We start from the raw sequence: 144,179 nt of genomic DNA, 5'->3' as shown, positions 1-144,179 counted from the left end.
AGAGAGAGAGAGGGGTGATTCTGCCGAGACTTATCTCTCTTTGACTCTGTTCTTTTCTTACTCTTTTCCTGTTCTTCACTTAATCTCTGATTTTTCATTTCTTTTATAATACAATTATGGAATGATGACGACACCCATGTTCGTCATCGACCAATCAAATTGCTTGATTATAATTCGACGGGGCCTTTTCTTATTGGTTGATTATACTTCGACAGGGCCCTTTTTCATTGGTCCATTTCCAAAATTGGATTGACTCCTCCCTTAATTAACGCCCAACTTACACGCTGTATTAATTAACTCCTCCCTTACTAATGGAATTTTTCATATACAGGAAAATTATTTTTCCTCTGACTTAAAGCAAATCACGCGATTTTATTTGTTTTAAAATTATCTATCGATCTCACTTTTCGCTTTGATAATTCAAAGGAATTTTAGTTTATCTTTGAATTAAGTTCTGGTTGTCGGCCATTTTATTATATCAGACATTTTGTTTACGTCAAAAGACCAAGAATGCATTTGTCGCTTTGAACTTATCGGACAACACATTTTCCCATCCGAGTCAACATATTTAATAACTTACATTCGACCTCATTCACCAAATGACAATTCTCGATACGTTATTTTATTGTTTTGAAATTTCGGACAATTCATTTTTTTCCTCTTCTTTGTTCTAAACATAATGACGAGTCACTGCGTGTGTTTCTCTTAGATCAAAAACAACCCGACTTTTCAACTTGTCAAATTCCCAGGTCAACTTTGGCTCATAATTTTGCCAATTGCGGGTGTGAAATCCCCACCCCTCCGTCTCATGTACACTATGATTTCGGCCCTTGGATATCAAACGCCTGTGTATTTTGGCTAACATATTTTATGCATTCTTTTTCGCTTTTGAAGTCCAGCATGTGATTCAACTTTTCGCTACAAAGGCAATCTTGCCGCCGCCATTTCAGCAACAGACTTAGCTCAAAATTTATTCACAAATAAAAATTAATAATAATTTTTATTCCTTCAACCCGATTATCGTCCGGGAACAAAAAATTACTTTTAACTAAAAGAAACGTCACATCAACCCTAACTGTCTGATGTGGCATCTCTTAGTGTTACACTTAGACCACTAAAATTAAGCAACTTTTAGCCCGGCTAATGCCAAAATCATAATTCTAGGTGTTATATTTGCTCTCCTAATTTGCTCGACTAAACCCGTGTTTATGCATAAATCTACATTAATAGGAGAAATCATTATTTTGCAACTGTTTATATGCAACTAGGTGGGGTTTAGAGTTTAGGAAATGAGGCTGGAGAGTTGTGTGTTTAAGTTATATATATATATATATATATATATATGCATACATTTAATATTACTACTATATATAAGGTACAATATAATATCTGATAAAGAATTATATATATTTATATATGCGTGTGTTTGTGTTTTTGTGTGTGTGTGTGTGGTAGACATTGTCAGTATATGCGAAAAGGCTCTACCAATCCCTCTCTGAATAATTGTATGTACAGAGTTGAAATTTGATATGTAAAGTAATTCAATTTGTTTTTTATCTGACAAACATTGACTCACCATTGAAACAGAACTGTTTACCTAGCTGTATAAGTCGAATGAGACATAACTTATGCTGTTACTATTTGAACATGCGCAAAATTAAACATTCATAACTCAATTTTTAAAATTTTTTTCCTTTTGTATCCGTTTCTCAGTAGCTCTTACTGTAGCCTAGTCAAAAATGATTATTGAATATTCAGATATGCACTATCGTTTTCTTGCATTATAAGCTATCCATACACTACACGTTGTTCTCTTTAAATGTCACATATTGTTTTATGAAAGCACTGTAGAACAACAGAAACAATTGAAAAATATAAATGAGTTTAAATGAAACGGACGATCGTGCCTTAAAGATACGTCTTAACTTGCATAGTAACCTATGAAAATAAGTTTATGTAGTCATGCATCACACATCTCTATATAAAATATTTACTTATTTACTCCCCTAATACGGCATATTTCGACTTCGGACATAAAGAGCTATAATTTGGGATCATGTTTAACAGAGGACTGTAGAAAGTTAGTAGCAAGATGTTTGTTCACATTACAGTTACATTTCTGGACAGTAGTATAGTAAGTGAAGCGGGAAACGAGGAAGGAATCCTTAATTCTTGCAACCAAGAGGAAAAACTATTATGAAAAAATGGCTTTCCAACATATATTGCCATCAACAGTAAACGAGCTTGAGTTAATCAGAGAGAAATGCGTTAATTACTTGTAAAATACACACAGAGATGCGACATTCATACGATAGTACAGGCGTTGCCAAATAGTTCGGGACCCAATCATAGGGCGATTGTTTTTGGAACCCTGTACGAGAGTAAGAGACAAGTTGTGTATGTTGCTACAATACTCCATGCAATAGCGAATGTGGATTTATAAATATAAAAGATGATAATTAGTGTTAGTAATTCTCTGATGCAATACAGGAAACACACTGTCTTTGCAGCATATTTGGCAATGTCCTCAATGTATTTGTCCCAATTAATATTCCCATGACTCCGATTCGGGTGAATTTAAAATAGACTCTCAGGTACGGTGTGATAGAGTTGCGTGTCTAATACTAATCCATTAAATTTAAGCATGACGTTTTGCGCAAAAGATACAACATCGCGTTTAGATTTGTTGAGACCTGGAAGCCGATTGACGCAATGTTTATTTTATAGAATCATTTTAATACACCTAACATATGGTACGTCTTTTCGATCATCACATTGATTGATTGCCTCAGTTACTTTGCGTCTAGCTTAGTGTTGCCTTCACATAAATCTGATCAGCAAACTTTTCTGAATCAGTATTTTCGGAATAAGTTATTGTCTACATCGTTACGAAAATGTGTAACTTGGCAGGGATTGCTTTATTGATATTATATTTTTCTTTCCAAAGAATTCTTCCGATACATTTTAGATATATTTTTAACTTTCTATAGTGTCCTGTCAGGGCATCTGGATTTCTCCTACACATTAGACAGATGAAGGTTTTACTTTGGCACAATCAGAATCTGGAAATATTAATTTTTGGTTTCAAAATCAATCATGATATGTTGATAAACGTGCCGGTCCTCGTTTATTGATTCTCCAAATATTTGCAGAAATAAGTTTGTATTGTGAATAAATGCCTCTTTAAGAATAAAGCATTGCAATTCAATTAATTTTTGTTAGGTTTTAAATAGATGCGTGTAACATTTCGAAAATGACAGGTTTCTTACAGAATTAGTTTTCGTGATTGAATTTAATTTCATGATTAGTAAATGGCAGAAACACATGTGTCCTTTCAGGCTGCGTGAAGCCGTCTTTTGCTCCAGATTTGTTATGAACTTTGCCCCCTTGATTAATGTCATCGGCAACTGTCCGGCCACTTGATGTGCGTGTAAAAGCGACCCCGATGTGTGGAAGGTTGTTTATAAATAATGGATTATAGCGGCTTTTTGAGTGTCAGAGGTTAGACAGTGACACGCTTCGTTATTTAAAGGCTTTTAGTCACGAACAATCATTTATCTTTGCCAATAGAGAAGAGTAAATACATCTGATATTCTGGAAATATTGGCATACGCTATATAGTAAATTATTTCTGTTCTCAGAAATGCAATTCGCTGTGATGATTATATTTCTATTAAATATTAATATATTGGGAATTCGGTGTGAGAAGTGAGGGGGACAATTCTAATTCTTTTTCCTAATTTCGATACCATTACAAATGTTGATGACGAATTCTTAATTCCGATACAATTCACCAATGATAATTACCATTGATTAATTGATTTTAAATATATTTGACCTGGTTATTGGTTAATTGAATTTGAATATATTTGACCATTGAAATAATCTTTTGAAATATATATATATATATACATACATATATATACATATATATATATATATATATATGTGTGTGTGTGTGTGTGTGTGTGTGTGTGTGTGTGTTCATGCTGTTTTAAAAGACATGTATATTTTTGCAAGTTATGACTGTCAAAATATTTTTTGATTCATCCATCCTTGACAGACGTGTTTCAAATACTATCTCTAGTACTTTTTATTTAATGATTTGGAATTCATTCCATTTGCGCTTTTTTCCAAGGAACTCGGCCTTTTGGATGAATTTGGACCATTTGGAATTTACCCAGTGGATTGAAATTTTAAATTCGACCGTTTTGGATTTTACCATTTTTGGATTTTTACCCTTCACCGGACTATCCATTCATGTGAAATCTTTTTATTATTTTTCTTTTGCCTCCTGTTCCCCTTACCTAACCCTTTTTTAACCAAGTAAGATCTTTGACTTACTTGTAGTTTCAATAAATACTTTTATATGCAAAATCCGATCCTGCATTTTGCTAATTCTAGCCCTCTGATGAGAGGGAGAGTATTTCTTCGAAACTCCGCGGATTAAGGACTATCCACTTATGTTGTGCTTCCTTTTTTAAAATTAAATATGTTTTTAACTCTTTTTCAAGATGTTTTTTTAACATATTCTATTAATCATTTGTTCATATTATAAGCTCTATTTCCTTTTCGGTTTTGTTGGGCTTTTTATATCTGGCTGAGTTTATTTTACTTGTAAATATTAACTCGTTAATATTTATAATATATTTTAAGTTTACCATTTTGATTACCTTAGTAAACTTATTGTAACTTTTATTTTTTTTTATTTTTATTATATATATATATATATATATATATATATATATATATATATATATATATATATATATATATATATATATATACAAATAACTTGATGGGTTCGAGGAGAGAGTAAATTCTATTCCATAAGAGGAGACTCATCGGGATAATACAAAGCTTAACAAATTTCTTTGGAGCTTATATAGGAAACAATAACGGTGGGAAATGAAATCACAAAAACTATATTTTTATATATATAGAATGAGTCATTTATTTATACATACATTTATTTGGACAGCATATGACAAAGCGGAAATAATAAGACCTATCTCTGAACTTACGGACTCCCCAGCCCTTTCATCATCCTTATTTAAGGAAGAGGTAATGATCTTATCCTTCATATCTCCTTTAACGCCGAACTCTCGATTTAAATATATATATTCTTTTCACTTCCATCACTAGCACACTTCGTCGAATCTCTATACAGGGAAACCACGGTCTCGTCAAATACGAACTTAGACGTAATTTGATCTTTATATCTTGTTTGTTCATAAATAACTTTCGTCACTGGTCCGTAGATCCAAGAAATAATGGCCTATAATATTGACATCTGCATGCATTTGTCCTTACCTCGAGATTTTGTTTCTCTCGGGATATTCTTTCGTTCACCAAACTTTCTGTTTTGCTGACTACATTTATGTATATTTATACCTTTGTGTCTTACTGTTATATACATGTATCTTATATCTCCACCTCTGTCTCTAATGAACTAAATTTCAGTTTTTTTCCGTATTATTCTACTGGGCTATTCGCCACACCCTAATTATTTTTGTCTCTTTATGCACCTATATCAACTTTACTCCTCTATATTTATACCTTTGCCTTATATCCCCCTTTACATCTAGTAACAGCGCAACCATAAGGAATATTATTATAGATTACCTTCTGAAAATTATTTTTTATATTTTTACGACTGCCTACTACATACCACCTCGTAACTTACTCCCTTTATCTTGTTAAATTAAAACTTTAGTACCCGGCGCCCCCTGTAATCAACCCCACAACTTAAGGCATGATGCTTTTATGAGAATTGTTGTAGGTTGTGATACCCGTTACATTTGATAAAATCCTACTCAGCATATACCCCCTGGCTTTTATTCACCATCATAATATTACGCTTGAAAACATACACCTTCTTTAAGTGCTGTTGTGGTCTTGGTTACTTCTGCTGATAAATACCTTTTAGCGTAAACCTTCTTCTCAAGTAAACCCTCCATAGATACTACACATCTTACACAATGATAAAATAGAACCACTATCCAACCTACCCTATATTCTTTAGGACTATGATAGATACCCTACATATATTTTACATTACACATTATATGATATACTCCTCTTTAATCGTAGAGTTCCATATAGTGCCCCAACAACATCAATATTTTTATTTATTTATTTATTTCCTGATTAATTCCTTGCTAAAAATCACATCCCATTATGTTACCTAGCATATTCTTTACTCTTTTAATTGGAAACATTAGGCTACGAAATACCTTGATGAAAATAATCCCCTCTATCCCTAACTAAATGTATGTATACTCTTATTAAATAAATGAATCATTATATATATACCAATTTATAGTTTTTGTAACTTAATTTTCTATCCTTACACACACACACACACACACACACACATATATATATATATATATATATATATATATATATATATACGTTTATGTACATCAAGGTAGGTTGATTTTGTATCAGAGAGAAGGCGGAGAAAGTTGCAAATTACCAGAAAAAAATGACCACATAATATATTTTTCGCTTAAATTTGGGCGATATTTGATGAAATGATTTCAAATTGGAAAATGAAGCAGGAGTCCAAGATATCAGTGTTAACAAACGATGTAAACTAGTAAAAATGAGATATACGTTTAAGCAAATAAATTCAGTAAATAAAGGTAGCAGTATATTTTAGTGAGAAATATTAATGTCATTCTTAAATAAATCGAGTAATAGTTAATAAAAAATTATATGCCATAAAGTATTTATTTTAAAATGTAAATTTCAATTTAAGAATCCGGTCATTCGTGAAACGTAATTATCTCCCTTTTATATTGTTTATGTCCTTAAATATTGAGAATTAAAGCTTGTGCGGACCGTGATTGAAAAAGAATTTCATCACTCCCGACCTTCTTCAATGACATTTATTCCTCATGTAAATGTTAACTTTAATTATACTCTCGTCGCGATTCATGTTGATAGAGTAGTTTGTTTCTTGCTAATATAGTCATACATAGCTTTGTGGCCGGGTCCGAATCTCCCGACGGTAATCGTAACTCAATGCACTAATGATTTTTTTAAAATGAATAAACACCAGTGTCTATAGGTATTGAAATTAATTATTGTAAAAATTATATATATATACATATATATATATATATATATATATATATATATATATATATATATATATATATATATATATATATATATATATCCCCGTGTACGAGAAGGGTTTCATATTAAATTCTATACAATTATGAGGAATGCAAAGTTATGCATACATTTACTTCAGCATAATATTTAAACTAAACCAACTTAATAAAACACCATGAAAATTGAAAAAAGTAATAAATTACCGGACGTATATAAAAAAGAATATATGAATTAGTTAACCTTTTATTTAGCCGTTTGTATATCTATAATTGAGTATATTACGTCGTGAATTCGCATGAGAACACTTGCAATTGCATGAGAGTTGTTCGTTTTAGACTTTCTATTTTTAGACAAATATTCTGGGGGAGATTGGTTGAAGATTTTGTTATTTTTGCGCCAAACTAAAAAATAGGTGAAATATTAGTTCCCGGTGAAAACTTGTGCATGAATGACGTGTTGGCTATGATGTCATTAAATGCTCCAGTTTATTCGAAACATAATTATTAGAAAGGCCGAAACTCAGGCAAATTTTTTATCCCAATATGGAAACCGTTTTTTTTTATTTTAGTTTAGAAATATACTTAGACTATTTCCAGCAAATGATTACGTATGAAACCCTAGACATGTTTATTAAAGATACGAACCCTTATACTTTCTCAGACTAGAAATATTGTTTTTTCTCTCTCTCGCGATAGGGGACGATAAGTTGATATTTCTCCCTTCTAAGAAAACATTTCCTAATGATGTTAAAATAATAGATACCCAATAGAATTTTTGACGAAAATTGCATCAAGACAATTCAAGACATTCTCTATAGTCTAGGCCTTGCTCCTTGTGACTTAGTTCTTCCTTAAGCTCAGGGAACATCATAGCAAATGTCGTTATGAGACAATTGTGGATATGTAAAAGGCTATGACGAAGGTCATAGACACGCTACTACAATAGGGTTTCATGAGGCCAGAAGTTGTTGGAACGGCACAAGCGCATTGCAACCAGAGGTGTTACTTTTAAAAGAACTAGAGTTTCATGTGTGTACTATCAATACAAGTGCTCAAAAAGTCTATTCTAGTCATGTCGTATATATATTATATATATATATATATATATTATATATATATATATACATATGTGTGTGTGTGTTTATTGTAAGAGATTATTCCAAAGGTTTAATATATTTAAAATTAATGAATCAATGGTAATGTACATATATGAATAAGGATTTGATGCATGTGAATTGAGTTCAATATTAAGCAACATGATTTACATTTCGGTAATCGAGCATATATATATATATATATATATATATATATATATATATATATATATATATATATATATACAAAAAACAAAAACAACACGAATGAAATAACTTCTTATTTGCATTTACTCGGATATTACAATTTTTTCGACTTAAATCAGACAATTTTAAATTTTATATTATTTAAATAAAATTTATTGATGAGCTCAATGACAAAAATAATAGGATAAACCATACAATTTCTTATTACTTGGCAATTGAATAAAGTAAAACTAAGAAGGAAAGGGGGATTAAAATAGTAATACGGACATAAATAAAGAAGTCAACAACGAAAGGCATATAGGTAGCAATAAGTAAAAAATAGGAGAACAAGACGTGGAAAACAAGTGTGGTCAACCCCCCCGTACAGTGAGTATATTTTACATCATATCCTTAGAGAATTCTATAAAATAATCGAAAAAAAACCTTCCCAATTGAAAACAGACTAAGTAAAACATTAAAGAGGAACACAGTTATCATTCTCGACCGCGGCACTCCTCGCAAGCACTATAATAGGTTCTAACAATAGAAAAATCAATACAATACAAATAGAATTGAAGCAGGTACAATGGAGTCAGGGAGAAAATACAATTGTTGCGTATCGAATCACTGCTCATTGGGGTTAATTGCTTGATTTCTGAAGTTGTATACAAATTTGAGGTTCAGGTGGCTAACAGTAAGCAAGTATACTTGGGTGATACGGACGATACGCTCAAGGATAGATACAGCAACCACATAGCATCATTCAAAACTGGTCGGCGAATAAACCTAATGGTGATAAAAACAATAATGTAAGTGAGAATAAAACAAGAATAATTATTAAAAACAAAAAGAAGAACAAAACTGCATTAAGTGATTGGATCAGAGAATTACGTAGAAATAATAAAGAATTCCAAACAAAATGGTCAAGTGTGGACAAGGGTAGAAGATACCAACCTAGCAAGTCTAAAATGTGCAACCTATGCGTACTTGAAGCTTATCACATACTGCATTCTAAAGAGGTAATTTTTACCAAAAAGACCTGAGTGCCATATAAAGTTGTCTCCACAGAAATGAATTCATACTCTCCCCACGTAAACCTGGTTAGAATAAACTCAAAATAGGTATTATAACGAGGTAATAATATATATGGAACACACAAATCGTAATATGAAAATACGAAGGGCAAAGTAATACAACTGAGTGGATATTAAACTTAACTTAATATCAATTACACGATTACACTAAATATGGGAAATAGCAAATAATGGTATCGGTAAATAAAAAAAATATAAATGATTAAATAAATTAATAAAATTAAAATTAGTTATGACTAAATAGGGGGATTGATTAGTAATACCATTCATTTGTGGGGGAACATAAAACTAAAATAAATAAATAACCGAATAAAATAAAATAATTGATGATAAGAACATATGCCTCCTGAAATCTTAGAAAATGAAAAACTTTATATAAACAGTTGTCTACCGTTAACTGGTTTTACACAATTTAAGCTCCTTTAGAAAAAAATTGAAAGGAATAGATGCACTATAAAATTACTAATTCATAATGTAATTAATATGATACGATTTCACCCATCATAATCAAAATAGCCTGATCGAAACAAATTTTAAGCAAGTACAAAGAAAGTATAATTATTAGATAAATACTGAGGTAATACCGTAAGTTATTGTAATTGAATAATAATTAAATATGAATATGTAGACACCACCGAATTATTCGAAATCAATCGAAATATAAGAACTTTGGAGATGATTAACTAGGGATTATTTTCAATGCAATACTATGGTTTTAAAATATTTAATAGGACAACTTATAAATGTAATAAATTAAGGTAGTAATTCAGAGGTATCCCTCCTGGAAATGGTTTAGATTTATTATTCCCTCGAATAGACATATTATTTTTATAATAATAAATATTATTCGTGAACATCCTAAGATATAAATGACGGATTATATAGTTATCTTATTTTATTTTATATTACATTGTCGTATTAATTCATTTTAATGTACAGAAAACAATAGTATGCAGTATTACCTAGTTCAACATTATAATCACTGAGGACTAGAGGAGATACGAAACTTTTTATGTGAGAGTTTTGAATTTAGAAGAAACGTTAAAATCTAACGAAATTATTTGAGATTCATTAACAAATAAAACAAAAAAAATATAAAGTTAGAAACTATAAATCATATTAATTCAAAATTTTTGTCTGACCGGGTGGTCTGCATTTTTTTTTCTTTTTTTTTACATATTACAATTCCTATGGACTTCATTCAATTTAACCTCTATATACGCTAATTACGTTTTACGCTAATAGGGGGCTGTTATTCTTCTGGTCCCCTGGCAAAAGGAAGGTGGATCTGTAAATTCACCCACGTCCGTCGGTCTGTTCGTCTGTCCGTATTTTTCTCAATAACTACGCTTTGGAATTATTTTGCAATTTTACACAAACATGAAACGTGATAAGAGTAAAAAAGTAACAGAACGAATTTTCCGGGAAATCTCTGCTTGCCCCCATCTCCCAGGGGTATCTTTCGGGTAAAAATTGCTAAAATGGACATTTTTTGCTTATTAAAAAAATTTGATGCCTTGGATTTTTATAAAACTTTCTGAAAAGTTGTAACTAACTGATTACTATGTAATTTTTTATCTATACTTCGTGATAACTCTTGGGTGTGCCCAAGGGACTCTTTTAGGGATAATAACACCACTCTATCTTTAGGACTATTTTACCATATTTGTTTAAAATTTTCTGTGTATATCTATTTAGCATTTTTTCATGGTGCTGACCTCAAATTAACATACATTAAGGCCTTGGGGACTTTTGGAGTTAAATGGTGGGTGCAAATGATGGACTTAGCCATTTCTTTTATTGCATGGTGCAGAACTCAAATTTACATATGTAAAGTCCTAAAACTGCGCCGTTTGTTACTTTTACTAGGATTTAACGTTCCCTGCGAATTTTGGGGCTAAATGGGGGTGCAGTGGACAAATGCTGAATTTAGTTACTTTTTGTGCTTCGTTGACCGTTCATGCTTAACTTCTTTCTGATAGTTTAGTGGAAAGTTAATCACTCATTTAACCGAGATCTTTTTTGTTTGTATTTGTAAGTTTTATGTACGATTTTACATGTTAGTTAATCTATGAAGATTCAATAATACATTGTTTTTTTTTGCAACAGTTCACAGTCTATATCTGTCTATTTCCTTGATCAATAGCATGTTTTCCTGTTTTTTTTTCGTGCCAGACTTTCTAGATGCGCATATGCACTTCTATCAGAGGTCCTGTCCGTCTGTTGGTTTGCCTATTTGTCTCAGTTCGCATTTTCTTTTAATATGCCGAATTGATTCATCAGGGAATATCCGTTTCTGTTTTTGTTCTGCGAACGGCCGAATACGTTTTTCACTAATGAATTTTGAAACTGACTTCAGTTCCATTATCACGAAATATTGTCTTATGAGTAGAATTTTCTTTCTCTCGTGCCGAACTTTATTAATTTTGCAAAATATACAAAAAGTTCGAAGCAAAAAAGGAAACGAACAGAGCAAAAATTTTTATTCGACGGAGTTAAAGAAAAAGTTAAAAACATATCTAGGAGAAAACGGCTTCGGTCTAAATGTAATGAAAATTAGTTTTGTCAGCGAAGCTTTTAGTTTAGTCATGGTAATTACGGTGGATAAACCGCAGTCTCTGTGCGCCTGTATATTAAAGTAAAGAGGAAGATGAAGAATCAGAATATAAAACGCAATGGCTTGGCGAATAGCAAAGTAGTTGACGATTTTAACATTGATTGGATCTGTCTGACTAATCTGCATTGAATTAAACCAACTATATTTCCTGAAGTTGAAGTTCTTTAAAGAAATATTAAAACTAGTAGAATCCGTGTTACTTCCTAGATAGTTGTAGGAAAATAATTATCTTTCTTGTTATATATATATGGTTTCGTCTACTTTTAATTATTTTTCTTTTATATTAAAAATGTATGTAAAAATAGCTAGGATTTTATCACTAACTTTATTCAGAAAAATATACCTCACTTAAAGCAGAAGATGTCACAATATATGTCGTCAATTCTCAGCTCCATAAAAAGATTACATTTTCCCACTTCTATTCATCCCAAGTCTGGTATTTGGCGGCATAGTGTTTTTTATGTTAGTTTATATATAAATATATATATATATGCGTACATACATATATATGCACACATATATATATATATATATATATATATACATATATATATATACATATATGTGTGATCGTTTATGTATATTCATGTTTATTTAATTTATTTATTTGTTTATTTTCTATTGTTTTGTTAATAATGGTTTATATATAAACTAACATAAATACACTAACTTAGATTAAAAAAAGTTCAATAAGAAAAATATCCTGGCTAAATAGAAAACACACAAAGGAACAAGTCAACCGGAGGTCAAATAGGCCTTTTCCGATAAATGCATTCTCATTGGCTGATAGAGAGCGTGCGGCGGATACTAGTAAGCTGATTGGCTAACTAAAATTTCAATAGAAGAGGAGCATATAAAAACGACAAACAACCACAGAATTCGCGCATAAGCCTGAAGAATCCTAAAGTGGATGAAACGCGGAATATTCAGTGTAGATTCATCGCCATATACACTTTATAACTTACTAACTAGATCTACATACGTATTGAGCAATTTTTAAGTAAATACGTAAAGCTTACTCATAAATCTATACTTTCGTATATTAATTTTTATGTGAGTAAATTAAGTAGTTTTATATATATATATATATATATATATATATATATATATATATATATATATACAGAATAAGGAGATAAGGATTAGAGTTACATAAGCATCTTATTGGATTATCATCTAAATACTGTTAAAAAGATTACGATATATTAAAAGAAGCTAATGGGGAAATATCTAGGCATAAAATTTTATTTCGTCTCTAAATTTTCCACTTCTAATCTAAAATATATATAAATTCGGTCTAATCTATTTTATCCATACTTTTGTGTAACACTGATTTCTTTTTTATTTTTGATGAGAAGCATTTAGCTTTAAAATGTCATGTCGTCCAATCTGTTAGGTGAACAAACCATCAGGGCTCTATGTACGAAACATTAATTAAGCCGACCTTACTTGATTTTGGTACAGAAGACAATCAGTTAACATATAGGCCAGTAAATGTCGCTTCCTATAAATTGTAGTGAGAAGGCCCTCCCTTGAACATTCGACAAGAACATCCAAGAAGAGAAGCGAATAGTCCTTCTCACTTTCCATAGTGAACTTTAGAGCTCCATGCAAAGAATTCAACCTATCAAAAAATATCGACGCTTCACTTTGCGATGGAAAAACAGCAAAAGTGTCGTCAGCATATCTGACTATTATGGGCAGATCATTAAATAATGAGTAAATCCCCCTGACTGACGTAAAAAATATTTTAAAATAAAATGTTTAAATTTCAACGTTATTTTACGAATGATACGGTCCTCGCTAATGGAGCTAGAGATGGCTTTTATCGCCGGGTTCGAATCTATCGACTGGTGTTAATCGTGACACTCTGCACTGAAGATTCCCTTGGTATTTAATAATTATTATAATAAATAATTGTATATATATATATATATATATATATATATATATATATATATATATATATATATATATATATATATACAACTGGTGCTGTTAACTTGGATAAGTTGCATACTTTTTAACGTGAGTGGATAGAAGATTAAGTTCATTATAACACCAAGTTTACACTAATTTATATGACTTGCTAGTTTATAAGCGCGATTTGAGTATTTCTCTTACAATATTTTCAAAAATACACCCAGATATTTTTATATTTCATGCAATTACATTTATTAAAATTTAAAGTTATTGTATATCTATGACCAAAACTGCGTCTTATGTATAAAAGTCGTGACGTCAATTATGAGCAGCTTGTATTGAACTTTGCTAATAACAGTGTTTTCTGTGCAGGTCAGGTCATATACATATTATACATTTAACTATATATATATATATATATATATATATATATATATATATATATATATGCATATATGTATGTATGTATGTGTAAAAAATATATGACCAACTTTTATTCAAACTTTAAAAAGTTAAACAATAAGAACTGAGTTCTTAAAGGGCTTACATAATTATTACTATATTGTTTATTTTATACTTACCGACACACGCACACATGCACACACACAGACGCACATATATATATATATATATATATATATATATATATATATATGTGCGTGTGTTTGTCACTTAATTTTTTTTCCCATAAAAACCGCAAGTAAGCATATGTAATTGGGTCGATAATTTTTTTGTAGAGTATACATTTTAACTCGTAAAATTACAATCTTTAAACACTTAGTAGTGTTACATCGATTGGACTAATTATACACCATTATGTGTGACGGTCGTTTTCACTTGGACAGTCTATTTACTTGAACTAAACTAACATCCCAATAATTACAAGGGTTCAACATTTGCACATACTTTTTCTTTCCATCGTTGGTTGCTCGTCTAATATTTAGACGGCTCTTTCTTCCAACAGATTAGAAGATTAGAAAACTCATAAACCAAATAATATATGATGTTGCTTAATTCTTTGATTATACTTTAAGATTTTTAAATGTGGAGCAGACTACAAAAGAACCGTGTCCGCTTAAGAGAAAACAAACTAAGCAAAAGATATGCTTATTTGTAGAAATGAAACTGTTTAAGCGTTGCCTTAAGGAGAGGTGCTTTAAACGTTGCCTTAAGGAGAAGTGCTTTCCCACACCCTGGAAAACCTCATCAGTATGCCCTGTATTTAAGAACTCAGGTGATAAGTCATCTCCCTCTCAGTACAGACTAATAAGTCTCCTGTGTGTCATGAGTTAGTTGCTGGAATCCATATTAAATAGAGAAATAGTCAACAACGTCAGTAGAAATAACTTTCATAGTGACACGCAATATGGTTTCCGTTCTCCAAGATCTACAACATATGTGCTAACGGTTATATCTCATATGATTAGTGAATCTCTTGACAAAGGCTTCCTTTCTAGGACAATTGCTCTTGACATATTAAAGGCCTTCGACAAGGTATGGCATAAAGGCCTACTTCACAAGATTTCCAGCTACGGTATAACTGGAAATGTTCTCTCAATCATTAAATCATTTCTCTCTGATAGGCTCATAAGAGTAGTGGTAGATGGACAAAAATCAGAGGCCTGCAGTATTAATGCTGGAGTCCCCAAGAGTCACTCCTGGGCCCAACTCTCTTGCTGATCTACATCAATGATCTCCCTAAACACATACTTAAATCATTCGTTGACACCTATGGTGATGATACAACCATCTACGGCAACACATCAAAGGCTGTAAATGACAAAGCTCTCTCTGATTCTCTCTCCTCTAATCTCCAGCGCGTGGTTCAGTAGGGGAAGTCGTGGCTGGTTACCTTTAATGCATCTTAAACCAAACTCCTATCTTTATATCATCAATGCTCTGATCCCAATCTGGCATCAACTGAAATGGCTGGCTCTTGTCTAGGAGAAGCCCCATGTTTTGACAAGCTTCCGGGCTTGACCTTCACTCCTGATCTGAAAGGGAACACGTACATCAAGTCTGTTGCCAAGGTCGCTGGAAAGATGGGGAGATCCTTCTACCGCTCCAGAAGATATCTCACTACTGATGCAATTCTCTATCTATATAAAAGCCTAGTACGTCCAAGGATGGAATACTGCTGCCATATCTGGGCAGGAGCTGCTAAAAACAGCCTATCCTGCCTTGACAGAGTACAAAATAGACTTCGTGGCTTAGTGGGGGATGCCTTTTTCTCTTCACTGCAACCTCTCTCTCACAGAAGAGACGTTGCAAGCCTATCTTTGTTTTATAGTTATTTCCATGGCAGGTGCTCGTCTGAACTCCAATCTCTGGTCCCCCCTCACCAATATTTTACTGAAAACATTCGTCTATCTGACTCCACTATCAAAAACTTTCGGCACTGTTTATCTATGCCTAAATCAAAACGTAGATTCCATGAACAAAACTTCTTTCTTAGAACTGCACGCCTGTTGAACTCTGTTCCGTCTGCCTGCTTCCCCCCTAACTACAACTTGGATGTCTTCAAGTCCAACGTAAACAAATTCCTGATGAACCGCCCCCTTTAAGTGGGCACTTTATTAAATCTCCATACTAACGTACTGTACTCACAATAATCCTTATCCCTGAGTTGCTTCCGGACCTTGATAAGTGGTGACTACCTAGTAAAAAAATGAAGTCAATCTGTGTAAAAATTAAATATTCTTCTAAATGTTGATTTTAGTAGAGTATTCTTATATACAAGTTTCTTTCAACAAGTTTTCCGACGTTTTTTGTATACGGGAATTTAAAATTTTAATGGACGCTTGTAATTTCAGTATGTTATTGCTATACATCTTATGAGATGACTAATCTACTTCTCTGATTTCAGGTTCAAATGATCAGTTATATATAAAATTGGATATTCACTCTTCTTCTTGTATCGTGGCATACGTAGAGCAAATCATGGTTAGTATTCTCCATAAGTTTCGACCATTTTTGGTCCGATTGCTCTGGAGCATCACACGGTTTTAACTCGGAGGAAATCATGAAGTGGCTTACCATTACCTTCTCCAACGCCTGTTTGCATCTAGTCGTTGTCCTTAGGTCGTTAACATAGCTGCAGTCGAATAACGTAACTTTTAATACCATAGAATCGTCGATCTGCTAGAGATTCATCCTTCTCTATTTCCTTTCAACGTCCTGTTTCCGACGTCATCAGTTAACTTCTCCTAGATGCATGTTTAAAGTAAGACCAGATGTGGATCTCTCCCAGAGCGATCCTGCACATCAATATATCAACCTGAAAATTTATTGTGAAAGGGCGCGGTGCATACAACGCATAAATTTCGCAAATAGTCACCCGTCTAGTACTGGCCAGACTCATCGTTGCTTAAATTCGGTGATTTGGCGGATACATGTGTGTCAACGTGAATTTTCCGTAGATGAACACCTAAAATCTAATTGTCAGAGCTGGACATTCTAAAAATGCAAACTCTACGTGAGAACACATTAAAAGAACGATATGCAATAACATTCTGTTTTAAATTTGAAAAAAAATGTCACAGGCAGGTATGGAATGGTTCAAAATGCTTTTAGACCATCTTGCATGAATCAAGCAAAAGTTTTGAGTGTTATATAAACATTTAAAGGAAGTCTATGAGGGATGATGAGAAGTGTAGGATGAGTAACAATTCCAGAACATATTCTCATCGGCCAAATAAATAAATTAATGAATAAGGAGTGTCGCGGGTCTATAGAGACAACAAGTTCACACTTTCTTGTCATGAAAGCAAGCTGGACACCGAGGCATTTCCTTAACCTACCTGTAGTCCAGACATTGCCCCAATGATTTTAGTTATTCCCTAAGCTCAAGGAAAACGTTACAGGTTGTTATGAGAAAAGACTTGATGAGATAAAAGGAGGGTCATTGAAACCTTCACACAATAGAACTTACATGGATCCTTCATAAAGTTAATTGGATGGTACAAAAATTGAATGACAACATGCGGAGATTATTTCGAATCGGATCAGAGGTTTATGTGTGTCCAATCTATAAGAGTCCATACGAAACAGGCTGAAAACTTACCGTAGTGTATATATATATATATATATATATATATATATATATATATATGCATATGTATGTATATGCATATGTGTATGTATATATATTTATATTATATATACACGTGAATAAATAAACACACACATACCCATACTTATGTATATACATATATATGCATATATATATGCATATATATGTGTATGCATCTATTAAGTGTTTAAAATATAGAATAGTTTATGCATGATTAAGCTGTTCATTACTTGTTCGTTTATATATCATGTTTCCTCTCTTATTATGACTTTCATTTCCTTTTTTATATTCTTTTCTTGTTTATTTCTGTTGACTTGCATTCCGGCGTCCTCCTTATAAGTTGCTTATTTCAGGCACTTTCTTATTATATCTGCTCATCTATTTTTATTATACTATTTCTTATCAATGTGTCTTTCTTCCTTCATTCTTTATATTATTTACCTCATAGTCATTATTTTCAAAGTAATCGGTTTCATATTACTTTATTTTTTAAGGCCTCGTACATAAGAATTCAATCATAGAAAAGACCCGAAGTACTATAAAGTTTATTCTATAACACATAATAGCTCAGTTCGACTTCTTTCCTATATGAAGTAATTCTACCTGACTTCACTTGTACGGTTTCTGACAAATGGAATAGAGAATTACTTAACAACATATTTTATTAAGCTGACTTACCATCATGATACGCATAAAGTCACACAGAGAAATATATTGACATACGTACGTGTGTTTTGCTATAGATGTCTGTGAATTTTGTATATACGAAGATTAATAATATCCACATGGATTCGTTCTTCGAAAACCTACGTTTTTAGTCTATGGCGCTAACACTATAGCCACCGTAAACCTATGTAAGTTGTGAAAAGAAAGTATACTGTATCTATATTTTAACAGAACATTTAATTATATTTTTGTCTGAGAAAATCTGTGATTTTAAAGAGATATAACAACACATAACTATTTGATTGAATCTGTCTGTTTACAAAGTTGTATTTTCATTGTCCTACTTTAAATTATGCATGCGATCTTCATATAAACCCATTGTATAATTTCCCCCTTTCTCTCATTCTCTGTCTCTCCTTATATATATATATATATATATATATATATATATATATATATATATATATATATATATATAAACTAGACTACCGTGACACGTTGGGTCAGTATGTTATATTAGCTAGGGAAATAATGTACGAGCGTGACACTTGTGACGTAAACAAAATAATTTTTGTGACATAACAGAAACATTTCTATGAAAGTATATTCAAATGAAAAAATAATATAGATTTCTCTGAGTCACTCTGTTTATAATTGTTTATTTTTGAATAAAAAACTTACAGCCATTGAATTATAAGTGGTTTGCCATAGTAATAGGTAAATGTGCACTGAACAGATATCGTAATACTTAAGTTTTAAAACTAATTTTTGATATATCTTTTAATATAAACGCGAAAAAAAAACAATTGGAACGCTGAAAATGTACACGGTAAAACAAGAAGTTTTATTGTCGCGTTGAGATTGAAATAAAACATATTTTCGAGGTTATTTATTTATGTGGTAGTGTTAAAGAAAATGTATGAATGTTTTTAACAAAAGTGAATTAAAAAATGGAGGAAAAATTTAAACAAAAATGTAAGCAGTGGGAAAATCGCCGTTGTAAAATACTTTTATGGTTAAACGGGTTAAAGTTGATTTATTTGTAAGAAAATTGTGTTAAAATACCTTCTAAGTAATACGGAAATAAACGATGTAAAAAAAGCAGAAAGTATTAACAATTACTTATTTGGATAATTTAACCGCGAAAAAAAAATGGGAAGCTGAAAACGTACACAGTAATACAATACGTTTTATTGTCGCGTTAATTATTTATTTGTAACGCAATTAAAAATTAAATATTTATTTATGTTGGTAGTGTAACAGAAAATGTATGAATATTGTTAAAAATGTATTAAAAACGGAGAATAAATTTAAATAAAAAGGAAGGGCGGTGTTTATTTGTTTACGCAGTTATGGGGTATGTTTATTTACGCATGCGGAACCGGAAGTCGTATAACGGATGTTGGGTTACAACAGGCGTTACAAGGTCATTTGAGTTTTTTTGATTATATATCTCTCTATATATATTTATGTAGGTTTAATATATACACGCATATATATATATATTATACCTACGTAAATATATGCATATATATATGTTTATATATATATACATATATATATATATGCATACATATAGGTATACCTATGTTTATGTAGTTGTATATATATATATATATATATATATATATATATATATACTTCAGAATAAAATTTTCTAACAATCAACTGGTATGGAAACCTGTGATTATTAAGAATTTGAAGTTATTTTGGAGTAGAATTTTAAGCTCATGTTTTATAATTAAAAATATTGAATATATAAAATGATATATTTATTAATAAACAGATCCACCGGTTATATATTTTTTTGAATTTTTACCAAACCTATTATGTAAACAAAATTGCTCCAGGAAAATACCTACTCCGGAGCATTACCTTGTGATGTGTATTACTCAAAATAAAGTTTGGATAATTTGACCACACTCCTATAAAAGATACTCACTTTGGATTTTACCATGCAATTCGGATGTGAATTTTTATATCCTTTTCATTAAGTTTCCTTCATCTATGACATTTAAATATTTGACAACATTAATTGTGATTTTCCATGTCTCACTAACTTTAGCAAATATGTGTAAACCATTATCACTATTTGCTAATATTTTCTCCTCTGAAAAGATGGAAGACATGGAAATCCTATAGGATAAGGAGTTATAATACTTCAAATGTATTCTGTGTCTTACATAGAATAATAAAAGAAAAAAAGGTGTGATAGAAAAAGAAGAAATAATTACCAGAACGACAATAATTAAGTGGAGTAGTGAGATGAAAACTAGTAAAATAATGAGAGCAGGGAGTTAAATTAGGTATGTTACCCATTAGATCTTTTGACAATTATTTGATGATTAATTGATTAACACATTCTAGTAATTATAACAACAGGATTATTTTCGTTACTTTAGAAAATAAAAAATATACCATTAATGGTGTGTATATATATATTTTTTAAAGCGAGTAAACCTTGCGGATAGATGGTATTTTAATGTAGTTGTTTTAGTCTGTTTAGTTAAATAGATATTCTGCCCCATATTCTTATTTACAGACATTAAAACTCCATATCGCGTCTTAATTGAAAATCAAGCAAATACAATTAACTGCGCACAATAATCGTTATTTCCGTCTCATTACATAGAGAAAATGTCGACTGATGGGTTCTAGATACATTCTGGCGGAATATACGGTTTATATTTTTAGTGAAAGTGCTTGATACACATATTTAACTTTGACCCGATGTCCCCTATTAATCTTTTATGCCATGTTTGAACTAATCCGTTTATTCGAAAATAAATGGATATAGCGAAATAAATAAAGGGGGAATTGATTTAAACAAACCTTGTGCATATTAACGCAGTATCTGTGTAGATGTCAGATACCTCCAGACTGCAACTATTTCTTGCATTCAGTATGATGATATCTGTCTAAGAGAGTGGAGGATTTCATTTGTTGTCATAAATATTGTCTTTTCAATAATAATCAAGGTAAGTTCGTGGAATGCAAAAATTCTCGGTGATACTTTAACTATTGAACTTCATAATTTTTCAAGTTTGAAGACGATCATAGAAATATTACACAACAAACTAACTTAAATTAACAATAAATTATTTTTTAATCATCTACTTCATAATTCAGGTTATAAAGAGTTAATTGGGTGACGAATAATATCTGGTGATATATACCTTATATTTCCACGTATAAGGCGACCGCCAGATGAGGAGAGATAAAAAGGTAGAGCAAATTTTAATAAAGTTATCATATGAATCACGAAACCATGTTTGCTTAGAGTAGGCTTGAGATTTCAACACCCAGTATCTAATGAAATATTGTCTTTTAAAATGATTTTTTTATCTTTAATACTTGTCTTATACTCCGATATATACGGTAATTATTCAATTGCTTAATAGCTTAACCGGTTTCATTGGTGTTAAAATTGATATTTTGTAAATCGCTCATGTTAGCTAGTAAAAAGTAGTTATAATAGCAACAATAACAGTATGTTTTTTATGTAGAAAGAGTTTATCGATTGTCGGATAAGTGAGTACAGATGATAACTCCAAAGAGAATACGTATTTTGTAGCAACTGATGATTAAAGCGACTAGACGCCTATTAACTAGAACAATGTATTATGAACATTAATTAGACTAGCCGAAAAGTCAGGCAACTCAGAACAATAAATCATCTGGTTCCGTACAGCTCTGTCATATATTAATGTTAGGATGGCGCAAAAAATAATGTCATTTTGAGGCGTTCAACTTAAAAAGATCATAACTCCTTTCCTAATAAACTTTATTAATCGAAACAAGAACAATTAGACGCGACATATTTTTTGACAACTAGAAACAAGTTTATTTACTCCATTAACATAGAAATCCGGTGTTCTGGAAGCGACAAAGTCATTTAAGGCTGGTTCGGCATTATTTCGGCTTTTTGAAGCATGTTTCACGCAGGAAATTGTAGAGATGTTTTAAATAGTGATAATCAGTGGGCTAGAGGTCTGGTGAAAGCAGGGTCACGTAGTCAAATTCTTTCATCTTTTGCAGGGTCAGTTGAGCAATATGAAGGGAAGTGTTGTCATGGAGAAGTATTGGTCCCTTCATATTGACCAATCTTGGACATATACGTTGAAGCTTCGGGTGCATTTCGTCAATTTATCGGCAGTACTTCTCCGACATAATCATTTCGCTCGGATTCAAGAAGTTGTGATGGATGAGACTGGCTGCATACCATCAAACAGTCACCATAAAATCTTTTGGTGCAATTTTGGCTTCGAGAAATGTTGTGAAGCTTCTCCGGCATCAATATCTCTGCTGAACTTTGCCGATTGTCGTAGAGGATCCAATGCTCATCATATATTACAATCCGCGCCAGAAATGGATCGTTTTTGTTGCGGAGCAGGGGCGTAGAAGACACCTCAAAACAACGATATTTTTTTTATTATCGCTCAATTCACGCGGCACACTTTTATCTAACTTTTTGACGTCCCTTTTTTCTTTAAATGACGAACGACTGTTGAGTGGTCGATCCGGAGTTCAACAACAACTTCTCGTGTGGTTTTGCGAGGATCTGGTTCAATTAAGGGGTTCAAGTGTTCGTTATCAATCGCAGTTGGCTGGTCGCGACCGTTTTCATCTTCGAGGCTCTCCTCACCATTGCAAAATTGCTTGAACCATCTTTGTGCAACACATTCGTTAGTTGTTCCTTGACCGAACGCATCATTGATATCAAGAACTGTCTCAGCAGCTTTTCGGCCTAATTTGAATTAAAAAAATTGTGCGGATTTGAATTTTATCCATGCAGTCGAAAAGCCTGACAAAAATTAAACAAAAGGATTTAGAATAGTAACGAACAATACGACGATAGAGCGAAACAGGTGCTTAAAAATTATATGAACATATATATATATATATATATATATATATATATATATATATATATATATATATATTAAAGATTAATTCAGGAATCATATAAAATAATCATATATTAGAAAACGATATTGTTTTTGCACCAACCTAATAATGACTTACATTCTACATTCTCAGGTCATCAATAACGTACCTTTACCTCTTTCTATTTACCCAGAAATATAAAGGAATTATTTAATCGTAGATTAATCAATATATAGAATGAAACATTGGACATTTGAAAAGCAAAACTAATATGTTATAATTGAATACCATAATTTCTGTGTTTATTCTCAAGAGTCAGTAAAAAAAACAAATAAATATAAATAATATTGTGGAGACGCCCACTAATTAACATAGGCGGGTGAGTGAGATATATAAAGGTATCAATCACCAATACCGGAGGAGTCCGGCAACGACCGTCAAATAGGCAATCCACTTGTGCTGGCTCCAGTAAGACATGCAACCCGCCACCTGCCGGAATATTTCCAACTGAAGTATATCTGAAGACATGTAAATATGTATATAAATTTTCTTCCTAATATATTATTGTTATACTTTAACTTCCGTATTCGTGTTAATTATTTGTGCAGGCGCAACAAATAACTTGGGAACCTAAGAACATTTCGCGTAGATATGTTCAAATTAAAGGCTCCAGTGTTGATAGGAAGCGTGCTTGGGAAATCAAATGGAATATTATTGATAGACCGTAAAACAACTATGTTTTACTCAGTAATTAACTGAGTATAAAAGTGAACTATTTTCTTATTCTCGTATGGAATAAAATTCATAATCAACTCTTAAGGAAACTTTCATTATTCGTTTTCTCTTGCAGAATAACACCAAGGTATATAAACGATTAACACAAATATTAATAAAAGTAGATGTAAGGGCCCAGCTCTATCCTTTTAAACCTTTTTGATTGGAATTCTTTAAAAGCATCGTTTAAACTTTAGTACAACGTTTTCATTGATATAAAATATGAGTATTGTCACGTGGAAATTGTTGAAAAACAATGAAAACATACATCGCAACTTTCATGACACTCTGATTAAAAATGTATAAATTCTTAGGATTATCAAGTTAACAAGTGTAATAAATGCATTTCGAATTTATTAAAGTTGTGAAAAATATATGCAACTGCAAAAAACTAAAAGAAAGTGTGTGGTAAATGTAGGACAGTATATGCAATATATAAAATATGTTCCATTTTTTCATTGAAACCATCGTTCTAGTCTCACCTAAAATATCCGTCTTCTACACAGGAGTTAGGCAGAATGCTTAAAAAATATGTACACTAACATAGTAAACTAATAATAACAACAGTTATAACGATCTATTGATTCGACAGGGTTGATAAAATAATTTAGATTCCATTCTTTATTGGCTAAACTAGTGAGTTCTGTGATTTTAATGGTATGAAATCTAAAATAAATCATAGTAAAAGTAACAACCATTTAAGAAAGATCTAAAAAAATGCTAAAGATTATTTAAAACCAAGCAAATCACACAGGTTTGTGAATATCCCGATAAAGAATAAATATGCATTAAATAATAAAGGATAATCGTCCATTTATTATAAAACCATATGATGCAAATTCTAGTTAATTCTATTTATGGAATAACATACACAATTTTTAAAAACTCAGAATGAAATTAAAGGCAAAAATTATGACACCAAAATGTGAAAACTAACAAAACACTTCAAATATATGTCGCTAAGCTACATCTCTCAGCAAGAAGCTAAGGCAATTTTAAGCTTAAACACATTCATATGTATGGATAGAGAAGAAACATATTAAAAAAATGAAGAACTCGTGAAGGAGGAAATTGAAATTAACGTGGTGTAATGACGAACAGTCGCCACTTGTTTATCCATATCTCATGAGAATAAGAGTAAATAACAGAAAGTAATGAAATAAACGATGGAGTTACACATTACAATTATGAAGTTTCTTCAACCACACAAAGGATATAGTATAATCTATGAGGAATTGATTTGACATGTAGCTTTCTATTTAAAAACCATACACACCGCACATGTATTTCTTATAACACAACGAATAATTTGCATCCAGCTTTTGATATAATCATTGACCTTACATTATGCACAATAAAGAACATATGTTTACACATTATAAACATTAAAAAGTATATATATATATATATATATATATATATATAGAGAGAGAGAGAGAGAGAGAGGGAGAGATAGAGAGAAAAGAGAGAGAGCAAACCCGATTAGATCAATAAAGCAAAACCGATTAGATCAATAAAGCAAAACTATATATAAATAATTGAAAAAAGTAGGAACGCATTAAACTCATAGAATATATAACTAAACAATAACAATGGATAATAGAGAAAAGAAATGAGAGGCAACTGCATATAACAAAGCACATTATCGAATCAACATTCATGTACATTTAAAAATATGACCAGTATTCCATAAAAGCTGAAAATGAAATTTACAACAAGCAGCATTTTTAGGGTAAAAAAAAACACCCTATCAAAATAAAATCAACTGAACAAGATATAATTAAATGTTTATCAATGAGAAATTTACCAAAAATATGCTATATAGAATTTCTACCTTTAAATTACGCAATGAAACTAGTTTACAAAATCATGATTAGCATGTATTATTTAAATTCTAAATTATGCCAAAGTATATTACGATGAAACATTTTTCTAATAAACTCTATATGAAAGATGGTGAAATTACTGTGTAATTCTCTAAAGATATGTTGTATCAAGACAGATATGTCAGTCAAAAATACAATTATATGCCGTCAAAACAAAAGCATATTTAAACAACACTTACCCCTGAATGGTCTTGATAAATGGTGACTACCATGTAAAAAATCCAATTTGATTTGAATCCTCCTTCGAAAATGCTTAGTTTAAGTTAGCGATGTATGCAGAATGACATAAAAATCCCAGGAACATACAGAACCTCCAAAGACGTAAAAGAATTGGACGACAAAAAAAGAGACCATATTGAAAAAAGTCTTATTACATTGATTATAATTATAGTTATAATGCAACATTGCACTAAACATACATATAAAGGAAAGAAGTAGTCATGATCGCCATCTTTCGATCTGAATTGAGTTGATGGATTTTACGCGCTCAGGAAAAATATCCTGGCTCTGTATGGCTGCTAATAGGCCCAGCCTCTCAGGATTAGCAAACATGGCAAAGCCATTTTGTATGTGAGCGTTTGACTTCTAAAATGAGTAGTAGAGTTCCACGGAGGAAGGAATAGGTTCATTCACTGCTCTAGGACAAAGAGGTTTAAAATGTGACAACACCTAACGAAAATAGAAGTTCGTCATAGATTTGTCGTTTGGCTTATGTGTCTTCATTAAGAGATTTTAAGGATGCATTAGATTACGGGTATATGTACATTTCAGGCATATTTTCCACCTTTGAAACGTGTCTACATTTCGAACCATACATAAGGATTAGCTATATTATAGATTAACAAAATAATTTGTCGATTTGCCCTGAGATATGATGGAAATTTTTATTCTCAAATCATGGGAACAACATATATATTATTCAGTTCATCCTTAAAATGAAGAACATATAAGATACTATCAGGTTAGAAATAATATGTATCAATTACAAATTACTTCTCAATTACTTATTCATTAGCAAGATTCATATTGCGAGGAATAGGCATACAACCCTCTTTTAATTAAATAAATTAAAATGATAAACAGAAATGTAGAGCCTGCAATTTTTTGTTTAACCAAACTATATTTCTTTAGCCGGGTATAAAATAGTTGACAATTTAATTTTGAAGTACGTATGGCTAACTAAAAAAGGACCAGGCATAAGTATTCTGAGAGCAAAAATCATTTTCACAATGTAATATATTTACAGCGTTTCTACAGATATATTTTTGAATAATACCATATTTTACAACGGCAATGGTGTATTGTATTTGTTCTTTTATTGTGTAATTGAACTGTTTGAGAACCATATGACTGAAAATATATACATTCATAAGAAATGCATTAATGTTCATCTTGTAAATCCGCGTCATTTTTATGATTACGAAAAGATTAGGAAAGACTCAGTTCTTATTGACTAACTGCAAAGCCAGGTTTAACTGTCATAGCGCGGAAATAGTAAATGAGGTGAAGTATCATAAGACGGGGTTCTAATAGTGTTTGAACAAAGAAATGGGATTTGCTTAGTAAAGTGCTAGTATAAGTTTATAAAGCGATGCTAACATTGGAAAGAGAATTAAGCGTAATAATTACAAGTATGAAGATATGCTGAAAGGTAAATTTCTCTACTCCTACTACAAATTACACAAAGGCTACTAAACCAACACGAAAGTATTCCAAGGTTGTATTGAGAGTATATTGCGGAATGTTTGTGTGTGTTACAGCAACAACCAGTTCCCGTCAGAACCCCAGAAATACAAAAGAGCTTTTTGTCTGATAAAATTTATAAAAGAAAAAAACGTACATTTCATAGATTCGTATTAGCTAAAACCAGTGGATTTGTATTAATAATGGATGAACGCTCGGCCGACCTTTTTCGGTTATTTACATCAGCTGCCACGCGAACTTAAGTCAACTTCGTGGAAATCGCGTGTCGGTAAATGCAGACACATCTCAAAGTTTTCTTCCAATGCTACTTACAACATATCAGATACACTGATTGTCATAAGCAAACAACCATTTAGACGCTATTGCATCAATTAACCATGCGTCAATTAGGCATAGTAAACTCGATAAATGCAGAACGTTGCTCATTCATCTCCGTAACAATGGCCAGTTTAGAAATACACTTTGAATTACTTGGAATACAACAATTAATGATCAATATGAAATGTTTTATGTTTTTCTTACCATATTTGTTTAGAACAATTTTATTTTGACACCTTCAAGGAATTAAAGAGACAGAATCATGTAAACATTTGTATATTTCATAAATAATTAACTTGTATATATTTTAAATTAGTCCATTCTACTTTAGCGAAAATATAGTAAATAATATATGAATAAAAATATAGTTTATTATGAAACTTTATATTACAACTATATAGTGCGTGTACATATTTAAAGCAGATTAATATATTGCATTGTATTATGTATCGTGAGTTCACCTGGAGTTTTAATAAAATCCATTGTTAGAAATATTTATGTAAATCTATAAACACGCATATTTTCTTAAATCTATTTTTTATCGCGTAACTTTTCATATTAACGACGGCATGGCAGATGGGAAGAATGTAGTTGTCATTTCAAACATAGCAGGCGCAGTCCAATGAATTGAATAAATCCTGTTTTGATATTACAAACGACCGATTGATCGAATTTATAATAAGGGATAATACTGATCAACGGACTTGAAGCGTGTAACAAACAGAAAATGATGTGCAGTAAAATATTACATATTATTGCATAGATCACGCCGCCGTTCCAACACGGGAGCATGCATCAATATTTCTTCTACTCACCAATTCCATTGGCCATGCTGATTTATTGGAATAAATAAAAGAGATCTAACTGCGACCAAACAAATTACGTACTGACCATTTCATTTTATATGCATACATATTATTATAGACATTAAAAACATTTAAAAATAAATGCTAAAATTTCAGCAGCATTTCTCGCGATCAACGTTGGCCCAATGGATTAGGTCCTTGTTAATGAAGTCAGAGATTGATTCTCTTGCCGGGTTCGAATCTATCGACCGGTGTTAATCGTGACACCCTGCACTGTTGATTCCCAAAAGGATGAAACACTAGTGTCTGTAGGTATTTAATAATTATCATAGTAAATAATTATGTAAGCCCCTTTAAGAAACTCGTTTCTTATCGTTGAACACGTTCAGTTGAAATAAAGTCAGTTAATTTAGCTCGAAGTGCAGATCATCATATAATGATTAGATCACTGTGGAAGACATTAAAAACATTTAAAAATAAATGTTTAAATTTCAACAGTATTTCTTGCGGTTAACGGTGGCTGAATAGATTAGGTCCTTGCTAATGAGGCCGGAGATGGACTATGGCACCGGGTTCTTATCTATTGACCGGTGTTAATCGTGACACCTAGCACTGATGATTCCCGAAAAGATGAATCACCAGTGCTTGTAGGTATTTAATAATTATTATTTTTTTTTTTTTATGTCATTTTCACCCCAACCAAGGCAAATTGCCACTTTGGTGTAGGGGGCTACTATCAGGGGCAACAACTACTGGGGTACTATGTAGGGATTTGGGCAGCAAGGTGTCGGTTCACGTTACACTTGAACTTCTGCACGTCGGTACTGTTGGGGAAGCAGGGACCTGGAATGGAATTCCAGAGTCTAGCGGTTCTGGGGAAGAAACTATTGGAGTAAAAAGATCTTTTACATCTAGGGATCTCTACAGTGTGGGGGTGGGATTTAGCAGCCTGTCGGGTTTGTCGAGGGTGCACACGTCGTGGGGGCACAAGTGATTGCAGTTCGTCAGAGCATTCACCACTAAAATACTTGTAGAAAAGGCAGAGGGATGCAACATTTCGTCGATGGGACAGAGGCTGAAGCTTAGATGCCAGTTCAGGGCTTATCAGGTTTGCGACTCTCTTTTGAACCTTGTCAAGGAGCGAGAGACTAGTACCAGATGCACCAGCCCAGATGTGGCAGCAATACTCCATACATGGGCGAATGGTGGCCTTATAGAGGTACAGGATACTTTCGGGTGTTAGTAGTTTTCTAGCACGGTAGAGAGAGCCCACCTTTCTTGCAGCGGCCCTGGCAATGCCTTCAATGTAATTGTCCCAACTCATGTTTCCTGTGAACGTTAGGCCAAGGAGTTTGAAAGATGGACTCTCAGATAAAGAGTCATTGGTCATTGCGATGGGTGGTAGAGAGGGTTTCTTGTAATTATTGAATGAAACTAGTTTAGTCTTGGCAGCATTGAACGCGACCAACCACTGTTGTCCCCATTCCACTACAGATTGGAGGTCTTCCTCTAGTGTTTCTGCCATTTCTTTAGAAATGTGTTCATTCGTCTTCCTGTCGTGCCTGCCATAGAGTGTAGTGTCATCAGCATATATACCCATCTCAGAGACAATGTTGTCGGGGAGGTTATTTATGAATATCAGGAACAATAGAGGTCCAAGGATAGAACCCTGGGGCACCCCCGCATTTACATCATATTGTTTAGATGTACAACCGTCGAGGACAACCTGGATTTTTCTCTTATCTAAGAAGGATTTAATTATGTTACGTATTCTACCAGTGATACCGTATGATCTGATTTTACTGAGGAGACCCTCATGCCATACCCTGTCAAAAGCCTTAGATATATCTAGAGCTACTGCTCTGCCCTCCCCCGCGTTGTCCAGTGAATGGTATATACGTTCAGAGATCACAGTTAGGATGTCTGCTGTGGAACGGGCTTGTCTAAATCCATATTGTTTGTGAGTGAGTAGTTGAGCATCTGTAAGATGATGGACTAGAGCATGGTTAATTATGGTCTCAAATATTTTGGCAAACAGTGGGAGGAGGCTAATGGGGCGATAATTTTATGGGTCTGTCCTTTCGCCCAAATTCTTGAATACTGGTACAACAGAAGCAGTTTTCCAACAGACCGGAAAGCAAGCTTCATTAAGGCATTTGTTGTAGAGTTTGGAGAGAACTGAAGCTACTTCGGCTGAGCACTTTTTTAATAGCACATAGTAAATAATTATACATATATGCATATATATATATATATATATGCATTATACATATATGCATATGTATATACGTATATATATATATATGTATATATACATATATATATGTATATATATATGTATATATATTATAATGGGTGGGCACATATAAAAGTGCATAAATATATATTGATTTTGCCATTACATCTTTAGAAATGCAACAGCTGGCAACATTGTGTACGCTTCGGTAACTTTCTTTCTCAATGAGTGCCTTGAACACGTGCTCACAAAAATGATAAGTTAGCCAAAGTTCAGTAAGGATGAAAGATAAATGTGTTGTTTTCGGCCATTTAAACCAGCTCTTTCAGATCAGTTTGCTTTCACAACTTTTGGTATCTGTGAGTGAAACGTGAAATTCGATTTCTAGTCTCCTTAAGATGTTTTTCTTGGAAATAAGCCAAATTTCGAAAAGGAGGTTTGATGCTAACTTTTAAAGATCTGGTAGTTGGCCAAAGAGAACTGCTTATGAGATAGAGTAGATACCTAGCCGAGAACGATGCTTAATGAGCGAGTAAGTCTTGTTATTGTTCGCTGACGGACAAATGTAGCAATTTTCCAACGTAAAATTCATTTAGTAAAAAACATTTTAATTCAGTTTAAATTCTTAAACAGGTATTTTATGATAGAGATAGTTAAGAATGTAGTTAGATATGTAATATAAAAATATAATACGGTAAGGACTGTGTAAACTAACATGCATGGGGATGGATGAAAGAGAGTGCATTCAAATCAGTTAAGAAGTGAATTAAAATTTTCTCAAAAATCTTTCCTTGACATTCGACTTGTCGCTCGTATTGGAAGAAAAGAAGTATATAAATCATTATGATTATAGTAAATAATTTATTTTATTCAATGTAAGCCTATCGCCTGTAAAATAAGTATATTCAACACATTATTGAAGAAATAAATTATGTAAGAATAAAAATATACTTTAGCGAAAGTATAGAAGATTAAAAGACTTCGCCGTTTTTAGACAATTCAACGTAGTTAAAAATGTGTTCATATCAAATTATTTATAATACATAAGTTCTATTATATAAATTACGGGCAATGTTTCCGGTTGTTTATCCTCAAATTAAGGCAATTTTATCTCCTTTTTACGTATTATTCTTCTCAATATAAATACCGGAAAACACTACTAATTCCCCAAAGAAAGTCTGCTTCTGCCTTACATATGGAGACACTTACTGCCGCTACTAATAAAAACGGCTACACAAGAGGAAGAGGGAAAATGTACTAGTGCACTGACCTTAGAATAATAACCTGGTTTATCATTGGTATGCACATCTCTTCTATTCTTGGAAAAATATCCTCTTACGTAATGGTGTGTGCAATAGTTTTGCAATAGTTTTGTTGTTTGTAGCGGAATTGGCAATAACCAAAATGGGGGGAAATGAAGAGCTTACCTCGGATAGGCCTGTTGTTGTGTTGGGGCCGAGGGGAAGAGAGTGGAAGAGAGTTCCGAGATGGCGTCCATGGGGTTTTATTGGCGTCGACCCAATGCCTTTCTCGCAGAATCGCATGTGCTCCCGCGCAATTATGCAAATATATGATTCCCGGCTGCCATGAAATCAGGACGCTGGGAAGCAGTCAGACAGTGTTCTGCAGATTGCGTGTAGGGAGTTCTGATGGCTAGATTGTTCTTTGTGAGGAACCACTGATCTGAGAGAAGCGAGTTTTCTTTTTGTCTTTCTTCTGTCTCCTTCTTTCTCTATAGTCATTACAGCAAAGAAATTCCTTTCTTCTAGAGGCGGGCGGTGCAGGGCGAAACTTACTATTTCCTATCTTTGTTCCTGATTTTTCCTTACTAAATTTTGTTGCAACCTATTCTGGCTCGACTATGATGAAGATGTGTCTGTCCGAATCGATGTGTTGATGGTGCGTGTGTAACCGCTGGGGTTTGACTTTCCTCTAGGGATCGATGCCATAAAAGCTCTGAGAGGTGTCGTTGTCGAGCCTACAAGATCAGTGCGACTTGGCGACAGGAAGCATATTAAATGCGCAGCCATTTCTCTTAATGAACCGGATTTCACCGCCACCTTTGACCGTCACAGCCGAACGTGGACCGCATCGTGGAAGTGGTCTGAGGACCACTCCCCTTAAAGGCTATACAATCGAGTCAGAATACCCAGTGCCTGCAAAAATCCATAAAGAATACACGCAGAAGCTCCGCACCTGGGTAGATAATGGTTGGCTCGTGCCGTACCCAGAGGATAAATTGGGACCCCCCAAATGTTTATTTCCCTTGATGGCTGTGATACAGCAGAACACATCCAAAGTGCGCCCAGTGATGGACTACCGGGAGCTGAATCATTACGTAGACGCGTTTACGGCCAACGAAGATGTTTGTGCGGCTAAGCTGTACGAATGGAGCCTAAAATGTGCTTACGTGTCCCTACTGAACCTCAGGAGAGGATACCTACAAGTACGGGTCCATGAGACACTGTGGCTATACCACACTGTGGAAATCGACGGAAAAAATCATAATAATCACTTCTGTCCAAGTCTGACAAAGTTACTGGATCGCCAATAAGATTCAGTAGCGGAAACATGCGTACCTAAACAAATAAAACGATAATAAAATGACATATACATATTTGCTCTGCAATAGTATTGAGCACCTTCTTCGAGTTTTTACTATTTACCGGTTCTGATATATATATATATATATATATATATATATATATATATATATATATATATATATATATATATTTTACACAGTGATCACCACTTATCAAGGCCAGTCGATTTCCATATATATATATATATATATATATATATATATATATATATATATATATATATATATATATATATATATATAAAGACAGAGAGGGCGAGAGAGAAAGAGGAAGGCACTGCCTCTCTTCCATGACTAAATAAATACAGAGCATTATTACATTATTGATCACGTTTCGGAACACAGAATTAACTGTTTCTCTAGCACTCGAACTTTGGGTTAGTGCGTGCACCAGCTTTCATTTAAAGTAAAAAAAAAAAATACTCCCGGCTCACTTCAGGAAGGTCTAAGCAAATAAGGTGTTAGGCTTGTATCCCTTGTAATCCTCCGTGCAAACCGTTATGAAAACATAGCGAAAATAAGAGAGCATAGAGTCAGCAGTCCATCAAAAAGCAGAGAGAGATAGAGAGAGATAGAGAGATAGATAGAGAGAGCAATACAAGGAGAAATAAAAACCAACAGCGTGGCAATGATAACTTACAATCTAAATTATTAGATTTTCATATTTTTATACTTTTTAAGGTCCGACTTTTATTTATTTTTTTGTACTTATGCACTTACTGAACCAGACATAACCAGGCGGTTGCTCGACTTCTTCCACAGTATTTCGTCAAGAGTCGGATAATGCCGAGCGTAGTCGATGAAATAGAACAACGCTACGTGAAAGAAAAAAAGTAATATTTTTAATCTAGAACATCAACAGAAACAACCTAAAAAAAACAAACGAAGTTTTTAATTTTTATTAACTGTGTCAAGAAAAGTTTTTTTTTTCTATCAAATAAATAATTGTTAACCATTTTTCTTTCCAAATAAATAATTATTAGCATGATATTGTCCAATAAATAATTTGGACAAATGTTTTGGATGATTTTTTAAAGTATCTTTTATATGATTTTTTTAATGTCTAATATTATTTATTTTATATATGAAAGAAAAATGGAAACAAAAAGTAATAATCTAGATAAATTAAAACAGTTTTATTTTGCAAGTATTTGTGTAGCAGACAAACAAAAGAGGGTTTTTTTTTCTTTGCCGAATCCTTGCAAGTAGTTGGAAATTTTGGTTTTATTTTTCAAGGCCAGGAAATTCTTGTTGGTTGATCTGTTTTGCCTCCTTCCACATTCGCTTCACATGATTAGTAGGTGCCATCGTTTTAGGGTCCACGAAGTTACGGCTATGCCTCGCCGTTAAATAGTGATACCCCTTTCCATTCACTTTGTTATATGCCCTCTCATAGTCTGTTACGATCCGGTGGTCCCCGACTGAATAATGCTTTATTAGTGGAAGGGGGTTTCTGCATTTCTACTTGGTACGCTCACCATAAAAAACTCCTTATCGGCAATGTCGTATCCAGCGAAGACCCAGACTAATGTGAGGAGTCTGCGGGCGTGCTTTTTGTGTCTGTTGGTATCGGAATTCTCGTCTACTGCTCGGGCGCGCGCATAAGCGTCGAATTTACATCTAGCGAGCTGCGTTGTGATTGGCTGATCGCGATGTTACGTCAGACACCCGAGTTGTTGACGTCGTGTATCCGGAAAAGGCGACCTGAACGCTGAGTTACGTCTAGTTCTATAAGTGCATAAGTGTCTACTTTTTTTTTGTATAAACCTATCACCACTTGAACGGCGCTGAAATAAAAACCATCAACGGACGGAATAAGAACAAAATAAAATACTACAGGAGTATTAAGGTATATTAGTTTCCCCGGTAATTAAATGTCTGATAGGGTTTAAGACAGGAGAAATTTTCTCGACTGAAAAGTCAATGAGACGACCCAACACGTTCCTGGAAATGTGAGAAAGATGTGGGTTTAAGGACAGGACGTTTTCCCGACTTAATTATCAGTGGGCGACTCAACGGGCCTCGATCGTATCCACGAGACCTAAAAGAGTATAGCAAAGTTATTTTTTCTTATCCACGAGACGAGGGAAGGTAAGAACTTGACATAAATCTGCGAACCAGAATTAGTAAGAGAAAATATAACCGACCACTTTCTATTTGGCATACTTCGTAATCACTTCACCACTCCGGAAGAATGTACCCGGGTCGTTTCGTAAAAGTTCCAATTTACAGAGTTATGTACGCATCTCTGATTTCGACCTCCGGTAATATCCAATGAGGAACCTAGTACCCTTAGGGGCATAAAAATTTCCCCCCAGAATTGCCTAGTGTGCAATTATCGCAATTAAGTCGTTTTCCCCAAGCACAAAATATGCGTCTCTTCATGTCCACCTAAACAGAGCAATATACGAAATCTTTTTTTACTTTTATCCCCACGCCACTATAAGTCACATTCCTTGACTTCAATCCTCCATCATATCTAAAAATAGAATGCGTTGCCGTCTGATAGATTTCTTGTTGCGTACGTGATCTCTCATTCTGATTAATTTTTCGCAAATTACTTATTACTAAATGCATCAGATTTTCCAAGATATTCGTAAATACGTTTAAAATTCATTTTTCAATAAAAAAAATTACTGTACGTGGTTACTTTATGAAATTTTAATCTATTAATAAAAATTTCACAAACGCATTAGAAGCCACCAAGTCGAGCGAATATTCAGGTTATTGAAAGGAAAGTTTTAACCTGTCAAAAACTTACAAACATCCTAAAAATAAAACGGCGTAGAAAGGAAAGCAGGTGACGTAAACATATCGACCAGTAAAGCAACAAAAATATTTTCCATTTTTATCGTACAAGCTTACAGAATAATGTGTGAATGTTATCAACATGTCTAATTATATACTGGCATTTAAGGACTATGTTATAAACATCAGGCATCGAGACTTGGTCTATCAGAAATACTTAGAGATTGGAAATAGAATCACAGTTTCTATTTTCATCTCTGAATAGAATATATAGGATTACAGAATAGATTCAATTCTAAGTTATTTCCTAAAATATCAGAATTAAAAAAAAATTTCATCTGCAATTTTTAATTATTTCATTCACAGAGCTTTTCTGATATCTCCCGAGAGAGCTTCTTTGTACTTGAATTAAAGATAAGAACTTATCAATGATTAGCTATTAATTGAACATGATAGTCTGAATTTGATACCTGTGTTTGATTTACACATTCTGGATTACTACCTAGAAAAGTATTACTTATCATTTTCTTTAAATGAATAAAGAAAAAGAATAAATATATAATTGAGATGGAGAATGAGCGACATTAAAAATTGAAAGTAGAAAACGTCATCAAAGCGCGTGTAGATTGAAATAATTTTAAATAAAGTTTAAAAAAAGCTATCTTGGCAGGAGCTGTTGCTGTTTTACCAGTTTTTAAGAATTTTTGCGAAAGAAATTATCCATTAAATTATCGTCCCATTAGCTTCCCCTTCTCTCTTCGCTAAAATCTGTGAGTCATTAATCAATCAAGCACTAGACATTCAATTCATAGAAAATAAATCTCATTCCGACTGACAATATCGATATAGGTTCTACGGAATAGATCCTTACTGTGATTACCAAACGTATATACCATGCATTAGATAAGGCCGTGGAGGCTAGCGCAATAGTCCAACATATCTAAAGGATCAGATGTAGTTTTGCTGAACGTCTCATGAAAATAAAATCATATGGTATTAATCGACAAATAAAAAATCCCTCTCGAGAAGAGAAAAATCCAGTTTACCTGGATTGCCGTATGCCAAAACACGATAATATATATGCACAGGTGACTTGCCCTTTTATTATTCCTTATATTTATAAATGACTTCGGTGCTAAAATTATATATGGGATGGTTATATTTCCTGATGACACTACGCTTCATAACAGACTCGAGGGGAAAACGAATGAACAAATATCTACGAACATACTAAAAGGGAAACCAACATTCTGTACTGGAATGGAGCTGCGAATGGTAACTTTCAATGCTGCCAGGACGTATCTTCCCTCGTTTAATATCTACAAGAAACTTTTTCAACAACCGATTGCTATATGTAATGATTTTTTCATATCTGTAAAGATCCCTATGAATTTCATACAGAGCAATTAGCATTTTCATTTTCGACTGGGATATTGGAGATATCCATCGATTAGCTTAATTTTTGAAAAATTAACTTAATTCCGTTTAGGTTTGTAAAAGCTTCCTTTGCATTACTAGTGCCTAATAGAAATATTCTAATCACGCGTTCAATTCCTTTGAAGAATTCAGTAACACGGATCCCCCCCATCTCTTTTATTCCGTAGACAGAGGGAACAGCCCACTATCTGTATTCTATTTTTGATAGAATTCCGGCATTTTCTTGTGTGTCAAGCTCTTAGTGAGTTTCTTTTTCGATGGGAACAAATGCCACGTTGAGTTTTCTTTTTAAATATTGGTTGTACATCACACTTGAACTATAATTCCGCGGCCATTTTCGAACATTGTTCCAGCCTAGGTGCGAATAATTATGTAAATTCTCTTTTTTTATTCGAAAATAAATCATCTATTTCAGAAATAATTTAATCTGATTTTCTGCAGAAACTCGAAATTTGCAGATCCCATGAATTAAATTCATGCTTCCACTCTGAACCGATTAGGTTCGTGGTATCTTATAGTACATCGATTTTTTGTTTTCCGAAGGATGTCATGTTAGTCTAAAATTCATCTTAAAAGTTAACTGATGTAACATTAATGATTTTTGCTGATCTGCTGCTGTGTGATATAAACATTGTGGTTCTATCTGAGTTTTTCATGTATTTTATATTTGATATGGAACTGTCCTTGAGTCCAATCGCATTTTCTCTCTAATATGCTAAATTTTTACTGTTACATATTTTGGCCGATTCCGGATTCTATACTTTTCCAGTCTTTTCTTTAACTACTTTATATTTTCTGATAATTTCTGTTAAGTTTTGTAGAGTAACACTCGGTTTATTGTCTTATTCTGATAGAACACCCCTTCTGATCTCAGCATCTGTATCTGATGTAAGTCCTTGCAAATTCTAGACATTTAAAATTGTCCGCACTGAATCGCAGTGCTTATTCACCACGAGCGCGTACATTACGAATTTTTATTTGCCGTTTTTCACCAGATATAAGCATTTCCATTATTTATTGAGTAAAGCGGTTATTCGGCTAAACAGTTCTGTAAAAAACTCCACTGTATCATGAAAGTTTATCGTAGTAAAATGAAATTTACAAATTTATAATTTTCATCAGTTTGCAACTTGCGTAATAGCAAACGGACTTTTTTCTAATCAGGCTTACAGAAAACATAAATGTAATATATCATCTATAGTGAAATAAAAATTACCCATCTTCTTCTGTTGGGTAGCAAGTTTACTCAATCGCGTTCCTTATTGAATCTGTGAAAATGCAGTATTATTCTCGGTTGACGCATTATGTTTTATGACTTGAGCAAGGAAGTCCTCCATATCCTATTGATTTTTATGGTGCTCGATCTGTAGCCATTCAAGTTCTTCTCCTGTGTGTTCCTGTACTTTTAGCAATACTATTTGGAGTTTATTTTCATCAGTGCTTTTCTGGTGTTCGAATAATTGTTGTTATTGTATTTTAAATTTCACTAACTGTTCTAACGCATCTTGGAGCCCGTCCGTGTTTTATCATTCGTAATAATTTTAAAAAAGAGTTACAGCTCCTTTCGATAGTTATTTTCGCTTTTGTAATATTTTAGCTTTTACAAACAATTAAGAGGGATGAAAACAGCACTGTATGTTCGACTAGTTTTGCACTAAAACTGTAGATAGCTGTCCTAAGAGTTGTAATTGTAATGCCCCGTTTATATGTATAATGCCTTGGAAACAAGACTATTTCCTCACAAGGTGAACGTCTTCTTTCTTATAGAAAATGTGTATAGAAACAGAATTTTACTGGAACATTTTACACAGAAAATAATCAAGAAAATCAGTATCTTCTTTGCATACAAAAAATCCAATACTGAAATACTGTTGTTTTGGGTTTATTTGTTGTTTTTTTTTTGTACGAAAATGTTGGTTCGTGCAATGCCGAAAATAATTTAAACGCAGTTTTTAGTTCTGTTTTATTAGTTCTTTTTCAATATGAAATAGTGTTATTCCGTTGATAGACTTTTTTATAGGAAGATATTGTTGTTTGCATTCTGGAACCTCCGTTCGACAGTGTTATACAAAGCCTGGAGAATTTAGTATCGGTATCCTTCGTTGGTCCCTCGAATGTTCATAGCAACTGTTATAAGCCTGTTTAAATGGTTACAAGTAAAACATAACACAAAAAACAGATTAGCAAAGTATTTAAAAAACACACACAAGAGTGAGGGGTTCTGGTCTAGCCGAGGACAACCGAGAATGATCCACCGGATATAACTCTCGTCTTACGAGCTTGTCGTCCGGTTCTATTGTGTTTGTATAAGTCTGGTACTGCCAAACAAATGTTATTTAAATTCTGTAATATACTTTGTACATAAACCGACGTAAAACTTTATGAAAGTATCATATATTTTAAATTCTAACGCCTATGTTATTTTTCGATACAAAAACACAAAACCAAAACATTTTTAATGACGTAGACTCATCGTGTATTTAATATATTGATCTCCAAACTATTTTCTCATGTAGAAAGTCTGAGCATAAACAGAACACACTGAAAAATATATATTTTCCTTTATTTTAAATACACACAAATATATGTGTTCGTTTTAGAGTGTGGGTGTGTGGTATATATCAATTCGCGCAAGTGCGAGAGAAAAGGAACAGAAATCGGTTGCAGTGAACCGGGTAAGCATGGTTTGTCCATTTGTTTTCTTTCCATTAGAATATGTGGGTTGAAACACTGATAAGTTCTGAAAATATTAATATAGCAATATAAAACTTTTTCTACAACGAAAAAGACATGTCACCGTGGATAACTCCTCGGTATAGCAATCACACATTCTTATCTATAATTTTAAATTAAATACTCGTGTACATATATCTATCTATATATCTATAAAAGTGCAGTTGTCTGTGTGTGTCTGTGTGTACATTTCCCTACGCAATAACTCTGTCAATTCTAAGTCTATGGACTTGAAATTTGATATACAGGGTATTAAGATTTGGAAAAATATTTGTGATCGGTTTTCGGCCAGAAATTTGGCTGTTAAGGAGTTCAACGATTTGACGTTAGAGAACTCTATCAAACTCCTCCGACAATTTTCAGTATAATCATTTGACATTTTAGATATAGGTTCCTTGGACATTGATCTGACTTAATAACTTTATTTAAGCCAAAAACAATAAATGTTAACGAGTGATAATACTGGCCAATTATATAAAAAAATGACCGCCTTTTTTTTCGATCAACATACACCTCCAAACACCCAGGCTACGCCGGGCTGAAATGCTAGTCTATATGTCTATAATATTGGACGTGTCTGTGTATCCCTTTGCGCGTATGTGTGTATGTGGGTCTGTGTACATTTCCCTACGCAATAATGCTGTCAATTTACAGTCTACAGTATATATATATATATATATATATATATATATATATATATATAAAAGTGAACGTGTCTGTCCGTGTGGCTGTGTACATTTTCCTACGCAATAACTCTGCCAATTTTCAATCTATAGACTCGAAATTTGAAATACGGGTTACTAAGATTTGGGAAAATCATTGTAATCGGTTTTCGGCCAGAAATTTGGCTGTAAATGGGTCAAAATTAAACTATTTGACCTTTGAGAACTCTACCAAACTCCTCTGAGAATTTTGGGTCTAAACACTTGACATTTTAGATATAGGTTTCTTTGACATGGATCTAAATTAATAACTTGATTTTAGCCCAAGACAATAAATGTTAAGGGGTCATAATACGGGTCAAATTAATAAAAAAAAAATGACCGATTTTTAATTTACTCTACATACACCGCCAAACACTCCTGCAACGCCGGGCTGAAATGCTAGTATTTCATATTTACAACTTCTAGCTCGTGTCAAAAGTAACAGCTTGTGAGCTTTCATGAACGTATCTGTCTGTGTGCCTGTGTACAGTTTTCTACGCAATAACTCTATCAATTTTCAGTCTACAGACTTGAAATTTCATATACAGGGTACTGAGATTTGAGAAAATCTTTTGGATTGGTTTTCGGCTAGAAATTCGGCTGTAAAGGGGCCAAAGTTTAACGATTTGACATTTCAGTATTCAGGGATAGGGCAAGCTTTTTAATCGATTTTTGTTGAAAGTTTTTAGTTACAAATTTATGTGTGTATGTATGTGTGTATGTCTGTCTTAAATTTTCGACAGAGACGACCGATTTTACCAAGAGCAGTATCGTTTTTAAGTTTGACCTTTCAGACGATAAATATTGAAAAATTGGCTAAAAACATTAATATCTTTACCTTCAATTGAGCACTTTTCTACAGGGGATAGCTTTTTCGCCTATATTTTTGAAAGCCATCCTCTCCTTTCGATTGTCTGGCCTTAATTTAAACAAAATTCACTTCCTGCTTTGCGGTGGTCGTAACAGCAAAGACGTCAGGGATTCTTCCGTTTTCTTTCCTCCTTCCCGTTACGGGTTTGAGCCTGCCTTCCTACTACCACTAGTTTTTTTTTCTCAATATACACATCCAAACACCCAGGCAACGCCGGGCTGAAATGCTAGTATTGCTATAAAAGTGAAAGTGTATGTCTGTGTGTCTCTCTGTGTACAGTTCCCGATACAATAACTGTCAATTTTAAGTTTACAGACTCAAAATTTGATATACAGATTATCAGGATTTGGAAAAAACTTTGTAATCCGTTTTCGGCTAGAAATTTGGCTGTTAAGGGGTCAAAGTTCAACGATTTGACGTTTGAGAACTCTACTAAAATCTTCCGACAATTTTGGGGATAAACACTTGAAATTTTAGATATAGGTTCCTTGGAAATGGATCTAACTTAATAACTTGATGGGAGCCCACAACAATAACTGTCAAGTTGTCATAATAGGGACCAAAGTTAAAAAAATTGACCTCTGCGCTCTCTATCAAATTACTCAGACAATTCCTGGTCTAAACATTCGAAATTTTACATAAAGTGTATTCAGAAATAGGGCAAGCATTTTAATCGATTTGCGTCGAAAATCTGAGCTACTAATATATAAATGTATGAATGTATGTTTACAAGTGTGCCTAAAACTTTCGACAGAGCCGCCAGATTTTCACAAGATCGGTATCGTTTTGTACTTCGACCCTTCAGACGTCAAATACCGAAAAATTGGCTAAAACATTCATTTCTTCACTCTCAACTTGGCACTTTTCTGCAGGAAGCGGTCGCTTTTTTCACCAATATTTTCGAAAGTCATCCCTCTTTTCGATTGTCTAGCCTTATTTACAACTTACATAACTTCCGGTTTGCGGACGTCACGTTTTTTTCCACGTTCTTTTCCTCCTTCGCGGTACGGCCTCGAGCCTGCCATCCTTATACAATTTTTTTTCTCAACATACACCTCCACACACCCGGGCAATGCCGGGTACCCATGCTCGTATATATAATAAATTTTTACTATTATAATTAAATAATTGCAGACACTAGTGTGTTATCCTTTCGGGAATCTTCAGTGCAGGGTGTCACGATTAACAATAGTCGACGGATTCGAACTCGGCAACACGAGCCATCTCTGGCTCGATTAGCAGACCGTATCAAATCGGCTACAATTCACCGTGTGAAATTACGTCAAATTTAAATTTTTAATTTTAAATCTTCTTTACGGTATACGATGACCTATGCATAAGAGCTAATATATATATATATATATATATATATATATATATATATATATATATATATATATATATATATATATATATATATAGCGTGCCAGGAGGTGAAAAACATCCAATAAAGTGCTCGATCGTGTATATGAGAGTTTAAGATACAATATTTATTACGACACTATATATAAATCGTGCCATTGGTTTCATTACGACGAATCAACCATAAGTTGGAAACAGTCAGCGTAAATTCATCAGCGACAATTGAAAAACTGAAAACAATGCGAAGTGAAAAACAGAGAAAAATACGTTAAACGAACGTTTAAGATTCAGAGTTTCAAAATTTAAAAACATAACGTAAATATCGACACCAATACATTATAATTATGGAAGGAAGAAAGCGCGTGTATATATATAAGTGTATGAGTGGGTGGGTGTGTGTAAGAGAGGGAGAGAGTGTGTGCGTGTGTGTGTGTGTGTATGCGTATGTATGCGCCCGCCCGTTTGTATATATGTATGTGTAGCGGGGGGTGTTATGGAAAAACCTCTCTAAAAGGTAAATGTCCTGTTTAAACGATCACATAACTCCATATAATTAAGGGCACGGCAATTAACGGTAATAAATGTATAATGAAATAAAGTATGAACATATTAATTTAAATAAAATTTAGGATGGCATTAAAATAAAAAGTAAAGATAAAAAATAAATAATAAAAAATATAAATAAATAATCATAAATAAATAAATCTTTAAAAGAATTATTATTTTTTTTTACATTATTAAATTTTAAATTAAAGGGAGAAATTTAAAATAATTGAAAATAATTAAGGTAATTTTTAAATAATTTATCTCATAGAAAATAACACTTAAGGACCATCAGCACACACACATACACATATATATACACACATACACAAATATATATGTATATATATACATATAAATACATGTATAAAAGATATATATATATAAATATATATATATATATATAGATAGATAGATAGATAGATAGATAGATAAATCTACGTATAAATACACTAGGGGGATGGAGAAGGAATGGGGGGAGGGAGAAAAGGGAAACGGAAAGGTTGCGAGGTTCTCCCCACCAGACCTCGCAACCTTTCCATTTCTCTTACCATACCACGTAATTTTACTCACTTTCTTTTACTTTTTTCCAGTAACCTTTTACCTTGAAAGCAATCCAAGTCTTCTCCCTCCCCCAGTTATATTATACGCAGATTTATCGTTTATAAAATTGTTATAACTATTGTTATTGTATTAATATAAATGGTAATATTATTATTTTCAATTGATTTTTATTTTTACTTTATTACCTTTTTACCTTAATATTTTTATTTCTTTATTTTTTACTTAATATATTATCACCACTGTCATTAATATTATTGTTATTTTTATCATTATTGTTATTATTGTTATTGTTATTATTATTATATTATTATTATTATGATTATTATATGTGTATAAATGTGTGCATATATGTATGTATGTATGTGTGTGTATGCACATATGTATATATGTATGTATATATGTACATATATGTATATATATGTGTGTGTATGTATATGTGTATGTGTATATGTGTATATATGTATATATTTATATGTGCTGATGGTCCTTAACTGTCATTTACTATTGGATACTTCTTTAAAAATTACCTTAATTATTTTTTAATTATCTAAAATTTCTCCATTAAATTGAAGATTTAAAAATGTAAAAAATAATATTAATTATTTTAAAATTTTTATTTATGTATTATTATTTATTTATATATTTTATTATTTATATTTTATATTTTATCTTTACTTTTTATTTTTATTGCATCCTAAATTATATTTAAATTAATATATTCATGCTTTATTTCATTATACGTTTTTTTTTACATAATGATCACCACTTATCAAGGCCCAGAACCCACTCAGGGATAAGGGTTATTGCAAGTACATTACGTTAGTTTGGAGATTTGATGAAGTGTTTTATAAAGGGGGCGGTTCAATAGGAATTTGTTAACGTTGGACTTGAACACATCCAAGTTGTAGTCCGGTGGGAAGCAGGCAGACAGAACAGCTTTGTTCATGGAATCCGCGTTTTGATTTACGCACAGATATAGAGTGGGGAAAATTTTTCACAGTGGATTCAGCTAGACGGGTGTTTTTCGTGAAAGATTGGCGAGGGGGGACCAGAGATTGGAGTTCAGACGAGCACCTGCCATGGAAATAATGATAAAACAAGGATAGGCTCGCAACGTCTCTTCTGTGGGAGAGAGGTTGCAGGGTAGAGAAAAGGGCATCCCCCACTAAGCCACGAAGTCCATTTTGTACTCTGCCAAGGCAGGATAGGCTGTTTTTAGCAGCTCCTGCCCAGATATGGCAACAGTATTCCATACTTGGACGTATTTGGCTTTTATATAGATAGAGAATTACATCAGTAGTGAGATATCTTCTGGAGCGCTAGAAGGATCCCACCATCTTTCCAGCGACCTTGGCAACAGACTTGATGTACGTGTTCCATTTCAGATCAGGAGTAAAGGTCAAACCCAGAAGCTTGTCAAAACACACGGGGCCTCACCCAGACGAGAGCCATCCACCACAATTGATGCCAGCTGGGGATCAGAGCGTTGATGATGTAAGGGTAGCAGTTTGGTTTTGGATGCATTAAAGGTAACCATCCACATCTTCCACCACTGAACCACGCGCTCGAGATCAGAGGAGAGAGAATCAGAGAGAACTTTATAATTTACAGTCTTTGATGTGTTGCCGTAGATGGTCGTGTCATCAGCATCGATATCAACGAATGATTTAAGTATGTGTTTAGGGAGGTCATTGATGTAGTTCAGGAAGAGAGTTGGGCCCAGGATTGACCCCTGGGGGACTCCAGCATTTATATTGCAGGCCTCCGATTTTTGTCCATCTACCACTACTCTTATGAGTCTATCGAAGAGAAATGATTTAATGATTGAGAAAACATTACCAGTTATACCGTAGCTGGAAATCTTGTGAAGTATACCCTTATGCCATTCCTTGTCGAAGGCCTTTGATATGTCAAGAGCAATTGCCCTAGAAAGGAAGCCTTTGTCAAGAGATTCACTAATCCTGTGGGATATAACCGTCAGCACATCTGCGGTAGATCTTGCAGAGCGGAAACCATATTGTGTGTCACTAAGAAGGTTATTCCTGCTGAGGTGGTTGACTATTTCTCTATTTAATATGGATTCCAGCAACTTACTCATAACACACAGGAGACTTATTGGTCTGTACTGAGAGGGAGATGAGTTATCACCTGAATTCTTAAATACAGAGCAAACTGATGAGGTCTTCCAGGAAGTCGGAAAGCACTTCTTCTTAAGGCAGCGCTTAAATAGTTTCGTAATATGGGAGCAAGTTCTGATTGAAGCTTTTTTAACACTATAATTGGGATGCCATCAGGGCCAGTTGCTTTACTGAAATCTAGGTTCTTGATTAGCTTGCACGGATATTTGTATGTTAGCTTGTTCTGTGTTATAAGAGCTAATATGGAGAGTTGATGGCCTTCGTCGCATAGGGTAGTATTAGCTGCAAAATTCTTTGCAAATAATTTGGCCTTGTCTGACGCTGACGAGATGACCTCTTGTCCATTGATAATGGTTGGGATAAAACGCGCACTTCTGTTCAGGATCCTATTTGTTATTTGCCAAAACTGGTGCGAACCAAGCCGCTGATCAGCTACGTTGGATTTAACAGACTGGGCATATAGCTGTCTTGCATTTTTATTAATCTTTTACAGTTGTTGCTGGCTTTCCTGAAAGCAGCTTTAGTCTCAGTGCATCTATTATATTGGTAGCTATGGAAAAAGCGATTTCTATGCGCGATAGCAGCAGCACATTATGGGGAGAACCATGGCTGGCTGTTAGGTTTTTGTTGGAATTTTTTTAGATGGTATGAATTGATCTATGCCTACAACTAACCATTCGATCAGATCTGATACTATAGAGGACACTTCCTTTTTAAACATTGAATGCAGAGGTAATTCAGATATGAATGTACGGAAGCTATCCCAGTCAGCCATAGAGTATCGGTATAGAGTACGGTGGAGGGGTACATCTGGGGACTTCTTACATTTCGTTTATCTTAACTGATACGACGGAGTGGTCGGAGGATCCTAGAGGAGAATGAACGGAACACCAACTGAGCTCAGGGGAAGTTGAAAGAAAAAGTTCTAGGAGGCTTGCATATTGACCGGGTGTATCGGGCACACGGGTGGGTTCGCGAACAATCTGAGTGAGGTCATAAGCTATGGCAAAATCATGACAGAACCTCCCCTCATCATCTGTCTTATTTGAATGGGTCAGCCATTCCACATTATGGACGTTGAAATCACCACAAATGTGGATGTTAGCCGAGGGATTAGAAGACAGTATGCGGTCTATTTTCTCAGATATGCTCTTAAAGATAGTAACTCCGCTGTTGTGGTGCCGATAGAGGGCAAATATAAATGCAGTGGTGTTAGCAAGTGCAACCCTGAAGCACATATAGGGTAAATTAGGATCTTCTCTAGAGATATCCCTGCCACACGGGAAGCCATCCTTAATGTAGGCACATATTCCATGCTCATGGCGACCTTGGGGGTCAGATTTACCTGTAAAATTAGAGTATCCTTTAATTATGAACTCATCTAGGGAAGTGGTCCTCCCTATTCCAGTTTCACTTACAAATAATATGTTCGGTTTCGTCTCCTGTAATTGGGTTTCAACCTCTGGAAGATTGGAACGTAGACCCCAGGTGTTGGAGAAGGAGACCTGGTAGTATGGGTCTACGTTGGAAGATGGGGTTTTAGGTTTAATCGAGTTTATTTTCTGGAGAAATTTCATGTTGAGGTTTTGGGATTTGTGGAATAGGTCGGCATACTTGGTTAGAGCAGTACAGAGAGGGAAAGTAAGAGAGAAAAAGACAGGATTTTTTTGTAGCACAGGAAAAGGTTAAGCCGTAACAATTACCCACTAGTATGCCATCGAGAGGCCCCACCAGAGACTACTGCATGGTCCAGATCCACTCACCAAATGGCAATACAGCAGTCCCAGTACGTTGCGCCTGCTGATAGGACATCCTCCTTTGTGGTTAATCCAAGTTTCGGGTCCCTATCAGGCGGGTAACGCCAGCCCAGACAAAACGTTTACCTCCAGCACCCTTACTAGTGACATGGCCACAAGGACAGCAGAGACAGAAAAATTTATGACATCTCAGACTACTGGTCACCAAGTACTACCGACTTTTAAGCAGCTTTTTCTTCACCCCTTCTAAGAAAAAACACTCATTGAATGAGGACTAAGGGACAAAAAAGGATGAGCGAGAGTTACTGGAGCTGCGGATAACACATCACTGTATTATCTTCTCTCCATTATTACCGTTAATTGTCATACCCTTAATTATATCGGGTTATGTGTTCGTTTAAACACGACATTTACAGAGAGGTTTTTCCATACCCCCAGCTAAATATTCAAATATACAAACGCATGAGCGCCCACACATACACATACACACGCGTGTGCACACACACACACGCTCATACACTTATACACACACGCACTTTCTTCTTTCCATAATCATAATCTATTGGCGGCGATATTTACGTTACGTTTTTAAACTTTGAAACTCTGAGTCTTAAATGCTTCTTTTTTCTGTTTTTCACTTCGCATTGCTTTCAGTTTATCAACTTCCGCTGATGAATTTACGCTGACTTTTTCCAACCTATTATGGTTGATTCGTCGTAATGAAACAAATGGTACGACTTTGAAATATGTATATATAATGTTGTAATAAATATTGTATATATATATATATATATATATATATATATATATATATATATATATAGGGGGTGGTGGCCCGTGTGTGTGTGTGTGCGTGTGTGTATGTACGTGTGTAAACACACACATATATTACATTTAGTAATACGACGAATAGAAATGACATCAATCGTATTCATTCCGTTTATTGGTCTATATATTTTCATGCCTTATGCAATATTCAAGCAATAATGAAGATGATAACAGCAAATAATAAACAATGTATATTTTAGAAGCTTAAATAGCACAAGTCCTGAACATAACAAATAGCATTTATATTTTTTGCATAGTTATTATTGCTTGACTTATTTATACTAACATATTGAAAAGTTTACTGTGAATGCATACATTTGCAAATATACACTTAGATTCACACACACGAAGTTACACACGCACACACATACACACACACACATATATATAATATTTCTTTCATTTCATTTGGTATCTTTTAACAACTCCTTCTGATATTTTCTTAAGTAATAACTTGTACATTTCTGTTGACTTCTTTTTTGCTCTATATTTTTGGCGCCTTTTATCGTCATCTCGTCTGGGTCATTCTGACACTGACTTTTCTATTTTGAATTCAATTCAATCACCATTAAATGTTTTAATTTTTTCTCTCTTCTTCTTCATTCACTTTTTCTACCATCTTCTTCACTCATTTTTCTTTGCCTCGGGAGCCGAATCGAACGCATATCTTATCTTTCATTTAATAATATTAATGGAATTCTTTCCCCATTTCCTTGTACTTATTTGTGACTCATTCCACGAATTTCCACCTTTTGGATTATTTTGGACCATCTTCTATTTACGCGATTACTTGTGCGAATGGAAATTTAACTAACTTTCTTGGATTTGCATTTGTGAACTTTATCGTCATTGAATACTTTACCTTTCAGCAGACTATCCATTCACGTGAAATCATTTTTTGCTTCACCCTATTTCATCTGCTTCACTTATTGTTATCAAGTAACGTATTTGCCTTACTTGTAGTTTAATACCACTCTGTTGTATCAGTTAAGATAAAAATGAAATGTAATAAGTCTTCAGACGTACCTCTCCATCGTACTGTATATCGATATTATATGGCTGACTGGGATAGCCTCCGTACATTCATATCTGACCTACATCTGCATTTCATTTTTGCCAAGAACTTTGCAGCTGATTCTACCCTATGCGACAATGACTATCAACTCCCTGTATTTCCTCCTATAATAGACAACACGCTATGCAACATACAACTATCTGTGCGTGAGGTCGCCAAGCTAATCAAGAACCTTGATTCCAGTGATGCAACTGCCCCTGATGGCATTCCAGTGCTGAAAAAGCTCCAACCAGATCTTGCCCCCATACTTACAAAACTGTTTAAGCATTGTCTTAAGAAGAAGTGCCTTCCAACACCCTGGAAAACCTCATCAGTATGTCCTGTATTTAAGAAGTCAGATGAAAAGTCATATCCCTCTCACTACAGACCAATAAGTCTCCTGTGTGTCATGAGTAAGTTGTTGGAATCCATATTAAATAAAGAAGCAGTTAACCATCTCAACGAAAACAACCTTCTTAGTGACACACAATATGGTTTCCGCTCTGCAAGATCTACAGCAGTTGTGCTAACGAGTGTATCACATACGATTAGTGAATCTCTTGTTGACAAAGGTTTCCTTTCCAGGCCAATTGCTCTTGACATATCGATGACCTTCGATAAGGTATGGTATAAGGGCCTACTTCACAAGATTTCCAGCTACGGTATAACTGGTAATGTTTTCTCAATCATTAAATCATTTCTCTCTGAAAGTGTCAGTTAATGGGCAGAGATCAGAGGCACACAGTATTAATGCTGGAGTTCCCCAGGGGTCAATCCTGGGCCCAACTCTCTTCCTGATCTACATCAATGATCTCCCAAAACACATACTTAAATCATTCGTTGACATCTATGCTGATGACATGACCATCTATGGCAACACATCAAAGGCCGTAAATGACAAAGTACTCTCTGATTCTCTCTCCTTGGATCTTGAGCGCGTGGTACAATGGGGGAAGAGGTTATTAGTCACTTTTAATGCATCTAGAACCAAGCATCTATCTTTACATCATTAACGCTCTGATCCCTATCTGGCATTAATTGAAATGGATGATTTTCATCTTGGGGAGGCTCAATGTTTTTACAAGCTTCTGGGTTTGACCTTTACCTCTGATCTGAAATGGAACACGTACATCAAATCTGTTGCCAGGGACGCTGGGAAAATGGTGGGATCCTTCTAGCGCTCCAGAAGATATCTCACTACTAATGCAATTCTCTATCTATATAAAAGTCAAGTACGTCCAAGGATGGAGTACTGCTGCCATGTCTGGGCAGGAGCTGCTAAAAACAGCCTATCCTGCCTTGGCATAGTACAAAATAGACTTCGTGTCATAGTGGGGGATGCCCTTTTCTCTTCCCTGAAACCTCTCTCCCACAGAAAAGACGTAACGAGCCTGTCTTTGTTTTATTGTTATTTCCATGACAGGTGCTCGTCTGAGCTCCAATCCCTCGTCCCCCTCGCCAATCTTTCACGAAAAACACCCGTCTGGCTGAAACTACTGTCAATAATTTTTCCCACTCTTTATCTGTGCCTAAATCTAAAATAGATTCCATGAGCAAAGCTTCTTTCTTTGCACTGCACGCCTATGGAACTCTCTGCCGCTTGCCTGTTTCCCACCTTACTACAACTTGTACATCTTCAAGTCTAACATAAACAAACACCTCACAAACCGCCCCCTTAAGTAAGACACTCTATCAAAACCCCCAATACTAATGATTACTACAATACTATCTCATCGATTACTGTACACGCAATAACCCTTATCCCTGAGTTGCCTTCAAGCCTTGATAAGTGGTGACCCCCATGTAAAAAAACAAAAAAACTTTTGCAAGCAAAATCCGATCCCGCATTTTGCTTAATCCTACCCACTGATGAAAAGGAAAGTATTTATTCGAAACTTCGTGGATTAAGGACTATCCACTTATTTAGTGTCTCCTTTTTAAATTAAATATGTTTTTAACTCTTTTTAAAGTGTTTTTAACTATTTGCTCTTATATATATATATATATATATATATATATATATATATATATATATCTTTCTATTAGCGTAATGCGAAGTTATTCCGTTTAAAATAAACAAATGAAACACTCTATAATTAACAGTTAAATGTTTATGCACAGGCATGTAAAGGCAATAGTTACGAGCGCTGATTGCATAATAATATTAAAAGAATTGCTGAATACCAACCGGGTTGTTTTATATCGGCTTTATAGTTCGGGATATGTGCTCGTCTAGCGATAGTTTTATTTTGTGATATTCCGTTACCCTCTGATTTTGGAAAAGTATATTATTATTATTATTATTATTATTATTATTATTATTATTATTATTATCATTATTATTATTATCATCATCATATATATATTCAAGCAACTATTCTTGAATAGCAGGAAGTGTTTTACTTAATGAGTTTTTTGTAACTTTTAAATGTTTCGGATTATTATTCTTATTTCTCGGTTGAATCTGTGCATAAAGTTCCATAATCGTCTTAGTCCATCCGTTATTTTTTCTTTTCGCACGTACTTTCAACTTATTTCCGCAATCCTCTTCCGGTATTTTTTATTACGTCTTAGTTAAAAATCTGGATGGTTTTATATGCTTCAGTTAAAATTACATTCCAATTACTTGAAATAGTTCAGCATCTCGTGTGTATAAAATATACGTTTTTAACGTGTTAAGAAGTGTCTAAAATGGAGGTACAATGATTTATAGGTGTGATTTACAAAATGATATAGAATTTACAGTTTTTTGTTTTTTTTTAATAAACTTTACATTACACCATATATATAGATGTACATATATATAACATTATATCAATATATGTGCATAGACACACACGCATATATATATATATATATATATATATATATATATATATATATATATATATATATATATATATATATTGAATGATATTGTACCCAAAAATGGTTGTGTGTCCATTACATTGTCCAGACGATTGCTACTACATCTTTCCGATACAAGCTCGATTTGCCACTCCTTAAAACACATGGCTGCTCACATTCCCTGTTTAGAAAGTTTCTAGTTGAAAGCACAATGTATTCAAACATTAAAAAATAAAATTACTGGAATCACTATGTATAAGTATTAAACATTAACAATGTAAAATAAACAATGTAAATTTTGAAAATAGTAATACCATTTTAAACTGCTTGGGTACGTAAACATCCAATATATATATATATATATATATATATATATATATATATATATATATATATATATATATATATATATATCCCTGTTTGTGTGTGTTTGTGTGTGTTTGTGCACGTGCAGTTTCAATTGTCTTCTCTCTATGTGATATTATTACTCATCCATTTTTCACCATTCCTCTAAACAGTATTATTTGTAGTATTGTCATGGCTAAATTATTTTTATTAGGACAGGTTATTATGATTATTCTATTGTTTTAATTATTTTTCCATTTTAGTCTTCATACTTTAGTCATTATTTACAAGGACTGCAAATACATCAGAATATATAGCATAATAAAACTTGAAACTATTATTAAGATATCGTCCAAAATATCTATAATGTCTTCCATTTCTTATGATGTTAATATGGGCATACCATCCACTTACAAGCGGCTCCTTTTATTTCGTGTGCATTGATGTCGAGTGTCAGGTTCGTAGGTCTAGATGAATTTCGGCAAACATTATGTGAAATAAATTTCGCCCATGACTCGCCTTTCGCAAATGTCGATCGATTTGTTTCTCCTGCACATAATATAATATGACGGTATATGGAATATAGGAATTCGTAAATAAAAGTGCGCATGCTCACGAGACATCGATCATCCAGCATTTCGGTCATCCATCTATCCTTTTCTCTTTTTTTCTTATCCCTTTCTCTCTTTACATCTCTCTTTCTCTTTCTCTCTCTGTTCTTTTAATAATTTTTCTCATCACGGTTTCTTTTATTTTCTAGCCACCATCATATATATTCTGCTTCGTTGTGATAAGAATGCAGTAAATTGGGTATCTTCCAAATACCAATATGATACGACTGAATCACAGTTTTGTCCCATATGCAGGAATGATTTCCCTACGGTCAATGGACTCTGATATATAAACGACTACTTTTTCGGCAAAGTAAGAGGAGGCCTCCGACCGCCTTTGATATCCGCTTCGTTTCATTTATTTTCTTTTACATAGATTACATCAACGTGTTTATTTATAGTATCGAACTATCAAATAAATCAGGGAGAGCTACATAATAAATTTCTATAACTGGAGTTTGAAAACATAAGAAAAATTACATTTTTCAAAATAATTATAAATCTTTTCCGTTTTGTGATGAATTACTCGCAGACCTACACTATCGGCCAATGTTTTATTTGATTATGAAATTAAACTACAGATAGTTTCATAAATCTGTACACGAATAGCATGAATTAAGCAGCCATGAAATTTGCTGGATTCATATTAACTAGGTTAGATATTATGCAAACAAAAAAAACTGGCATACTGATGTAGAACATTGTGTAGTTTTGTCATTTGTTACTCGAATGTGCATAGCGTATTTTAGGTGTGCATTTTCGTGTTTTTTAAAAATAATTTGAGAAAGGTTGAATATAATATAATATACTAATATAAAATACAGTATTTTCCTGAATTAACACATTGAAAAAGGTATGTAATTCTAGTTACAAGAAAAACTGAAACTTTACAATTGCATTAGAGTTGCAGATGCTAAACAATATTTGCCAAGTTTGGTAAAGTAATACCAGTATATTTTAAACAATGACTCCCATTACTTTATTACATTTCTATTAAGAAAGTATCTATATTTTATAGGATAACCACATCAGCTGATTGCATCTCATTAGATCACCGAATTAAAGTGAGTATGAGCAAGTTACCAAATTGACGATATATTGGGAATATATGGTGGGACACGTAGACATCTCTTTAACGAAACGTTGCTGTTCTTACTGTAAAAAGGTGAATCAGTAGAGCTTTGATCCAAACTCAATTTATGCATGTTAATAATAGTACATTTCGGTAGGGTCAAATTTACTGATTGAATACCCGCGTTTCATTTTACCTCGTATTTATAATTCAATATATTGTTATGAATAGCAGTTGATAAAATCTAATGTATATTTTGGCAAGATAGAGGTTAGTGACTTTCTTCCCTGAACTATGCAGATTAGCCTATGAAAAGTACCGCTATCGTATAACATTGCCTGGTATATTTGAATGGTAATCTCTGTTAGCTGAAATAACTTTATTCATTTATAAATATTCAACAAGCAGATGTAAATATTTCTTTTTAAACTAACCAAAAGATGTGAAATAATATTTTGCATAATTATCCTGAATTTGCCAACAGATTTTGCGATACATTAGTCCTAATCTAATTCTTGCAATGTAAAAATCCCGCGTGAAAATTAAAATATGTGTATTAAAATAGAGATAATGTTCAATAGCATAATACACAGTGTACAGGCTCAGGCGCTTCTATTTAAAACAAAATACTCTGTACGTAAAAGATTAGAAATCCAGTAAGAGATCTGATGAAATATAGATATCAAGTTTGTTAAAACAGTTAAAACCATTTTTAAAGACATTTTAACAGGACAAAATAAAGGATTCCTTATAATTTATTAATCACTTGAAGACCTTTAATTTAAAAATGGAAAATCCATCCCTGACTCGACGCATTTTAACAGTTTAGTAGTAATGGTAGTAAACATTATGTCGAGGGTAATTCATCCAATACATGTTTAAAAAAACAAATTAAAATTAATTTGTGTTAAATTTCATGCAGATCTGAATAACTCGAATTTTTATGCGAAATGTGGTGCTCTAAACAATCCCCTTTTGAATAAACATTAGAAATGTTAAACACATTTTATTTCAGGTATATTTCTTAAATGATTTATAATTATATTTGACTTCTACTACAATAGAATTATTTGAATTTTCATGATGGAGTTCTACCCAGGGCCGAATTAAATAAAATATAAACCTAATCATGTATCCTGACGGGCTGCAAATGTGTTTTAAACATAGAAGAAATTATTGCGATTAGTGAGATGGATTACTTAGAATGATGGTGTAAAGTATACTACAACTGTATAATTTTCGTATCAGTCCTGTATTGAGTTGATACCATTTGAATTACATTGAATATTTCATCGATTTTTTTAGTTTACATAATCTTAGTAGTTCGAATTAAAGGTTTATTGTTTGTTTTATTTAAAATATAATCTTTTTTATAATATTAATCAACGTATACAAAAATATTAGTAACATAATTAAGTACATGTACATCACTCGACGGATCAATTAGTTGTAACAAAAGATTATAAAATTATAAATATATTTAATAATAGTTTCATAAAATATGTTAAATTTAAAAACGTTTACTGTAACAATGTAAATTTTCGATTGGATTTATTAACATAATATAGCATTAAACAGGTAATATATAAATTTATTTCCTCTGAACCTCTAATATTTATCTTATTTTGAATTACAGTAGCTACCTCAAATATACAGAATTACACTCCAACAACCCGATCACCAACGGAAATTATAGTTTACTATGAAAATGTTACCGAGAAAAACAACACAAATTAGAACCTTTATCGTACCACTGAAAATAAAATTGAGCCATCTTAAATCACACTCGAACCACGACGTTCAAACAGAAAAAATAAGATCACAACTCCACTCATGGTTTACACAAAGAGAAAGAAATACTGATACACATGCTAGTATCTTACGCATCTACAAAGCTACTATTTATCGATAACTTTGTTATGTTCGTTACATATCGGCTACTCCACCGATTAAGTGTCTCTCTTATTATTCATGACAGAAAGATGACTTACATCTAATGTCTCCTATCAACAAGGTTACATCTTCTGTTCTAGGGACGCATTTTTATAATCCTTTGTTTTTTTTGTATATGTATACACACGCACGTACACCCCCCCCACACACACACACAAACACGCACACACACACACACACACACACATATATATATATATATATATATATATATATATATATATATATACTTAATCAGGCATTGTTAAAGACACTAGGAAACTTCTGCTTTGTAAAACCTATTCTTACTTTTTCAATTTTTCGTATTATTTTTTTAGTATATACGTCGAAAGTATGGATGTATGGTCCTAGCATTTTTCTTCTCGGAGTGTCCGCGGGTTTTTATAACTTTTAACTTTTCCTGTAATCATCTACAGGAAGTTGAGTGAGAGCCTCGCTAGGAATTAAGGATATATTTATATAAATAATAGCTTCGTTGCCAGTTAAAGTTCGAATGAGAGTCGGTGGGTCTGCTGGCGGTGGTGGGGAAGTTACTATCATGAGAAAAGGGAGAACATGCCAGTTATAGGGTCAGTAGCAGAAGCATGTTGGGTTTGAAGGGGAGAGTTATCCGAGGTACCAAACGCGACTTGATTAAGGGTAGGTTTTTGCGTTTTTATATAAATAGCTCCAAAGATGTTTAGCTTGTTAACATTTGTTTCGTGTTGTAGTGTGTTTGTGTTGGTGATTAAAATTTCTCTGAAATTCGAGGGGACAGTAATGTATTTCATGTAAGTGATAGAATATAACACTAGATTCAACATTATGGTAGGTAATGCGACGGGATAATGTGATAGTGGTATGTCCGAGTATGTCCGACATAACTATTTGTTGCATTGTTGCTACAGGAGTCACGGCACTAGATCGCATATGTTGTGTAGCAGGGGGCTCATATTGGGGACGTATATAACGGTGATGATGACAATTCTTAGGGGGCATTTATAACAGTACTTATAACACATATAGAGAGGAGGCGATACTTCACTTATGATTGTGGTGAGGAGGACACATAATACTTTGGAGCGTTATACAAAGTTCGTTATAAGATGATGACCTTTATCTTTTTTGTTGTAAGGAATGACGACACGACACAGCAGTTACAACACAGTTGGCTCCTTTATTCTTCAATCGGTCGGCCTATTGGTGGTGTTAGGTGTTAAAACTTTGATTTACATGATCTATTTTCCTCCCTTCGCTCATAAGGGGCTCTCCTCTCCAACTGACTCTAACTCATCAACTGATCAACTCTTGACTGACCAACTCACCAACTAACTTCTAACTTCGAAGCTTTAGATTCCTATATTGAGAAATCTCCTTTGTTTTTGACGCCAGAAGTGTGTTTTTTAAACGTGCCTAATCTTCACGTGGCTTTACATGTTTGTCCAAACACATTTTGGCAAACAAAATGCTCTTCAATTCTTATTCTAACCAATTTTTAACAATATAATTTTAATTTGCATTGTCCATTCTTTTAACTGACATATTTAATATTCAGATCTCTAAAAGAATGGACAATCAACTCTATTTCCGACATAAACATTATTTAAATATTTAAAATAGAATTTACAATAGACTTAATTTATAACATTCCATTCTCCATTATCTTTAACACTAGCATACAGGGTTCGATTCTAACTTATCCTAATATAATTCTCACTTATCTACTATGCCTTCTTACTTACATGATAAGGGGACAGCCCTTTTTTTGTAACACTCCTAAGGGACATTCAAACTGATATATGACGTTGGTGCGTCCAAGTGGTTTTATAGTTAGGGAGATTGTTTTTATTAACTAAGTTTTGGGGTTTTAAATTTTTTATAATAAATTATGAGTCTAATTTTATTGCTGTCAACGGGGAAGATGTATATATAGACGATGTTTGCTTTAGATTTTTCGTAGATACATCTTCCCCGTTGACAAAAAAAAAAACATTCGACTCATCACTTACTATAAAAAAATTGTAAACCCAAACTTTTGTTATGAAAACTACTCCCTCTTCTATCTAAAACTTCTTGAACATTATCTATCAGTTTAAATGCCCCTTGGAAGAAATTAGCACATTTTAATTATACGTGTATTTGTTGAGAATAAATAAATAGTATTTTATGTACCAGCAAAGACGTACAAATAACGAGGATAAAACTGATGTTCAGTAAACTGACATGCTCACAAGAATTACGGTCTTTAAACTTATTCTAGAAAATGCATTTTGCATTTTCAGAATACATCAATCATCCGTCAATACTCCTATATTATGACATTTTTTACAGTGTGAACTCTGTCTCAAACACTTTATAAAGAGATTTGTTGCTATATAGCCTTAGATTTCTTACTTGTGCGAATATTCAATCTTTAATTAACATCGTTCAGTCCATAGCACAGATAATTATCTTCGTCGGCAATTGTATCAAATTGATTGACGATGTCTGAGCAATTGTGGTTTCTGACTGAAGAGTACGGCTGGATGACACTTCACTCCAGATGATATAACAACCACGAGTAACAACTCCTCAGATTCTTCAATATAAGACAATATAATCGTAGAGCATTTATAGCTATTGCAGAATTTCCCGCTATATAATATTTAATAATGAACGTTTACAGTTTTACGGTTATAAAGCAGCTTTGTTGAACAAATAGTGTCACGTCAGCTAGAACTAGACCCTCTAGCGTACAACCCCCCTATAAACTATCTCATGAAACAAGATGTGAAAACCATTGAAAGAGTTTATGTCTTTTACGTTAAGTTACATAAACTCAATATCACTCGGCTATGACTATTTTACTTCTCTCATTATTTTCAGCAATGTAATGATATCTTGAAATCTATACGGTGTTATGAAAATAGTCTATTATATCATCAATAAATAACGATGTCGCATTTTCCCGTTATTCATATTTTAATAGGTGACAATATCGAAAATGATTTAAAAGAAATCGAATATTTTAAATAATCTATTTTTATCAAATTTATTGCTGTTGTAATGATATTAAACAGACTTATTTCAGATAATCTATAATAGTATTTACACTGTATTTAATTTAATGTACGTATATATATATATATATATATATATATATATATATATATATATATATATATATATATATATACCCGATGAACTATGTTATAAAACGAGTTGCTCAATACGATTATTTTAAGAAACATACAGTTGACAATCATTATATGCTATGAAAACCATAGTATGTGTTTCGAAAGTAATGGCAAATAAAAAAGATTAGTAAAACTTTCGTTTTAATCAATTGAAAAAAAATGTTATGTTTTACAGTAATATAAGTATATTGTATATTTTTTTGAATAATTCTCGTTATTCTTCTTTAATACTGGATATACATGTATTTAAAGTTTATCACTTGAAGAACAGCTGTTTAATATAATTTGTAGATATTCAATGGCTACATATTGAGTTCAGAAAACGAAAAATCGGCTGGATGACACTTCACTCCAGATGATATAACAACCACGAGTAACAACTCCTCAGATTCTTCAATATAAGACAATATAATCGTAGAGCATTTATAGCTATTGCAGAATTTCCCGCTATATAATATTTAATAATGAACGTTTACAGTTTTACGGTTATAAAGCAGCTTTGTTGAACAAATAGTGTCACGTCAGCTAGAACTAGACCCTCTAGCGTACAACTCCCCTATAAACTATCTCATGAAACAAGATGTGAAAACCATTGAAAGAGTCTATGTCTTTTACGTTAAGTTACATAAACTCAATATCACTCGGCTATGATTATTTTACTTCTCTCATTATTTTCAGCAATGTAATGATATCTTGAAATCTATACGGTGTTATGAAAATAGTCTATTATATCATCAATAAATAACGATGTCGCATTTTCCCGTCATTCATATCCATTTATATATATATATATATATATATATATATATATATATATATATATATATATATATATATATATATATATATATATATACGCATCGGGAAACCCTTATGTTCTATGATGTTGATATATATATATATATACATATACATATATATATATACATATATATATATACATATATATACATATACATATATATACATATATATATATATATATATTATATATATATATATATATATATATATATATATATATATATATATATATATATAGCCAACTTATTTACTCGGAAGAAAAGCGCACTGCATTACGTAACTGTCTCCTCCTAGATAGATTTGCAACGATTTATACGAAACTGAATCCAATGCTCCTTGTTATTTTAAATTGCCATGACTCCTACTTGAAAGATGAAATTATCTTCCCTCAATAATAGAAACCCACTTTTTACCTTCAACTTTATTCGAATCTAAAAACTTGCCCATATATCTATTTACCTAATTACACATGACTCAAAACTTAGTTTTATCCGTACTATATTGCACTCGCATCTCAAGCCCTCCTGACATCTAAAATATAGGTTGAGCACAACTCGTAGTTCAGTTCTTAAAACCTATTTACACTTTAATGTTATCCTAGACCCAAGCCAACATGAATAAAACAAAAAATATATAAAGGTAAATCCTCAAACCACATTATCTCCTTTCTAACAAGCCTTCTTACAATCATAGTTGCTTACACTGCATGACTCTACTCACCTCCTTTATCAAGTAACAATGAAATAGCAATGCCCCTAATTCACTTTGAGGAGTGTAACTATTCAGCAGATATATAACCTCTACAAACTAACCCAGTAACATTAAGTAACAACGCGGGGTCACAGAAATACCTGGTTTAGAACCCAGGCGCGGTGCAAACCCTCTCAGTGCTGACGGACCCAGTAGATCTTTCCAGAGAATCCGTCTAGGAGAAGGAAAACTCAAACGAAACCAAAGGGGAGGGAGGCCTATTCAGTCTCAAATGACAACCTTCCTAGAGCTGGTGACTCAAACACACCGGTTTGCAAACTTAAATTGCTTAAGGAGTAGATAGGTTATGTCTATCGTCCGGCTTCCATACTCTTTCTCGGCACTTGAGAGTACTTGAGTACCAGATATGCCTGAGCAATTAGATTGGGTTGACCCTCCTCTGATAGGTTGAGGGTACCGGATTGACAGTTACTGCTGCTGTTTCCCACTGGTAGTACAGGTGCCCTAACTCTTTGGTAGCGCGTAGAGAGGCTGTTCCCTCAACAGGTGTATAATATCGGGATGTTTGTAGTGCAATGTCGCGCATGGAAAAGGACCCTGCACCCATCCCTGGTGGGCTTTCCTGAGGCCACAGTCCTAGTTGAAGAAGAGTCAGCTGATGGTCTACTTCTGATGCATGTGTGATACTCTGCATAACCTCCTGTTCAGCTCCTCGTTACCTAACTAAAACTCGTAAAAAAATATGATGACAGTACAATCTAAAAATAAGCTTAAACCAGGTTTAGGGTCAAACAAATCCAACATGCCTCCTCCCTTGAGGCTTGCATTCACAAATATCCGTGGGCTTAGAACTAAGTTAGCTGATGTTGAAGCATTTCTCCTAACAAATACCCCGGACATCTTAGCACTAAGTGAGACTAACCTACACTCCTCCATCCCCTCTAACTACTTTAACATGCCTGGGTATTTCCCACTCTGCCGTAAGGACTCTGACAGACACATTCACGGACTTGGAGTTTACATTCGTAATACCCTTCCCTTGACTAGAGAAACAAACCTAGAATCGGATGACCAAACCTTTATGTGCTTTAGACTAATCATGCAACACAACATTAGCTACTTTTACTTTCTCTACCGCTCTCCCTTGACCAAGACTGCACCATAATAAACAAAGTCTCTGACATCATAGACACAGCACTCTCCATCGACACATGCGCACAAGTACATGTATTTGGTGACTTTAATGCCCATTAGAAATACTGGCTTGGATTCTCTACTTACACAGATGTAGCAGGTAGTGCAACTCGTAGCTTCTCTATATCTCACTCCCTATCACAAATTGTTACTTTTCCAACACGTTTCCCTGACCAGGAAGAACAACACGCATCACTTTTAGATCTGTTTTTGACCACAGTTCCTGATGATTGCATAACGAATGCCGACACCCCACTTGGGAACGCTGATCATGCAGTGATAATGGTTGCAATCGCCCTAAACTCTAGAGCCAAAACTGAAGAGCCAGTGCTAAAAACAACGAGGTATTATAAAAAAGGCTTGCTGGGAAGCCATTAGAGATCTTATCAGAGATGCCACATTGGGAAATATTTTTTCTCTTCCTGCTGAACAGTGTGCAAACGAGACCAGTGAATGGTTCAAAACTGCAATCGAAGCGCATGTTCCGATGCGGACATTTTTTAGCAAGCCCCATTCTCCCCAATGGTTTACTTCGACTTGCGCAACTATCATTGCTCAAAAGCAGCATTCATACCGCAGATTTAACCGACATAAGTCCAGTTCAAACAGACAGAAGTAAATAGAAACTAGAAGTAACGTTAAGAAAGAAATAGCGACAGCTAAGAGAGAATTTATGGAAACCACTAAAAAACACATCGAAGCACAAAAACTAGGAACTCGTGACTTCTGGAAAATCTACAACAGTGTAGTCAATAATGGGCAATCAACAATTCCCCCACTAACCAACAATCACGAGGTTGTATGCTCAGCAACCGAAAAGGCTAACATGCTTGCCAGTCGGTTTGCCTCAAAATCATCACTGGACCCTTCCAACCACCCCTTACCTGACTTTCCTATGCGGACAGATGCCACGCTAGACGGTCTGAAAATCACCTTTGCTCAGGTGCATGTTATCATAAAAAACCTTGACACTTCAAAAGCACGTGGACACGATCTCATCCCAGCTGTGCTATTAAAGAAGTGCTCAGCTGAAGTAGCTCCATTTCTCTCCAAACTCTACAAACAATACCTTAATTCAGCTTGCTTTCCGGGCTATTGGAAAACTGCTTCTGTGGTATCAGTATTCAAGAATTCTGGCGAAAGAACTGACCCATTAAATTATCGCTCGATTAGCCTCCTCCCACTTTTTGCCAAAATATTTGAGACCTTAATTAACCATGCTATAGTCCGTCACCTTACAGATGCTAAGCTTCTGACTGACCAATAATATGGATTTAGACAAGCCCGTTCCACAGCAGACGTCCTCACTCTAATCTCTGAACGTATATAGCATTCACCTTACAAAGCGGGGGAGGGCAGAGTGGTAGCTCTAGATATATCAAAGGCTTTTGACAGGGTATGGCATGAGGGTCTGCCCAGGAGGATTAGATCAAACGGTATAACTGGTAGAATACTTAACATAATAAAATCCTTAGATAAGAAAAAAATCCAGGTTGTCCTAGACGGTCGTAAATCTAAGCACTATGATATAAATGCGGGAATGCCCCAGGGGTCTATCCTTGGACCTCTACTGTTACTGATATTCATAAATGACCTCCCCGACAAAATTTCCTCTGAGATGGGTATATATGCTGATGAAACCACACGCTATAGCAAGTACGACAGGAAAACAAATGAACATATATCTAAAGAAATGCCAGAAACACTAGAAGATGACCTCCAATCTGTAGTGGAAGGGGACAAAAATGGATGGTCACGTTCAATGCCGCCAAGACTAAACTAGTTTCATTCAATAATTATAAGAAACCTTCTCTACCACCTATAGAAATGGCCAACGACTCTTTCAAACTCCTTGGCTTAACGTTCACAGAAAACATGAATTGGAATAATTACATCTAGGGCATTGCCAGGGCCGCTGCGAGGAAGGTGGGCTCTCTCTCTACCGTGCTAGAAAACTACTAACAACCGAAAGTATCCTGTACCTCTATAAGGCAACCATTCACCCATGTATAGCGTATTGCTGTCATATTTGGGCTGGTGCATCGGCTACTAGTCTCTCGCTCCTTGACAGGGTTCAAAAGAGAGTCGCAAATCTGATAGGCTCTGAACTGGCATCTAAGGTTCAGCCTCTGTCCCATCGACGAAATGTTGCATCCCTCTGTCTGTTCTACAAGTATTATAATGGTGTATGCTCTGACGACATGCAAGCACTTGTACCCCCAGGACGTGAACACCATCGACAGACCCGACAGGCATCAAAATCCCACCCCCACACTGTAAGAATCCCTAGATGTAAAAGCTATTTCTACTCCAGTAGTTTCTTCCCCATAACCGCTAGACTTTGGAATTCCATTCCAGGCCCTGCTTCCCTAACTGTACTGACGTGCAGAAGTTCAAATACAATGTGAACCAACATCTTGCTGCCCAATTCCCCACATCGTACCCCAGTAGTTGTTGCCCCTGTTAGTAGCCCCACACGAAAGTAGCAATGTACCTTGTATGGGGTGAAAATGTAATTTTAATATATATATTTATAATTTATATATTTATTATATATATATATATATATATATATATATATATATATATATATATATATATATATATATATACTACGGGAAAGGCTGATGCTCTCCTGATTGAATCGGAATTGACGAATGTTTCACACTACCAATACATTTGCTGTTATCGAAATCTGTACAATCGCCTATTTTTCAATCAAATCTACTACTAGCCTGCTCTAATCGGCGATCAACTGCGATGCACAAAAGGGAAGCTGCATCAGGTCGACGTTTTTTAGTCAACAATACCTGCAATAAAAATTAGATGTGAGGAATATACTGTTCATTTGTTAAAAGTATTTTATATAATAGCTTGGAGTAAAGTGAAAAATTGCAAAAGTTAATATCAAACTTTAATTTAGTTTTAAACGGAATCATTCTATTTCGAATGTGCCCCTGTCGTATCAAAGAACGTACTGTTGATTTTATACGTCGCATCCTACTGTATAAGCGATAACTACTTAAATGCACGTGTTATGACATCGGTATCAATATGTTTATTTAATCAATATGAAAATTTTTTTTCTATAATCTGATTTTTTTTATATATACCTGAGGCCTTACGACATAAAACCTATCTAAGGGCACACACAGGCACAGGAAATATATTTTAGTGGGATTTAGAAAAATAGCAACAGTCGTTTAGAATTATATACATAACCTCACGCACACAGAGAAAAAGCTAACAAAAGTGTTATATATATATATATTATATATATATAATATATATATATATATATATATATATATATATATATATATATATATATATATATATATACCATGAAGTGTGTCTAGTCACGAATAGGCTCCTATATGGTTGACTATTATAGAAAACTCATCACATATAATGATAGAAGGTGTATCGAGACAGGATTGGGTATGTTAGACCTGGCATACTGATGATTCATAAAAACTGTGGTGTCTGCGTACGCGCCTGATCCACAAAGGATGGAAATAAAAAAAAATAAAAATAAAAAAAGTTTACAAGTATTTTTGATATAGATGTATATAAGAATACTTTGATAAGTATTGTTTAACTTAAATAGGGATGGTATAATACAATTGCGGGGTCTGCGTTCGCGCCTGGCCTCCATAGAATGGAAATAGGCACACACCTTAATAAAGACTTTCCATATCTATCTGCGTAAGTATATGGTCTAATAAAATATGTTTAATACAGCCGACATTGCAACTACTTGTTAAATCTGTTTATAAACAACTCTTTTATAGACGTATGGAACAAATAATAAAACTATTGATAAATTCTAGGACGTTTTCATAGATTTTTTATGCATGACGAAAACTTTTATTATACAGAATATTATATGCATTTGATATGCTGATTAAAATTAGAGCAAAAACAAAACGCACCTAAAGACATTTACAGATGCTACATAATATTGTATAGCATATCAGCAAAATTAATCCGTTTCTATTTTTCCAATTCGGTTTCTTGCAAAGAATGTTTATGAAACATAAAAAAAATTAAAAATGCTTCATATCATGACTATAATAACCGATCTATACTGATAAGCAGAATACTGATGAGTGTTTTTTAAAATTTGAAAAACCCATAAGTATTTTCCAGCAAATAGAAATATATTCTCTTTCAACATCGATTTTATAGTAAGCTATAGAATCGTTGCTATAAAAGAATAGCTTTACTTATGATGTTTTTACTAAACAATGCTTCGAGTCTGGTATAATTTGATTGTATAGAAAGTTTGTATTAATAGATTCCAATTATTTGTTTTTTAGCTTGTAATATATTTTGTATATTTTCCTTGGTTTGTCTGTGTTGGTTCCTGTTTATGAGGCTGCATTTTCTGCTTAGTTCATCCATGAAATTTTATTTGTTTTTCTAAAGTATGATTAGTGCTTTATAATATCATTAAATTAAACTATAAGGAAATACTTGTTCAGATAATTTTAGATAGAGAACATTGCTGCTTGAGTCGGTTTCAGACTCTCAAAGAAAAGTTTTTTTTAATGATATTTTCTTGTGGGTTCACGAAGATGTATATGTGTATTATAGCGTAAGGACAATTATGGGGAATCGAAATCGAGAGTCGGAAAAATCAGAACTTTGGGGTTCTCGAAATCAGTATCGTAATCATAAACAATGGTGCCTTTCGTCGATGCCAAAAAAACAAAAACAAGTTATTTAACTTGCCTTTTTATTTGATTTTGTTTAACGCATTATCTTCCACTGCTGAGAGTTATGATAAAAAAATAAATAACGACTAGTTTTACACTACCACTAAAACAAAAACCTATAAATTACCCTTATAATTCACAACATATATGCACATTTAGCATGTATTTTTATAGTAAACGGTAAAAATAACAACTCTAAAGTAGCATATAAGAGATGTATTATGAATCAGACTCGATAATTGTATCGGGATCGAGAATTCATTACGAAACTATTAATAATATATCGAAACCCGGGACAAATATTAGAATCGTCCTATCATTAATATATGTATGTATATATATATATATATATATATATATATATATATATATATATATATATGTGTGTGTATTAATATATATATATGGATATAGATATAGATATAGTTGATAGATAGCGATATAGATATATTCTAACTCACATATGCACATTTTTGCCTTTACTCATAATAAATCATTTCACATTTTCGATTATTGATATTTTATATAAATCAAATTTCTCGTACTACATAGAACGACTACTAACAACTAAAAGTATTCGAGCATAAAAGATATTATAAGTTGAAGGCTGCCAATAAGACGCTTTACCTAAGCTTTCACTAATCTCCTCTAAGTCGATCACATACTAATAATTTGCAGAGCGTGTTCTGAAATGAAAATCCTTTCTAAATCTCTTTTTTCAAAGCTATGACAATTTCAAAGACAAAAAACGTACAATAAATTGCCCGTTACCTTTGATACAGGATTAGTTATAAGTATATTTCAAGTAAAAAAATACTGTGTGTTTTAACAGATTAGTCGGAATAGTGCAAACTGTAAATAGTAACTATAGCAATGCGCTAACGTAGTGGAGTTTAAACGAGAAAAAATATACGTCATAAAAATATGCTGTTGCACAGAATTTATTTCCCACGTAATTTAAGGCATTTACGTAATCTTTCTATGTCGAAAGAATTTATCTTTCTAGTTACATTTTAGATGCGACTAGTTATATTAATATGAAACTATGTCGCTAGTCGCTGGTTGAGTTGAAAATATCAATATGTTAACGTTTCCGCATTTCTAGAAGAAACTGCTTACATCTATTAATCTGGCGATATCGATCATATATCAATTTGAAATGGCATTTTTGAATACTTGCTAAGCTATCTTTATCTAAGCTTCTGTCAATCGATTGGTTTGTAATTAGTTTGCCAACATTACATTATGCCAGATAAAAAAAAAAACTATATTTTTATCTTTTAGGTAATACTTAAAGTTGTAATTATAAAAAAATTCCAAATGAGTTAGTTTGTAAGAAATCAAGCAGAATATCTGAATGTTTTAGTTTTCAATTGCTCGTGTGAATATTAACTTTATTTATTAAGAATTTCTTATCAACTAGGAATGCAATATTCTTTATTTCTAAAACTAGTAAAGGGCTCTGATATTTTAAAATAAAATCATTCTGCAATGTGTTTATTATGTTTAAAATCTTGTGATTGGAGAACGGAATTAATGAATAAATAAAACTCGATATATAACGCAATAATAGTAGGTGTATGTGGATTTGTAAAGGCATGCAATATGTCAAACGAAGATAACAGGTATGTTTCCTCTACTTCGAAAACATTCAAACTATGAACATATATTTGTATCATAGCTATAAAGTCAGGTAAATGTATATGTTCATAAGAGAATCGTTCGAAACGCAATCCTCTCATTTCTCAACTTAAAATGTTGAAAAGCTGCAAAGAGGCGAGTTGTGTGATTTAAACAAGGGACATTTTGTGCTCCAGAATTTATTTTTCTACATAGTCCAAACTGAAGCAGAATTTATTTTGCTGCATATTCAAAATAGAAAAATTATTTTTCTACGTAGTCAAAACAGAAACAAACTGTTCTACATAGTCATAATAGAAACAGAATTGAATAAGTTTGTAACTCAGTAATGTGTCACGAGGATTATTTTTTACTTATAATTCCCAGGACAAAAAGAAAGATTAACAAAACACAAGAACTCTATCCCTGAGAAAGGATGTTTCTATACACTTTTCCTAGCGATGAACAATGCCTTTGCATGGGTTACTAAGTGCCTTTTGTCATACGATGACTATAAAATTGTTGGAATTTTAAACATAGTTGATGATCATTCAATTCTGAACAAAGTCTAGTCTATCTTCTAGTATTGAAAAAATAAAAATATGGAAAAAAATTCAAGAAAAATATGCCTTGTAGTAGACCATGGTGATTCGAATAGTTTCTTAGAAAGTAAATTTTACTACAATAATTTAAAAAAAAAACATAATTATTAACGTGACACAGCAAACACATAAACTCACCACAATCGAAGATAAGTGTAATTTACAAGAAAATGACGTATAAAACATTACAGCGGAACGGTTAACTATGTGTATTGAATGTTATGAATTTTTATCCTGTGAATGTGTGATTATTATCATACTGCGTTATGCATTACGTATTACCCAATGTGCCGTGCATATCTGTGCTTGGTTGTACCATTTAGGTGTTGTATTTGTATGTTTTGTTGAGGCTTCTTTATTTAATCTGTTGAATTTAAGTGTGTCATCTCTACACATTATGCGTATGTAAGTTAATCTTATTTCTTATATGTACGTTACAGATTATTGCGAATGTGCGTTTTTATTATTTATAGTATTTTGTGTTTATGTCCTGCTGTGTGCCGTTATAGGTTAGTTTTTGGTTTCGTGTCATAACGGTTTACCGCATACTTCTACCGTTATTTTACTCTATGTAAACGTGTTTTATCTTACCTGAGTATATGTGGCTTTAGAAGGTATTGTACTTGTGTGGTGTGAAGAGTAAGTGTGTATTCAATTACTGCGTATTATGAGCATTGCATTAGGATTACATTATGATTGGGTGCCACTAAGATATGCTGCGTAACTTATATCGATATAATTACAGCATAACGTGTGCACTACATCCAAGAGACTTCCATATTGCTAAGATCTACTGATGTAGGTCAGTGCCTATTTAAATATACCTCACTCCAAGCTGTTTTACTTTTCCCGCTTAACTTACCTTTTAGACTATTTAACACATGTTTTAATCATAACCCAGCGATTTGGGGTAAAATATAACACGCCATTGGGAGACTCAAATTTTGGGGCTTCCGTGAAAATGGAAAAAAAAATCTTAGCTAGCTTTACGCTCAGGTGTGCGTGTTCTTAACCGATTAATAATGCTAATGATTAGTCGACATTTAAAATCCGTATAAAAATATGAGGAACTCCCCATCAGTACGAACTCTCCCTGTAATGTTTGCAGTTAAAAGGATATATTAATCCTTCAAGATGTGGAACACACCGCATGCAAACCATTTAAAACCGACCATAAGTATAAGTGAGGTTGACGTTTTGTGACTTACATGAAAAATATTAATCGGATGCGAAATGAGAGTTCATTATGACTTATGGTGTTTCCTTAATTTCATTAATATATAAGGAACTCATGTGTGTGTGTGTGTGTGTGTGTGTGTGTGTGTGTGTGTGTGTGTGTGTTGTTCTTGCGTTAAATTTGTCGCGCAGATCCCACTTTGTTACATTAGAGTTGATTGGTTCTGTAGAATAAGATTATTTATACAAAAAAGACAACGCTGAATTACTAGTTTATAATTTGTAAATTTTGCTAAAGTCAAATATGTTCATTGACGCCAAATGTTTCTTCTGTCTTTATTTAAAATGAATTGGACCAATTGTGTCGTTGGCACGAATGCTTAAAACCAGGTAGAGGGTCTTTCATATTTGAACTTGGACGGTCGATCGAATATGCTAACAATAAACGACGGCAGCGAAATGAAAAATACGCTTCGTTGATCATGCAGAACTCGCTTCCGAATCAAAAGCGCATTGATGGTGCAGGGGTAGCTGGGAAAGTGATATAAAAGCACAATGAATTGGAGACAATAATGTAATCATGGCTGAAACATAGACAATATTGTATGTATTTATACTATTTATTTAACTATTTGCCTTGTACTGTCAACATTTTATGTACATCAGTTGGTTAATAACGTCTGACCTTCGCCAACTTTTCAATTCTAATTGCGTTCCAACCATTGCTATATATATATATATATATATATATATATATATATATATATATATATATATATATATGTGTGTTTGTTTTTTGGGGTGTGTATTTATATGCATAGTAAAAAAACCTTTTTTTATTTTGTAAAAAAAACAGAACTTTTTTTATTTACAGGGTCGTCGAATTGTTTTAATCTGCTAAAGATCTGGCAAATTTGCATATTCTTTTTACATTCATTTTAATTAATTCCCTATTAGTTTTTTGCAGTTTTCTCATGGGGTGATCATCTTTAGTTAACTATTACGCATAATTATATTCATGCAGATATTCTACATGGTTTATAATGGGGTAATATTTGCGTAAAAGGTTATAGTAAACACACATCTCTTTCTATAACTATTTATGTATGCGTACATAAATTTGTTTTAAAATGTTGCCTACCAAACACCTCCTAAAGTTTTTGGTCTATAGGCTTGACATTTCATATATAGGGTATTCAAACCCATAGAACACTTCATATTTGGATTTTAGCCGGGAAAAATCGCGCAAAAGTGTGAAACTTTAAAAGGTGAAGGTCGAACGACGGCATTACGGATATGCATGCGTAACATCATAGCTATTGGTTTATGTTTTACATTTTAGTTTTGAAGAAAACGTGTTTTCATATCTAAGCTTATTAACGTCAAAGTAAAAAGTAAATCGTAAGCTGAACGTGTTTGTTTAGATTCTTGGTGGACGCGCACAAATTATTATTTTTTTACTTTTTAAATCATTACTATATATTGGGTCCAACATCGTATAATAATGAATACGAAATATGCATTAATCCAGGTAACATATTTAAGCGTATTTTACGACCAGGCAATGCCGCGGGGTCTGCTAGTATATACGTATATACTAGCAGGAAGTACATTTACTTTTTTTTTTAAATATAACGTTTCCGAAATATTAAAGTCTTTCACCATCCCGGATATCGTAAACAATAATTTTTATATTTATTGATTTGTTTGTGATTGTTTTGAAAACAAATGAATATAAGAAAATAAAAACGACAAGATAAAAAACAAACAATACCTTATCTCGTTGGTCCATTTTTGTGCATATATAATACCAACTGAACAGTCTCTTCACTGCATTGCTATAACCTCCTTATACTTATATATATATATATATATATATATATATATATATATATATATATATATATGTATATACATATATAAATGTACATATATAAAGGCATATACCTATATATTTACGTATATTTATATGCATATGCATATGTGCGTATATATATATATATATATATATATATATATAAAGTAATATTTTATGACAATTACTGTCAGAAGGGCATTCTTACTATTTAAACAGCAGTATATATATATATATATATATATATATATATATATATATATATATATATATATATATACGTGTTGTTTAAATAGTAAGAATGCCCTTCTGACAGTAATTGTCATAAAATATTACTGCACTTACAGTAAATGTAATTTAAATATTTAAATTATGTTATAATATGTGTACATAAAGTATTTTCTTAACATTTTGCTTTGCCTATTACTATGCATTACCTAATCATTGTATAGGCATATGCATTTAAGTGACCATATGCATATTTCAATCAAGGTAATTATATACACTATATACACAGGTTTTCTAATTTGCTTTTAATAGTTCTACTAATTTTAAATTGCCACACTCTTTGAATATTTGACACACGAAAATTATTATTTTTTTATTTTGATTTACAATAATTTTCTGTGACATGGATTTTGTATGACACATTTGTTCAAATAAAATGCAATTTTTGGTAACATATCTAAGACAGTGAACGAACAAGTTCTCTCCGATTCTCTCTCCTCTGATATTGAGCACGTGTTACAATGGAGAAAGGAGTGGCTGGTTACTTTTAATGCATCTAAAACCAAGCTTCTCTCTCTACATCATCAACATTCTGATCTACGTCTGGCATCAATTGAAATGAATGGCTCACCTGTTCAGGAGGGCTCAAGTTTTGACAAGCTTCTGGGCTTGACCATTACTCCTGATCTTCAATGGAACACGTACATCAAATCTGTTGCCAAGGCCGCTGACAAAATGGTGGGATCTTTCTATCGATGGAATTCTCTATCTATATAAGAGCAAGGTACGTCCAAGGATGGACTACTGTTGCCACATCTGGGCAGCAGCTGCTAGAAAGGACTTGTCCCGCCTTGATAGAGTTCAAAATAGACTTCGTAGCCTCGCAGGAGATGTCTTTTTCTCTTCCCTTCAACCTCTATCTCACAGAAGAGATGTTGCGAATTTGTCTATGATGTATCATTATTTTCATGGAAAGTGTTCGACTGAGTTTCAGTTTATGTTGCCCCCTCGTCAAACGTTCACAAGAAACACTCGTCTAGCTGAAAACACTCTCAATAATTCCTCCCACTCTTTATCTGTGCCTAAACCTAAACGTAGATTCCATGAACAAAGCTTCTTTCTTAGAACTGCACGCGTGTGGAATTGTCTTCCGTTTTCCTCCTTTCCGGCACACTATGGTTGTCTTCAAGTCTAACATAAGCAAGTTCCTGATGAGCCGCTCCACATAAGTTAACAAATTTACCGAATTTCCATTACAAATCATTACTATATTGTCCAATTTCTACTGTACACTCTTTAACCCTTATCCTCGAGTGGCCTCCTGACCTTGATAAGTGGTGATGCCTGTGTAAAAAAAAAATCATGCAGACTTGGTCCATAATATTCTTCTCACAAAATTGCTAAACGCAGACCAACATTAGAGATGATATTCCAAGCTAAATTATTATAGGATTTACAATATAAACTTCAATGGAATTCAATCGAATCTAAATGAAGACGTGTCGTCTGTATATATATATATATATATATATATATATATATATATATATATATATATATATATATATATATGATGCGACTAATATCTCTTTCGAACTTTCTGTCTTTCTGCCACGATTCAGATTGAAGAAGCCTTTTTCTGTGAGGGGCATGAGTTTCACCGCTCTCACTGCACACCTTCTGATGTACGTGAATGCGCCTGGTTAATAGCAATATAAGGATTCTATTCAAGTGATTCGCCAGCGACACTTAAGTTTCTATCAGCCTGCGTTGGTATTATCGTCCGAATTTATATTGGCGTTACAGGTTAAGTTCATGTCGATGTTATCGTTCCAGTTTATATTTAATTTGCTGGTTGAGTCTGTGTAGCTATTGTTACAGGTGTCAGTATCCACGTCAATGTTGGGTACGTGTCCGCGATCATTGCGAGTATAGAGTCCGCTTGCGTTTTTTGTAACATGTTATTCAGTGTTTGAATCTATATTTAAACAAATGCCATATAGTAGGCATTACACTAATGTCTATACTACACTTCTCTTCATGTACATATTGAATTTTTTTAAAATTATTTCTTATAATTTTTATTCCATATATTATTACATTTTCTATATTTTATTTATGTTTTCAACCTAGACTGAACAGGTTTATTTTGCATATTTCACAGTTAGTTTTTTTCATTACGGATAAGATGTTTCTCTAATACGGTCACGTAAAAAAACGCTTCTAATCGAGTAGACATTTAATTCTATTACTTATTGTTTTATTACATAGTTATTTAGTTGGTGTGCAAACCCCAAAAATGATCTCCAAAGCAATCAGAAACTCCTTATTGTAAATGTTTACAGTTCTTCCACGTACAATTCAGAATCTTCTGCGTTTTTAGTTTTGGTATTGTTATAAATACACAACTCCTTCAAGAGATAATCATTCATCTTCATTATTCTAGCAAAACTCCAATATTGAAATATTGATTTTTAAGTGAGACAAATTGTAACTCCTGAATTGTCATGCAGCATTAAAAGAATATATTAAAATTATAGAAACCGAAAAGACAGATAATCAATTATCAATCCAAATCGTTTTCGAATAAAGCTAGCGAAAGTTAAAGTTTGATAAATTAATCCACGGTTTTCAGTTGTCAGAAAAGATTTACCTCCCTTTTGTTCCAATAAGGACTCTCTAATTTCTTAGTTTGCAAAACTCAATTTCGCTAATTGTCTTCAAAACTAGTTTTATTCATAAATTATTTTACTACCTTTTCGTAAATGTTATGTTATATTCATATATGTGACATGCTAATTGAGTAGATACAATAAGTTTCACTTAAAAGTTTATATTTCAATTTTGAAATTCCACTAGAATAGAGAACAAGAAATGAGACCATTATCTGCATTTAGTTTTTATCGTTTCTTCTGTTTTCCTTCATTTTTATTTGAATTTATTGAACTGATTTGCGCAATACCGTATCTTTTCTTTATTTTGTTGTAACGTCAATGGACTGAGTAATTTTCTAAATATTTATGCTAATATGTTAGCCCTGTGCTTTCTCCCTATATGTATCATATGCTTCTTGCGGTGGCGAAAAAGATTAATTATTTGACAATTTGTGATGTCTTGTAATCCCACTTCAACAATACATTACAATTTCAAAAAACTCCTTTTAACCTGTTATGTAATTATACCAAAGACTTTACTATTCTTATCATAAATTTTTAAATGTTCTATTTATTCCTGGGATGTGTATAATGTACATTTTCAAAGTTTTAGGTTGATCAATTTCTTAAATAATATCAAAAATATAAATAATTAACAATAACTTTAACTACATACATTTTTTTATCGTTTCGACATTTCTTTTCATCCCTATTTTTCTGGCGAGGGAAACTTTATCACAATGCATGATCCTATTAAACTAATACTAAATCGTTATTCAATAATATCAGGAAACTAAGTAATTGTATTGTTATTTAAAAGCGTTCTTTTTTAGGGGGATAATATTACGCTTACGAATCTATAAGATTGCTTATTTCTCTCAATAAATAAACATTTGCCAATGGAATTAAATACATGTAGTTTTTCAACGTTTGATATTTCCCCTGATGCTTGGAGGCGGGAGGGGCGGATAGTTTCTTACAGATCTTTACAGAAAACATTAACATTTCTATCTATAAATACTTTACAATTACGTTTATTAAATTGTTATATAAAAGTACAAATTAAGGCACTTGTTTTGTGTGAGTACCGCCTATTTAATTGCGTTGTTTGGGAGTGGCGGCCGTTTCCTTTAAAAATGTTTACATTAATATTGATTAAATGGTTTATAAACTTGCTTCCATACTACTAAAATTAAAGGTTTGTTAAGATTACAACTACCAAAAATAGCAAGATACTACATACCTATTATTTCATCACTCATAGAATGTAGTAACAAAATTAACCCGGATATACATGAAGTCTCTGTACGTCATTAACTCGCAATCCTAGCTCCTAAAGATGGCATGATATATATCGTCAACCAACAACTGCTTCACGCAATTGCAAGTGAGAAAAAACTGTCAGTTTTCTAGATTCTACTTTCGATGAGGAATATATAGACTTTTATTATCCATTAGAATTATCTTGTATGCCGACACACAAATTCAATCTAACCGCTGGGTGCCAAGTTAGGAATCTTGATTGTTCATGACTATGCGATGTAATAAGATAAACGCATGCAACCATATCAGAAATAAGCTGTCATATTGCCTGGCGTGGTTAAGTACAAATTGTCATTTATTCCTAAAGTAAAAACTATCCCCTCAGATTTTGGAATTTATTTTAAAATGGTTCAGTCGTCATGTAAGTTTGTTTGTATGATAATACATGAGTCCCAAGGGCATTCGTTTGCAGTGATTAGCCTCAACTTCGCCCCACCTTGCTTTTGTCATTCGTAGATTTATGTAGGATGTACAGAAATGGACCCCCACATGTCTACATATATTAGAACCAGAAAAGGGCAATATCACACATTGTGCATCCAAACGTTTACATAAATAGCAATATATAAATGCTATATTCTATAAACATATTCGCTTAATGCACAGTTTAATAAGATTTAATGATCAAAACGTATTTAATGACGTGATTCTTTAACTCAATATAAGGTGGCTCACTTCACATCGATAAAAAAATATATATTGTGCATGGGAATCGTCATTTAGCAAGACCTTAAGCCACTCAAGGGTAAGGGTTAATAAGTGGACGGTAGTCACTGAGACAACAGCGTATTAATAGTTAGTGGAGGAAATGGATAATTTAGGAGGCGGCACAACAAGAATTGTTTAGATTCAACTTGAAGATGGCCATATTGCTATCAGCTGAAAAGCGAACTAGCGGAACAGTTCCACAGGCGGGCAGTTCTAGGAAAGAAACTTTGTTCAAGTTATGTCACTTCGTATTTATAGTAACATCAAACTTATTATTCTGAATATATTCTACAATTATAATATCAGATTATCATTAGATGTATATTAATCTAAATAACTTTAATTTATGATGATTTTAGAAGAGTTTAAAGATGAATTTCTGCCATAATTATATATTTTGCGCCATGTAATCAAAGTTTTAATTGGTTTGTAAGTGTTTGATCAAAACAATTATGTTGATAACTTTCATTTGCTTTCGAAAATTACATGATCTTACTCAAGTAGTAAGCAATTCAAAAATGACATTAATGATATTTTCATTACTAATCATATTTTTCATGTTCTCCAGCAACGCCGAAGAAACAGCCCCCTGCTAGATTATTCTATTTTATATATATATATATATATATATATATATATATATATATATATATATATATATATATATATATATATATTTTATTGAGATGAGATTTACAAATTCGGATGGCACAAATATTTTAAGTCAATAGTAAAGTTAGAAAGTAACGATGTGCAAACAGGTGCAAACCTTTTGTTGATATTAGCTCTTCTCTTTCTTCTTCTTTCATATTAATATCATTTAATTATTGTTTTTTTTCTTTTTCTATTATTATTATTATTATTATTATTATTATTATTATTATTATTTCAGTGATTGTAAGAGAAGAGATTGAATGGGTGGTTAGGAATGAAATGAATAACGAAAGTAAAATTGATGAAACTAGCTCTGATGAAAGAACTGAAAGAGTGGAAGTGCAGAAGGGAAATGTAAGCGATGATGGGAGGCGGACAACTGAGGAGGTATGGAATCCTATGGTTAGGGGGAGTGATGAGAAAGAGTTTGAAGGATCTAAGGCAGATGAGATCATTGACCCTGAGACAATGGAACCAGTGAAAGGAGCAGATGTATGTAGAAGTGGTAATCAAGTTCGAACTTTGACATCTGTAGAAAAAGAAGTACTTTAGAAGTTAAGAGTAGTTCTTCTTAGAGACGATATCATAGAGATACCAAGTATGAATAGTAGTGATAGGCGGAAGGTGAAAGGCGAGGTAAAAATAGTTCAAGGAGTAATTCACAGCATCATAAGAGAGAACATATCGATTACGGAACGTAACAGGCTTCTGTGTGCAGCGCCATATGTTATTGCCAATCGCCTTGGCTTAATACAGAAGAAAAAGAGAGAAATGGCGGATAGAAGGCCACACTAGCAGAGGCGGCTTGAAGAAAGTATCAAATGGATTGCTGGAAAAGGGAACACACTGGTGGTCTAAAAATTCGGAACTTTGTTGGAAAAAGTGTTGCGTTTCGGCAGAACAACCTTTTCCGGAACAATCAGTCTCAGCTGAATAAAGAATAAAATGGTAGTATACAGGTGGGAAATAACAACATTCCAAATGCAAAAGATGCCAGGAACTTCTGGAGTGGGATTTGGTCTGTCGAAGGGCGATATAATAATAAGGCTAGCTGGTTGGGAGATGTAAGAGAAAGGCTATCAGAAATGGAGCAGATGATGAACGTTGAGATAACCATTGATGACGTTAAGGCTGGCATACGAAGGATGACAAACTAGAAGGCACCTCGTCCAGATGGAGTGATGGGCTTCTGGTTTAAACAGTTTCCATGCCTTTATCCGCCTATAGCTTCTGCCTTGCAAAGGGTTGTAGAGTCGAGAGATGTTCCCGATTGTCTTTTGAAGGGGAAAACAACACTGATTAAAAAAGATCCTGCAAAAAGAACAAATGCCAATAATTATAGACGAATTACATGGAATTTGGAAACTGTTGACTGGAATATTTGCAGAGAAAATTTATGAACATCTTGAGAGTAATGGTGTTTTTTCCTGACGAAGAAAAAGGGTAGCGGAAAGGCTCGAGAGGTACCAAAGAGCAACTACTAATTGATAAAGCATTACTGCAGGATGCGAAAGATAAGGAGAGGAATCTGAGCGTAGCATGGATCGATTACAGAAAGGCATGGTTCCTCATTCATGGTTACGTGAAACTATATTGATGATGAAGGTTGCTGAGAATGTTGGGAGGTGTGTAAGAGGATTGGGGTGAAGTGTGCTGTAAAATGGTTTGAGGAGGTGCCTGATGAAGTGGGAACAAGTGAGGATGGCAATGTAAAGATGTGGTAGGACAAAAGTGTCATAACGACCAAGCAATTGGAAGATAATCGTCCAGATTTGGTCGTCATTGAAAAGGTCTCAAATAAAACTGGCAGATTGTAGACTTTTCAGTACCTGGGGACAGGAATGTGAGAGTGAAGGAGAATGAGAAGTAGAGCAAATATGCTCTATTAGCCTTGGAGATAAGGCGTATATACGAGGTTAAAACACAAATAATCCCGGTCGTAGTTGGTACACTAGGAGTAGTATCAAGTCATCTGGAAGTACAATTGAAAAAAAAACTACAAATCTCCGATGTTTAAGGTGGCCTGGAATTATACAATTACTATGAGAAATCAATTGCAAATGTTATATTCCTATTATTATTGAAGGTTGAAGTTTCAATTCTCAATGTGGGCGAGGGAAAAATACAATTACAAATTGCTTAGGACCTCTAAGGACAAATTGCTTAGTACTGAAATATATAATTTGCTTAAGACTTAGCGTCTAACGGACCGAGAGCATGTTACCTCCGTAAAGTAAATAAATGGTCCCGTTGGAAATTCTGTCTATGTCCTCGAATTCGACAGAAACATTCCCGAGTTCGGCAATATAATGGTTTGAGGTTACATCGAACGAAATGTAGTTAACGTTACTCTCCAAATGAGATGAGTCGTCCGATTAATCCAAATAATATGAATTGTCATAATTATTATTTAGTATTATATTTTTATTGGCACAGTGTTTGTTTTTATTATTATAAATAACATTATTACAATGCGATACAGTCTAAGAATATTATGACTTAAATTCATCCCTACTAGTTTTAATATTTTTTCTGGAATTTATTGCTGAGATAAGAATTGAAGTACCACTATTAAATATTTTAATATATTCTTATTAAACTACATATAGATCTATTTTATTTAGATTGATTAAATATGCAAGGAAATAACTGGAAATCTGCTACATTCAAACAACTGTCATTTATTCGATGCGAAACTATGATGACATAAACTAATTATATTGTATAAGAAAAATACGCTAACAAAAACATTATTTTAACTAATTAAATGGGATTAGAATAAATGTTTCATAGATCTTAGAGTAAATCCGAAGTAGATTGATAGTCTAAAATTTTTAAATAAGCGTACATATAAAATAACATACTTTCAAATAAAAATTAGTTGTTTTTACTTCAAACTAAGCAATACTTAGAATAGGCTTGATGATGTGATTAGATAATGGATTGAAAAAATATGGCGCTAATAATTTTGACACGCTGCCTTGTTATTTTATGTTTTATATTTTAACTAGTGAATATTTTACAACTTCCATTGCTTTTAACCGACTGTGGTAGTGAAATCTCACCGGAAAAATATAGAAATCTACGAATATCCAGGAACTGTAAGGCTAGTAGGCCTATAGCACACCTCAGATCCTGTGATGAATTGCGGAGGTATTACATTTGAATGTAATGTCGTGATGTTCAATCCTATTAAGGTCAAAATCACACTGAAAAAAATGAGTTCATTTTATTTATATAGAGAAGAGAAGATTATTAGTTCTGAAAAGTTATCAGTAATAAGGATATGATCAATTGCGTTCATTATAAAATTGCGCTTATTACAGCTCTAAGATCAACAATTAATTGCGATCCCGTGGTACACATATCAAAATTTATAAATTTGTAAACGAATCTAAGAGATTACAAACACTTTCTGAAGTGACATATAGTATTTCTTAATCGATTGAATAAATAGAGTTGGAAGATTTACTAAGTAATTTATCCGTTCTTTCTACAATATCTTGCAAGACTTTATTAATCATATAAGTTACGTAACAAGATTATTACGAAATACAAGCAAAAGGTTTAATACCGATATTAGATTCATTATTATGAGATAATCAGATAATCTTAGCTGTCTTTCACAATCTTTAAAAAAGCATTGCTTATCAATGCCATCATGCAGGATTTTTTTATCATTATAGTGATATATGTTTTTATTTCTGTCTGGAAACATGATCTAATATTGAATTTTCCTCAGAAAAAAATGATATCTGAGTTAATCTCTCATGTGCTGCAAAACATTGTTTTTATTCTGAATGTAAAGAATATGCATTACCCAATATATGCTGAAAATAAGGAGAATGACTTTTAATACTGAGGAAGATGGTTCCCGTACACTATCGTAAGTTAATAGGCAGATTTTCATACTTTTTGTTATTATTAAATTTGTTTGTGCTAAATGTTGCTATAAGGGAAAAAAGTATATATTTGCGATAATATAACGGTTGAAAATTACAGCGCTATATTGTATGTATTAAATAGTTGGTATACTCTGGTAATATAATGATTGTCATTGAATTTTGAACAATTACATTGTTTGGTTGATATCAGACATATGTACCATAGTTTGTTCATATGTTGAATAATGTAATTAATATCAACTGTAAACGTTCCATAGTTTTAGCTTGTTCTAGATTTTCGTATCTATGATTTATTTATATCGTAAGCGACACGACTTTCTCATCATCGCAATCTTAGATGTTTAGTCTTAGTGGCAGAAGTTATCAGCTCCAAAACGACGTAATACATATAGAGTCCTCAAATACATAAAATGTTACACGGTTTGTAACGAAATAATGCATTTGGATTTCGAATACAGTACCAGTCAAAGAAGATTATATATAGATGTTTTCGATCATTATTATGAGATCAAAATTTCGCGATCGGCCATGGTAAAATTGTAATATAATTTTCATCTAAAAACGCACACAGTAACTAATCTCATGCTATATCATTCTAAGTACTAAATGATAACGTTGCTTTTCAAAGGAGAGTTGGCTAAACTTAAATTTGAAATAAGGTTATTTATAAAACACGTCTCTTCTTTATGGAACCCAATAACTAGTTAGAAAGGCGCGGCAGCGTTTTTCCATATAGTGGGGTTAATTTACCAGGCTTCAGTTCAAAATAGTATCTTCGTCGTCTATTCCCGTTCGAACGTTAAACCATTTATCTAAACAGCGTGTCACAGTTTTAGTCTTAATTAACAGTTTTCTCATATATATATATATATATATATATATATATATATATATATATATATATATTCATTACAAATAAAGTAACATTCATATCGATTTCCAATCGTTAACTATGAAATTAAATAACCGTTGTTTAAATGGTTAGTTGGATGGAAATATGATTTATGTAGAAACATGTTCAAAGGCATTTGTGAATGCAAAAACATCTGAGTTGATTTTTGTCTTTCGTAAAGATAGACGAGTTATGGCAAATACCCGGTGCACAATCGCAGTATTTTCTGTTTCCTCGCGTAGCTGTCTAATTCATAAGATTGATACTTTCGATTGAGTCTTTCTATTTTCTTTTATCTGATATATCTGGGCTGCTTATAATCATTACATCTCCATACAACTAGATACTGAAAAGATCTATATAAATGTATCTAATCGTGTAATTGTGAGCAGTAAGATAAAAAATGTAATTAACAGTTATTTTCTTTGTACAAAAAGATGCTTTCCTCAAAAATGATTTAGACATAATTAGAAACAGAAAACAGATGGCTGTAGTCGTTGAAAGCTTTGTACATCTATTCAGAAGAGGAGCACGGGATTTTTTTATTATTAAATTCAAGTGTATGACCGATGGAAAATTTATTATTAAATCAAACGTCGATCGTAAGATTAGAGGTCGTTAAACGTAGAATAAATAGGTAAATATTCCATTTTCTATGCAAAATGACATGTAAGGTATTTCAGATAGCAAATATCTCTCTGATTCACCCCCGGCTGTATCTTTATCTCTCTCCTTAAACACACATACACAGACAGACAGACAGACAGACATACACACCTACACATATACATACATTAAAATGGTTCATTCTAATATGAAATACAATGTGTTTTTAAAAATATGTTTAAAGTACGCACATATCTTTTGACACAAAATTACAACATGTTACAAGTGCACAGTAAACATATAAATAACCTTATTACAGATATCTAAACGTACTACTAACTACAGTCAATTATAACGTCACTTGCTGACAAAGAGAAAGACAGGCAAACCTTCAGTTGTGTTTCTTTTTCGCCGCTTCTGACCGTTAGATCACACTCGTCTTGTAAGCGCGTTGGAATAGATATTTCCGACACTGAGTAGCATGTAAATTGCACAAATTGTTACAATTGTAATGTAGTCTTATTTTCTGGATACATATCCTGTCGTGTCGCACCGACAAACTATTTCTTCATTGGGCTACATTGCATAACTATTTGCTTCGGTTTCCACAATCAAATATCTGATAATCTTGTAGACTAGATGGTTGAATCAGTCGAGTGTACTTTGATTCTCACATTTGGTTATCTGATTCTTGTGTTTATTAAATAATAAGCTGATTTTATTGTTCCTAGCCTATTCCGAAACTACAATTGATCATTTTTTAAATTTGAAATAAGACTAATATTTTTTGTTGTCCTCAGTTGCTAATGTTTTTTTTTTTACATTTGTTTCATGTCACATATTTATCTATTTGCTGTGAATTTTTATCGTGTTTAATAAATCGATTTTGTTACCGTGTGATCCCAATCTATTAATTCGGTAATAACGTAACTGCAATCAATTGACAGAAACTGTGTACAACAAAAATAAAAAAAAAGATCAATTGGCCCAAATATAGGAGAGATGTATAACTGCAATCTCAGCGTATTCTTTTAGATAAATAAATGTATATTGAAGATAAATATATAATTCTTAATAAAGTGTAACAGATTGTCTATCTATTTTAGGTAAGCTCACTAAGTCACTAATAATCTTCTCAGTTATTATACAAAAGTTTCTGGTTTTATAAACTTGGTTTCATGTTGGATATTAGTTACTTGTTAAAATTCATTCACAAATTACAATGAAAAAATGAATGATAAACAACTAAAAAAGATTAATTAGTCCAACAATGCACTAATTTATTTACAATGCTATGTTTGTTTTCTTACTTTAGATTAATGTATTGTGAGTTTGCTATGATTATTATGCAAAATGACATGAATTTCGAAACAAAAATATCAACTGCATTTGTCTTCGGTTCCTCGCAGCTTTGTTTAAATTTAAATCCTTGTCTTCTATCAGTTTCTGTATCTCCTTACCAAATTTAACCAAGCTAGTATTGAACAACATATACAGTTAATTCACTTATGCATAAAAGATCTTGTTACAGTCTTGGAAAAATGTTTAAAAACCACTTGTGAACTGCTAATAATGTAAAGAATACTATAAAATTATTTTGATTTTTTTCAAAATATGAAAAATAATTTCCAAGAAAAGAGCAATAAATCAATGTATTATCAGTAAATATGTAAAATGAAATGTGTTATAAAGTTACCTAATTTTACCATCCATTCTTAGCTGTTAACAAACTTGTTAAGCGTATATGCATACCACAAACAAGCGATAAGCTATTTGAAAGTGTTTGCTCGATCATAGTATCTTACATATATCATAATGATTAATTATAGAAAACACTCGGAGGAATTATAGTAAAAAGGACTACAAACATTGTATAAATATTTTTCGATTAAATACTCATATTTTGTTAATTGTTCTCCTCCCCCAACGTTTATAATATATAAAACAATTTATATATGTTGTGAAATAGTACAACATTTAGATGCGATATATTACTTTGCTTATTGATTTAGTCTTTGCATTTGGTTTTATAATCGTTTACTAATATTTTTTGTATAAAATACACTGCCTTGCGATTTTAATTATTATAAGTAAAATGCGAGCGGACCCCACAATTATCAAAATTTAAATTTAGTCCAATTATATTAATACATAAATAATATCAGACTTACCTAAAAATATTCAAACGTATTTCTACGTGATTTCTCCAAAAATGTTCTGTTGAGATTACAGATAAAGTGAGTTTCATGTTTTTACTTAATATTCCAAACGCAGCAGTTTCCGCTAGCATACGTTACTTGTACTCGATTACATTTAATTTTTAGCTGATTTTTGATCTTTCCTTATTTTCCAAGGCACAAATAATACTATATAATGCATCGTTTAATAAATTCCAAACATTTCTAAAAAAACAACAATTTAGAGAAAAATGTATTTGATTCATCAACACCGCCTTCTTCTAGAGAAAATATTCATTACAATGGTTTTCTAATTAGTTGATAGTAATTATTAAATTTCGCTTCTATAATTGAGTTTAATATCGTTCTCTTGAGAATTCTTTTGGGATATGTAAACACTTAGTAGTGACTGGTGACCAGATACAGAGCGTAACCTAATGAAAATACAATGTCGACTTGTAACACGATGCATTGTATTGATGAATGATCGCTTATTTTAACTGTGTCCCCGTTCAAAATTGTTTCCTTTAAACGGTCTAATGATGCTGACAATATTCGCCATTGATAGTTCCTAATTTAATAAGATATAGATGAAGAAAATACCTCGTTTCATAATTGTATTTCTGATCGCTATGAAGCACTGTATCTGCTGTTATTCACAGTTACTCTGAAGAGACGGGTTTTATTTATGCTAAAGGGACGTTTTTTATCAATGTTTACACTAAATTTTACATGTAAACGGCAAAAACAATAATCTAAATTATCGAATATATGCTGTTTTTTTGTCCACCGTAATCAAAGGCTACACTTATATAGTAAATAGTTTCGCGATCGACAATGCTTTATGCGGCGTTCTTAATACATTCACATATTTTGTTATCTCACGAGACTTCAACTACGATTGGTCTAAACAGGTGTGTAGATTTTTCTGCTGTTTTCGGGTCAACTGTTAAATTTTAGCGATTGGGTTACGCAGTTTTATTTATGCCCGTTTAACCGCGTTGAAAATCAGCATGAGACTCCTTAACAGTTATTAATGACGAGGCGATATGTCGAAACTGGAGTTACCTCCCCGTGATTAAGGCTTGGTTTGACCACATTACCAGGATACCTCTTTTCCTCATTGCCGAGAAAGTGCAACAGAAAGCAAATAAGATCCCAGTTAGCGCTGTTGCAGAAGTTGCCAGAAAAGTATCGCAGTGTATCACAATCCACTATTCGAGATTTTAAACTGGAGGTTTCATTACGGTTTATTCCCATAGCCTTTGCATTTTTCAAGGCACAAGGCAGTCGAGTTATTTACCTATATCTGGTGAAAATTTGAAAAAAGTTTCCCTATAAGAATATGTTAAGGATTTCACTTTCAATTCGATATAAACATAACTTTCAAATTGCCACCGTTACGAAGTTCGCATGTGTTTTGCCCGACCTTTTCTAAGAAAAATCCCTTGAGTACTTTACTTTCATTTCATACAACCGTATCTGCCATGAGGATGTCCGTTATTTTCGTTAAAATTATTAATATCTTCACATTTTCACGGTTACAGAATTCATGTATGTTTGGCCTAACTCTTTCTAAGAATAATAACTTAAGGGTTTCGCTTTTATGTTGATATAACCACACTTACAATACTTTCTGATTTTGTTACAGAATTCGCATGACTTTCGGCTAAACCTCTTTAAAAAGAAGCATTTAAGGATTTTTTCATCTTGATACAACAATAACTATATAAAACATCCTCATTATTTTCGTCAAACTTTGAAATATTTTAAATTTGCATAGTTACGATATTCGCGCGTCTTCCGCCCGACATATTTTTAGACGAATCACAAGAGTGTCGCTTTTATTTTTATGCAATACAATAAGCATCTCCGTTTTTTTTTCATCAAAATTGGATATATTTCCAATTTTTCATTGTAACGGTGTTCGCATCTCTTTTTCTAAACTCTTAAAAATAACTTAAGCATTTTGCTTTTATTTTGAGACAACCATAACTATGATGAATATATTCGTTATATTCGTCACACTTGGAAATTTTTACCGTTACGAAATTCGCGTGTCCAATGTTTTTTTTCCATAAATACCCAATAAAAGATTTCGCATTTATTTTCATAGAACTAAACCTGCGATAATGATCCCTGTTGTTTTCGTTAAATTTTCAGCATTACGGAATCCACGTGTCTTTCGCCCGACTAATTTTACGTAAAAGGAGAGCACTAATATAATAGACCGTCAAAAACTTTCTGGCTTGAAAGAAAAATAATAAAATTAAAAAAAAAAACTGCTTACAATTAGTAAAATAACAGTTAGTTAATATGCACATTTTCTTTGTCTCAAGGAATACAGCAAAGGATAAAAGGAAACATCTTCAATCCTTATACTACACTTTTCTGGGTGCCCAGCGTTGCCCGGGTATTTGAAGGTGTGTGTTTAGCAAAAAAAAAAAGCAAAAAGTGGTAGACAGCCACGCTCGAACCCGAACCGATAAGAAGGGGGAAACGCGATAAAAAACAGGACCTTTTTGCCGTTGCTTCTATCGCCAAATCGGAGTGGCAAAGGTTTAAATTAACGCTACTCAACGAAAAAGAGGGGATAACTTTTCAAAATATCGGCGATAACAGCGGCCCCTCCTTGTAGAAAAATTTCCTGTTGAGGGTGTAGGAATACACGCTTTTTAGCAAATTTTTCAATATCTCTCGCACGGAGGGTAGGCTTCAAAACGATACAAATGTCGTAGAAATCCGTCGCCTCCGTCAAAAGTTTTAAGCAGACATGCAAACATACATATATACATGCATACATTTACAAAGACACGAAAGATTTACAGAAGAGAAATCGGGTAACAACATACCGCTTCTTAGCACTTACGTATAATACAGCGATTAATATATAATGCACATTTTATATAAAAATATAATTTTACTAGAAGACAGTCCGGTTTAACCCCATTGTAAAAGAAGACAGATATTTGTGTTCATCATATTATTCAAATTTTGTATTTATTATTATAAAGCCGATCATTTAATGATTATTATATTGACCACAATATACAATACTTTCTAGTCGTCGTGGCCCGATAGAAACATACGCTAAAATATTTTATTATAATTTATTCAGATATACTATCTATTATTAAAGAGACAATGCTCTTTTGTTTAGTATACTGTACCAAATATATTGTGGTTTGCAAAATTAAAATAATGTGACTTGGGTACCATCATCAAGAATCGAAGCTAAACATGTAGCGCACTTGCATTATGCCTTAACGCCTGATATAAATTCATACGACTATAGAAAAACATTTAATAATAACACTAAATATATAAACATTACTGATATGCAGAACTTCAAATGTAATGGGTACACACATTACTTACTACATAGTATCCCTTCAACTAATGCCCCTACATCAAACTGGCACTGTGCCTTGTTTGGTTGAAAATGTAATAAAAAAAATAAAAATGCAGATAATGAGTGCTGCTCTGAAATAGAGCTACATGCTACTTCACTTTAGCCTTATTTATGAATGACGATAGTGTGCATCGTCTATAATTATTTACATAAGGAATCATTCGGTTCTATACTTAATTAATTGTTGTTAATTATTTGTAATATGACAAAATTAAGTATCAGTTATGGTTGATAATAATTTTGGAAAATACAATAAGTGTAATTTTGAAACATAACCACATATTAGAGTCTTGATGTAAAATAATTGTATTAAAGTGAGGATTACTTTTCTCTGCTTATCTATACTTCTTTAATTTTGCATTTTTGGGTATTTATATTCATATTAAAACCCCTGTTTTTCTATTGATACATATTTGCTGCTCCATATAAGCAAAATGTGAAACAAGGTCGATTTTGATATGGGGGAAATCCAACGTTCCAAGAGAAGGGCAAAAGGGACACTCTCGTAGGGGAAAAACTAATAATTGTCTCAGTACAGAGGGGGTTCCCTCCGTTGACCAAGGACAAATTAATTTACGTGTAGCATCAGAACAGATACTACACTTTGAGATATCAAATATTTTATTAAGTTTCAAAATTCATCATGAACAAAAGTTTAAGCATAAAACCAACTAAAAAAGGGGGGAAATGGGGGTCGTTGGTGTCCATGTAATTCTAGATCTAAACATCAGGTTCTCTTAGCCAGCATCATCTTTCACCATAATACCGCATTCACACTTCCGTGCTGTTGGAACGGCCTACTTAGAACCTAATCGTTTAAAACATTTTTTTTATTAACGTATAAAGAAGATAAATGTAACAATAATGGTACAATAATTCATTTATATCGAGGCCGAGGATAAAAATAAAGAAATGGTTAGGAAGACCCTCACAACCCCGTCTAGTTGATAGACCGCCCGTTTTACTTCGATTTGTTAAAGAAGCTGAGGTCCTGTAGGACAGTCTCTAGGTAAGGGTACCCTTTAGATGGGACAGAAGGGAGAAACGAAAAATTGGTGGGTGAGGGGGATGTTATCGATTTCTTTCTCTCCAAAATAGGTTAAATTCAGAGGGGATGAAAAGAAAAAATTCAATTACGAGGTGGCGTGGGGATCTCGAAGGCTTCCTAATCGAAGAGGGATTGGACACTCAGTCGGTAGTTAAATGTTAGATCATACTTGAAGGAACTGAGCGTTCCAATTCTATGCAGGGGACGTATTCAATTTGGCTTTTTTACGTACACAGAGACTTGCTACGTGTACCCATCTTCTGTCAAATACCGCGCGATATATCCTTTTTCTATCACATCTGATTATCACCTGCATCTGGTCTTTAAAGAAAGCGATTTTTTTTTAAATTAAAGTTTCACTCCAAACAAGGCACATTGCCACTTTTTTGTAGGTGGCTACTATCAGGGGCATATGCATCAGGTTTACTGTGTAGGGAGTTGGACAGTACGCTGTCGGTTCACGTTACACTTGAACTTCTACATGTCAGTACAGTTGGGGAAGCAGGGGATCTAGCTGCCCTGAGGAAGAAACTACTGAAGTATAATGCCCTCTTACATCTAGGGATCTCTACTGTCTAGGGGTGGGATTTAGCTGCTTGTCGGGTTTGTCGAGTGTATATATGTCGAGGGGGCACAAGTGCTTGCAGTTCGTCAGAGCATTCACTTTTTTTACAAGGTGGTCACCACTTATCAAGGCCCGGAAGCCACTCAGGGATAAGGGTTATTGTAAGTACAGTACGTTAGTGTGGATATATAAAGTGTCTAATAAGAGGGCGGTTCATCAGGAAAATGTTAAAGTACATATGGAACAGGCAAAGTGATGCAACGTTTCGTCGATGAGACAGAGGCTGAAGTTTAGATGACAGTTCAGGACCTATCAGATTGGCGACTCTCTTTTGAACCTTATCGAGGAGCGAGATACTAGTGAGACTCACTAGACCAAATATTACAATACTCCATACATGACCAAATGGTGGCCTTATAGACGTATAGGATACTTTCGGGCGTTAGTATCTTTCTAGCACGGTCGAGAGAACCCACTTTCATCGCAGCGGTCCTGGCGATACTCTCAATGTAATAGTTCCAACTCATATTTCCTGTGAGCGTTAGGCCGAGGAGTTTAAAAGATGTACTTTCAGATAAAGTGTCATTGGCCATTTCTATTGGTGGTAGAGAAGGTTTCTTGTAATTATTGACGGAAACGAGTTTAATCTTGGCAGCATTGAATGTGACCATCTATTTATGTCCCCATTATACTACGGATCGGCGGTCATCCTCTAGCGTTTCTGCCATTTCTTTAGATATGTGTTCATTTGTGTTCTTGTGTCTGTTATAGAGCGTGGTGTCGTCAGCATATATACCCATCTCAGAAACATTTTTGTCAGGGAGGTCATTTATGAATATTAGGAACAACAGAGGTCCAAGGATACACCCCTAAGGCACTGTCACATTTATATCATATTATTTAGATGTACGACCGTCGAGGACGACCTGGATTTTTCTCTTATCGAAGAAGGATTTAATTATGTTATGTATTCTTCCAGTGATACCATATGGTCTGATTTTCCTGAGAAGACTTTCATGCCATACCCTGTCAAAAGATTTAGATATATCTAGAGCTACCGCTCTACTCTCCCACGCTTTGTCCAATGACTGGTATATACGTTCTGAGATTACAGTATGGATGTCTGCTGTGGAACGGGCTTGCCTAAATCCATATTGTTGGTTAGTCTTATGTTTAGCATCTGTATGGTGATGGACTAGAGCACGGTTAATTATGGTCTCAAATATTTTGGCGAAAAGTGGGAGGAGGCTAATGGGGCGATAATTTACTGGGCCAGTTCTTTCACCAGAATTCTTGAAAACAGTTACTACAGAAACAGTTTTCCAGCAGGCAGGAAAGCAAGATTCATTAAGGCATTTGTTGTAAAGTTTGGAGATAACTGGAGCCACTTCGGCGGGGCACTTTTTAATAGCACATCCGGGATGAGATCAGGTCTACATGCTTTTGCAGTGTCAAGATTTCTTATGATTGCATGCACCTGAGAAGGGGTGATCTTCAGATCTTCTACTGTGGCGTCTACCCGCAAAGGAACGCCAGGGAGGCGGTAGTTGGCAGGATCCAGTGTGGAGTCGGAGGAAAACCGATTGGTAAGCATGTTAGCCTCATCAGTTGCAGAGCAAACGACCTCATTATTGTTGGATAGGGGAGAAATTCTTGATTGCCCATTATTTACTACACTATTGTAGATTTTCCTAAAGTCGCAGATTCCTAATTGCTTTGCTTCGATGCGTTTTTTAGTAAACTCTCTCATGGCTGTCGCTATTTGTTTCTTACAATTACTTCTGGCATTTTTATAATATCTCGTTGTTTTAAGCAGTTGCTCTTTAGTTTTAGCTCTAGAGTGTATGACTATTTCAACCATTACCACGTCATGATCGGTGTTCCCAAGTGGGTTGTGGGCATTTGTTACAGTCATCGGGAACTGTGGTCAGAAACAGATCTAGAAGTTATGCGTGTTGTTCATGCTAGTTTGGGAAACGGGTTGGAAACGTAACCATCAGCTATAGGGAATAAGATATAGAGAAGTTATGTGTTGTAGTACCAGCTGCGTCTGTGTGAGTAGAAAATCCAAGCCAGTTGCAGTGGTGGACATTGAAGTCACCAAATACACGCACTTGTGCGCTAGTGTCGAGGGAAAGTGCTGTATCTATACTGTCAGAGACTTTGTTTATTAGCGTATAGACCTGGGTCGAGGGAGAGCGGTAGAGAAAATAGAAGTAGGTAATGTTTTAATCCTGATCAGAAAAACACACGCTCCCCCGGCAACGTTGCAGTCACGACGGCCAAATTACCATTCTTTCCACGACCAGGACCGTAATGTAGACCATTCGTCTTTCTTGGTCCGACAACTGCCTCACTTTGTCAACGACGTTTGATTGGTAATCGGGCGAGGAGGTTCGGGATCGATGCGAGCCGTCACCTCGCTGACGCACGATTAGTACTGGCAGAGTTTGGAGCAATCGTAGAACGCGTCCTTGTTCTGAAACGGGGACAATCAGAAGATCCCAAAAGCCGGAACTGCATTGTTGAGCGGAAGTCTATTTCGGGTCAATCACCAGGTAAGAGAGAACTCCGAATTGTTCAGATGACTCGAACCCGGCGCCCAACTCCACACGCAACGGATCTCACTCTGCTGCTAACCCAAACGCGCCTACCGAGTCTTCCGTGGCCCCCTCACTGTATCCCTTGTGAGTTCCCTGCGAGTAGCAATCTATAGGTCGCTGGACCTTGGTAGTCGTATTAACGCGACTCGGCACTCTTTTAAGGAGGCTGATTCTCCTCGCGGTCTGCGACGGCTCTCGACAGAGGGGTAAAGAATGAAGTCGGGAAAGGCGGAAGTAACCGTGCAGTTCCACAGTTGATCTTGTTGAAGTTAGTTACTCAGGAAAACCAGCCTCTCGGCGTCTCAATTACACTTCAAATACGACATTCTCAAAGTCTACTTCACATGGACGGTTTGTTCAGATCTGTCTGCGCACCCAATATTTTCCCTCCTCCCTAAGAAGCGAGTATAAGAGTTCGATAAAAGCTTTTAAGTGTTGTGCAGGCAGAGGAAGTACGGTCAGTCGGTAAAGGATGAAAGGGAAGCCGTACGTGGTGCACGCTTCGTCTCTACCAAAGAAAAGTTTAATAAAAAGCCACGAGTTGACCGGAGCCTTCCCTTTTGACCGTACCTTCAACTAACGCCCCTTAACCCGAATGCCAAGAAAGAAAAGAAGGCAAGTTTTTTATTCTTTTTATTGAATAAGAAAATACAACATTCTTTTACATGTGTCGTGGAATTGTATTCGCTAGCAAATGATCTAGCTAATTTGCATATTGTTTTAAACATTCATTTTCATTAATTTCCTATTATTTTTTCGGTATATTCATAGAATGATCATCGTAAGTTAACTATTACGTATAATTATATTAATGTCGATATTTACGTGATTTATACTTGCGTAATATTTGCGGAAAAGTTTATAGTAAACACAGCCCTCTTTCCATATATATCCATGTATACGAATATATATTCGTGTTTATAAAATTTTGCCTACAAATTCCCCCTAAGGTGTTTCGTCTACTGACATGAAACTTCACATACAAAATAGTTGAGCATATATGAAACTATATATTTAAGTTTTAGCCAGAGAAAATCGAAACAAAACTATGAAAATTAAAAAAAAAACAAGATGAAATATGCCAGTTGATGGTTGAACGCCGGCATTACGAATATGCATACATAACCTCGTTTCGTTTTGCAGCAAATATGTTTTCATAGCTCAGTCATTACTGGCATAAAAAACAATAAAATCGTAAGCTAAACGTTTTGCTTTCGATTCTCAATGGTGGCGCATGAGTCATTTTGTTTACTTTTTAAATCATTACGTTATATTGCGTCCAATATAACGTAATGATCTATACGAAATCTGTATTAATCAAAATATCATATTCAAGTATATTTTACGACCGAGCAATACCAGGCGCCCTGCTAGTGCTAACACATATTTTACTGTAGTTGTCTGAGTTGGTTTATCGCAGAAAGAGAAGTCTATAATGTTTTTCACTATGATGTAATTTAGCCTATTCCGTAAGTAAGTAAAAACTAATATATAAACGAGAGTATTATATTACATTTAGTCATGAATAGATGTTTATTTGAAATATATGGAATGTGCCAACATATTCGCGGCTTACTTTGTGCATAGTAATTTATTACAAAAATAAATCAAGATGATTTAAAAAATACTTACCGGCTATGTCTAATTATTCGGTAAAATTAAACATTTTAACATTGGCGAAGGTCCAGTTATATAGATAAATTTAATCACTGTTTCATTATTCATATTTTCAAATTATAACGAATTAAAAAAAATAATGTAAGTTATAGTTTTATATATATTGACAATCTACGTATATACAATGTATCACGGGAGTGAGTACACCTCTGACATTTTTTCAAATATTTCAGTATATTTCTTTATGGGACAACATTGAAAAAATGCTTTTTTGTCACAATGAAAATAGTCTCTCTGCAGCATATATAATAGCGTTAATACACTTTCCCCACAAAATAACTATATACATATAGCCATTAAAAACTAACTCCCTGGCAGCAAAAGTGAGTACACTCCTTACGAAAAGTTGTCAATATTAACACACAACATGTGAATGCTACATAGTTTTTGTGGCTACCATCATTATCTAAAACTGTCTTTACCCTCCTGGGCCTGGAGTTTACCAGAGCTTTACATGTAGCCGCTATAATGCTCTCTCACTCTTCAATGACTACGCGCAGCTGGCAGATATTTGAGATTTTGCACACCTCCACTTTCTACTTGAGAATCCCCAAAGATATTCGATTGGGTGCAAGGCTGGAAACATGCTTGGCCAGTCAATCACCTTTACCTTCAGTCTCTTAAATAAAAGAGTGGTTGTCTTGGATGTGTGTTTTGAGTCATTGTCATGCGGAAACAATGCTCTGCGACCAGGTTTCTGGAGGGAGAGGACCATGCTCTGTTGCAGTATTTGACAGTACATGTTGGCATTCATGTTTCCAACAATGACATGTAACTCTCTAATCCCTGCAGCATTCAGGCAGCCCCAGACCATGACATTTGTAATTCCTAAAAATCGTTTTAAAGGTAAACACCTTTCATTAAATCGCTTTAATTAACATTAAAAATATAATTATTATATTTTTGTATAAGCAAAAAATTGCATTTATATCAAAAGCAATTGGAAGTTAAAACTATAAATAAATTATTCCGAATATTATTTGATTCATCATTGATCTAAAATAATACTTTCTTTTATTACACAGGAATCACCACATTATCAAGACCAAGAGGTCACTCAAGGATAAGGGTTAAAGAGTGTACAGTAGAAATTGTACAATATAGTATCATTAGTAATGAAAATTTGGTAAATCTGATAACATATGGAACGGCTCATCAAGAACTTATTTACGTAAGACTTGAACACAGCCATATTGTAGTCAGCCGGAAAGCAGGAAAACGGAAGACAATTCCACAGGCGTGCAGTTCTAAGAAAGAAGCTTTGTTCATGTAATCTACGTTTAGGTTTAGGCACAGATAAACAGTGGGGATAATTATTGATAGTGTTTACAGCTAGACGAGTGTTTCTTGTGAAAGTTTGGCGAGGGGGGACCATAGACTGAAGCTCAGTCGAACACTTTCCATGAAAATAACGATACATCAGAGACAAACTCGCAACATATTTTCTGTGAGATTGAGGTTGAATGGAAGAGAAAAGGACATCTCATACGAGCCTACGAAGTCTATTTTGAACTATATCAAGACAGGACAAGTCCTTTCTAGCAGCTCCTGCCCATATGTGGCAAGAATATTCCATCATTGGATGTACCTGGCTCCTATATAGATAGATAATTGCATCAGTAGTGAGATATCTACCGGATCGATAGAAAGATCCCACCATTTTTCCAGCGGCCTTGGCAACAGATTTGATGTACGTGTTCCATGTAAGATCAGGAGTACTGGTCAAACCCAGAAGCTGTTCAAAACTTGAGGTCTCCTGTAGACGAGAGCCATTCATTTCAATTGATGCCAGATGTGGCTCAGAATGTTCATGATGTAAAGAGAGAAGCTTGGTTTAAGATACATTAAAAGTAACCAGACACTCCTTTCCCCATTTAACCACGTGCTCAAGATCAGAGGAGAGATAATTGGAGAGAACTTGGTCGTTTGCTGTCTTATATGTGGTACCATAAATGGTAGTGTCGTCAGCATAAATGTCTACAAATGATGTAAGGATGTGATTTGGAAGATCATTAATGGAGATCAGCAAAAGAGCTGGGCACAGGATGGACTCCTGATGGACAACAGCATTAAAACTGTGAGCTTCTGATTCTTGCCCCTCAACTACTACTCTTATGAGCCTATCAGAAAAAAATTATTTACTAATTGAGAAGACATTTGCAGCTATACCATAGCTAGAGATCTTATGAAGTAAACCTTTATGCCATACTCTATCAAAGGCCTTAGATATGTCAAGAGCAATTGCCCTAGAAAGGTTGCTTCCGTCGAGAGATTTGCTAATCTAATGAGATATAACTGTAAGCACATCTGCTGTAGATGCTGCAGAAGGAAAACCATTTGAGTGTCACTAAGAAGGTTATTTTTGTTGAGATAGTTGATTACTTCTGTATTTAACACAGATTCAAGCAACTTCCTCATGACGCACAGGAGACTTATTGGCCTGTACCGAGAGTGGGACGAGTGATCACCCGAATTCTTAAATACAGGGAAGCAGTGGAAAAAGTGATTTATGTGCGCAATGGCAGCAGCACATTCTGGCTGTTAGATTTTTGCTGGAACTTTTTCGAGGGTATGATACGGTCTTTACCTACAATTAACCATTCCGTCGGGTGTGATCCTATAGAGAACACATCCTTTATAAACATGGAACGCAGAGGTAGATCCGATATAAATGTATGAAAGCTATCCCAGTCAGCCTTAGTGTATCGATATACTGTACGATGGAGAGGTACGTCTGGGGACTTATTACATTTCATTTTTATCTTATTTGATACAACAAAGTGATCGGAATATCCAAGAGGAGACAGAGCAGAAACTGAACATAGTTCAGGGCAAGTTGTGAGAAAAAGGTCTAGTAGACTTGCATACTGGCCGTCATTGTCGAGCACACGGGTGGGTTAATGAACAATCTGAGTGAGGCCATAAGCAATGGAGAAATCATGACAGAACCTCCCCTCATCACGGTCTTGTTTGAGTGGGTCAACCATTCGACGTTGTGAAAAGAGGAGATAGGCCTTGGTCAATTTTCTCAGATATGCTTTTAAAGATATTAACTCCGTTGTTGTGGGGGCAATAGAGAGTAAATATAAATGCAGTAGTGTGAGCTAAAGCAACCCGGAAACACATATAGGGTAAGTTAGGATCTTCCCTGGAGATGTCCCTACGACATAGAAAGCGATCTTGAATATAGGCATATATCCCATGCCCATGGCGGTCTTGGGGGTCAGATTTAAAAGTTAAGTTAGAGTATCCTTTAATTGCGAACTCTTCCAGGGAAATAGCCTGTCCAATGCCAGTTTCGCTTAAAAAGAAAAGGGTTGGTTTTGTCTCCTGTAATTGGGTTTCACCCCCTGGAAGGTTAGAACGTAGACCCCTGATGTTGGAACAGGAGACATTGTAGTAGGGGTCTACGTTGGAAGTTGAAGAACCGGGTTTAATCGTGTATTATTTCTTGAAACTTGTCATGATGGAATTTTAGAATTTGTGGACTAGGTCGTCAGATTTAGTTAGAGCAAGACAGAGAGGGGAAACTTAGAGAGAAAAAGAAAGGAAACATTTTTTTGTAGCACATGATAAGGTAAAACCGTAACAATTACCCACTAATATCCGTGTATAACTGAATTATATAGGCGTAAACTGTATAGATAAAAATATATCTATGATAAATATGAGAAAAACTTTAGCATTTATTCATTTAGATATATATTGAACATTAAGTGGTATTATCATTATTAGAAGAAGGATTTATAAATAAATTATTCCGAATATTTTTTTATTCATTATTGATCTAAAATAATATCACCTTTACTCTCGGCGTTATGGTACAATAATTCATTTGTATCGAGTTCGAGGAGGACAAGCACGATTATGTTGCTTTAAAAAGTACTCTGGAGGCCACCAGGGATTGCCAAACCTTCTTTTTTTTAGGTAAAGTTGAGGCGTGGTTAATTAGAGCGTGCTCATTCTCCCAAGCATTACCACAACTTTTTCTATTTATAAGTTTGTGCAAACCAGCTTTCAGTGGGAAATTAGTCTTACCCATTCTAGGTACTCTGATATATATATATATATATATATATATATATATATATATATATATATATATATATATATATATATATATATGTATAAGGAATTTAAAAATATACCAGCGGTGGTTGACGTTATGTTTAAAGAAAAAATAGAAAAAACCGAATGAAATTATTAAAAAATCAACGTTTCGTCCCTGTTTCAGAGGACATCTTCAGGATAATTGAAATAAAAATGTGATAAAAGAAAAAGTCATAGATCGTGCGACAAAAGACAGTTTTTTAAAATCCAACCCATGTCGGGAAAGGACGAATATGTGTGCGTATGGGAAGGTTGTTTGATGTCTGTATATACAACTTCTAAAATGCATTAAAATAAATATGTACATTTTTTTTTCTTCTGCGAAACTACTCATTTTCCTGAAACATTCAAAGGAAAAAAAAAAAAATAAATAAAAAAATAGGCTAGCCAGGATCCACCCTGATACCTTGCTCTTTGATTATTATTTTCCCTATGCTAGGGGTTAAATGGTAGAAGCCTTTTCTTTGCGTAATAGTATTAGTATTCAAAATTAGTGCTGATTCTAAAAGTCTTCTTTTAGCTCTATCTATCACGTATTTAATAATTTTCGCTTGATCTAAATTAAATGAGTGATCGTGTTCTGCACAATGGCAAAAGAGTGCATTTAGGGCGTTACCATTCCTTATATCTCTTCTGTGCTCGTTAAGTCTTAATTTCAATTTACGTTGTGTTTCACCTATGTACGCTTGTTGACAGTTGTTACATGGGATGGAATATATACCGGCATCGGATGTGAGAGTTTTGGGAGAGTGCTTGGTAGTTTTTAATGTTTGTTTTATGGTTGAGGAAGTTGTTTGTATCAGGTGAAAACCGAGTCTATTAAGAGTGTCGTAGATTTTTGTATTTTTGGTGTGGGTGGGAATGAAAAGATGTCTGTTTAATAGTGAGGTATCTGTTTTATTTTTCTGTGTGTTTATGTTATAGTGTATTTTCGTAGCTTTTTTCTTTGCGTAAGAAATGAAATAGGATGGATACTGTAGTTTTCTTAAAAAACTTCTGCCAATAGTGTATGCATTTTCTTTAGATATAGGTCTTTATCTATTATAACTATACCACCTCCTTTATCGGCTTGTGAAATAATAATGTCTTTATTTTTTGTTAAAAGTTTTAAGGCATCAATGTATCTTTTTGGTAGTGCTAATTCTTGAGGTTGGGTAGTTGTTAAAGCTATTATCCCTTGTATGAAGCCTTTAGTAAAATCAGAGTCCTCTTGTCTATAATTTTTTAGGGTTGTGTTAGTGGTGATTTTCGAATGCTTGCCGGTAGCGAATTTAAGACCGAAACTGAGAGCTTCAGTTTCAATGTCCGAGAGTCGTTTAGAAGTAAGGTTTAGAATAAGGTCTGGACGTCCCAAAGTTTTCCATTTGCTGTTTTTTATCAATTTCGCAAGTTTGTTATTCAATTTAAAGTTATGGCGTGTGTTAAATTTTTTGATAGATCTGTGAATGTTCTTAATTGATCTGGGTGTTTTCTTGTAATTTTGTTGATAATCAGCAATTAATATCCTGGCTTTCCGAAAAAGATGAGAGCTTTGGTGCTTTAAATATATTATAGATGACAAAAGATATTTCTCAATGTAATCCGGGAAAATATGGGCTGATGTTTTAAAAAATTTAGGTATGCATGCAGGTATGACTTTTTCTTCAATACATTTTTCCAGAAAAATTATCCTGTTGTTGTGAGAATTTGCTGCGATTAAGATGCTCTTATATGTTCGCAGAGAAGATCGGTTTTCCATTTCGACAGAATGTATAAGGAATTTAAAAATAAATTAGCACGAGCTATTGCCCAAATTTTAACTCCACTAATGGGCACCATCAGCACTTCACATATCAAAAACTCTGGTGACCTCCTAAATAGAATAAAAAATATGGACATGCAAAATAAAACCATGCATAGTTTAGACATAATTTCCCTGTACACCAATATTCCAATCAAAAAATGCCTTAATCTACTCCACAAGCACTTAATCAAAATTAAAGCCGACCTACCTTTTTCCTCAGATACACTAATACAAATTATAAAACTCATCACTGATAGAACCTACTTTCAATTTAATAATTCTTACTATAGACAGAAATTTGGACTCCCTATGGGTAACCCCCTTAGTGGTGTACTAGCCTGCTTATTCTTAGAATTCTTAGAAACCAACTCTTTTAAACACAGACTTCCTAAAAACTCCACATATTTTAGATATATAGATGACATTCTTATTTTTCTCCCTAAAAACACACAAATAGAACAAATTAGAAATAAATTAAATTCAGTGGAACCATCTATAAATTTTACACATGAATCCGAACAAGACCACTCTCTAGCTTTTCTAGACATATTCCTCATCAGATCAGAAACCGACCTGAGTTTCAAAGTACATAGAAAGACCACACACAAAAACGACTATATTCATTACTACTCACACCACAATGATAAAATAAAGACGGGCATGATTATAGGTTTTTTCTTACGTGCCTTTAGAATATGTAGTCCCCGATATCTTAATGATGAATTTCAATATATTACGAATGTTTTAAGAAAACTACAGTATCCATCCTATTTCATTTCTTACGCAAAGAAAAAAGCTACGAAAATACACTATAACATAAACACACAGAAAAATAAAACAGATACCTCACTATTAAACAGACATCTTTTCATTCCCACCCACACCAAAAATACAAAAATCTACGACACTCTTAATAGACTCGGTTTTCACCTGATACAAACAACTTCCTCAACCATAAAACAGACATTAAAAACTACCAAGCACTCTCCCAAAACTCTCACATCCGATGCCGGTATATATTCCATCCCATGTAACAACTGTCAACAAGCGTACATAGGTGAAACACAACGTAAATTGAAATTAAGACTTAACGAGCACAGAAGAGATATAAGGAATGGTAACGCCCTAAATGCACTCTTTTGCCATTGTGCAGAACACGATCACTCATTTAATTTAGATCAAGCGAAAATTATTAAATACGTGATAGATAGAGCTAAAAGAAGACTTTTAGAATCAGCACTAATTTTGAATACTAATACTATTACGCAAAGAAAAGGCTTCTACCATTTAACCCCTAGCATAGGGAAAATAATAATCAAAGAGCAAGGTATCAGGGTGGATCCTGGCTAGCCTATTTTTTTTTTTTTTTTTCCTTTGAATGTTTCAGGAAAATGAGTAGTTTCGCAGAAGAAAAAAAAAAAATGTACATATTTATTTTAATGCATTTTAAAAGTTGTATATATAGACATCAAACAACCTTCCCATACGCACACATATTCGTCCTTTCCCGACATGGGTTGGATTTTAAAAAACTGTCTTTTGTCGCACGATCTATGACTTTTTCTTTTATCACATTTTTATTTCAATTATCCTGAAGATGTCCTCTGAAACAGGGACGAAACGTTGATTTTTTAATAATTTCATTCGGTTTTTTCTATTTTTTCTTTAAACATATATATATATATATATATATATATATATATATATATATATATATATATATATATATATTAGATATGATGGGAGTTATTGAGTTTTAGGATAATATTTCTCTAATTCTAATCAATGAAATATTTCTCACTTAGGAGCATATTCTCCTAAACTGGTACAGTGGATAAGTATCACATATTTACAATTTATATCTGCGGATACGCGCGTTACTCCCTGGTACACGTAGTCATAGCGAGATTCCAAAATAAAATACATACAGTGATGATGATATTTATTGGCACGGTAAAATAAAAGTTAAATTTTGTCTAATAAATTCTAAAAAAGGGATTAAATTAAAGAAAATAACAAAGTATATTATGTATTTTTAACTGGCCTGTCCGATGCAGCAATCGGATTTTAAAAAAAAATAAATAACAAAGGAACAACAAACATAATTGCAAAAAACCCTTGTTCAAAATTATTGGCACGGCTTTGTTTTTCTTTTAGTATCAGTATAATATCAATCAATTTCCGGTTTACGTGCTTTCTGAACTTTTTTATAGCCATATTATGCTTGTTTAACGCTAATTCAGTGAATAATTTTTTTCAGATAATTTTTAGATAGCGATTTATTTAAACTATTATAAGTGACTAAATTATAATTTTCAATCGCCATGGTTAAAACTAAGGAACACAGCGAAGACGTCAGGAAACTTGTTGTAGCATGCCATACCAATGGGGAGGGCAATGATAAGATTTCAAAGAAGCTAAACCTTCCCAAATCCACTGTTAGAGCCATAATAAACAAGTTCAAATCGCAAGGCCACGTTATGAGTTTAGAGGGTAGAGGGAGAAAAAGGATTCTTTCCCCAAGAGATGAACGGAAAATTGTTCGACAAGTAAAACAAAACCCAAGGATCTCTGTTGGGGAGATTGTTGATGAACAGATCACCTCTGGAGTGAATGTATCTCGACATACAGTTGGTAGAGTTTTGAAGAGAGCTGGTTTAAAAGCATGTCGTCCGAGAAAGACTCCCTTATTGAAGCCTATGCACCTGAAAGCAAGGCTAGCCTTTGCAAAACGTCATATTGATAAAGATGTTGCATTCTGGAAACGTGTTCTATGGACTGACGAAACGAAAATAGAGTTATTTGGCCATAATAAAGTGTCTTATATTTACAGAAAATCTGGCGAAGCTTTCCTGCCTAAGAACACCATACCCACAGTGAAGCACGGTGGAGGCAGTTTGATGTTTTGGGGATCCTTTGCTGCCTCTGGACCAGGGCGACTTGTTAAGGTCACAGGTAGCATAAAAAAGGAAGCTTATGTTAAAATATTGGATGAAAACCTGAAAGACTCTGCTAAAGAGCTCTCACTTGGTCGTCGTTGGTGGTTCATGCAAGATAATGACCCAAAGCATTCGGCTAAACTGACTAAGAAATGGCTTGAGGACAATCATATTAATGTTTTGGAGTGGCCATCACAAAGCCCAGACCTTAATCCAATTGAAAATTTATGGAGAACATTAAAATTGAGGGTAATGCAAAGGAAGCCTAAGAATCTTATTCAATTGGAGGATTATTGTCAGGAAGAGTGGGCTAAAATTACTACTGACGAGTGCAACAATTTGGTTGTAAACTATGAAAAGCGACTGAGGAAGGTAATCAAGGCCAAAGGCTATACAATTGATTATTAAATAAATCGTGCCAATAATTTTGAACAAGGGTTTTTTGCAATTATGTTTGTTGTTCCTTTGTTATTTATTTTTTCTAAAATCCGATTGCTGCATCGGAAAGGCCAGTTAAAAATACATAATATACTTTGTTATTTTCTTTAATTTAATCCCTTTTTTTAGAATTTATTAGACAAAATTTAACTTTTATTTTACCGTGCCAATAAATATGATCATCACTGTATAAACAGCGTCTGACTTTCAACCAGTAAATCGTTCCTTTCGTTAGTTGTGAGTAACATGCATTAGACTTCCAAATTATTTCATTTATATGTGGTCTTTTACATCATTAATAATTGACTTGATTTAAATATGCTTACATAAAAAGAGTTACAATTACTGATCAGTGTAAATCAATGTTCACTCAAGCATGCGATTCTCCAATCGTGTGAGCCTATATATTTACATACATAATAAACTTTAAGCTGAAAATAAATGTTCAATAATTACGTAAACCTATCTAGATAAAACAAAGTCTATCAGGTTAAGAGGAGTAAAAATTAAATAAGTCAAGAAGATAAGACGTAAAATTATATAGGAATTATATAACATTATCATGCGAATTAGTGTTACAGAAGGAGGAATAAGAGAAAAATACTTTAGGCCATAGCATTTTGAAGCTGAAGAGACGAAAAGGCGGAATTATAGAAAAGTAAAGGGAAAAACTAAACATCGACTTTGAAAACATTTAGATTGGAAATAAAAAAATAAAATTGAGATAAGAATTAGATAACTATTTTTAAGGAGGTGGTATGATAAGGGTAAAATGAGAAGATAACGACAATAAATGGGAGAAACACATAGAAAACAATATATAAGAAAATGAAATACTAAGATTAAAAACTTTAAAAATCCTCACAATTTTTTTAAACCTTGGAAATCCATATTAAAGAAAAATACATTAAACACCTTTAAGCAAACATAAATAAAACAGTAGACGTATGTGTGTGTAAATATCTAACAGGTAAACTATTAAACTACTAGTCACATAGCACTGAAATTCTTAGGAAATAATATCCATGCACCAAGGGTTGGTTATAGCAAATAATATCACTGCTTACGTGCATGTATATCGCATAAAGACATCGACAAATTTACATGTAACATTTTTATTAAACATTAGCTGACATTTTGATTTTGTATGCGCAGGTATTCGTTTTATTTCTCAGGCTGGAATGCTGGTTTTTAAAAAAGATATTTCAATTCTAACTGATGACACCAACTCATTTTTTTATGTCTTTGTATTAAAAAATTTAATCATATGTAAATTTCACTCGCGGTTTGAAATTTGTAAATATGAAAACAAACCTCTAAATATTTTATACGATCTCACATTTACCTTATTTCATACATATGTTTAAGACAGAGGGAGGTGACACACGCAATACGGACCGCGCTTAAATAATAACATTATTATTTAGAAGGCCATTCTTACTATGGAGAGGGGAAGGTATTGTTTAAACTATTATGTACTTTCACCTACCAATTTAATAAATAAGAAACTGGAATGTATTATCTCTATTTTTGTTTAGTATTAGTTAACATTAAGTATGTGATTCTCAATCCAATTTCTTGATTAATTTATTGTAAAAGAAATGTTGCCTAATCACTTACTGCACTTTGAAATACATATTTTTTGAGTAGCATGAATTGTAAATGTGGTGCTTCTACAATGTAGTACCAATATTTAAAAAATACATACAATTTACAATGAAATCATGTATTTCGAAAATCTACTGAGTCATATTCCGGAAGTGACGCCAGGTGTTGATGATGGGGGGGGGACAAGTACAATTATGTTGCTTTAAAAAGTACTCTGGAGGCCACCTTCTTTTTTAGGTAAAGTCAGGGTGTAGTGAATTAGTGCGTGCTCATTCTCCCAAGCATTGCCAACACTTTTTCTGTTTATCTATATATAAAAGCTGAAACAATCTACGAGTTATACTTTACATTATTTCATGTATGTTTTTAACAGTGTGGTCAGGGATATGAAATCAGTCCCGAAAATGGCTGCACCATTTTACGTAGTAGACATTAATTTATTTAATGTATATTATTAACAGTGGGTGGGGGATAAGGAGTCAGTGCCGGAAATGGCTTAAACAGTTTATGATTTAAACATTACGTTATTTCATGTATATTTTGAACAGACATTATTATATAGTTATTATTTTCGTATGGGGGGAGGCGATAATGTTGGTTAAAATTATGAAAAATGAGTGTCTAAATTAGTAACATATCCAAGAATTATGAAAAATTATGAAATGTGAGGTTATAGATCAGTGGTTTCTTATATGAAATAATCAACTCTGACAGGATATCAAAGTTATTATTTTCCTAAGAGAGAGGGGTTGATGGGGTTAAAATTATACAAAATTATTGTTGAAATTATTAACATATCCAGGAATTATGAAAAATGTTAATTAATTTATTGGTGCGTTTGTAAGCAAATAGTCGGCCCAGACAATATATCAACGTTATTACTTTTTGTAAGAGGTAGCCATTATGTGAGTAAATATTATAAAAAATGATTATTGAAATTAGTAACATATCAAAGAATTATGAAATATGATGAAATGTTATTTACTTTATTAATGTGTTTGTAATGAAATTATTGGCCTGGATATTATATCAAAGTTAATATTTTCGTAAGGTCTGGGACGATAATGTGGGTTAAAATTATTAAAAATAATTGTCGAAATTAGTTATATATCCAAGAATTATGAAATATGATGATGTGTGTTTAATAATTATATAATTAACAATCTATATATCAAAGTTAACATTTCCGTGCGTGTGGGGTGATAATGTGGGTTAGAATTATAAATAATGATGTCGAAATTAGTAATATATTCAGAAATTATGAAAAATGATCAAATGTTAATTAATTGATTCGTGCGTTTGTAATATAATATTCGGCCCAGGCAATATATCAAAATTATTACTTTTCGTAAGTGGTGGCCATAATGTGGATTAAATTTATGAAAATAATTGTCGAAATTAGTAACATATCCAAGAAGTACAATATATCAATATTATTGCTTTTGTAATAAGGGGTAGTGATAATGTGGGTTTAAATTATGAAAATTGATTGTCGAAATTACTAACATGTCCAAGAATTAGAAAAATTATGAAATGCCATTTAATTGATTTGGGCGCTAGTAATGAAATAATCGGGCTAGGCGTATATCAAAGTTATTACTTTCGGGAGGCGATAATGTGGGTTAAAATGATGAAAAATGATTGTCGAAATCAGTAACATATCACAGAATTATAAAAAATGATGAAATGTGAGTTTATTTATTAGTGTTTTTTTAATGAAATAATCCAACCAGACAATATATCAAAGTTATTATTTTAGTAAGGGCGGCGGCCGATAATGTGGGTTAAAATTATTAAAAATGATTGTCGAAACTCCTATCCAGAATTATGAAAAATTATGAAATATGAATTAATTTTTAGTGTTTCTTTCTAATGAAATAATCAGCCCAAACAATATATCAAAGTTATTATTTTCGTAAGGCGGGGGCAATAATGTGGGTTAAATGTATGAAAAATGATTATCGAAATAAATAACATATCCAAGAATTATGAAAAAATAATTTAATGTGAGTTAATTGATTGTGGTGTTTTAATGAAATAAGAAGCCCAGACAATTTATCAGATACTGTATTCGGTTAACAATATTTTTTCTTAATTTTCAATATTAACTTCGAATAATGACATCTCAATTGTAGTGGTGAGTAGAAAGACACATGCTTATGTTGCTTTTTAACGTGTTCTGGAGTTCTTTATTAATTAAGAAACCATTAACTTTTAGGCGGGGGCTGGAGAGAGTAATGTTCATTTTGGGGTCAATCTCCCACAATGTCATAGTTCAAAAATATGGAATTACTATGGAATCATATTCCAGAAAGGACGCCGTTTCTCTTACTAATGTGTTGTTGGTGGTTATTGTTGTAAAGGAGGGTGTGAGAACTATATTAATATTGAAAATTGTGGTAAAGTTATTGTTATCTAATGATTATTCGCGTCAATGCATTTATGTAATTATTTGGAAAACCAATTTGGAGTTATGGTCAAGACATGCTATAGTTTCACTTAAAATGATGCTGTTAGTATTAGGGAGAGGACGAATACAGTAATGTGGAAAGTTGTAGTGAAACAAAGGTTGCCTAATCACAAAGCTTCTCAACATATCTGTTTATTTGTGTGTAAAGCCTGCTGAGTAATCTTCCAAAAATGACGTGTTTAAAAAAAAAAAATGTTGGCGATAGTGGGGAAAATGAAACAGAGTAATGTGGAATTTGACAATGAGGCAAGGGTTAGGGTTAGGGTTAGGGTTATTCATTAATTTTTAAATCCTGCTAAGACATCTTCCAAAAATGACAATTTTTCTTACAATAATAGTGCGATAGTAACGATGGAAAGAAGCAAGTGTTGCGAACACATTAACCAACACAACGTATTTATGTATTAATTTGGAAATCCTAATGATCCATCTTCTAAAAGTGATTTTAATTTTCTTTAAATTTGAGTAGCCTTAGTTAAAATAGACATTATTTCATATATGTTGTACAATAACTTCGAGAGTATGTTAAATTGTTTCATATATGTATATAAATTGCCCGTCCGAAGGCAGGTAAACATATTTTAAATATGTGTTGTAAATTACCCGTCACAAAAAGGTCAAATTATTTCATATACATTCTGTAAATTACCTGTCCTAGAAAATGTACTATTATTTCATACACGCGTAATAGTCGTCCTAGGGTAAGTAAAATATTCGTTTGCTCGTAATACCAAATGTTACATAGATATTAAAAATTTCTCCCTACAAAGGATAACACTTATATTCAGAATCAACTTCAATTTACTCATTGTTTATACGGTTCCGAGCGACGCCGGATATCCCCGCTAGTTAAAAATAAATCATTACAACTTTTGTTTCAATAAAAATAGCAGCGAATGCCAGTTCTATCGAAAAACAAACAAAAAAAGCCAAGTAGGCAGAACCCTAAAAAAAAATGAAGATCTACAAAAAATGAATTCTAAAACACTTAAATGAAAGTTTTCGTCACTTTATGCTTCTAATGTAATCCTCCCCCCTCCCAAAAATTTTGAATTTGTCATATTTTGGGGTTCGTGTTGTTTATAAACTTGTTAGGTGAAAGTACAGCATGGTTTCATAAGAAATAATTAAATTTATCGTTAGTGTTTCAAATGAAATTGCCGCCCCCCGCCACGAAGAAAAAGAAAAAAAAAACAAATTGTATTTGTCATGTTTTACTACCCGCCTCGATCGCCAAACTTGAAAAATTCTAGTCTATTGAATGATTTGTGGCCAAAAGTGGGTGCTCATTTTACGTTAAATTTTTATAGAACAGTGATCCCATACTCTTAAATGTGACTTGTTTTTCAAAATTTCTTCTTTCATGTTATTTATACAGACTGGTTAAACGTATTAGGCCCCATAAAAGTAGATCTTCATTTTTTAGGGGTGAAACGACGCTGGGTCACGTCGTAAAAATTTCCCTTTTTTTAATTCGAAATTTAAGTTTGTAATCGAGGAGATTAACATGAAATATAAAGCAAAGTGTAAATTTTTATTTTTAGGTGTTAAACTACGCTGGGTCCTATCGTAAAAATGTACAGATTTCTGTATAGCCGTTTTAAGAATAATAAAAAAGAACAAATAAAATATTCGGAAGTTTCTAAGGGGCAATTAACTCTAACAATCTTTTTTAATCGATGTTGGAATAATAATTCCAAATAAATTAAATTAAATATATTGTCAATATAATTATTGTTTAAAATTTATAAATAACGATTTTAAATTGAACACTTAAAACTTAATAATTGCGATTAATTGAAAGATTTGCGCGAATGCATCAGTGAACATCCTTGCCACAGACTACTTGACCGAGATCGGCATTGAAACAATTCTTAACCATCCCTATAATCTCGGTCTTGCTCTCAGTGACTTTTGCTTATTTTCTAAGCTCAGAGAAAACTGTCGTTTTGAGACAATTGATGAGATGAAATGGGTTGTGATGAGAATCACTATGCGCTCACACAAGTTGACTCTCATAGGGATTTCCAGAAGCGCATTGCAACCGGAGGATATTAACCTGATGGGAATTAGATTTTCACGAATGTTCTATCAATAAAAGTATCCATTATATCTCTCTAGAAGATTGGAAACAGTATTTGTTTGGTGAAGAGAATGTTCAGTTGTATTAGCGGTGATAGAGCCAAGTCTAAGGAAAAAAGGCGGATTGTTACAGCTGGAAGGTACGATGGGAGAATTATTATTTGTAAAAAGGCGACGAGGGGCTTTCCCTCCTGGTCCAGAGTAGCAATTGCATTGTCGGGCACTACCCTTTCATCAATACCCTTTACGCAAATTCTATAGGTGTATATTATGTTCGCAGCTGCAGTAGAAGTAGTCTTATTGTTCTTAGGCGTAACACTACGCCAATACACTGTCTTAAAGATCGTGCACGTGTTCTTACCGGAATGCATTTTACTGTGCTGTAAGACATCTTGATTATCCAGTTTTGTCAATGATACGGGGGCGCACCGAAATCGTATGTGTTCGCGTCACATTTGTGTAAATTCAGCAAATTTCTTAACGCAAAAGACCGCGCATATTCGTAACCAACTCAATTGGCACCATCCATTCACAGAACACAATTTCTAACAGCTTGTTGATGCTAGCAGAGTCTTGTTGGTAAAGCTACTTCTAGATGGCAAAACGGCTAGAGGCATAGTCTATCAGCGTCGCGTAGAGTTGAGTGCTGAAACAGATTAAATTATTTTAAACGGTCTGTTTTACTTTCAGTTATGTGTTAATTTATTTACTAAATTGTTTTATGTCTACCCTTGTTTCTTGCCACCAATATGCAGTGTATATATATATAAATATATATATATATATATATATATAAATGGATAGATAGATAGATAGATATAAAGTTATTTTTTTAAGTTAGAAATTATCGTCGCGAATTGTTATAGCTGATTTATTACCTATATATGTAATTCCTTTTATTGTCAGTCGAGTAAGATTCTTTAAATTCTATTCAAATAATTTAATTTTACTTCCAGAAACAGTCACGTGGCATGATCATCGATACATGCCGCTCCCTTTTCTCAAGATAACCGCTCGCTTGTCATTTCGTGTTGTTTTCATGTGAAGACGCGATAACCGCCATCTCAAGGCTAAGGCAGGAGAGGCATGTGTGCCTTTACAGAAAAAAGTGTTATTTTTTATCCAGCAGTTATCGTTATATATATATATATATATATATATATATATATATATATATATATATATATATATATATATATGGTTATATATATATATGTATATATATGTATATATATATATATATATATATACATGAGAAAGGAAATCAAAAAGATGTAGTGTTTACCTGGTATACGCAATGGTAACCTTCAATCTAATATAAACACCAGTATTTATATATACATAATTTTATCCCAACCGACAAAAAGCTCAACACGCAATAGAGATTGGATCTTGTTGTAAGAGAAAGAAAATTAAAACTCTTAGTTGAAAATTACAACCCAAAATTATTGTTCGACTGAATACTGCAAAAAAAAGTTTACAAAGTCCTTATTCCTCGGAGTTTCCAAGAATTCTATTCTTGCTATTCTTCTTATCAGAGGACAGAAAGAAATCAGAAACTTACATTTGTTGCAATGCTAGAACTTGCTGGTTATTGCATTAAGTGAAACCGCAATTTCTTATAGTCATAGATTGCAAAGGAAAACATGTGAAAAATATTGGTTATTAAAAAAACAAATATAAAAACAAACCGCGCCTAATATTTCAGCTTGCATTAAGATTCTCTAAAGGAAAACCGAAAGGCAAAAATAATTCTGTAGCGAGAATGAAGTCCAAAATTATATCCAGTGTGATGTTCATAGTCATAGTCCGGTTGGAAAGTTTTCAAAGCAGCTGAAATAATGGAAATTGTTTCTACGGACAGTGCAGTAGTCCAAAAAAATTGATTCTAAATTTTAACTTAGAGTTTCAATTTTCTTTCTCTCTTATATATATATATATATATATATATATATATATATATATATATATATATATATATATATATATATATATATATATATAATATTATTTTTTTATTTTTAACTATTTGCCAGAGAAAATACTACTCCGAATGAAAACTCGTTCGGTCTCATGAATTTATTTACCATTACGAATGTGATACTATTTAAAAACACACACACAATTTTATTTTAGACTAATTAATTTAAAATGAGAAAATGCGGATAATTTACTTTTGCTACATCATAATCTTCACAAAACATTTTTCATGCTGATCAAATTACGTTTATTTTTTCATTTACCAATACATGTAGTATGTGATAACGTACATAGAAAACTTAAGCGGTTTAGCGTATTACAAGACAGACACATTCATTTTCTTTTGCTTTTATTCTTACCATGAATATGACTTTAACAGTGTAATTTAAAAGATGCATACTTATTTCATCGTCGCAACACTTGTTGTCGCAACAAAAAAGAGTTTTATAGTGTTTCTTCTTGATGCAAAACTGCATTATATTTCTGATTCTTGTGTCGAACCAGAGCTTTCTTCTTCATTTATATTTCTTGTTAACTTTTCACGTTTACTTTGGCATCCTCGCCAATTCCTATCGATTTTCGGGTATTTGGTCCAGTTCGTACAGTTACGTAAAGATTCAGGGAGAATTTTATCTGCAATTTTGCGCCGTTGCTGTTTTTCACGTGTCCGACTGGCGCCATTGCTTATTACCAAGTCTGTTTCGAAGCGTACAACGTTGGTCTCACAGCCAACAGAAAATTAAACGTAGTTAAGAATTCAAAGTATTCACCGACTGCACTTAAACCTTTGCCAAGATAAATACGCTCTGAAATAGGCTATGATGAACTTGTTATTATGTAGCTAAATACAGCTTGATTTTGCGAAATGGTTCACCTATAAAGAAGAGACCAGTGTATTTTGTTTCTGGCATTGGCTTTGTCATTGAAAGGAAAAGTTTCTGATCGTACAAAAAAGTTATGCTTGGAAGGTTGCTATAACAAATTGATGAATATATAAATTTTCATCATTGTTCTGCGCGATGAAGACCAATGTGTATGCATTTATATATAATACATACATACATTAATGTATGCACTTCCATCCGGTCACGCGAATGTTAGATATTTTATTGTTTTTGTTTGAATGATAATGCATTCATTTGCTATATGAAACACTTTACCCGAGATGCATTTTTGAGATTCTAATTGTCCACTTAAGTCTAATTGTTTTATTTCAATTGAATTGTTGGGTATAATCGTTAAGTCACTTTTGAAATTAATTTCCATGGACCGGTTTCTCATAAAGTTACTGGAATCATTGAGATCTTCCTAATACTTCAATTTCTTTTCCCGTCACACATAAGACTTTAGTATGAAGCTATTTTCTTTCTTTAAGCTTCGCTTACTCCATCATAATTAGGGATACATACTCAATTACAGTTATTTCTCATCTACTTCTTATCTCATATGATCATGTACTTTTTAACGACTCCGTTTATTAAATATGTAGTTGCAGGAATTGTATAGACATAGCGAATGGTGTCTGACTTATTACTAAGAATTCGTTCTTAAGACTTTCTGCTACATTAGATGTTTGAATTTCGCAGATAGCCCAATGGACACATTTACATATTCAACTATCTGTTTATCTCTTTCTTTGTCTCTTTTTATCTCTCTCTTTTAATATATATATATATTTATATATTATATATATATTTTAATATATATATATATATATTTATATATTATATATATATTTTAATATATATATATATATTTATATATTATATATATATATATATATATATATATATATAATATCATTGTGCCTACATAATAAGTGTATATAAATTAAATAATCGAATGTCAAGAAATATTGTTTTCTGTTTATCAATCCAAATCTTTACTCGGATTGAAAATTAACTGTAAATCCTCATAACATTTTAGGAAATAAAAACTTGGACACAAACTAAAACATCTAAGGATGCACAGACATGAATGCATATGCTAAACAAGTAAGGTAAAATAGCAGCTGGGGAATTGTTTTTCGGTTCTTACCCTCTACATTATATATTTTGGTTATGTCTTGTACTGAACTCGTTCGAAAATTTTTCAGAATATATCTTCTCAGATACGTTCCTTTAAGCAATTCGTCTGAATATAATCAGGCAGTTTGTGAAAGCTTCTCAATTAACTATGTGCAAAATTGATAGCAATACATATACTAGTGATCTTACGTTGTGTTGTTATATTATGTCACACATTTTTTCGATATTTTTACATCATGTAATAATACCTAACGAAATTATACACGCTTATCTTAATTAGACTAAGTGAAATATATATTATACTTTCCTTTTCCATGCATCCAAGTATTATATCCTTTAGTAGCTAAATAAACTGAACACACACGTATACATGTGTATGTATAAGTATATTTTTAAATGATTTCTGTATTAAAAATACTTTCTATTATTACTGTATTTCACATGAAAGGTATCGCAATATTTTTTGTGTTGTCTGTATTAGATAGATAAATGAATGTTCTGTTAACAAATGATATTCCTCTACCATAGAAATAAAATGCCTCTCGGGAATATTTAAGGCAAAGGAAATCTTACGCACCATATTTCTATGATCAAAAATGCTTTGACATTTCCTCGTTTATAAGCTATCTATAAAGAGGTCATAAATGATTCCCATTACAATGAATAGTTCGCTAAATATAATAAATAAAATAAATTAAGTCGCGATAAAGCAGGCAAAATGACGATGAATTACATGGTATCGCAGTTTTTGTTACACAACATTTAAAAGAAGAAAGCAGAATACTAGACATCATTTAGACGACTGGCCATTGCTTTGATATTGATATGCTTGTCATAAAAATGGTTATCATCAAAAGAATTGGTCATTTTCGTATATTTACATTATACTTTATTTTATATACTCAAAAGAAACCATCAACTCTATTATGTATCACTATATATATATATATAAATCTGTACATATGTATGTGTTCTGAATGCATGCTATTCATTGAATTCGAGGTAATGTGAAAAGACAATGCAAAATGGCATTAATTGCAGATGGATGGAACAGCAGCGTCTATGAAACAGAGGTTGTTTCTGAAAGTGGTACAGATGCAAATACAATTGTGAAATATTTAGGGAGGAGGAATCGTACCTTAATGATGATTCTTCTATAGTGCAACCATCCATGATGTATCTGACAAAAAAAAACCGTTATGATCCTGCTGTAGTGGAAAAAAATTAGCCTGTCAATTACAAAACCAAATGCGGGCTAAAAATTAGCGTAAAGGAAAATAATATTCATGTAAATTAAATGACGAGTGTGTGTTCACGTATCATCAAAAAGATGGAAATATTTGATTATGTAAAAGTAGAATTACAAGATGATGCAAGCGATTTTGACGAAGTCGGATTTTTTTTTTCAAATCAGATTATATAAGAGTATTTTCCTACTACAAAACAATTGATGTGTAGATTGTGTCAAATTATCAATTGCTGTTAATCTGCTAACTGTTATTACTCCTGTACTATATATCGTTTTAAATATGCACATTTAAAAAATAAATATTAGAGTTACCTGTTCTTACTTCCGTTTATAGCGGGATACCTTATTGTGTCTTTATTTATGAATGAAAATGAAGCGATCGCCAGGTACATGTGTTAAGTAAAATCTATTAGGGTGGTATTTGAAACTAGAAATGTTTCGATTTAATTGAGTCTTGACTTTAAAATGTATCACCTTATCTAAAGTATCGCTAATAAACTTGAGATGCATTTTATATAAAAGCTTTTAATAGCATACTTATGTAAATTATGGTAGTGAATGTATTCTCTAATACGATTAGTTCTCATTATTATTTGTAATTAAATGCACGTTGTGTAAAAACATATTAAGCTGAAAAATAGATAAAACCTGCCTATTTCACTTAATGAGGACATTTGGCTACATTGGAAAATGTCCTTAAAATAACGCTTTTTTACTGTGAGGTATCGGATTTGGATTGGCTTTTTAACTGTGTTGTATCGGATTTAGATTGAAATTAATGCACCAAAAATGATCGGTTCCTGATAGAACCAACCCTGAGGAAATAGTTGTCATGAAGCGGGTTTGAATAATTTCTGAAAAATACACTAGAAATAAATACCATGATTTATCACATCCAAAAGTCCTAACTTTAGACTGTGGCAAGCAAAGCCTAATTAGGAAGATTTATGTGACGTGAATAAGGGATATGAGGTTTTGTCTTCTTCCAGTGAGCTTTTTGGGCAATTTTCCTTGATTTCACACTACAGCTGTACTTAGCTCACTACTATATCGAGCGCAAACCTCTCTTATCATGCAAGTTAAAAGCCTGCGAAAACAAATAAGTAAAACATCATTCAGACAGCCACTTCGTGTACACGATCTTTGTAGATCTATGCGGATGCCTAACTATCATAACAAAAAAACTAATAACAACAGCCAATTAGTCAGTCATCTTCCAATCGACATTTCGGTGCAGATATTGCAACAGACATTAAAAATTGCATTATTTAGAACGAGCATTTAAATATTCACAACGACATCTACAGACAAACCAATCAAATGGCTTATAGATTTGATCTCGAACACGAATGGTTTTGTGAAAATAAATAAATTCATATGAACAAACATTTGGCTTGAAAAAACGTGTATTCAGTGTATTTCACAGAACCGACACTTAAGACATATTTTATTTTATATGAGTCATGGTAACTTTTCGAGAGGTTTCGTCAATTACGTAGTATGTTTAATCAGTCGAAAGATCAGTCTATCGTTCTGTCCATTTGTATTTTGAAATACACTTTAACTGGTTAAAGCGCCATTACTTCAATATATCATCTATTTTCGTCATAAATATATTTAAAATATTGTTAATTTACATTATATCACGCGTAAGTGAAGATTTCAATTTTATCTTGTCATGTAACATTTCTTCTCAAATATGCTGCTATCTAGTTTCTCATGCGTAAGTTTGTAATAAATTTTTACTGTCATAACATATTTGTGTTTCAAAGTTTGAACAATAATTTTCATTGGCCAATTTTAGTTGCAAATCTGGTTTTGTTCTCTGTATGACACACATAAGTTTGAAACAGTTTTAAATTCAAATAATAGGGGAAGTCGGGGTAAGTTGAGCCAATTTTCCATTTTGGCTCTTCAGAACCCAAACGACTAATTATTTTGCAAAGATAAGTGTATTATTATAAAATTCTTTTATTTGGGAACATTTTGAAACAAGTTGCAGTTTTCTGCTAGTACACCTAAACCGACCATGTGCTTTACAAAAATGCATATCAAATGGCTCAACTTGCCCCGACCATGGGGCAAGTTGATCCAACCTCTGGGGTAAGTTGTGCCACACAGGGGTAAGTTGTGCCACGCAAAAATGTGTTGCAAATAAAGAAAGAACAAGCCCAAAATTGTTGCTGTGGTTATAAAACAAATTATAATAATGAAGTAGAAATGTTAATTACAGCGAATGAACCAGCACAAAATTTGAAACATATATCTGAAAGTAAGTTAATGAAGTTGCCACTATGACAAGTCACAGCTGAAAACGAGCTGGCTAGAACAACGGACAGAACTGCCAACACTATTTGGCTGTGGCAGCTTGTAAACAACATCTTCTGCATTGAAACCCACTTCGTCCTTTGGGTTTGGAACAAACACAGGCTTGTCCGTTCCTACCTTCCCAGCAACTTTTTGAAGGAAAACACCTTCAAACTAAAAGTCATCCCCGTTGAGAGTGTCAACCCGGGCAATATAGTTCACAGTTCGTGATTTGCCAGCACATTTGACAACCACAAAGTCACCTTCGATTATTGGGCTATCCAGATCAATATCACCATCACTATCTGATGACACATCATCAAATTCAAAATCTGAATCATCAGTGTCACTTGGACATGGGGTTTTAGATCTCAGGGGACATGACTTTTTCCCACCAGCATTGAACAAACACTGTTTTGTTTTTGTTAATAGGCTCCTCTTTCTATTTTCAGAAAGGGCTATCAGCTTCTGTCGTTCAGGGCTGTCAATCAAAATCTTTGAGCTGCCCTTTTTGTGACCACCTCTTCTTGCCTTTCTTGGTGCTGCTTTCGGAAATGGCTGAATTACAGATGGTGAAATTTATGGACGATGCATGAAATCATGTGAGCTAGATGAAACACAAGACCCAGATGCGGATGGTTTCATAAGATCATCTTCTTGCTGTTTTTGTGGTCGGACATCATCACTGTGCACGGGCAGGACTGCTCCAGGAACCTCACCTGATGGTCCTGCATCTTCCACAGTAGAATTTGCCTCAAGGCTTTCTGCAGCCACATTTTGCTCACGGTCAGTTGGAAGAGAAGGGGAAAAGTCAATTTCACTAAAGATGTCCCGGTTAAATGGATGAATGCCCGAGGCTTGGAATCCAGCAGCAATGTTCAATGGTGGCATGGCAATCATCTGGGCTTGGTTCACTAGAGCTGGGATTTCATATATTGTTACTGTTTTTCCTGGATTGGATCGTAGCCACCCAGCCATGGCTCTGTTGTATGCTGTTTTGAAGGGTCCATACACTGACCGGTCAAGTGGCTGGAGACGATGGGAAGTGTGTGGTGGAATGGTCAGTAAGACAACGCCATGAGATCTTGCTGTGTTCACAACATTCAAAGAAATGTGTGTGTCATGGTTGTCGAGGATTAAGAGGATTTTCTTTCCTGGTGAGCATCTGGTGTGCTTGATGATGTGATTTAAATATTCCACAAACACCTCTTCATTCATCCAGCCACTTCGTATTGCCCTCCCTATGCACTGTGTTGGTCCACCTCTGATGAAGTGATCTCTGTAGTGGACTCTGGATGAACATAGGAGGCACGACTGATCCAATTGCACTCACAGTGTACACCACCGTTACCAATTCCCCGCGTTCAGCGGAGGTGATTGAACCAACTTGTTTCTTTCCTTTTTCTGTGACAACGGCTCCAGGGTTTTGAATGGTGGTTCACCCAGTCTCATCAGCGTTGTAAATGTCACTTGGTGAGAACTTGTACTTGTCCATTATCTGACTCAAGTTGTTGAAAAATTTATCAACAACTGGGCGGTTGAAGGCTGTGGCACGCCTAAAAGATGTTGCTTCTGTCACTCTAATTGCCAGGTTCCGGCGCTTCTTGAAGCCTAACCACCAATCATGTCCTGCTTTTTTCTCACGATCCCAACTTGGTGGCAGATTGAGACAGTTTTTTTAGCAAACTCATATGCCAGTGTGCGACATCTTCTGAATGACAAACCATGAAACATGTCTGACAATTGTTTCACGTGGTCAGCCAAATCTCTTTCCATTTCAGGACTAAAAACCAATTGCCGTAAGGAAACAGGTGTGTTAGCAGTCCCTGCTGGTTGACTGTCTTGTTTGTCCATGTACCGCTTCAGTGTGATTCGATCCATGTTAAAGTCCTTTGCAGCACTCCTCACACTCTGACCTCCAGTAACAGCAGCAGCAGCCCGTTCCATAACGTATGTAGGAGTTTGTCCACGATTTGTCTTTCGCACGTAGTGGCGCATGTCTGGTGGGCTTTTTTTCTGTGAAACACACAAAAAAGAAAAATGAAGTTAACACAATAAATCCGATAATGATGTAGAATATTACTAGAGTGAACTATTTGATTCAGTGGAGTTCCTGGCATAAGTCTGGAACATTGAACAATGAATGCCAGAACAGCTGGCATTTGTAGAGAGGCACCTGCCTCTCCTGGCATGTTTAGCCAATCAGGCGCCTCCAAATGGAATAACCCACCATGCCTGACTAATTGTAGGCTAGTCCATAATGGTGGAGAGGGGAGGTAAGTGCATTCTTGATTCTACAATGATAATAATAATAATGTTAAAAATAATAATGATAATAGTAATAATAAAAATAATTATTATTATTAGAATAACAAAGCGCCTGTACAGCATGCAAATTCCTATCCAAGCACGGCTTACACATCTTAAACGTTTACCAGGTAACCCATAGATCTAATTCTTATACAAGTAGAGCATGTAACTTATACAACATGCATTTTGAATTCACTCTATAACAGGCCTACTGATGTGGTTGCACATTCATCTGTTTCTTGAAAACGTGTAAAAAGACATATGGGGCAAGTTGAGCCAGTGGCACAACTTACCCCATTAGCATTGGCTCAACTTACCCAGTCTGACCTCATTGAATTGTCTGTTCAAATGCATGCATCTCATGTGTGGTGAATGTAAAACTCTTTTACAGGTATGAAGGCAAGTAATTGAACAAACAACTACCACATATTATATCTAATCAAACTATTATTACACACAAGAAACATGCACTCACCTCTGTAACGCTTTATTTTACTTTTTTGGCACGAAATCTGATTTTCTTTTACTGCATCAACCTCCGATATTGGTTCAGCAAAACAAAATGGTCGAGGTTAAAGTCACGTGATCAGTTGTTCATAGATGGCATACAAACTTGGATTGGCTTAGTCAATTGTGGTTAAAAGGGGGTGGCTCAACTTACCCCTATGCTCAACTTACCCCGACTTCCCCTATTCATTTGCTTAGCCACGGACATATTTGTTGTATAATCTTCTTTGATCTGTAACACTTATATTTTAAAAGGCCGTTTCATTAGTCATTTACGCCCGCAAACGAAATCTAATTTTGGTTAGTCTGTCATATAATTGTTTCATATATATTGCATCAGTTATTAATAAGTTTGAAATATAACCTTATTTGATCCGTCAACCTTGGTTTTCTAATAACTGTTTTATTGCTCTATCACAGGTAATTTTTCAATATAAGGCTTCCTGTCTGTCACGCTTTAGTCTGGAAAATATATGTTACTCTATCACGGGTTATATAGTTTTCAATGAAACAAATACAAAAAGAATACACGCATCTTCAGAATATTTGTTTTTCTGTTGATTTTAAATGTCTAACTTCGATTACTCGTTGTTTTCAGTTGATGCATTATATCGGACATTCTTTCGAGTTCACCAATAAAAACCTATTAAAACATTAAATGTCTTTGTGTATGAAATCCGACCTACAGAAACAAAAAGAGAAAACATGGAAGGTTGAAATTCTATACATTTCGCTTCGTTCCTCATTCATCTTCACTTAACTTGTTACACGTCCGGCAGGGACGCCATTAGTGGAAACAAAAAATGTAGTTACCCTGTTACACTTTAAAAAGTAGAACAAAACAAGAACAACACCTCTTTACTCCACCATAGTGTTATGAAACCCTGAGCACGATATCCAATGACATGGGAAATACTATCACCATTAATCAACACTGGTATGGCTCGGAATCGTGAATTATAGCGTTGGACATTTCGATTGGAGATCTGAAGTTTAATATTGATGAGCTGACAACTCTTTCAGTGAGACACTTAAAACAATTTCTTCTCATTAACAAACGGATTTCTTTCTTTCTGATTTTGTTTTTTTTATATATTTTTACATTTTTAACACAATTTCGCTATTTTTCGCCCTATCTCTCTTTGTCGAAACTAAAAATATGGTTACGCATTTTTACTATGTCAGTGAGATTCGCTGTTTAGTTGATTTGAATTTTAATCCTAGTTCTTTAAGCAGCTATTACACAAATCATAGGATATGTATTATTAGAAATATTGTAAATGATTTTTAATAAACCTAATTTTCCATAACGTGTTTTGGGGTGAACCTACATTATAGTAGGAAATGGAATAAGATACTTTTAAATAGAGGAATATATACCGATAAAATAAAAACAGAATTTGTTAATTTTAATCTTTGTTGAACACATATTTATGGAGTAAACTAAATGATAAAAATATATAAAATACTTTTACGATAGTTAATGAAAACCCAGTATTAACATCTAATAGTTGTTTTAGTATATTTTAATTACTTTTACCAATGAAAGTGTAGTAATGCTAAGCATTGTATTCAACGGAAATAATTCTAAGTGACTTATTCGGAATTGTATATATATTTTGCTAATAAAGCATCATAAACTTTATATAAATTTCTTTATATAAATTTCTTTATATAAATTTCTAGAATTCCCTCATTATATTATGTAACGGATAAATAGAAAGAAACAACAATAATTATATTGCCATTCTGCCCAGTGTAGTTTGTTTTTGTTACTGTGAAACAAATAAAAATTTCATCAGTATAGAAATAATTAAAGAAGAACCCTATAAACTAGAAAATATTCTAAACGAAATCCCCAAAAGGCATATAAGATTGTTAGCTTGCTTTAAAGATACGCTATTTATTTGTTTTGTGTTACATATACAAAGAAAGAAATTAAATTTAGTAAGGTTCCCCACCGAAAACAATAAATGTTTTAAACTATTTGAGATAGTGTTGAACGTGATAAGTTGAACGTTGTTTGTTTACATTACATAAAAACGTCTGCAGATTAGTACAGTCAGGAAGGGTGGCACAAGGATAACGTTCAAAATTATTGCAATCGAAGAGAAGAAAGTATTAATTTTGAAGCCTTTTTATTTCAATTGTGGAGGGATAAGATGTTTCTGTTTTTCAGGTTTGTCATAAGTATGTACGTCAAGGGACACACGTATCATGACTTAATCGATAAACATTCTATTAAAATATTTGTAAAATAGACACCTGTGTGAAACATTGCGGCGATAGAACAAAGGTTAAAACTTAGCCGATTGTTCGATATCTATTGCATCTTTGACTCCTTTTTTTTACCTGTCTTAGAGTAAGAAACTAGTGGTAGATGTACATGTCGAGATGTTGCAAGAATATTCCAGGCATGAGCAAATTGTATCTTTGTAAATATATAGCATATTCCCTGTTGTGGATAATTTTCTAACACAGGATAGAGAGCCAACCTTATTTGCAGCAGCCTTGTTCAAATTGGTGTCGGGTGAATGTTATGATGAGAGGTCCGAAAGACACGCTCTAAGCTACTGTGTTATTTGTCACAGCGATCTGTGTTGTAAGAGAAGTTTTGTACGTTTTCAAGAAAAGTAGCTGAGCTTTAGCATGAAAAGTTACTCACTTTTACAGGTGATTTAATTATTCACTGATTGCCGTTTTCTATGGGTGCTGCCACTGCAACCATATGTGTACATTCGGCTTTGCCTCTTTTTTATTATAAAACTCAACGCCATTAGAAAATATACTAATCGCAGACACAATTTTATCAAGAAGATTATGTTTGTATTTCGGAAATAATAAAGGTCAGTATTAAAACAATTATTTTTTATTTTACGTGTGTAGGAATAGTCTTATTGTGTCAACTACTCGTTCAGAAACAACGAATAATTGAACTTTTATGAGAAGCCCTTGATACCAGACCTTTCCCCTGTCTTGACCAGGGCACTGTCTGTTGGCACCATCCGGTTGGTATCCATAGTCTGAGAAAGCTACCATATTAGTTAAGAGATGGAGTATAACGGCATTGCCTAAATCCAGACTATTCGTCAGAAAGAAGCTTAGCGTTTACAAGCGCTTAGTTGGTTTAGCAATTAAATATTTTGTGGGGAGAGTATTGACGGGGTGATAATTAAAGCGGCCACCTTTTTTCATCATGAATTCTAGAATACTGATATAACGAGTAAAATCTCCCAGTTACCAGAGAAGTGGGCAGTTTGGTAAAGAGATTAGAAAGGTTACGGGGTAGTTTACTATACTATTTTTGTTAGAATGGAATGGATTAAACAAGGACAAAACACGTTAGGGTTCCGTTTTTCATATTACAGAACAGTGTTATATTGTGGTCTTGGAATGAGAAATTTTGAAGTGAGTAGTTTGTGGGGTATAAGATTGAGTAAGGGGCATATTTCAAGTCAAGTAGCTCAGCCTTTTCTTTGTCTTTCCAACTGAACTTTTGATTGTTGGATAGAAGGTGAATTTTAAAAGCTTAAAACGTAATGCAACGACATTTGCATCGCCGCTTGCTTACAGATGTGTAAATGCTGTACCAATTATAAGTAATTATCAACAGTATATAATAAAGCAATTTAAATATGGCAATATGATAACTGTTGTGGGGACATACACACCCTTATAACCGTTAAGATGGACTTGTCCATTAGCCATATAACCAACAATCTAGACTGCACAATGACAGCTATCCCGGATGTTGTACAGAGACGACTCGTCATGGACTTGCTAACCTTTTCTGTACCACTAATCCTTGCTTGATATAAATGTTCTTCTTATTCTCATCAAGTCGTCGTGTTCCTACTTTCATCCTTTCCGGTTCCACTACAATGGCGACAAGGATGTAAAAAAAATATTTTTTTAAAGAACCCACGCGCAAGACGTTCAACTTTCAACCGTACGAAAGTGTCAATTGCAAACTTTCTCAGTTACAACGCAAAACTACAAAAGTTCAACAACGGAAAATTGTAGTGTTGACCCATATGTTTCTGCAAATTACACATGGCCTTTATGTTGGTACATTTTTTTTTTACCTCTGTTACTTAAATTTTGGGAAATTAATTCTTGTTTTATGACAAAGTGGTTATTGTTGACCGACTAGTTGTTTGTTTGAAATGTACCGAGAAGAAAAGACAACGAGACAGTTGTGATAAAAAGGCAAATATTCTTTTTACGGGTTGGGAAGCCATTTTTTCTTTTCGATGATTTAAAAAATGTTTTTCCTTCCTATTTATTTTTGCAACGGCTCACACGCACACATAAAAGAAATGAAACCTTCTTATTTTCTTTCGCCTGCCAATTTCTTTTAAAGCACTTATAAAACAAAGACTCTTTTCGTTGTTAGATAAATTTTTGTAAGACCATAACTTTGCTGAACACAAGTCGACTTGTCTATTGCAGATTGTATATTGTATGTGTTCTATTGAATATTTTATTTTGTATATTTTAGTTTTGTATATTTTATATTGTATGCGCTATGTTGTATGATGTATATTTTATGGTGTATATTGTACATAGTATATTGTACTATTTTTCCTCTACCCTAAACCAAAAATCTGCCTCTATTTTCGAGCTATTTGCATATCTGAGACAAAAGGAACACGCGTCATCGAGTAAATAAGTGTATGCAAAATTAATCTATACTTTTTTTTCATTTCTGCTACAGCTATTGAAGAGTACAATAGTTCATAAATTACAAAAGTTTTCCCTTTCTGTGACTCCCGTTTAAGTTACACGTTCCGTTAAAAGAATAACATTTTCTTAGTTACTTTTCGAGAAAATAAAATAAAAAAGACACAATGGAAGATGTGAAAGAGACGATAACACGCCTAATTGAAAGAAGAGCTGACGATAGACTACAACAAGTTAATGAAAGACTGATCCAAATGCAAAAGAGAGCTGATGACATACCCTTTGCATAACAAACGGAGCAGAAAGAGAGAACTGAATCACTACTCCAGGTTTTAATGATTAGGAATCAAGCTACAGAGAGCGATACAGCGTTTCCCCAGAGTGAGGTACTAAGTACAATAAATAATTTCACCTGCTGTCCTGAAGAAAATCTAACGTTTGAAACGTATTCAGACGGTATGAAGATCTGTACAATATCGACTGTGAAAATTGGGTAGACCAAAAAAAAAGTATGTTTTCTACTAACCAAATTAGGGCTACGAAACACGACAAGTTCGTCGACTATATGTAACCATAAAAGACTAGCTATCTGACGTTTACGGAAACTATTAAACGACAAACTGAACTATTCAGCTCGAAGACGTCGTTGTTCCACAAATAGTGGAAATGCTTGAAGCTTACGAAAAAAGACGATGTGGACTACTTTACTTTCGCCTCGATTGTTAAAACTCTGTGACGATTTAAAATTGTCAGAATTGAGTGCCGATGATTACAAGTGCCTCATATTCGTCCAGGGTTTAACTTCGACAAGAGACTCTGAGATCCGTTGAAGAGTTTTGTCAAAACTGGAAAGTGAACAAAGCTTAACATTACAAAAGCTAGCGGAAGATTGCCAAAGTATCATTAGTATCAAGAAGGACGCAAAGAACATCGAAGAAGCGGGTGTTGTACACATAAAAACATACAGAGAAGAACTAAGAGGTACTCTCCAAAAAAACACAACAGAAACTGGACGTTATCTTCCACTCAAGCACGAGGGCCAAGGTAACCAGAAGCCTTGTTTTCGCGGAAGAAACTTGCATTGGTCAGAAGATTGCCGTTTCACACCAAAGAATGTTTTAATTGCAATAAACTAGGACACAAAACCTTGCACTGCAAACGGCAGAGGAAAAGTAAAATTCGGGTTCTCAGACGAGAATGAATAAGAAAAACGAAAATAAGAGTCGAAAATACGTCTTAGTTAGAATTTTAGACAAGGAAGTTAAATTGCAATTAAACTCAGGGTCGGACTTATCAATAATAAATTTACAGACGTGGAGAAATTTAAATAAGCCGACTATACATAAAACTGGCAAGTCAGCAAAAACGGTAGCTGGAGAAAAATAAGTTTTGAAGAACTAACTCCAATGCCACTTTTAATGGTACAACGAAAAAAATATTTGTGCTCAAGAACACAGAAAATTTATTTGAGACCGACTGGCTTCGAGAATTGAATCCGTGGGATGTACCGATCATCACATTTTGCCGAAAAGGAGAATCGTTTCCTACAGCGGCCTGGATAAATGTAGGAAACCAAACGCCAAATTTGAACTGAACCCCGATGCAAAACCAGTTTTTTTTATGAAAAAAGTAACGTACTAGAGAAAATCAATGAGGAACTTGACGGACTAGTCAAGACCGGCATCTTATCAAAAGATGAATTCAGCCAATGCCCAGCTCCTGCTGTGTACGTTAAAAAGAAATCGAAAGAAATCCGCGTTTACACTGATTTTTCCTGGGCTAAACGCCGTCTTGAAAGACTACCATTAATCCCGAGGAGATTTTCCCAAAACTGGTCCCGAGGAGATTTCCGCGAAACGTGTCCCAAGGAGATTTTCGCGAAACTGAACGGAGGAAGATCTTATCTTAGGTCGACCTCAGGTGTGCTTATCTTCAGATTACGGTTGAGGAAAATAGCTGAAAGTTACTTTGCATAGACCCCCCATGGGTTTATACAAATTTGAGAGCATAGCAGTTGTGGTCAAGGTCGTTCGGCGATTTTTAAAGAAATAATGGATAGTATGCTATGCGGTCTCGATTTTCCAACTGCATACTTGCACGATATAATTATTATCAGCAAATCCAATGAATAACATAGACGGCACATACGAAAAAGTATTTTCACAGATACAGGATTTCGGTTTCAAAGTCAAGGAACGAAAGAGCGAATTTTTCCTAGAGGAAATTAAATACATAGGAAACATAATTGTCAAAGAGGCAAGGAGACCAACGGCTTAAGCTCTCATGAAATGGGCGCTTGCATTTTACACAGAATGCCGGATGAAAGCAAGAAACTAGTGGCACATGCGCCACGCACGCTATTACCTTCGGAAAACCATTACTCGCAGATCGAGAAGGAAACCCTCGCAATAATATTCGCAGTAACAAAGTACCATCGTTAATTACATGGAAGATTTTTCAATTTGCAAACTGACCCTAAACCGCCCCTAACTATCTTCGGATCGAAGAAAGGACTACCTGTGTATACAGCAAACAGATTGCTGAGATGGGGTACGATCTTACTTAACTATAACTTTACGTTAGAATACCTACCCTCACAAAAAATCGGTCATATTTACGGATTGTCGAGGTTAATTCCAAGTCAAAGCGAACAACTAAAAGACACCGTGATCGCTTCTTTAAAAAACGACAGCGAGATCAAGAACCTGATGCTTAGCGTAGTTAAAGAACTACTAGTTTCCCTACGTGAAATAAAATGTGAAGCCCAAGAAGACGAATTCATTTGCTCCACAATACAGGAGATCATGGAAAAAACATCTCGCCTTGTGTGACAATGTACACTTATATAGTGAAAGGGTGGTTATACCCAAGCCTTTACAGAAACGAATACTAAGAGATTTTCAGACATGCCATTCAGGAAAGAATAGGATGAAACCCCTTATGCGGAGTTTTGTATACTGGCCAAATATGGATTTAGACATCTCAAATTTGGTGGATTCTTGCAAGGGTTGTTCTTTAGCAGCTAAAGCGCCACCAATCACCTATAAACCATGGCAAAGACAGATCAACCTTGGTCGAGAGTACATGTGGATTTTGCAGGACCAGTGGAGGGTTTTTACTACTTGATTGTAGTAGATAGCTATCGAAATGACCAGAAGTTCTCAGGTGCAAGTGACCCACCACATGGGTCACTATATCTTTCCTCTGTAGACCTTTTGCCCAATTTGGCGTTGTCGATTGCTTACTCAGAGACAACGGGACACAGTTCACATCAACTGATTTTAAAGATTTCTGCGACAGTTTTCAAATAAAATACATCACTATACCTCCGTATCATCAAAGATCTAATGGAAGGTCAGAACGTTTCGTAGACACTTTGAAAAGAGCATTAAAGTAAGCTCCTGGAACACCTTCAGATAAGGCCTTACAACAGTTCTCACAGGTTTTCAGGATCACACCGAACCCGAATACCCCTGAAGCAACGTCTCCTACAGAGACCATGCTTGCGCGAAAAATACGACCAGTCTTCAAAAAACTACTGCCAAAACAAGTAAATTCGTGGAGGACCACTACCGTTCCAACAAAAATGTGTAACCCAGGAGAAAAAAGTTTTCTTTAAAGCATACGGAAACAATACATCGTTTGGGTACAGGGAACAATTGACAAAAGAATTGGAAACACAACCTACAACGTTCTAGGCCCTCTCACCACTCAGAAGAGACACCTAAAAGAAATTAAACGTCGTCGTGACGATGGCTAAGGCACATCTCAAGTCGACAAAGAAGCTAGCGATATGTTATATTATATGTTCGATATCGAGCCTCCACAAGCCAACCTAGAACAACGTCGATCGACAAGGAAGAGAAAGGGTACTGAACGCCTTACTATCGATCCCCCCCAAAAAAAAAGAATAGATATTAGCATTTTTCCCCTGAACAAAAAGCGTGGGAGGGGGTGTTGTTGAACACACACACCCTTATAGCCTCTAAGAAGGACTTGTCAATCAGCAAGACTAGACCGCTCAATGAGAGCTATCCCGGATGTCGTAAAGAGACGACTCCACACGGACTCACAAACTTTTTCTGTACCACTAACCTTTGCTTAATATAAATTTTCTTATTCACACTAAATCGTCATGTTCCTACTTTCACCCTTTATGGTTCGACTACAATAACATTCATAAAAGAGAAAATAAATGTAATTGTTTACATCATTTGATTTGACAATTATGAAGCATATTTTCTAGACGGTTTAAAAGTTGTGTGTTTTTTGTTTTGTTTTGTGTTCACTTTAAATCTTTAAATATCATCACTATATTCTACGAAAAATTGTAACTAAATACATTAATGATTAAAAAATTTTAAAAATCCAAATAAATTCAACTTAAGTTCGTAAACAATATTAATGTTAGCATAACCAGATCTATAACAATATGACTATCGAAGACCTAAACTGATCTTTAAATACACACACACTCTCATATATGTATGTGTGTATATAGAGATCAGTTTAGTTCTTCGATGGTCAAATTGTTATAGAGCTGGTTATGCTAACATTAATATTGTTTAGAGGAATTGCGAATGTAAGTTGAATTTACTTAAGATTATACAATTTTAAATTAATATATATTTATATATATTTGGTAAAACTGGTAATTAGTAACAACCTGAAGAAAGTTCTCAGTACTATTGCAGAGGAAATATGTGTTTTATTTTTATATTACCGTTTTATCTGTTTGGCTACATATATTTCAGATGTTGGACTATGTTTACGGTCTAACAGCCTGGTCAGGCCATACAGAAGTGGTTGTTAGTATTAGGAAGAAGTGTTTTAGAAGAAATACGAGAGAAAAAAAAGTCGACGTATAGCGACTGGAAAAACATTAAATGAACCCTGTACCTGTCAAAATATGACATCTACACTAACCTTTCCCTCTCTCTCTCTCACTCTATTTCCCTCTCGCTCTCCCTATATTTTCCTCTAGCCATCCCTCTCTCTTTCTCTCACCTACCTAATATACCTCACCGAACAAGCAAAAGGCAGTTAAAATTTAAAATTGAAACTTCCCCTCTTCCCTCCTTACCCCTTTTTTCTTCTTTTTACCATCATCTCTCCACCTCTCCCTCACTATATCCATATATCTCCACCCACGCCTACCTGACTCTGCTACCCCACCACACACAATACAATGTAATGTACATATTTACTATGCCTCCCCACGGGGCAGAGTTAGACACCAGGGTCTTTTTTTAACGTGGAGAAAAGGTACAAAAATATAAATTGTCTCAATCATAAAGGATTTCTCCTCCAACGAAAGAGAACAAGAAATAGAAGTGCAGCATCTGAAGAACAGATACTACACTTTGATCTTGCCCCGAAGGCACTGTATCTTAACCTTCAAAACTGAAATATTGTCAATACCCGTCTCCCTCCCCCTTATTATCTCCTACCTCAACCCCCCGTATTTCTCTACCTTTTTTTGTCTCGTATTTCTTCTAAAACACTTCTTCCTAATACTACTAACCACTTCTATAAGCCCTGACGGGGCTGCTAGACCGTAAACAATGTCCAACATCTGAAATATGTAGCCAAACAGATAAAACGGTAATAAAAAATAAAACACACACACACACACACACACACACACACGGTCAAACACACACAAACACACACACGTCTTATATATATATATATATATATATATATATATATCCATGACACATATACACACATTGAGACACATTTATACATATAAATGTATATACATATATACACATATATACATTTCTATATATACATATATCTATCTATCTATCTATCTATCTATCTATCTATCTATCTATATATATATATATATATATATATATAGCACATATAGGCACATTGAGACATATATATATATATATATATATATATATATATATATATATATATGCACTCATACACATGCGTATATATTGGTTTACATATGCAGAATTATATACATTTAATGTTTATTTTTAATAATATAATTTTTCACTTGCCACAATTAAACAAGCTTAACGAAAACGAATTTACACGTTCAGAGTATATACATAGGAAATAAATATAGCAAACCAAAAATGCATTTACATAAAACTTATATTATTTTATGAGTAGTATAATTCGTCTTACACATGTTTTTTGAACGGTAGAATTTATGTTCGTCTAAAATAAAAACACAGTTATAGATATACATTTCTTTTGATTAAGAAAGAGAGCAATTGGAGAAAAGACAGAATAACACCTAAAAGTCACTTGTCATAAATTTCTTACAAACTCTTTTATTATAAAGGGTCTTAGAAATCCAGGGCCCAGGAGGAGATTTTTTAATTCACTACTATCTTAGATTAATTTCTGAATTTTCATATTTAGTTTTGAATACTAGAGTAAAAATAGTGTTAATAATATATACGAAATGTTTATAAAATATTAATAATAAAGTAATCTTAAATCCATCTAATGTATTTTTCATAGGATGCACGAAATTAATTTTATAAAACATCTACCTAGCAAACACATAAGACTATGTAAATAAACCTGTAGAGGTAAGCTAGCAAAATACTATAAATATCATTCATGTATATTCATCTTTCAATGTGGTATATTTACGGTCTAACAGCCTCGTCAGGCCTTACAGAAGTGGTTGTTAAGCCTGGAAAAATTAAAATATTTACTATTCAATAAACTAGCAACGAAGGAAACCAACATTTTTTATGAACTTTAATTCTAATAAACCAATTGCAGTATGCATACAATCAATTCAATACACTTAATTTCCTAATAGTAATTAAGAAATATGTGACTAGATATACAGTGAGTTGTTACAATTCACCATTCTCTTCGTTTTCTTTTTAAACGTGCTGCTCTTTCTAAATTTTCTAGTGCCGTAATAATTTAAAGTTTTTGTCTAATTACGTATATATATATATATATATATATATATATATATATATATATATATATATATATATATATATATACGAGGAGCGTGCAATAGGTATGCCCCTAACCCACTTCCCATACCAGTAGAGCAACGAAACTTGGCACAGTTATTAGTTCTTCTCTAAATAGGAAGCACTCAGAGTTATGCATTTCTCCCAACGTTTGATGCAGCTCTGGATACCGTTTTTGTAGAATAGCCAAGGCTGGTCCTCCAACCCCGACGTGACTTCAGAAATCAAGGCTGCATCATCTGGGAGACGCTTTCCTTTCCAAAAAAAACTCCATGGCTGGGAAGAGGTGAAAGTCAGAGCATGCAAGGTTAGGGGAGTAGGGAGGATGGGGAAGAAGTTCATAACCGCACGCCCGTGCTTCTGATCTTGCGACATTGTGGGCATCTCGCGAGTTGTGGAACGGGGCGTTGTCCTGCCCCGCCTCTTGATTTGATAGCTTCTCTTAATTTCCTCAAAAATAAAGCATAATAGTCTCATGTAATTGTGGTACCCTTCGCCAGGAAATCTGTCATCACTGTTATGTGGTAAAATACAATAACCCCACAACTCAATCTTCACTCTTCAATCCTGCAGTCCAATGCACTTCTGACAGCAATTGCTTCTGTCAAACAAAAAAGACACCCTCTCTCCCAAATACAGGCTTTTTATAGGACAAAACCGTCCAAAGTTATTTGCATACTCTTCCCATGATCTCTAGTCTATAAATAGACGCCGTGGCCATTCTCTTCTTCTTCTTTCTTCTTTCACCTTCTGAAGCGGGCGTTGCCAGTGGTAAAAGGTTTGCACGATTTTTTTTTTTTACTACACGCCCCCATGATCATTAAAGATCACTCACATCTCATAATCCCGTGTGCAGATCGGCGCATTGCGTTCTCTTTGCGGTCTCTGCATCGGCACTGGTTCATCTTCATCACTCCCTGGCTCAGTACCACCATCCTCATCACCTAAATTGACCACACGCCTTAAATCTAAAACATGTCGTGGCATTCCATTGACACTTAAGTTGTTTGGGGATTGCACTCCTGTTATCACTCCTCTTACCCACTGCGTTGTGCATCGGGCATTAGGCGGTTTCACCCAAACTTCTTCTCCTATTTGGATTCTGGCTGGTCCTTGATCATTAATTTCCGGTGACATGTCTCTAGGATGCCTCCATTCATAATTAAAGATTGCTCTATGTGGTACTGTGTCATATCTTTGCCCGACCTTAGGGGACATGTTGTACCAAAATATGGCCTCTTAAGATGATATTCTTCCTCTCTCAGCTATTGCTGTCACGGTCCGATGATGTCGCTCAACAATGCCATTTTCTCCAGGTCTGTAGGCTGCCCTGTAATAACTTTTAATCTTCCATTTGTTTAGCATCGTCTGAAAGATTTCTGAGCGAAAAATAGTGTCATTGTCCATTATCACCTCCCTTACTAGACCTCGTTCAAGCATCATCTTTTCTAATTCAGTTGCAACTGCAGATGCGGCTTCCACTCGCAGTTCCTTCCATATCGCCAGTCTACTTGGCCCACAATAAATTATTGATAAGTACGCTCCCCCTTGGTAGTGTGCTATGTCAATAGCTAGTCTCGTCCAGTTCGTTAAAACTCCAATTTCCCCAGGATTATGTATATTTGGGGCAGGATCGATCGATTGACACCGAACACAGTTCTTTACTATCATCTGAATTTCTTCCCGTTTTACATTCGGATCCACTTGCCTCACCAAATATAATGTTCTCTCCACTCCCATGTGATGCATGTCATGCAACTCTTTAATTTCTCCAATTCCAAGACAGCTTATCGGCGCCTCCTCTTTCTCAATTAGCCACTGTTTTTTATCCGTGTTAGCGCATCTGCCTTGTTTCTGTCAGAAGGCACAAACACTGCTTTTATTTGCAGTTTCAATTCAGACATCAACTCTCTAAGCATCCCTAATCTCCGCTTTATTATCACTTATCCGGCATCCTTTGTTCGTATTCTGCCACTCTCCTCCACAGTAGAGTTCACCCAACTGAGTACAGTGGCTGAATCAGTTCTTATTTCAATATTTGTCAGTCTCCATTTGATAGCTAAATTGACACCCTTTAGAACAGCATCTAATTCAGCTATGTTAATGTGATTAAAGTCATCACTTTTCCTCAGCCAAGTTGCATCTTCCGCCACCACACCGCCAATCTCGACAACCACGCCAGTTGCAACATTGCTTGCATCACACCACACGACTCCTGTGTTCACTTCAGGTATGTGCCAAGCGCCATTGACAGGGTCTTCTTTTTTCACCTCAGCTAGAACCTCCTGCATCACTTTCATGGTTTTGCAATCAACTTTTTCTTCCCAATCCACTCCATTTGCTCTTCTTTTCACATAACTGCATGCTAATCGCAGCCATCCAGCAATTGGATAGTGCCCCAATAATTTACCACAGATCGAAAATAGCTCCCGCCTACTAATTTCTCCTCCCATCTCTGGGATCTCGTTGCCTCTCCTGAACATTAGTGCACCCATCTTATTTTTCATAAGCTTAAGGCCCAGTGCCGCTCCTCCGTCCAGGGATTCCGGAGATTTTGCTGCTAACCCAAACCTCTTCAAATGTTCCACAACTTCCTGTGTCGAGATTTTCGTTACGTCTACCATTATATCATCAATGTATGAATCAGTGACCTCTTTCGTCCTACTTCTTTTCTTTAATACTGTTTTTAAAATGGCTGCCATAATCTTTGGTGCGACATTAAGTCCGAATCCTAATCGTGTTAGGCAATAGGTTTTTCCTTTATAACAGACCAGCTGGTACTGCCATAGTTCCTTTGCCACATGTAGTTGCAGGTAGGCAGACTTAAGGTCCACTATTGCGGTCCCTCCTACCAACTGTCTCCACTTTCTTATCTTTTCATCACACACATCTATTATGTCGCTCCCTGTATGACACGCCACAAAACGGTTCAACTCACGAAAGTCGAACACTAGCCTAACTTTCCCTTTCGTGGCCTGAAATACTGCCATCAATGGCAACACGCCTTTTCTTTCGCCTTTCCATGGTAACAGAATACCATCCGATATCCATCTTTCCACCTCTTTCTCGAATTCTAATTTCTTATCGCCTTCCAGAGAGTTTTTATAATATTGGACTTTGTTCTGCAATACTGGAGGCTCTCCCTTCCATGTCTATCTTACTGTCCATTTATCTCCATCGAAGTTTGCTTCAAAGTCTTTATCCTCGATTTTGCAAACATTCAGCTGATGGGCAGCCACGGCACATTGTATATCTTCAAACTTCACTTTGGCTTTCTTTATAGTTACACCTCCCAGCTCATTAAGCACGTCCATTCCAATTATGACGTCGATCCCATCAACGATGTGATTCATCAAGATTTCCCTCACCTTTACGTGCATTCCACAGACTTTTATCTCCACTTGTCTGGCTCCTTTACATTCTATATTCCTCCCATCAACTGCTTTCACTGTACCGCTTCTTCCATATCCCTTCAAAAGTTTGGAATTGATTAAAGTAGTGGTGCACCCAGTATCGACAAGTGCAGTCATTACAGAATAATCACCTCCACTTCTATTATAGGAAGAGGCCAGTATCGCGCCTTCATTTCATTGCTAGGGTAGCTTGCGGCGCAGAAGCTCCCCCTTGCCCGTTTCCCTGAATCTGAGGACAATATCTCGCAATGTGCCCAAATTTTCCACAATTGTAGCATGTTGCCCTGGCCCTAGAGATCTCTGTGCAATCTTTTTTTAGGTGCGGTCCTTGACATCTAAAGCACTGAAGGCTTGATTCTTTCTTTCCCTTATTAGTCTCATTAGTTTGCGCACTTGCGGCCAACGTCCGAGTTTCTACGACCCTTTTGCTGACTAAAAGCCGTGCAGTCGGTATAAGTTTGCTGACATCCATTCTCTCTATGTTCGGTAGCTGCTGTAATGCCACAGATACATCGTCTGGAAATCCAGTTATGAATGCCAGTTTAGCTGTATGTTCCAGCCCTCTTCCCATATATCCCGCCAGTCCAGCCAATCTTTTGATTTTATTAGCATAAACATCCACCGATTCTCCTGTCCACTTGAATCGTTGCAGTTTTTCGTATGCTTCAAAAGGCCCCTCAGTGAAGGCGGTCACGAGTCTCATCTCTATCAGTTCTGCATCTTCTTGTTCTGCATTATTCATCTCAAGATAGAGAGCGAGTGCATCTCTCTGCAAAAAAAGTGGAATAAAACTGGCAAGGTCTGGCACATGATGAAGCTTAACCACCAGTTTTACTTTCTTTATCCATCCGACTACACCACCTTCTCCACTAAAAAGTGGTATCATATCTTTTCCCAATCTCAACATCCAAGATTCCATGATCTGTTCTTTGCCAAAATAGCTTGTGGTTAAATACAATGACCCCACGACTCAATCTTCACTCTTCAATCCTGCAGTCCAATGCACTTCTGACAGCAATTGCTTCTGCCAAACAAAAAAGACACCCTCTCTCCCAAATACAGGCTTTTTATAGGACAAAACCGTCCAAAGTTATTTGCATACTCTTCCCATGATCTCCAGTCTATAAATAGACGCAGTGGCGATTCTCTTCTTCTTCTTTCTTCTTTCACTCTCTGTAGCGGGCGTTGCCAATGGTAAAAGGTTTGCACGATTTTTTTTTACTACAGGTAATGCCCCTGACCCACTTCCCATAGCAGTAGAGCAACGAAACTTGGCACAGTTATTAGTTCTTCTCTAAATAGGAAGCACTCAGAGTTATGCATTTCTCCCAACGTTTGATGCAGCTCTGGAGACCGTTTTTGTAGAATAGCCAAGGCTGGTCCTCCAACCCCGACGTGACTTCAGAAATCAAGGTTGCATCATCTGGGAGACGCTTTCCTTTCAAAAAAAAAAAACCTTCATGGCTGGGAAGAGGTGAAAGTCAGAGCATGCAAGGTTAGGAGAGTAGGGAGGATGGGGAAGAAGTTCATAACCGCACGCCCGTGCTTCTGATCTTGCGACATTGTGGGCATCTCGCGAGTTGTGGAACGGGGCGTTGTCCTGCCCCGCCTCTTGATTTGATAGCTTCCCTTAATTTCCTCAAATTGAAGCATAATAGTCTCATGTAATTGTGGTACCCTTCGCCAGGAAATCTGCCATCACTACTCCGTCCTGGTCACAGAAGACTGCGGGTATGACCTTTCCAACGGAGGGCTGCGCCCTTGCCTTCTTTGGAGGTGGTGAGTCCAAGTATTTCCATTACATTGACTGGGCTTTGGTCTCTGGAATATAGTGACGAACCCAGGTTTCATTCTGTGTAATTATCTTTTGAAAAACTTTGACTCATTTTCTTGGCACATCTCCAAATTCATCCTCGAGAAATCGACGCGTTCTCGCTTCTTGAATGGTGTGAGCAACCTGGGAATTCATCTGGCAGACACCTTATGCATATGCAAATCGTCATGAATGATAGTTTCACAGACCCTGTACACAATCTTGACATCTAGGGCTATTTGGCGAATAGTAATGCGCCGATCTTCCAAAATAGTTGCCTCAACTTAACGAGAGATGCCTAATCAATGGCAAAAGGAGAGCGACCAGGTCTGGGAGCTGTTTCCATGGACATCCGGCGATGTCTGAATTCACGATGCCAGCGTTTTACAGGGTCATATGATGGAGCATTATCATCATAAGTTTCTTTCATTTCATCAAAAGTCTCGTGTGGTGTGCGTCCTTTCAAATACAAAAACCGGATCACTACTCGACATTCAACGACTCAGTGAAAAAACCTGTGAAATAAAAACCACAATTAGTTCAGAGCTGTAATTTGCCACATAACCCGTAGAGATATACATTATTGCACATGGAAAATTTCAGCTGGATCAAACGACTTGAAGTATGCCAGGGGTATTAATTATTGCACGCCCCTCGTGTATATATATATATATATATATATATATATATATATATATATATATATCCTCCATAAATAAATATTAAATTCAAAAATACTGAAAAAGTCAGAAGAATTTAAAAACAGATAAAAATGAAGTAATCCATATTTTAAGAAGTATCCTAATCGAAACATAATGAAAGATTTATTACAAATTCATTATAGTCGCCTAGATTTTTAGCGCAGTCTTACTTTTTTCTCTTAAAATTATTTTGTTCGGCAGTTTCTCATCGTAATATTTGCATGATGTAAAGTGTGTGTATATAAGTATATATATATATATATATATATATATATATATATATATATATATATATATATTGTAGTATAAATAGTCGAACTACATTCCAACGTGTTTTTTCTTTCGTTCTTTCTTTCTTTCTTTCTTTCTTTCTTTGACGACGTTTTGTACCGTGTGTGTGTGTGTGTGTGCGTGTGTATATTTATAACTATATATTTAACAGAAAAAAGAAACAATTTCCAGAAAGGAATGGCATAAAGGTTTACTTCATAAGATCTCTAGCTATGGTATAGCTGGAAAAGTTTTCTCAATTATTAAATCATTTCTTTCTGATAGGTTCATAAGAGTAGTAGTTGAGGGGCAAAATTCAGAAGCCCACAGTATTAATGCCGGTGTCCCTCAGGGGTCCATCTTGGGCCTAACTCTTTTCCTGATCTACATTAATGATCTTCCAAATCACATCCTTACATCATTTGTAGACATTTATGCTGACGACACTACCATTTATGGTAGCACATCTAAGACAGTAAACGACCAAGTTCTCTCCAATTCTCTCTCCTCTGATCTTGAGCACGTAGTACAATGGGGAAAGGAGTGGCTGGTTACTTTTAATGCATCTAAAACCAAGCTTCTCTCTTTACATCATCAACATTCTAATTCACATTTGTCATCAATTGAAATGAATGGCTCTCGTCTTCAGGAGGCCTCACGTTTTGACAAGCTTCTGGGCTTGACCATTACTCCTGATCTTAAATGGAACACGTATATCAAATCTGTTGCCAAGGCCGCTGGAAAAATGGTGGGATCTTTCTATCGATCCAGTAGATATCTCACTGCTGATGCTATTCTTTATCTATATAAGAGCCAGGTACGTCCAAGGATGGAATACTGTTGCCACATCTGGGCAGGAGCTGCTAGAAAGGACTTGTCCTTCCTTGATAGAGTTCAAAATAGACTTCGTAGCCTCGTAGGAGATGTCCTTTTCTCTTCCTTGCAACATCTATCTCACAGAAGAGATGTTGCGAGTTTGTCTCTGATGTATCGTTATTTTCATGGAAAGTGTTCAACTGAGCTTCAATCTATGGTCCCCCCTCGCCAAACTTTCACAAGAAACACTCGTCTAGCTGTAAACACTATCAATAATTTCCCCCACTCTTTATCTGTGCCTAAACCTAAACGTAGATTCTATGAACAAAGCTTCTTTCTTAGAACTGCACGCCTGTGGAATTGTCTTCCGTTTCCCTGCTTTCCGGCTGACTACAATATGGTTGTCTTCAAGTCTAACGTAAATAAGTTATTGATGAGCAGTTCCATATAAGTTATCAAATTTAACAAATTTTCATTACTAATGATTATTATATTGTCCAATTTCTACTGTACACTCTTTAACCCTTATCCTTGAGTGGCCTCTTGGCCTTGATAATGTGTTGATACCTAGGAAAAAAAAGAAAAAGTCCAATGTGGACAAGTTCTAATTGAATCGTCCCCCTAAGTAATCCAAGTTACAAAATTCCCACTGTTTACTATGCTAAAATCACAATGACTAATGTGTACCTATTAACCCTTATCCTCGAGTGGCCTCTGGGCCTTGATAAGTGGTGACCCCCATGTAAAAAAAAGAAGAAATATTTGAAAACATCGTAATATCGTGATAAAACTCTAATAATTCGTATTATCGTGATTTGACGGTTTTGCTCTCAAATACAATTTAAAAAAATATTTAAACTCTAGCATAATTTGACCCGAATTCGCGTGAATTACCGTCAAACATGGATCGGGCGAGACCGTCAATTATCGGCGTCAGCCGACCGTTGTTCAAAAGTTGAAACGCTAACTTGACTTTTTATTGTATTTCTTTTTTTTTCTGTTATGATAGTAATTTTTAATTCAATTTTCTTTTTAATTTAGTAATTTTAAGGTGATATTAAGGGGCGGGGTGACTTTATTTTCTGAGTAATTACTTATTAATCATTAATCATTATATTATAACGCTTATCGCTTCGTCCGTTATCAGGCTGTGCATCCCTAAAAAAGGAAAGTGGCATATTCTAAATAAACCTTGTCAGCCTAAAAAATGTATGTATAAAAATTGGTGTCGCTGTTTAGACAAAGCTAATTAAAATGATTTGTCTTTCTTGGCCTTTTGGTAAGATCAAAGTGTAGTATCTATTCTTCATGTACTACATTTCAATTTCTTCTCTCTCAGTGGAAGAGAAATCCTTTACGACTAAGACAATTTTTCTCCACATTAAAAAACGACCCTGGTGTCTAAATCTGTCCCGTGGGGAGGCATTGTGACAAGGTACTATGTTTAATGTAACAAAGTTTTAATATTAAAAAAAGTAAGTGGAAAAAGTTATTTCTGATTTAATTATAAAATGCCCTGGAAATGGCACTTCTGATTTATTATAAAATGCCCTGGAAAATGTCCGTTCTGATTATGTTTTGTTTACTTGCCTCCCCACAAGGGCAGAATTGGACATGAGGTCGGTTAAACATTTATGGAGAAAGCAGCTCCCCAAAAGGGGCACTTTGGTCAATAACAAAATTAAAAAATTGTATCAGTAATAAAGGATTTCTATTCCATTAACCATGACCAAAAAAGGGGAATTTAAGTCACTGGAATGCTGAAACTGATAGTACACTCAGAAATTCATGTTGAAGCAATGGTTGTCACATCCCTAACAGTGTTAATGTTTTTATGTATTACTTTTGAAAAGCTGATGAAACAGTTCATTTAAACGTTACTTTATTTCAAGTATGTTTTAAGCAGTGGGTTACGGGATATGAAGTCAGTCCCGGAAAATACTCAAAGCGTGTACGATCTAAACATTACTTTATTCCATGTATATTTTTAACAGTAAGGTGGGGGATAATAAATCAATCCCGAAAATGGGTAAAACCGTTTACGCATTACACATTACTTTATCTAATGTATATTTTTAACATTGAGGTGGGAATATGAAGTCGGTTCTGGAAATGGCTGCAACCATTTACGTCTTGGTCATTACTTTATTTAATTTATATTTGCAACAGTGGGGTGGCTGAAACAGTGTACTATTTAGACATTACATTATTTCATGTATATTTTTAGCAGTGGGTTTGGGATATAAAGCCGATCCCGGAAATGGCTGAACAGTTTACTATGTAGACATTACATTATTTCATGTAAATTTTCGCTGTGGGTTGGAGATATAAAGTCAATCTCGGAAATGGATGAAACAGTTTACGATTAACACATTGCTTTATTTAATGTATGTTTTCAACAGTGGGGTGGCGGACATGAATCAGTCTCGGGATTGAATGAGATGTGCAAATATATATTATCAGAAAGCGTCGCTCAGTATTGAATGAGATAGGTGGAAAACATATAGTAGCAAAATACCCAGCGTAGGACGGGATCGAAGGAGATAGGTGAACGGTATATATTAGCAGAATATGCGGCATCACCAGCGACGTGAAACATATATATGAGAATACCCAGAATTGATTGATTTGTTTGTAATTAAATAATCAGTCCAGTCAATATATACAAGGTTATCATATAAGTTAGGGGGAGTGACATAGTGGGTTAAAGTTATGAAAGTTATTCTCGAAATTAGTAACATATCCAAGAATTATGAAAAATGATGGAATGTGAGTTACGAGATTGGTGTGTGTGTAATGATATAATAATCCCAGACAATATATCAAATATATTATATAAGTAGGCGGTAGAGGCATAATGTGGGTTTTTATTATAAAAATTATTGTCGAAATTAGTAACATACCCGGGATTATGAACAACGATTAAATGTCAGTTAATCGATTGTGCGTTTATAATAAAATAATCAGCCAAGGAAATATATCAAAGTAATTATATTAGTAAGAGAGGGGGATACGGATGGTTTAAATTATGAAAAATACTTGTCAAAATTAGTAACATATCTGATAATTATGAAAAATGATATGTTATTTAATGCATTAGTGTGTTTGCAATGAAATAATCAGACCAAATAATATATCAAAGGTATCATTTGAGTAAGTGGGGCGATGATATGGGTTAAAGTGATGAAAAATGATTGTCGATATTCGTAACATATCCACGAATTATGAAAAATGACGAAATGTGAGTTAATTGATTGGTGTGTTTGAAATAAAATAATCATCCCAGATAATCTATCAAAGTTTTTATTTTAGTAGTGGATTGTTGATAATGTGGGTTAAAAATATTAAAAATAATTGTCGAAATGAGTAACATATCCAAGGATTAAGAAAAAAGATGAAGTGTTAGTTAATTGAAAGTTGTGTATTTTATGAAATAATCAGCCCAGACCATATATCAAAGCATTTTTAGTAAGAGAGGGCGACGACAATGTTTTAATTATAAAAAAAAAATATTTTCGAAATTAGTAACATGTCCAAGAATTACGAAAAATGACGAAATGTCGTTTAATTGATTGGTGTGTTTATAATAAAAAAAATCAACCTAGACAATATATCAAAGTTGTTATATAAGTAAAGGGAGAGGAGATAAGGAGGGCTTAAATTATGAAAAATTATTGTCGAAATTAGTAACATATCCGATAATTACGAAAAAAATGATCAAATATTAGTTAATTGATTGGTGTGTTTGTAAGGAAATAATCAGCCCAGACAATATATCAAAGTTATTATTTAGTAAAGATGGAAGGGCGAAAATGTGGGTTAAAATTATAAAAAAATATTGTCGAAA

Source organism: Euprymna scolopes, chromosome 1, assembly GCF_053919585.1.
Source record: "Euprymna scolopes isolate OS-2025 chromosome 1, ASM5391958v1, whole genome shotgun sequence".
Classification (NCBI taxonomy): domain Eukaryota; kingdom Metazoa; phylum Mollusca; class Cephalopoda; order Sepiida; family Sepiolidae; genus Euprymna; species Euprymna scolopes.
The sequence above is the reverse complement of the archived record's forward strand: the minus strand, read 5'-3'. Positions refer to the sequence as shown.